Source organism: Trachypithecus francoisi, unplaced genomic scaffold, assembly GCF_009764315.1.
Source record: "Trachypithecus francoisi isolate TF-2019V2 unplaced genomic scaffold, Tfra_2.0 Lachesis_group1, whole genome shotgun sequence".
Taxonomy (NCBI): Eukaryota; Metazoa; Chordata; class Mammalia; order Primates; family Cercopithecidae; genus Trachypithecus; species Trachypithecus francoisi.
The window spans coordinates 137,166,551-137,290,137 of NW_022681454.1; the positions used below are offsets into that span (position 1 = coordinate 137,166,551).

The 123,587-nt window shown below is 38.3% G+C and overlaps 2 protein-coding genes, 2 long non-coding RNA genes and 1 pseudogene across 10 annotated transcripts in view; 1 reads left to right on the top strand and 4 right to left on the bottom strand.

The window, feature by feature from the left end:
- The window catches only part of LOC117085940, a 14,724-nt gene extending 5,983 nt beyond the window's left edge, over positions 1-8,741 (bottom strand). The window contains exons 1-2 of the long non-coding RNA XR_004438142.1: positions 8,494-8,741; positions 3,597-3,788 (exon numbers count right to left, since the gene is read on the bottom strand). This is a non-coding gene — a long non-coding RNA (uncharacterized LOC117085940). The remainder of the gene's footprint in view (positions 1-3,596; positions 3,789-8,493) is intronic.
- A 21,498-nt stretch (positions 8,742-30,239) lies between these two features.
- Positions 30,240-76,474, top strand: SCOC (short coiled-coil protein). Of its 6 annotated transcripts, none has more exons than XM_033215317.1 (6): positions 66,158-66,561; positions 66,780-66,858; positions 67,046-67,158; positions 72,683-72,754; positions 73,482-73,565; positions 74,875-76,474. In XM_033215317.1, the coding sequence occupies exons 1-6, from the start codon at positions 66,306-66,308 to the stop codon at positions 75,015-75,017; spliced, it is 747 nt and encodes a 248-aa protein (XP_033071208.1). In that variant the 5' UTR covers positions 66,158-66,305; the 3' UTR covers positions 75,018-76,474. The 6 variants fall into 6 exon arrangements, with proteins under 6 accessions (XP_033071211.1, XP_033071208.1, XP_033071209.1 ...); XM_033215318.1 differs by having other exon boundaries at positions 66,780-66,837; XM_033215316.1 differs by having other exon boundaries at positions 66,780-67,118.
- Positions 52,906-53,969, bottom strand: LOC117085943 (annotated as a pseudogene).
- On the bottom strand, positions 56,381-66,238 carry LOC117085944. Its single transcript, XR_004438144.1, has 3 exons — positions 66,148-66,238; positions 56,837-56,873; positions 56,381-56,625 (listed from the first exon to the last, which is right to left on the bottom strand). It is a non-coding gene; the product is annotated as an uncharacterized LOC117085944 (long non-coding RNA).
- Positions 76,475-82,385: 5,911 nt separating the features above from the next.
- On the bottom strand, positions 82,386-115,138 carry CLGN (calmegin). Of its 2 annotated transcripts, none has more exons than XM_033215324.1 (15): positions 114,707-115,138; positions 106,304-106,456; positions 103,953-104,026; positions 103,238-103,296; positions 99,373-99,514; positions 95,783-95,864; positions 94,160-94,352; positions 92,688-92,877; positions 90,044-90,157; positions 89,776-89,926; positions 87,782-87,997; positions 86,505-86,630; positions 86,140-86,296; positions 84,550-84,650; positions 82,386-83,235 (listed from the first exon to the last, which is right to left on the bottom strand). In XM_033215324.1, exons 2-15 carry the CDS (start codon positions 106,445-106,447, stop codon positions 83,155-83,157), a joined length of 1,830 nt encoding a protein of 609 aa, XP_033071215.1. In that variant the 5' UTR covers positions 106,448-106,456; positions 114,707-115,138; the 3' UTR covers positions 82,386-83,154. The 2 variants fall into 2 exon arrangements, with proteins under 2 accessions (XP_033071215.1, XP_033071213.1); XM_033215322.1 differs by having other exon boundaries at positions 86,140-86,299.
- Positions 115,139-123,587: the final 8,449 nt, after the last annotated feature.

Below are 123,587 nucleotides of genomic sequence, written 5' to 3' on the forward strand. Positions count from 1 at the left end.
AAGGCTTATGGTCTAGAAAAGTCTACAGCCTCCCTTTCCTTACAAAGATCCTCTATTGTTGTTTATGAGCCCCTCTTGTTCCTCAGGGATCTTGCACATCCCAGAGGAACAATCTTGGCCTGTCTGAGTCTCTTAGGTTTCATCTGAGTAACAGATTCAACCACATATGAGTTCTATCAAGGCCGGATGGACACTCATGGATACTGGGTCTCTCACAGAAATCCTGTCTCCAAGGAGATGCTATTTTATAACCTTTAGGGGTTGTATGCCTTTACATTAAATATTTCAAAATTATTTCAAATGGTGGTCATGACAAGAGATGATAATAAGAGGACAGGAAGATTCTAATTTATTTTATCCCAAGAAGCTAATGTTGATGTATATTGCATTGATTTAATGTAGTTCACTTAATATGATTGATCAACCACAGGAAGATGGCCTTTGTGAAGACATGATTCTTACCCTTATGCCAATTTAGTCAGGGCTAAGAAGAGGATGTCAGGTATTTGCTGGTGGTAGAGGCTGTGATAAGTTCAGGACTGTGCAGGCAGATCATTGCTTTCAGAGAGTGGGATATGATGACTGTGCTATTCATCTGTTTAGTGCTATTGCCGCAATTTGCTGGTTCTTAAACAGAGCTTTACAAAATAGGCTTGTTGGTAGGCCAGGCTGCTAATTGTGCTAGTAATTAAAAATTGGCAGTGCTGAGATTGGCCCATATTCCCTACCTCAAAACCTTCCAAGTCAGCGTTTGCCTTTCACAATAAGCAAAACACCTGCTCTGTTTCCTCCACTCATTTTCTAGGACCTTCAAATGCCACTCAGTTGATGCTTTCACAGAGCCTGGAAGGATTTCTGGTGTTTCATTCAGAAAGACTGTATGTACACTGGAGAAAGCAGGACTATATATAGCCAGGGCCGAGCAGAGGGTGACCTCCGTGAATGCTCCAAGAAGCCAAGGGCATGACTGCGCTCATGGCCTCAGATCACCCTCCTGCCAAGATTCTTTGATGACACCAAGTTTTGCTAAGATTTTCTGGCTCTGGGAGCCCGTGTGTTGATTCTTGGAGGTTGAGAGCCACGTGGCAGCCTGCAGCTTGCCGGCTTGTCTGTGCATGCACACTCACGCACTCACATCCACTCAGAGTTGATGTGTCATCCTCCTATATTTATCCAGTTGCTGTTTCAGTGGCTCTGAGAAGTGTCTGGAGAAAAGCAAAGCTGCCTCCTCCTGCTATGCAAGCTGTCTGAGCTCCAGAGACAGGCTCTACTGTCTCGTTCTGTGTGTGTGGAGAAGGGGCATGCAGAGCATGGTTCCCAGAGTGCCTGGGTCACTGATGAGATGCCCTCTTTTCTCCCCCAGCCAGTCTAGAACTTACAGTTCAGGAGCAGGCAGCTTTGGCACTCTAGCCACAGCCCCAGTGTTTTTGCTTACGCCCAGTTAGGTCCAATCGGGAGGGCCATGATGTGAGTAGAATAAACATCTGGGTGCAGAGTTGGAGATGGCCAGGGCCCTGGGGTAAGAGAAAGTGGGAGCAATGGCTGCAGTAAGGAACGAGTATCTGGAAAGGTATCATTGAGCATAAGAGCTGAAAGGGATCATTGATACCATCTTCCCAAGACAGCTGCTTTAGAGGTGAAGAAACTGAGGCCAAGTAGGTGAAGAGTCACGCAGCACCAGTGCTGATCCTGAAGTGATGCACTTTTAATTCCAGAGCAGTGACTTTCCATGACCCTGTGCCCAGCAGGTGGAGCCTCACCTCACAGCTGGCCATCGTCCGGCAAACATCCTGTGGAATGGAAGACCCAAAGACAACGTGCTGAAGACCAACCATGAGTCTCTGTCAGGGGAGCCACTGACAGGTGACAGGAAGTGTGCTGGAGAAGTGACTGCACTCAGGTCTCTGGCTTCTGCTGGGTCCCCTTCCAGCATAGCCTTGCCACCACTCTGTTACTGAGGCATTGTCACATCCTGCACTCTGGCCACCTCCCAGGCACATCCTTTTACAATCACCACTTTGTACTTTGTGGACTAGCACAGTACCCACAGAATGACTCACTCTAGAAAGATTCAAATAGATATATCCAAATAAATCTGGGATTCTTTGCCATTCCTTAAAGCCTATTACCTCATGATAACATATGCAAGAGAAAAACAAATACCATTCCAAATTCTTGAAGAATGATTAATATTTTGAAGCTTTCCTTGAACAGGAGTAAAAGAGAGTTACTCAGAAGTGCCTATCCAAACTTGCAACAAATCCACTTTTCCATTTCTGTCTCCTCCAAACCCCACAGCTCATGGCAGCTACTGAAATTTCTCTTCTCTCTTTCAAAATCTCCAGCCTAGGGTGCCTCTCTTGACACTCCCTCCTTCCCTCTCTCTTGCTATCCTTGCCGAGTTCTAGATGTTTTCATTGCCTCCTTAGGAGGCTCCATGCCCTTTCCCATGTAGATCAAGTAAACCTCTCTTTACTTTCTCCCCATACTTTATCTTTTCTATCCATTTCTCTGACCAGCACACCAAAGGCATCCAAAGGCATAGGAATTGGGCCACTGAAACAATAATCTTCCCTAAAATATGGTGAAGGGGATGATTGTAAATTCTTATGCTTTATATGTTAAAAAAATCTTCGTCACATGAAAATCCAAATCTGATTATCTTCAACCAGTTGTACTTGGTTGGGTTGCTCCATTATTGAATTTCTACAGTGCTGGAAGTGATACAGTATTAATTAAGGACTCTTTAAAGATGATGCTTCCTTATTTCAAATAGGCTTCCGCTGCCTCTCAGCCAGGGGAAGTACCAGCTTCTCCCCTGGAGAGCACTCTTCTTCTTCTTCTTCTTCTTTTTTTTTTTTTTGAGACAGAGTCTTGCTCTGTCGCCCAGGCTGGAGTGCAGTGGCTGGATCTCAGCTCACTGCAAGCTCCGCCTCCCGGGTTCACGCCATTCTCCTGCCTCAGCCTCCTGAGTAGCTGGGACTATAGGCGCCTGCCACCTCGCCCGGCTAGTTTTTTTGTACTTTTTAGTAGAGACGGAGTTTCACCGTGTTAGCCAGGATGGTCTCCATCTCCTGACCTCGTGATCCGCCTGTCTTGGCCTCCCAAAGTGCTGGGATTACAGGCTTGAGCCACCGCGCCCGAGAGAGCACTCTTCTTAGGATGTTATGGGTGCATTACCAGCTGCCTGTTGCCAGTGGGATTGGTGTCTCCTTTTTCACAAGGTTCCAGTCAAATCTTAAACAAATTCTGAAAAACAATAAACCCTTCAGGAACTTTCACTGTATGTGCAGTGTGTCTGTAAAGCAGCAACCAGTAGGCATAGAGCATTTGACATAATTTCTTGCATTGTAGGGAACCTTCTTTCTCCCTTGTGCGTTCCTGCTTTGGACCATATGATAGGAGTTTTCATTCTTTTAAAAGCATTGGGAAAAGTAGCTTCAGCCCCCCTCAGCCCTGTTCACTTTTCCCTGAGGGACTAGTCATGATTTAGTTGTCTGGTGAAGTGGGGAGTTTCTCCAGGCTCATGGGAAACTCTGCTCTTCCTGTCCCTTCTTCTTCGGATCTCCCCCCGAGGGCGGGTGTGTTTTGCTCACCTCCTGTCTTGTGGGTGGCAGTCATGATGGGGTTAGGACCCAGCTCTGCTTCCAGGGCCAGGTCTCAAATCCTAGCTCTCACTTTGTTCCAGTGTGGGGTCATAGCAGATGCAGATGATGCAGCTGTTTTGCTCTGTGTGTGTGCTCTGTAGAGCCAATCCTTCCTTGGGTGAGATGTACCGAGTTTTAGACCTAGGGAAAAACATTAGAGAGTCTGCCTGTGCCACAGTTAACTCCTACTCTTCAATCCAACTTATCCTTAATAAAACAGGTTTTTAGCCAGGCATGGTAGTGCACACCTGTAGTCCTAACTACTAACTACTTGGGAGGTTGAAGTGGGAGGATCACTTGAACCCAGGAGCTCAAGGCTGCAGTGAGCTATGATTGTGCTACTGCACTCTAGCCTGGGCAACAGAGTGAGACCCCTATCTCTTAAAAAAAAAAATCAGATTTTTTTTAACCTTCACTTGTCTGATTTCTCCAATTATTTCTCAGTAGCACTTGTGAAACCATAGTATCTTCATTCAATTAACATAAAGTAATATTCAACTACCAGTGCTGTAAATACCACTAGGGAGGGAGTACATTAACTCATAACCCCTTATGATGAGTGAACCTATGTCATGCAATTAGCATTATCCAGGCACCTACCATGAATGAGTTTAAAGCCAAGAAAAACAGCAGGATCATCCTAGATGAATTCTTAGGATGCTATCAAGGGTGGAGATGAGGACCCCACACCCCATAATACAACTTACAGTGTATTTTTATCTCAGTGCTTGGCAGACTGGGAAAATGCCCTCTTCCTCCTGGTGAGCCTGGATGTGTGTTGATACCAGCACAGTGGTGTGGAGAAGGGGGTGCCTTGGGGTCAGACTGCTTGAGTTCATCTTTTCTCTACCCCAATCATAAGACTTTGGGCTGCTTACTTAAACTCTTTTGGTCTTCTATTTCTTACCTGGGAAATTGAGATAATACCTAGTAGGATCACTGTGAGGAATAAAATGAAAGAATTGTATAAAGATCTTTGAACAATGCCTGACAAGTAGTCAGTGCTCAGTAAATGTCAGTGATTATTATGAATAGTAAGAAAATATTTTTCTGCCACCTAAAAATTTTCCTTGAGGATGCATCTTTAGAATGTGTTAGTGGGAGGCCAGGCGCGGTGGCTCACACCTGTAATCCCAGCACTTTGGGAGGCCGTGGCGGGCGGATCATGAGGTCAGGAGATCAAGACCATCCTGGCTAACACGGTGAAACCCCCTCTCTACTAAAAATACAAAAAAAAAATTAGCCGGTCGTAGTGGCAGGCGCCGGTAGTCCCAGCTACTCAGGAGGCTGAGGCAGGAGAATGGCGTGGAACCCGGGAGGCGGAGCTTGCAGTGAGCGGAGATCGCGCCACTGCACTCCATCCTGGGCGACAGAGCAAGACTCCGTCTCAAAAAAAAAAAAAAAAAAAAAAGAATGTGTCAGTGGGAAAGTATGCTGTACTTTAAAATAATTGTGTTTTGCAAACATTTTAGAACAAACACTTTTAGTGAGAACAGCTATAGTACTTTCTGGCAAATATGAATTAGGATTTACTTGTTAAAAAATAGAAATACGACTTCTATTGCTTTCTCCACTCATGCCATCTCCAGAAACATTTCTTAGCTACTTTAACCCAAAGACACACATCAGACCCAAGATCTAGTGACACCTGCCTCTGGAAGGTCTTCAGACGGGCCCCTCAGTGGAGGCATTTCTAATTTTGAAATGAGCTGTGTGGTTCAAAAGCTCTATGCTTTCCAACAAGTAGATGATTGATAAGACTTTCTCGTTCACTGATCAGCTTGGTGAAAAGGAAAAACAGGAGCTAAAAATACCCTTTGCATTTGAACTGGGGGCACTGAAAGTACAAGGAGGCCAAGATTTACATAATTATATATTTATTTTATTTATTTATTTATTTATTTTTGAGACAGGTCTAGCTCTGCTGCCAAGACTGGAGTGCAGTGGTGCCATCCTAGCTCATTGTAACCTCGAACTCCTGGGCTCAAGCAATTCTCCTACCTCAGTCTTGAGTAGATAGGACTATAGGTGTGCACCACCATGCCCAGCTAATTAAAAAAATATATTTTTGTAGAGCTGGGGTCTTGGCATGTTGCACAAGCTGGTCTCAAACTCCTGACGGCAAGTGATCCCCCTGCCTCACTTGGCTGCTAAAGTCCTGGGATTACAGGTGTGAGCCATAGTGCCTTGTCCACATAATTATATATTTAATAGGTAGTTTGAAGTAAAATTATCCTGAAATCTAGGTATTTTTGTTGTCACGTGTCATAAACTTATAAATTGTTGCTACAACAAGAATAGAATGCCTTTTGCTGAATTTTATTTTAAAAAACTCAACATTCTGGCTATTATACCATCTAGGAATTTTACAACCTATAGAACTATCAAGACAGAAATTAATTTGAAGGTCATATCAGCCTTCACGTGAATTTTCTGTAAAATCGAGAGGACATTTTACATGTTAACTAAGTAAAGGTGACATAATAAATGATGGTCATTTAGGTTCTGTTTCTCTTTTCCAGCTGGAAAGCCCATGTGAGAGGTACTTTAGGGAAACTCTCACTGAGTCAGTCCTCCACCTTTTCATGCCAGGGAATCCTGATGTTACTCAATGCATTTATCATACATTGTACTTCTACTGAACAAATAACTAAAAGTCACTAACATCTTCCATCTGCACCTAAGAGATAGAGGTCTCAGACCTAAGAGCCTAAGCTAGTGTCCTGGGTTAGACAGCTACTAAATTCAAGACCCTCTTGCTAATATACAAAGTAAAGCCAAGAGTAAAAGCAATAAAGTCATCATTTCATGAAAGAATCCAGTCCTTTTTTTTTTTTTATTTAAATGATTAAGAGAATATTTATTTAAGCAAGAATACACACAGTTGGCCAGGCGTGGTGGCTCACACCTGTAATCCCAGCACTTTGGGAGGCTGAGGCGGGTGGATCACTTGAGGTCAGGAGTTCCAGACCAACCTGGCCAACATGGCAAAACCCTGTCTTTACTAAAAATACAAAAAACTAGCCGGGTGTGGTGGCACTCGCCTGTAGTCCCGGCTACCTGGGAGGCTGAGATGTGAGAATTTCTTGAACCAGGAGGCTAAGGTTGCAGTGGGCAGAGATCACGCCACTGTACCCCAGCCTGGGTGACAGACTAAGACCCTGTCTAAAAAAAAAAAAAAAGGAAAGAATGCGTATAGTCATCATTGCCGTTGCCAGACTTGACATGAGATGTTAAACGTTCAACCCAATTTTCCTTCCTGGATAAGTTTTTCTTTTCTATCCCTGTCAGTTTTGAAAACATAATACTAGAAGAAGAGGGGCCCAATTCCACAGAGAGCTCCCAAGAGAGGGTTTTTGGGAGCGGGTCTGAAATTGGGATAGACACTTGCTGATCTTGCATAGGTCCAACAAATCAAGGCAGTTTCTTGGATGAGCCCTTGGTGGTGAGGGCTGTTGTACTGAAGCAGTATTCCTGTGTAGGCCAGGCCTTTATGGCCAATCGCTCAGCTTGTGCCCACTGGGTCTCCAGAGATATGTCATATTCAGCTGGGTCAAGGGTTGAGGGCAGAGTGGCCAGGCGTGATGGAGTATACTTTGGGAGCTACAGCTTGGTGACCCAGCCCAGATCCTATTCTTTGTGTTCTTCTGGGATTCCAGTGCTTTCGTGAGTAAGAATTCTCCCCCATAACAGAATCTTATGTATTGGAAAATAGCAAAATATCCCAGACAGATTCTCTCTTTTGCATATAAATCTTAAAGGGAGAGTGAAGCAAGAGTGGTAGATGTGGAAGTTGGCAGAGCAGCTAGCGAGGTGCTCAGTGGAGACACTAGCTTGGGAAGCAATGAGAAGTTGGCCTCAGAGGCAATGAGATGTCCAGGGCCAGGGGTGCCACTGGGATCTGAGAGCCTGAACAACTATGGACGCCTCCCCCCACTCCCCAGTTCTCCACAAGCCGTGGTTGTGTAGCTGCTGAATGTTGCTTTCCATTTCCTCACTTTCCGGTATATTCTTACAATAACCCCCAACCACCAAATGGGTCTGTGTCCCTTGAACCCAAAAGAGTCTAACATTGGGTCACAGTTTCTATCAAGGATCTGAGGACTAGGGGCAATTTAGTGTCCCTATATGTTAGGACTCCCACTTAAAGAACTTGGTTTTTTGATCCCAACAAGTTCCCTGCAAAGAACTCTATATTCTCTCTCTTCAGTGAGTGAAATAATAAAAATGCAAATCTCTACTCATCCCCTGTGTGTGAAAGACATTCCTTTTCAAGGAGGTTCATTCTGAAGTGACCTCTGAGTAACAGTAGAAAGTAGTAGACAGTAGCTTAGGCATTTTCAAAGGAACGGGTATGCCTAACAGTATCTAACATTTACTGTGTGGTTCTTTAGGCTCTGCACTGAATATACATGACCTAATCTAATTCTCACCACGACCCTTTCAGATGGGTATTATCCTGTTCCCTGTTTATATTTTAGTAAGTGACTGGAGATCACCCAATTAGTTAAGTGGTAGAATTGGGGTTCAAATTTGGTTTTAACTGTAGAGCCTGAATTCTTAACCAGTGTGCTATACTAGAATGAAACTCTGAAAAACACATCTCATCCAATTTCTTGACAGGATATTTCTGTTCCCAGTAATTTATTCTATTAGCAGGTCCAAGTAGCTGAGCCTTTGGACAACTCCCAGGCCTTTCTGCAGTGGCCTCCTGTGACCCCTGCACTGTCTGGTGGAACCAGGGTGTGTGTTTTGTGTTCCACTCAAAAATCACAGGGATAACCTGCCTCTCTCAGCTTGCTCTTTGAACGCTTTAACCCAGATTTTTCGAAGTCTCTCCTTTTACCTGGTTCTTGCTTTTTGCTGCAATTTCCAAGGGATCCCTGCCTTCAGGCCTTTTTTCCACCTGGGGAGAGATGATGTGCTATCATATGATTTTATTAGATAAGAGAAACAGGCCCAACATGTGCTGTAGCTTTAAGATAGCACGTTGCAGTGGCTTTTTCGGGGGTGAAACATTTCCAGAAATAAGAAAATAAGTCCCATCACCAGGTCTCTAGCTGCGTTTCTTCACACTGGCACCAGACAGAAGCTCTGGAAAATGGAACATATAATGTGTCATCCCCCAGTGAGGCCTCATTGGCAGAAACACCAACAAACAACACACAACTCTGTTATGATAATGTCAAGCATCTCTCATCAGTATGCCAGCTCCAGGGCCTCAGTCCACAGACGTGAATGGGAGGATAGTGGTAATTCTCTCAATTGTTCACTCTGGGGACATTTTCATTCAGATGCTTATGTGTGTTTCACTTGATCCTTCTTACAACCTCAGTGGGAGGCTGGGTCAGAACGGGGACAGATTCCCAAGCCAATAACGACTTCCTAGAAGGAAATCTAGGGATTTTTCTCTCTTAGCCACAGATTCACAAACATACCTATTCTTTAGTTGTCTGTAATGCCATTAACAGCAATTATTTCAATCTATGTCTATAGCATTACATGTTTGAACATATATTTGCTTTATGTGCACCTTTGTGAGAACACACCTCTTGCTTACAATAGTCAAACTGTGTCTTTGTTTTAGTGTCCTAATTGAAAAACATGCACATAGACCAAAAGAGGTGAACACAGATTCTCAGGGAAGGGGTGGAAAAAGGGAGTGAGTGTGTGGAGGGAGTCTTTTTCAGAATCACCTGGGGATTTATTCAAAGTGCGTTTCCCTTGCTGCCCTGATCACCCCACTGCACCCCAGGAGGAATCATTACAGTTGAGGGCATGCTGAATCCCCCAGACACACTGGAGTGGAAAAATTCTTCAGTTACTACAATATAAAATATTTTCAATGAAACTATGATAACTAGGTGCCTAGGAATGGATTGCTTTTGTAGCAGGTATGATTCTCAGTCTACAAATTAAGTTATGCAAGCAACACTAAATCTCTTTATTTTCTAGAAATCAATTAAATTTGACTAATCTCTCCAGGCTCATGAGAAAATGTAATCTGAGTCATTCTCCCCTCCCTTCTCAAGGTCATGTCAGTGCCCAGCATATTCTGCAGTGTGAAGGTGTCTATGGAGACTCGGTGTTTTTGTTTGTTCCACAGGTTTCCACTAAGACTTCTGTTGTCCATGATCTTAAGGGCTTTTCAGGACTGCTGACATCTTGATGCTTCCAAGCCATGCCTAAGACAGGGGACTCTCTTGTAAGGTGGCTTAGGGGTGTTGTTTGCCTAGATATTGCATACAGCTCTTTATGAGTTCTTGTAAGGGAGGAGACCACCCCTCATACTGTCTTATGCCCAATTTCTGCCTCCAAAGAAAGAAGAAGTAAAAACTAAATGGCAGAAATGGAATCCACAGGCAGACAGCCCAGCATGGCACCCGGGGCCTGGTAGTTAAAATTCAGCCCCTGACCTAACTGCTTGTGTTATCTATAGATTTCAGACATTGTATGGAAAAGCATCATGAAAACCCCTGTCCTGTTCTGTTCCGTTCTGATTACTGGTGCATACAACCCCCAGTCACATACCCACTACTTGCCAATCAATCACGACCTTGTCATGCGGACCCCCTTAGAGTTGTAAGCCCTTAAAAGAGACAGGAATTGCTCACTTGGGGAGCTTGGTTTTTGAGACGTAAGTCTTGCTGACGCTCCCAGCCGAATAAAGCCTTTCCTTCTTTAACTCCGTATCTGAGGGGTTTTGTCTGCAGCTCATCCTGCTACACTTGCAGCATCTTTTCTTGTCTATTCCAAGGCCTCCCTTCATCTCCAGTTCTGGTGCAGGAACCTTTTTCTACTCTAGGAAGCCTTCTATTCCTCCAGTTATCCTTTTTATTTCTTTTAACAAGTCTCCCATTTTTTTCTTCTTTATTGTAAACCCTCTAAGTTCTACTGTGAGCTCAGGCTTCTGAAAACAAAACCCAGAACTTCTTTTTTTTGAGACAGAGTTTCACTCTTGTTGCCCAGGTTGGAGTGCAATAACGCAACCTTGGCTCACTGCAACCTCCACTTGCCAGGTTCAATTGATTATCCTGCCTCAGCCTCCTGAGTAGCTGGGATTACAGGCATGTGCCACCACACCCAGCTAATTTTATATTTTTAGTAGAGACAGGGTTTCCCCATGTTGGTCAGGCTGGTCTCAAACTCCCAACATCAGGTGATCTGCCAACCTTGGCCTCTCAAAGTGCTGGGATTACAGGTGTGAGCCGCTGTGCCCGGCCCAAAACCCAGAACTCCATGGAGTTCTTTCTGCTTTCTGTCCCACCACATAATTTCCTTGAGCCCATATGAAACACAGAGCCAGTTCCAAGTTTGAGTGAGGGAAAGATACAGAAAAGAAAAAAAAAAAATTACAATTTAGTGACCCCAAGTTTCATTTTTTTCTCATTTTTATATTGTCTTTACTAGTGATTCTCAGTTCTAGTTTCCAAATATGCATAGAAAGATGGTTTGGGGCTGTTGCAAAAATTCTCTAAAACTTTTGAAATCAAGTTAATGCTGGAGAAATTTAAAATTCTGAAACAAAAAATGGTTCTTGTAAAAGCTCAGAGATTTAGGGGGTTAGAAAAGTACTTCTCCCATTCTAACAATGAGAAAAAAAACTAGATAAACTACAAAATTAACAACGTTTTTGAACCTATGGCAGAACTGATGTTATAGGCAAACAACTGTCTTAAAACCAAGAGAAACACAAGGGCCTGCAGGGAGAAACAGTATTCAAGCATACACTTACCTAGAACAGATGCTGCCAAATGCCATAAAAACCTGGTAAGGAGATTATGCTAGAGATGTTTAAAGAATTGCTAAAGGCCAAGTGTGAGCTAGTGTCAGAGGCATTTGAACCAGAGCAACTCCAAAGGGCTGGGTAAAATAAGGCTGAGACCTACTGGGCTGCGTTCCCAGATGGTTAGGCATTCTATGTCACAGGATGAGACAGGAGGTCTGCACAAGATACGGGTCATAAAGACTTTGCTGATGAAACAGATTGCAGTAAAGAAGCCGGCCAAAACCCACCAAAACCAAGATGGTCACAAGAGTAACCTCTGGTCGTCCTCACTGACACACTTTCACCAGCGCCATGACAGTTTACAAATGCCATGGCAACCTCAGGAAGTTACCCTATATGGTCTAAAAAGGGGAGGCATGAATAACCCACCTCTTGTTTAGCACGTCATCAAGAAATAACCATAAAAATGGGCAACCAGCAGCCCTCCCTTGGGGCTGCTTTGTCTATGGAGTAGTCATTCTTTTATCCCTCTAATTGCTTAATAAACTTGCTTTCACTTTACTGTATGGACTTACCCTAAATTCTTTCTTGCGCAAGATCCAAGAACCCTCTCTTAGAGTGTGGATCAGGACCGGTTTCTGGTAACACTAGCATGGCAGTGTGACGTCCCAGAGGCTGCAGACATAGAAGGGTTCACACTCTCTTACAGCTTTTCCCTCCAAGAACAACAGGAGCTCACAGGGTAGATCAAGGAGAAGCCTCAGAAAATGTCCTCCAAGATGTTGGCCGGAGAAGGGGAACAGCAACCCCTGCCCAAACACCACCCTGATACATTCCCTTCATCTTCCCTACCCAACAAAGCTTTAATCTGCAAAGGGAAGTCAGTCAAAACTGTACCCCTGGAAACTGACTGCAGCTAGGAGAGGAGAACACGAGGGAAAAGAAGCTTCACTTTGGGGGAGGGGCAGGAATATTTGCTAGGCCAGCACTATAGCTGGAGAAGTTGCAGGAGCCCCTGAGACCCAGGTTTTCAGTTTCTGCTAAGACTGACGCTTCATAAGAACATAAGAGATTGCCCCTCTGCCTCTCTTGGCCACCAAGCTAACAAGAGTTGCAGTGAAATATAGTTTGGAGAACTATATACAGACTCTGGAGGATAGCGCAAAGGGGAGACTCAAAACCAAGAGAAGAGACAGAAACAATATATCACTAGGGGAGTTTAAAGCTTCTGGAGCCCTGAGGGTAACCATAGCAATAACAAACTTTCAGTCCAACTCTGGACTAAATTAACACGAATTCCCACATTAAAAGTCTAGCAAAAGGAAAGGCATGCTCAGTTCCAAGCACAAAAATATTTACATAGTATCTACTGCCCTATATAACACATTTACCTTTCATCAAAAAATCACATGGTACACAAAAAGGCAAGAAAAAACGCAGTTTGGAAAGGCAAAGTAATCATCAGAACCAGCCTCATAAACATGTTGGATTTATCAGGGAATTTTAAATAACTATGACAAATATGTTAAAGACTAATGGAAAAGGTGGACAACATGCAAGATCAGATAGAAATTTCAGCAGAGAGATAGAAACAACAAGAAAGAATCAACTGAAAATGCTGGACATCAGAAACACAGTAGCAGATATGAAGACTATCTTTGATGGGCTTACCAGTAGACTTGATATAGTCAAGGAAATAATTAATGAAGTGGCATATAGGTTAATAAAATTTCCTCAAGCTGAAACACAAGGAGAATGGAGTACAAAAAAATAGAACAAAGTCTCCAAGAGCTATGGGACAAAATTAGACAGTCTAACATATACATAACTTGAAATCCCAGAATGAGAAGAAAGAATAGGTAGAAAAAATGTTTAAGAAATAATTACTGACAATTTTCTAATTACTGACAGACATTCTTATGTTCTGAATGTATCCCCCTCAGACTCATGTGTTAAAAACTCAAACCCTAATGCAACAATGTTGGGAGATGGGTCCTAAAGGGAGGTGTTTAGATTATGAGGGCTCTGCCCTTGTGAAAGGATTCATGCTGCTATAAAAAAAGCTTGCAGGAGTAGGTTTGCTCCCTTCCACCTCCTGCCATGTGAGGATGCAGCAAGGAGGCCCTCACCAGATACTAGCACCTTGATCTTGGGCTTGCCAGCCTCCAGAACTGTGAGAAATAAATGTCTGTTTCTTTAAAATAAATTGTCTAGTCTGTGGTATTTTGTTACAGTAGCCTAAAACAGACTATGATAGAAATTGGTATGAAAGGAGTGAGGTGTTGCTACAATAAATACCTACAAATGTGGAAGCAACTTTGTAACTGGGTAATGGGTAGAGGCTGAAACAGTTTTGGAGTGAATGCTGGAAAAAGCCTGTATTGCCATGACAATACATTAAGAGCATTGAGGGCGATTCTGGTGAGGGCTCAGAAGAAGAGAGGTGTAGGAAAAGCTCTAGTCTTCTTAGAGATTACTCAAGTGGTCATGAACAGAATGCTGGTAGAAGTACGGACAGTAAAGGCCATTCTGATGAGGTTGTACATGAAAATGAGGAACAAATATTGGAAACTGGAGGAAAGGCCACCTATGTTACAAAGTGGCAAAGAACTTAGCTGAATTATGTTCACGTCCTAGAATTTTACAGAAAAGGCAGAACTTAAATGTGATGAACTAGGATATTTGGCAGAAGAAATCTCGAAGCTGAGAAGTGTTTTAGGATGCTAAGTGACTTCTCTTAATTGCTTATAGTAAAATGTGAGAAGAGAGAAACAATTTAAAGATGGAATTTACAATTAAAGGAAAAGCAGAACATAAACATTTGGAAAATCTCAGTCTGCCATGTAAAGAATAGGAAAACATGTTCAGGAAAGAAAATCACGGGTGTGGCCAAGTGACCATTTGATAAGGAAATCAGTAGGGATAGAAGGAATCCAGGTGCTACTCATCAGGAGAATGGCCCTGAAGGCATTTTGGAGATCTTCGGAGGCCGCCATGCCCACCACAGGCCCAGAGTGCTAGGCCTAGAAATATGATCAGAGTGATCAGATGAAAGGAAATAATATAGTACATAAAGAAATGCAATTGAAAATAGAAAAACAGTACATAAAATCAATGAAAGCAAAAGCTGATTGATATAGTTTGGATGTTTGTCCCCTCCAAATCTCATGTTAAAATGTGATTCTCAGCATGATTCCCAGGGTTGGAGGTGGGGCTTGGTGGGAGGTGTTTGGGTCATAGGGGCAGATCCCTCATGAATAGCTTGGTGCCCTCCCCATAGTAATGAGTTCACACGAGATCTGGTTGGTTAGAAAGGAGCCTGGCACTTCCTCCTCTGTCTTTGCTCCTGCTCTCACTATGTGACATGTGTGCTCCGCCTTCACCTTCCACCATGAGTAAAAGCTTTCTCACCAGAAGCCAAGCAGATGCTGCTGCCATGCTTGCACAGCCTGCAGGATTGTGAGCCAAATAATCTCCTCTCTTTATAAACTACCCAGCCTCATGTATTCCTTTAGAGCAATTCAAATGGATTAATACATTGATTATTTGATAAAGTCATAAAACTGATAAGTCACTGGTCAAGCTGGCCAAGAAAAAGAGAGTGAAGACACAATTTCTCAACATCAGGAATGCAACAAGGGACATCACTACTGATCTCACAGATGTTAAAAAGATAATAAGAGAATAGTACAGACAACACTATGTCCATAAGTTCAACAATTTAGGTAAAATGAACCAATTATTTGAAAGAGCCAATCCACCACAATTCACTTAAGAAAGATACCTAACCTGGGGCTGAGCACGGTGGTTCACGCCTGTAATCCCATCAGTTTGGGAGGCTGAGGCGGGTGGATCATGAGGTCAGGAGATCAAGACCATTCTGGCTAACACAGTGAAACCCCGTCTCTACTAAAAATACAAAAAATTAGCTGGACATGGTGGCAGGTGCCTGTAGTCCCAGCTACTCGGGAGGCTGAGGCAGGAGAATGGCGTGAACCCAGGAGGTGGAGCTTGCAGTGAGCCGAGATTGCGCCACTGCACTCCAGCCTGGGCAACAGAGCGAGAATCTGTCTCAAAAAAAAAAAAAAAAGAAAAGAAAAGAAAGATACCTAACCTGAATATTCCAATATTTATTAAAGAAATTGAAACTATAGTTTTAAAACTTCTAAAAAGGAAACTCCTAGTCTAGATGGTTTCACTGGTAAAATCTACAAAACACTTAAGCAAGAAATAATCCCAATTTTACATAATATCTTCCAGAATATAGAACATTTATGAATTCATTTGGTGAGGTCAGCGTTATCCCAGGACTCAAACCAGCTTGCACATGGCCAAGAAAAGAAAACTATAGCCCAAGATACCTCATGAAAATAAATGTAAAAAATGCTCAACAAAATATTAGCAAATCAAATCTTGTAATATATTAAAAGGATAGTATATAACCAATTGGGGTTTGTCTCAGATCCCAGGAAAGAAACTCTTGCTTAAATTTAAAAAATCAATCAGTGTAATTCATTATATTATATACATTCATCTCAATAGAAACAAAAACAAAATCAATGAAATTCAACATCCATTCATGATAAAAGTCTCAGAAAACTAGGAATAGAAGAGAACTTTCTTAACTTTATATAGGAAAGCTATGAAAAACCTACAACTAACATCATACTTAAGAGTAAAATACTGAATGTTTTACCCTCCAAAACTGGGAATAAAGCAAGGATGTCCTCTCTGACTATCCCTAATCAACACCAGACTGGAAGTCATAGCCAGTGAAGTAAGCCAAGAAAAACAAATAAACAGCATACAGCTTTGAAAGGAAAAAGATAAGACTGTCTTTAATTGAAGACAACATGGTTATCAATATAGACAATTCCAAAAATATACAAAACACTCTGAGAACTCATAAGTACATTTAAAAAGGTCAATATACAAAAACCAGTCATATTCCTTGTCACGCGCATCTGTGTAGAGAGACCACCAACAGTCTTTGTGTGAGCAATAAAGCTGTTTATTTCACCTGGGTGCAAGCGGGCTGAGTCCGAAAAGAGAGTCAGCAAAGGGTGGTGGGATTATCATTAGTTCTTATAGGTTTTGGGATAGGCGGTGGAGTTAGGAGCAATGTTTTGCCGGCAGGGGGTGGATCTCACAAAGTACATTCTCAAGGGTGGGGAGAATTACAAAGAAACTTATTAAGGGTGGGGGAGATTACAAAGAGCCTTCTTAAGGGTGGGGGAGATTACAAAGTACATTGATCAGTTAGGGTGGGGCAGAAACAAATCACAATGGTGGAATGTCATCAGTTAAGGCTATTTCACTTCTTTTGTGGATCTTCAGTTGCTTCAGGCCATCTGGATGTATACATGCAGGTCACAGGGGATATGATGGGTTGGGTTCAGAGGCCTGACATTCCTATATTCCAGATGTGAATAATTGTCATTTGATATTAAGAAACAAGATCATTTACAATTGCACTGAAAAAGTTAAGTACTTAGGTATAAGTCTGTTAAAACATGTGCATGGTCTATATGTTGAAAATGACCCTGATGAAAGATATTAAAGAAAAATCTAAACACATTGACAGATATACTATGTTCATGATTTGGAAGCATTAATATTGTTAAGAGGCCGGTTCTCCCCAGTCTGATCTGTAGATTCCATGAAATCTCAATCAGAATCCAGTAAGCTTTTTATAGATGATGACAAGCTAATTTTTAAACTTATATAGAAAGGCAAAGGACCTAGAATAGCCAAAGCAATGCTGAAAAAGAAAAAAAAAGTTGGAGGATTCACACTCTAGGATTTCAAGACTTATTCAAAAGCTATGCTAATCAAGACAGTATTGAATTAGCTAAAGGACAGACACATGGAGCAAGGGAACAGAAAAGAGAATTCATAAATAGATCCACAGAAATATTGTCAGCTGATTTTTAACAAAGCTACCAAGACAATGCAATGGACATAGGATAGTTTTTAAAAAAAATGATGCCAGAATAGTCCATTTGTAATAATGAATCTCCCTGTACCTTAAACAAAAATTAACTAAAAATGGATAATAAACCTAAATGCAAAACATAAAACTATAAAATGTCTAAAAGAAAACATAGAAAATTTGTGTGATCTTGGGTTTGGCAGTGGGTTGTTAGATACAACAATAAAAGCACAATCCATAAAAGAAAAAAACTGATACATTTGACTTTATCAAAATTTAAATCTTCGCTGTGCCAAAGATGCAGTTGAGAAAATAAAAAGACTGGCACAGAGACAAGGCACAGACTGGGAAAAAAGTTGCAAATCACATATTTGACAAAGACTTGTTTCCAGAGTGTATATATAATGTGTCTATATATATATATATACACACACACATATATATAATGACATCTTAAAACTCAGCAATAATAAAGAAACAACCCAATCTTACAAACGGGCAAAATATCTGAACAGATATTTCTTTAAGAAGATATCAATGGCAAATAAATATAAAAGAGGTGTTCAGCATCATTTGTTATCAGAAAATGTAAATGAAAACCATAATGTGATAGCACTACATACCTATCTGAATTGCTAGAATAGAGAAAAACCTGGCAGTATGGTGAGATGCAAAGCAACAGGAACTCTCATTCATTGCTGTTGAGCATACTAAATAAATAGCACAACCAGGTTGGAAGACAATTTGGAAATTTCTTATAAAGTTAAACATATACTTCCCACGTGATCCAGAAATCCCAGTCCAAGGCATTTATCCAAATGAGTTGAAAACTTATGTTCATACAAAAACTCACATAAAAATGTGTATAACAACTTTATTCACAGTCATTCCAAACCGGAAACAGCTGCGATGTCCTTCAGTAGGTCATGGAATAATGAACTGTGATATATCCATACAGTGGGCTATTACTCAACAATAAAAATGAATGCATTATCGATTTACACAACAACACGGACCTTAAATGCATTCTGTAAGTAAAACAAGCCAGACCCAAAAGGCTACATAGTGTATGATTACATTTTTATGACATCATGTAAAAGGCACAACTATAGGGATAGAAAACAGGTCAGTGGTTCAGTGGTTAGCAGGGTTGAGGGAAAGGGGAGAGGTTTTCTACAAAGGTACTGGATGAGGAGTAATTTTTAGCATGATGAAACTGTTCTATACATTACTTCGGCAGGTGGATACATGGCTCTATGCATTTTCAAACCCCATAGAACAGTAGTCTACAAAGAGTGAACTTTACTGTATGCAAATTGAAAAAAAAAAACAAATCAATGAGGATGTTTGGGGAAGATCCCAATAGGAAACACAGAAAAAAGTTATTTGTTGAGCAGTAACTTTTAAAGAGTGCCAAAGAGTTAAACAAAACAAAACAAAAAAACAAAACAGCAATAAATATAGTGTCTTGATTTCAAAGAAGTTCTTCACTTGTGTCCACTATGGTGAATTCTGTCAGTGTGAGCTCCTGAAAAGCAAGGCCTGTGTTTGTCTCCCTCTGTAGGCCCACGCTTTACAGTACAGCATTTCTCAAATGAGTTATATGCAGACCCCCTTACACTGTTAAGGAGAAAAAAACCTCCCATGGACTTCTAATGCTAAAGTCTTTTATCATCTTGTTTTAAGCATATGTTTAAACATACAAATACATAAATGCTTGTGTTTACAATTCTTATACACCTAGGAGACCATAACAAAATTATGAATTAGACACAAAGAACTGTAGCCCCAATAAAGCTCAATCTGATAACATTACGTGGGTGAAACTCAATCACTGCTCACAATGTGACTCTGCTCCTGAGGCCTGTGTCCAGTCTTGGAAGTGGGCAGCCGTGATAACTGTTGGGACTCAAATGTTTCCGCCTTTATTCTCTCTTCTAATGATTACACAAACATCATTTTCACAGCATACCCTGATGTTGTATAGGATGGCTTGAAGAAGTTGAAAAGCACTTCCCACATCAGCACCATCATAACTACTACTAGACCTTGTTATGATTTTCTTGTTCCCACCTGCATCTAACCTGTGATAAACAAATTTTAGTTTATGTTAAATTTGGCCCTTGTCCTCTAAGGAGGGTTAAGTGTGAAGCCATCACAGTGTTGCTGATGAACAGAATTTACCTCTGTTCAAAGAGCAAAGACTCTGTGCTTATGTGGGAAGGCTCTGCTGTCTTTGTCCTGTCTTTGCCTGCTTTAGCAAATTCTGATAGGAGGAAGATGCACACACCACCCTCAGGTGGGATTTCAAAATCCTGCACCACCACACTGATCTGTTTTGGACTATTTGGAGCTCTCTAAGGTTACCTATGCTTTCAATACCGAAAAATAAATCACTTATTAGTGGACAATTCAACCAGCAATTTAAATAGAAATATTTTTAAAAACATGCTTGACACATAGCCAGACATAGTGGCACATGCCTGTAGTCCTAGCTACAGGAGGTGGGGGCTTGATCCCAGGAGGTAAAGGGCAGCTTGGATAACATACAAGACAAAACATTTGTTTTGTTTGAAATGCTTGACAACTAATTATGTTGATTACCTATGATTTAGTGAAATTCATGCTGTAACAATGAACAGTCAAGTGTTCACTCTGGAATAATCCAATGCTTTGCTGTATTCCATATGAAAATAAAACATGCCTTTGAATTTTTACAAGGGTGCAGCCAGCTTTTGTTTGAATCTGTGAGATGGCAAGTTTGGGGCTGGACTAGGACCATGTCAGGGAAAGAAGCTGCTTGGCCTGTTTTTTTCTGTGGTGCTGAGCATTGCTGCTTGTTGGGCAGCTCAAAGGACAAGATATTCAAAGATCTCCCTGCCGGCAGGTGCCTCCAACGCCACTGTTGAGAAGTGGACATGCATGAGCCAAGTCCTGGCAGCCACACTCACCAGCCACATAGTCCTTGGGGATATCACCAGACTCCTCGTGCTTCTGCTTCCTCACCAGTAATGGAAGAACAGTGGTGATGAGTTTTAAATGAGAAGATGCAGGAAACATGCTGAGAAGAACGCTTAGCACACAGGACATATTCTATCATGTTAGCTCTTCTTACTGACACACTTAACACGTTGGCTTACAGTCACCCATCTCCTATTTTTGCTTTAAACCTAGCTGGTCTATTAGTTCTTGAGGAGCAGGGACCACAACTTATTCCTCTCTGAATCCAAAGTCCTGAGCATACAACACTCAATTGATGTGTTCTGAACTGAAGAAAGGGAATAGAATTGGAAAATTGTTCAAAAAAGAGCAAATTGATGAACACAACCAAGCAAGGGACAAAAATGAGTAATTTTCGCCAGGCACGGTGGCTCAAGCCTGTAATCCCAGCACTTTGGGAGGCTGAGATGGGTGGATCACAAGGTCAGGAGATCGAGACCATCCTGGCTAACACGGTGAAACCCCGTCTCTACTAAAAAATACAAAAAACTAGCCGGGCGAGGTGGCAGGCGCCTGTAGTCCCAGCTACTCGGGAGGCTGAGGCAGGAGAATGGCGCAAACCCGGGAGGCGGAGCTTGCAGTGAGCTGAGATCTGGCCACTGCACTCCAGCCTGGGCGACAGAGCAAGACTCCGTCTCAAAAAAAAAAAAAAAAAAAAGAGTAATTTTCACTACAGAGTGTAGGATAGTAATATTTATGTGCCACCTTCGAGTCAACCTCTGTGCCCAACATTTTTTCATCTCAATGCGTTTAACAAATTATGCCTCACAGTTCCTTTGGGTACACTACTGGCAGCAATTCTGTAATTACAAGTTGTTTTTTCTGCTGCAAAATTGTCCTGAATGCTAAAAAGCAACACCAACTAAAAAAATTCTTACCCTGAAGTTCTGGAAATGGTTTTGATTTGGGTGTTGGATACATATTATGTATCTGTACTCTTATAATTTGCACTTTATTGTTTGTATGTTATACCTCAATTAAATATTTTTAAAAGCCCTTTGCCTATCAAGAGTGATTCCATCTGACACATGTCTACAAGATTGTCACTGCCACCCTGGCTATCCCTTCCTTTGGCACCTCCCAACCTACTGCTCTCAAAAATGTCCTGTATCTACTTAGCTTGTAATCACAGGAAATCTCGTGTATGCACTTTGAACAGCAAAGCCCTCAAGGCTTCAAAAAGTTGAAGCTTTTACAGAACTAGAAAAAAAATGCTAAAATTCATATGGAACCAAAAAGAGCCCACAGAGCCAAAGTAAGACTAAGCAAAAAGAACTAATCTTAAGGCATCACATTACCTGACTTCAAATTATACTATAAGGCCACAGTCACCAGAACAGCATGGTATTGGTGTAAAAATAGGCACATAGATGAGTGGAACAGAATGGAGAACCCAGAAATAAACCCAAATACTTACAGCCAACTGATCTTTGACAAAGCAAACAAAAACATAAATTGGGAAAAGGACACCCTATTCAACAAATTGTGCTGGGATAATTGGCACATGTTGGAGAATGAAACTGGATCCTCATCTCTCACCTCATACAAAAATCAACTCAAGATGGCTCAAAGACTTACATCTAAGACCTGAAACCATAAAGATTCTAGAAGATAACATTGGAGAAACTCTTTTAGACATTGGCTTAAAGAAAGACTTGATGACCAAGAACCCAAAAGCAAATGCAACAAACACAAAAACAAATAGATGGGACTTAATTAAACTAAAAAACTTCTGCACAGCCAAAGAAATAAGCAGAAGAGTTAACAAACAACCCATAGAGTGGGAGAAAATATTTGCAAGAAAAAAAAATCCCATCAAAAAGTGGGCCAAGGACATGAATAGACTATTCTCAAAAGAAGATATATAAATGGCCAACAAGCATGTGGAAAAATGCTCAGTATCACTAATTATCAGGGAAATGCAAATCAAAGCCACAATGTGATACCACCACAATCCTGCAAGAATGGCCGTAATCAAAAAATGAAAAAATAATAGATGTTGGCATGGATGTGGTGAGAAGGAAAACTTTTACACTGCTGGTGGGAATGTAAACTAGTACAGCCACTGTGGAAAACAGTGTGGAGTTTCCTTAAAGAGCTAAAAGTAGACCTACCATTTGATCCAGCAGTCCTGCTACTACTACGTATCTACCCAGAGGAAAAGAAGTCATTATGCGAAAACGATACTTGCACACGCATGTTTATAGCAGCACAATTTGCATTTGCAAAAATATGGAACCAGCCCAAATGCCCATCAGTCAATGAGTGGATAAAGAAAGTGTGATACTTTCTTTTTACTCAGCCATAAAAAGAAATAATGGCATTTGCAGCAACCTGTATGGAATTGGAGAATATTATTCTAAGTGAAGTAACTCAGGAATGGAAAACCAAACATCCTATGTTCTCACTCATATGTGGGAGCTAAGCTATGAAGATACAAAGGCATAAGAATGATATGCTGGACTTTGCGGACTTGGGAGAAAGACTACACTTTGGGTACACTGTACACTGCTGGGGTGCTGGGTGCACTGAAATCTTAGAAATCACCACCAAAGAACTTATTCATGTAATCAAACACCACTTGTTCCCCCAAAGACCTACTGAAATAAAAAAAAATGAAAAATTAAAAAGCAAAAACAAAATGCTGAAGCTTTTTGTTAAAGAGCACTTAAAATTAATGTTCCCATAATTTATCCACCAGAGGGAGCCAACAAAGCCACAATAATAGGAACATACTGACCTTAGTGAGCTACAAATCAAGATTTTCAGACAAGGGCTGCAGAGTTTAGACATAAGCAAGTATCAATTGCTTGGTTCAAGGAAGGCATGTGAAATTTTATTGAAGTCAGATTTAATTCATGGCTTTGTTTTCTCAATAGTAGACATGTTTCAATAGTAAGAGTCAAATGACTTTGAAAGTTTTAACACTAATAAATGCCTTGTAAGGATATGGACATGAAAGTAAGAATAGCTCACCTTTAAAAAACACTTTACAGATTCTGAATAATTTTCAGTTGGAGAGTTGAGTGCTGGCAGTTCTCCTCGTTAATACAAGGATTTAATTGATAAATACAGTTCGTGCCCGTTGGGATGAAAAAACAGCTTCTATTGCATCAATGCAGCGTATGGCTGGTATATATGCAAATTAGGAAAAGGCACACCTGGGAGGTTTAGGGCATGGTTTGGTGAGCAGAGCATGGGATGGATTTCAGACCCCACTTTCCCTTATCGGGCAGCTCTGTGCAAGGCTAATATCCATATGTGGCAGCCCTCAAGTCTGGGCAGTGGTGGCTCCAAGGGGATGCTTGTGAGAGTTTTTAATCCTTCCTCTCTCCAATTCTTTGATAAGGACAATAGCATTTTCTTAATTAATATAAAATGCATCTCAAGACTAGTTGCCCACCTGTCCTCTTCCAATCAGAATGTTGACCCAGGTTCTTCCTGCAGAAAAATTCTGGATTCACCACTGAAATAAACATTCTCCATCCTGTTCTCTGCTTCCAATCCACCCTGCTGGAAAAGAGTTGCTCATAGTTCCCAAGTGGCCTTTTTCTTTAGAGTTTCCATTTCCTGATCACTCCCCACTTCCTTATTTTTGTAGCCACTATCTTCATCAGATTTTCTCGCTGGTTAGAAACTGAAACCAGACATTCATTTAAACATCTTACATGGGATCATCCCTCATCCTTACCTTGTTTGATCTGACCACTTAACACTGTTGATCACTCTGTCGTTTGGAGATAATTTCCTCATTTGGCTTCCAGAACATGGGTCTTGTGCTTCTCCCCCTTCCATATTGGCTGCTGCTTCTCAGTCTCCTGGTTTCATTCCTCCTCATCTTTCTGATTTCTAAGTGTGGACAGCTACAAGGCAAAGGTGTCTACACCTTTGCCTAGATGATCTCATCTGTCCTGTGACTTTACACACCTTCACAGCTCTCAAGTTTATATCTCCCCTAGCTTCTGTCCTAAACTCCAGACTCATCTTCACCTGCTCACTGAACATTTCCATTTGGATGTTGTATTATCTCTTCTCACACTGCTTAAAGAAACATCTGAGACTGGGTAATTTCTAAAGAACAGAGGTTTAATTGGCTCACAGTTTCGCAGGCTATACAGGAAGCATGGCAGCATTTACTCCTGGGGCGGCCTCAGGGAGCTTTTACTCATGGTGGAAGGCAAAGCTGGAGCAAGCATCTTACATGGCAGGAGCAGGAGGAAGAGAGAGATAGGAGAGGTGCCACACACTTTAAAATGACTAGATCTCATAAGAACTCTTATCATGTGAACAGCACTAGCGGGATGGTGCTAAACCATTAGAAACCACCCCCTCGATCCAACCACCTCCTACCAGGCTCCACCTCCAGCACTGGGGATTACATTTCAACATGAGATTTGGGTGGGGACACAGATCCAAACCATATCAGATGTTTAAAGGCATCTCATACTAGACATGCCCAAAATCAAACTCTTAAGTTTCTCCTTCCATGTGATTTTCTCATAGTCTTTCTCACCTGAGCTAATGATACCTCCCTTTTTAGTTGCTCATGCCAAAAACTCTGGAGTCATCTATTTTTTTTTGAGAGGGAGTCTTGCTCTGTCACCCAGGCTGGAGTGCAATGGCATGATCTCGGCTCACTGCAACCTCTGCCTCCTGGGTTCAAGCTATCCTCCTGCCTCAGCCTCCCTAGTAGCTGGGACTACAGGCGCTTGTCACCACACCCAGCTAATATTTATATTTTTAGTAGAGATGGGTTTTCACCATGTTGGCCAAGTTGGTCTTGATCTCTTGACCTCTTGATCTGCCTGCCTTGGCCTCCCAAAGTGCTGGGATTACAGGCGTAAGCCACCGTGTCTGGCCTGGAGTCATCTTTGACTGATCTTTCTCTTACTCTCCACATTGGCAAACGCCTTTGGATCCAGATTTGAAATATGTCCAGATTTTGACTACTTCATATCACCTCAACAGCAGCCACTCAGGTCCAGATCACAGCACCATCTCTTGCCTGGATTAGTGCAATAGTCTTCTAAACTCACTTCCCTGACTCTGCCTTCCCCTACCCCTCATCCTTTAACCAGTGTCTATTTTCTTCACTACAGATCAGAGTGATCCTGCTATAACCAGAAGTCAGATCATACCTCCCCTCTGTGTAACGTATCCCATCTCACAGATTGAAACCCAAGGAACTTAAAAGGTCCTGTGAGGCTCTACATGGTCAGTCCCTGATATATTTCCAGACAGCACTCAATCCTCCCCATTATAACACCTTATTTGGGCATGCCAAGCCTGCTCATGCCACCTCAAGGTCTTTGCACTTGCTAATCTCTCTGCTAGTGTTCTTCCTTCAGATGTCCTTGGGCTGGCTCCTTCAACTCCTTTAGTCTCTGCTCCAATGTCATTTCATCAGCTAGGCCTTCCCGACACCGTATATAAAGTAACACCCACACTCCTGTTGCTCTCTGTGTGCCTTACCCTGCAATGCTTTTCTTCATAGCACTTCTCTCCTCTCCATTGGATGTGTGTGTGTTTAGGTATACATACATGACATACATGTGGTATATATATTTGTATATACATATAGTGTATATATTTGAATACACATGTAGTATATATATTTGTGTATGTATATGTCTATCTGTTTAATCATTGTCTATCTTCTCTGCCAAAAATGTAAACTCTGTGATTAAAAGTAGTTTCTTTCATTTATGTTATAACCTCAGTGCCTGGAACAATGCCTAGCACATAAATAATTGTTGAACGAATGTTGAATGAATCTAGGTAACTTATATACTGACTAAAAGTTACATACAATGTGTAAAATAAAATGTGTTAAACTTTGCCTTAAAATTTTCTGTGTTGTCCAAGCAGAACTGGGCATCTTGGAAGGCATTTAAAGAAATACAGTGTTTACCCTGGAAGCACAGTGGATGCCACATGAATATTTGATGAATGGTGGAATGAAATCTGACATCTTGTTGCTGGAGTAGATGGCCTAAAGATAATTGGATAAAACAGGAAGCAACAAATCCACATCATTTAACCCCTTGCTGTTATGTTGAATTACAAAACATTATATATACTGCATTTTATTTTTACCAATTGCTGCCAAATTCACTTACTATTATTATTAGTATTTTTAAGAGAAAGCATTTTGCTCTGTCACCAACACTGGAGTGCAGTGGTCGTAGCTCACTGCAGCCTTGAACTCCTGGGTTCAAGTGATCCCCCTGCGAGTAGCTGGGACCACAGGCATGCCACCACGCCCGGTTAATTAAAAAAATCTTTTTTGTAGAGATAGTGTCTCACTGTGTTTCCCAGACTGGTCTCCAACTCCTAAGCTTAAGCAATCCTCCTGCCTTGGTGTGTGCTACCATGCCCAGCCAAATTCTATTATTAAACAGAATGTTTATGCATTATCTGCCTGTCTAAATAAGCATATTATGAATGTCATGCTTCATTATTGCTGATGCTGAAGAATCCAGACTGATGTCTTATAAGAGAATATCCATCAGTAAAGTCAAGAATTGTATTTCTATTTATCACTTTATTGCCAAAGCTAATTGCGTATGTAAAGATTGCTGTCTTGATGTGAGCTGTTAGCATATTAAAGTATATTTACTAAAATTGAATCCATAATTTAAATACACTTGTGAAAATAAAAAGGTAAATTCATTTAAAACAGAATATAATTAAGGGAAATTTTTAATTAAAAAAACACACTAATAGCGAAACTGGTTTTTTTTTTTCTTCCTAACTTTTATTTTATTGTGGTAACAGCGCTTAACGTGAGGTCTACCGTCTGAACAAATTTTTAAGTGTACAGTACCATATTGTTAACTACAGGCAAAATTTTATGCAGCCGTTCTCTAGAACTTATTCATCTTGCATAACTATAACTTTTTACCACAAAGCTACAGTAATCAAAACAGTGTGGTACTGGCATAAAGGTAGATGTATAGCCCAATGGACTAGAAATGAGATTCCAGAAATAAACCCAAACATCTATGGCCAATTGACTTACAACAAGAATACTTAGACAATTAAATGTGGTGAAAATGCAAATTTTCTTCAACAAATAGATTTGGGGCAACTGGATATCCAAATGTAAAAGAATGAAGCTGCATCCCTACCTCTCGCTCCATATATAAAAATTAATGCAAAAGAAATCAATAGCCTAAGTATGGGAGCTACAACTATACAACTAGTAGAAGAAAACAAAAGGGAAAATATTCACCATGGATCATTTAAATCCACAGATAATTCTCTACCTCAGTTAAAAGTGAGCCTCTTTTCCATTATAACTTTTGCTCAGTGAATATGGGGATGGCAGCAATGCTGACTAACTTTTCTTTTTTTTTTTTAGATGGATAGTCTCGCTCTGTCGCCCAGGCTGGAGTGCAGTGGTGAGATCTCAGCTCACTGCAACCTCTGCCTCCTGGGTTCAAGCAATTCTCCTGCATCAGCCTCCCGAGTAGCTGGGATTACAGGTGTGCGCCACTATGCCTGGCTAATTTTTTGTATTTTTTTTTTTTTTAGTAGAGACAGGGTTCCACCATGCTGGCCAGGCTGGTCTCGAACTCCTGACCTTGTGATCCACCCACCTTGGCTTCCCAAAGTGCTGGGATTACAGGCGTGAGCCACCACGCCGAGCCGAGTTTTCTTTCTTTTCATTCCCTCATCCATTAGGATAGACACTTCATAAGAAAGATCCTTGAAGAATATCAGAAAGAAGGTAAAGAATCAAATGCTTAGTCAATCCTAACAAAACATAAAGTTGGCCATAAGTAATAAAAATAAAACAAAATATATGCATTAAACCAAATATACTCTTTGGTTTATAAATTCTTTTATTAAGTTGATTAACTCTTCTCTTGCATCCTCTCCCTCATGTGATAATGTTATTATGAGTAGATAATGCAATGGTTAAGAGCAGATCCTACAGCTGTAGGGCATGAAGTGCAATCTTAGCTCCACTGCTAACTTAGCTGCATGACATTTTGTCGCTTTTTAAACTCTCTACATGCCTCAGTTCCCTCATCTTTAAAATGGGAATAATATTAGTGCCTACCCATAGGAGTGTTGCCTAGCACATAGTAGTCATTTTAAAAGTGTGTGCCATTATTTCTAGGACTGACAGAAAACGGATTAGCCACGAGAGGTATTTTTATGCTTCCTAAAATACTGGTCCATGATTATACACAGAGTTGCTAGAAAAAATAGCTCATTTGGTTGCCTTGAGTCTGTGCCTTGTAGCCCTCCAACTACGGGGAGTGTAACTAATCAAGGACCTCAGCTACTGTGCTCTGAAATCCATAACTACATTTGCACAGAGGTCTCACTTTCTGCCAGCTGCTCCCAGCCAGTAACTAAGTGCTGCATGAAAATTAAGGGAGGCCATTTCTGAGAGACATGGGACTCCTCTTATGGTCAACTTTGGCTCAAGTATTCTTTGACATCCTTGTCAAAATTTCTTTATTCTGAAGATCAAGCTGGACCTTCCATTCCACTTTGTTTTCACTCCAGGTCAGACTTGCATCATGGTCTAATGTCCCTCCAACGTTTCTGCCTCCCTCCCTATTTTATCTCATCCTTTTAATCCCATCTTGGTGTCTGATTCTTAGAGGACTTGAACTAACACAATCTAGCATGCAAACCTCTCTTAGATATGACATCCTATTTTCCACTGTATCTCCCACTTCTTATTTACCTGTATTTTATACTCTTGGTTTCTGGATGTGCCCAATGCCTTCCTGTCTCTGAGCTTTTGCCCATATTCCTTCACTGAGAAAGCACTCACTACCTGGCCATTTTTGCCTGTTGAATCCCACTTTTCATTGGTCATGCATCTCAAATGTCCCCTTCTCTAAGCCTTTCAGGGTCCTGTCAGCTGCATATATTTTTTCCCTTCTGTAAACCTCCAGGATTCTTGTTTTTGAACTCTTTTATAAGCTTATTAATAGCAAATAAATAAACCTCTGACTTTGAACCTCCAAAGTGCTCAGCTTGTATAGAATAGGCACTCAGTATATGCAGAATATAATTGAAAAATTAGGGGGAAGTCTATTCTAGTGAACTTAATTTTTAACATTTAGGATTTCCAACAGCTCACATCCATTCTGCTTGATACAGTAACAATGAACTTGCCTGAATTTAAAAAAAAAAAAATTCTATGTATCAAAGCACTTAGTAAAGAATGTAGCATGTAGTAACAATTTTAATATCTGCTTAAAGTGCTTCATCAAATTTGGCTATTTTTTTACCCAAAGGATTGATTATTTGAAATTCTAAAATAGTGTTGCTTTGTGTCTGTATACGAATGTGAACTAGGTCACCTGGATAAATAGTTGTAAAGAAATACTTCCTCCTCAAACAAAGGGTCCCTGCCTAAGGGCTAGAGAAGCCAACATCTCTCCTCTTGGGCTCAACTCCAGAAACACAAAAGGGAGACCTTGTTGTTTCAATGAACTTTTAGAGGATGAGGTGTCTGAACAGTAATATGAGAGAGTACTGATGAGCTCAATATATAATCATATTTCTTCATATATGCCATATAGAGAATCTTATTTCTTTATGTATGTACCAGACAGTTTCCATTTAATCCCCACAACAGACTTACCCTCATATTACAGGTAGAACACTGAGGTTCTGAGGGGTTGTGACTTACCCCCAGGTCATGCTGTGGTCATTGATACATCCTTGAGAAGTTTATCATGGGTATCCAAAAGATATGCTAATCATATAAAGTCAATTTCTTCCCTCAACCTTCTCCTTACGCTTTCTGGGCCATTTCCTTGCGCAATCCAGCCTAAGGAAACTTGAAAGCAGGGTTTGGCATCTAGCCAGAGTACAGCAGCCATGCCAGCACAGCAGCCTCCGGTCAAGGGTTGTAAGTCTTTAACTTGGGTCTCCTACCACTTCCGGTTAAGAATGCAACACTCAGATAAGAACTTCTCAGGTGGAAAGCAGGAAGAGGGTGGATAGTGCAAGGTTCAGATAGCACCTGCTTGGACGTTCACTGATTAATGATTTAACAAGGGTGGTCACATGGGACAACTGCTGCTTTTCTCAGCCCTCATTTTTCTTACTAACAGGTCTGAAAATTGAACAAGATGGACGGGTCCAGGAAAGAGGAGGAAGAAGACAGCATGTTCACCAACATTTCTCTTGCAGATGACATAGGTAAGGAAGAAATGGATAAATTCTCAAACATACAATCCTGCAACTACTCAGTTTTTTAAAAACAAAACTTTTATTATTTTCAGTATAATGATAAAGCATACTCACTGTAGAAAACTTGAAAAAATATAGTTACGAAAACAGGTTTTAATTGAGCTGTTTTTCTTTTCCTTTTAAATTAAGTGATAATTTTAAAGTTCCTGTCATCATATAACATGTACTTTTTAAAATAAATGAAATCATAAAATATTTATTTCCTAAAAGTTCGGGAAACATGACCTCAAAGTTGCTACGAAAACAACTTATAATATCGCCATGTTTTGTTCAATTATAGTCAGTTTCTTTTCTATCTTGTAAAATAATTGCGTAATTTCTGAAAAATGAACTAGACTATGCTACAATTAGCATTAGGGATTATTGCAGAAAATGTCTGATTTTTAAGGCTAAAGTTTGCTGAATTCAACAAGAGAGAAGGAACCACGTGGGAGAGCAGTTCTACAATGCTGATGGAAAGGATAACCATGGTTCATTCAACATCTTGGAAAAAATAGTGCTGAATTGCACAATGTTAACTGGCTGGAAACACTTCAAACCCACAAGCACCCAAGTCCTTGGGGGTGTGCGGTGGGGGTGTGTGTGTGTGTGATGGTGGTTGTTTTCTATCCAAGTTCCTTTAGCACAATCATAGTATGAAGCCAGCAAGACTGCGGCTAAGCAATGGGGGTTACTAATTTTGATTAACAGAGAGCAAGAGCATGAATATTTAACATCAATTGCTCTTTCATACAGCCATGCTTCTCCACTTTCTCCCTAAACGCTTAGATTCAAAAAGCGTCTTTCTAAAGTGCAGCCAGACAATTAACACAAACCACCAGCCAGAGCTAAGCTTCCCTCCTGGCACTGCATAAACATGCTGGGGTCTTTGGAAATCAAAGAGGAGTATTTTCAGTCTTTATAAGGGAAGGAAAGGTACAAGGTACTGGGCTGTTGAAGAAATGGGATACCGCTGTCCTTAACCTGCTCCCACCAGGGTGTTTTAGAAAACAGACAGAGCTGCAGAAGGCAGTGAAGGAAACAAAGACAGGGGGAAACCCATGTTTCTTAGCTTTGGGAGGTGAGATGAGCATGCGCATAGGGAGCCGTATATGCTGTGGGAAGATGCGGTTCATGTAGAAAGCTTACTAGCTTGGAATGTGACTCAGCCCAGAATTTTTTCTGGGTGTGCTGAGCCTGAAAGTGGGGACTGTTGGTGGTGCTGGGCCTTTCTACAGCAACTCTCTGACACACCCCATCACACCCCTTCAACTCTCCCCTCCATGTCTCATCTTCTGCCACTTTCACACTTCCAGTGAAGGAAAGAGCAAGAGGACAGGGAATTTAAGTTCAGGTGTCCAGTACAGTGTTGGCACTGGTTTTGAGAGGGACTCCATAAGAGCTTATTGCTAATGGAGCATGGGCGTGTGGGGATGGGCACTGAAGAACTAGGAAAGAGTGAGCAATGCTCTCTGGTTGGTAGTGAGAGTGCCGGCAACCACACAAGAGGACCAATGTCTCCTTGCTCCCAATTGCCACTCCTTCTCCTTTGTTAGACCGAGTCAAAAAATCTCAGTGCACAAAAGGCCTTTGGAGCTGGTCCAGCATAATAACCACTGGTGGACTCAGGAATTAGTGCTAATTTCTGCTGTTTCTATATTTCAACATGGTAAATGGAAATTGTTCATATATTTGTGACGAAAATGTGCCAGTCAAAACACCATGTTTCTTTGGCTTTTGAAGACAATTTTATTCATTTGACATGGTAACACTGGTTCGCCCTTGTTAATAAAACGTTCTTGGGCTTTGATAACTAAAAATAGGAAAACAAATTTTTATTTAAAAAATGGAGCTTGTTCAGCAGACATCATTCATTCAAATTGTGGAATCCTTGCAAAAGTAAAGCATTAAAAAGGTATTGCTTATATTAAAAGAAAGTTTAACCCAGTTTCTTACTTTTCTTTTTATAATATACACATATGCATACATTTCTTTTTATAATATACATATATGTATACATAGAAAGGAAGGATTTCTTAAACTCCTATGCTCAATAAATTCATAGAGTCAATATTAAATGCAACGGTTTCAATACATTTGCTGGATTCCAGATACAATGTTATGTCCTTTTAATACCTTATTTAATCCTTACAGCATCATCGTGATATTATGGCCCTGTTTTACAGATGATAAAACTGTAGCTTGCATTTTTTTAGCAACTTGTTTAAGGCCTCTCCAGGAAATGATAGAGCCAAAATCCCAATCCAAGTCTTCTATGGTTGTGGACATTCCATCTGAGCACCCTTCTCATCTTACAGTTTCTGCATGGATACTGAGTGGAGGTGGCAGTGTTTGTTCATGCTGGGCTTTTTGGTAGTTTGTTGGAGCTGGATACCAGAGAAAGCCTGGCACCTTTTCGTGAACTCTAAAAGCTGTAAGGATTTCAGGCCCTAATGGGTTGGCCTTGGTAATTATCCAGAAAGACATCGGCTACCGGATGCCAGTGGAGCGTGGTATTGGAAGCTGCTGGATATGGAGGCTCTCACACAAGGGCTGATCATTTCTAATTCTGAATAGAAAGGCCTCGAGTCCCCGGCACTGATCCCTGTGTGACTGGTCAGACCCGTCACTGTCTCCTTTTACCCTCATCGCCTCCCCCTTATACTGCTTCTTTTCTTATTCAGAGGAAGGTGAGAAGAAGGCGAGAGAAAGGAGAAGGAAGTTTTTACTAACTCTTGAAAAGGTTTGTTTGGGGAAAGGATTGAAGGCATTAGTCAAACTTTCATTTACTTTGAATTTTGTTTATTCAAGTAATTCTACTTCCTGGTAGTATGGAGCAGTGAGAACAGGCAATGCCAGTAGTTACTCAAGTCACAAACCAGTTGTGCTTCATAAATTTATTTGTATGTGACTTATATGGATTTCAGAACAAATGTCCCCAAAGACACATTACAAATGATAGGATTCCAGACCAGTCCATGCTGTCTAACCGCATGGCTCCCAAACTGTGTGCCAAGATGTTCTAGGGCACCGCAGCAAACTCACAAGGGTTCCATGAGGGCGTCTCAACCTCTGTCAGACACTCAGAGGACTACTGGCTGGTGGTCATTCATTGTTTCACACTAGATTGAGCTACATATCTTTCAATGACATCATCTCTTTCAATGCTGGGTTTGCTGCAACTGCTGTGATAAAAAGCAAGTTCTGTATGAAAGTCAGTTGTAGAACAGGTAGTAAGGGTGGCAGTTTGAGAAGGCTGGAGAAGTTACGCAGTGCCCAACAGGTGCACACATCCCATAAGTAAGTGTGTTCCTTTAAGAATGAAATAAAAATATATCTTCTTTCAATTTGGGTATAGTAATTTTTTTTAATGGCTACTAGGTTTTTAAGACATAACAGTGTTAATAAGATGTTTGGATCTAAACACTTAATATATGGAACTGTTTGGTGTTTCTCTTGGCTTTGGAGCACTGTGAAAAAATTACTGAGACACTAAGGGCACCATAAACCAAGATAGTTTAGGAATCTCTGGTCTCAACTGTACTGTAGCTGAACTGGCCCCACTGCTGGGACCTTAGAGGTGGGAGCCATACAGTGCAGGACAAAAGACATTGGACGGCATTGATCTTTCCTTCCTTCCTATGCTTCCGCTCCCCTGGCTTTGATGCCACCGCACGGCTCAGGTTCCTCTTCAGCCTCTTTCATCTTTCATCTCAGGCTCTTTTGGGAACCTGTGTCCTCCAGCATTTCCCCAAGACTGTCCTTGGCTACTGTTCTCTCTCTGGACACACTCTCTGGATGATCCTATCTATTAGTTCCAGTCTCACCACCCGTTGCTATATCCCAGTGACTCTAAAACAGAAATTGCAGATTCAAACAGCTTCAGGGCCAGGCAATGTGTATGTGGAAAAGAGGCAATAGTATATCATCATTTTTTTCACTACTTTTCTAAAACAAGCTGTTGACATTTCAATTGTCTTTAGTTTATCAAATTTTTCATCATGTATCTTTTACATATACCAGACACTGCTCTTACTATGGTTTACTTCACAATGGCATCTCAAGGTTAATTTTCAAGGACATGCTTTGTTTGCATGTTAAATTTATGGGAACCTTCTTCATTTCTCACCATTTTCCTTAGGAGACACAGTCCTCTTGGATTAGATTTCATTTTCTACTTTTTTCTTATTTACTAAATACAAAAAAAAATTTGTATATGTTTATGGTTTATGGTGTACATTATACATATATAATGTAGTGGAATGGCTACATATACATATTATATATATACACATATATGTAGTGGAATGGCTAAATCAAGCTAATGAACGTATAATTTACTTCACATAGTTTTTTTTCAGTGGTGAGAACACTTAAAATCTACTCTCTTGGAAATATTTAAGTATACAATATATTGTTTTTAACTATAGTTGCCATGATGTACAAAAGATCTCTTAAATTTATTCATCTTGTCAAATTGAAATTTTGTATCCTTTGGCCAACATCTCCGCAATATCCTTACCATCCAACCTCTGATAATCATCATTGTACTCTCTGCTTCCATGAGTTTGACTTTTTTAGATTCTACATAGAAGTGAGATCACATAGTATTTGTCTTTCTGTGCCTGGCTAACATAATGTCTTCCAGGTTCATCTATGTTGTTACAAATGGCAAGATTTCCTTCTTTTTTAAGGCTGAATTCTTCCACTGTATGTATCACGTTTTCTTTATTCATCTGTCGACAGGCATTTAGGTTGTTTCCATATCTTGGCTATTGTGAATTATGCTGCAATGAATATGAGCATGCAGATACATTTTCAATTTTCTGATTTCAAGTCCTTTGGATATATACCCAGTAGTGGGACTGCTGGATCATATGGTAGTTCTAGTTTTAATGTTTTGAGGAACCTCCACACTTTTCTGTAGTAGCTGTACTAATGTACATTCCCACCAAAAGTGTGCAAAGATTCCCTTTTCTCCACATCCTGGCCAACTCTTGTTATCTTTCATCACTTTGATAATAGACATCCTAACAGTTGGAAGATGTTATCTATTGTGGTTTTAATTTGCATTTCTCTGATGATTAGTGGTATTGAGCTCATTTTCATATACCCATTGGCCATTTGTATGTCTTCTTTAGAGAAACATCTATTTAGGCTCATTACCCATTTTTAAATTGGGATATTTATTTTCTTGCATTTTCCACTTTTGACTGAAGTAAGGGAACAACATAGTTTACTTTCCTCTTAACTCTGCAGTAAGAAAACAACAGAGCAATTGTGATGATAGAATGACAACCAACACTGAGCCTTGGGTCCAGCCAGGAGGGTTGAGGGTTGAGGCTCCCTGGAGAGCATGTGCCCGGCTCAAAAGGCAGAGCTGCTTTCTGTTTCTGGTTCACTATTGTCATGGAGGGACAGAAATGCAAATAAGTGGAAACTTTAAGAGACACTGGATATTTCAATTTTTTTGTACAATTTCCTGGTTTTTCCATGTTTTTCACCTAATCCTAATTTTAAAAACAATAGCACAGAGATCCAAACAAAGCATATCTGCAGGACAGATGTGACTGCAGAGGAAACTATTTTCAGACTTCCTTTCTCGTATCTTATCACTTTTCTTCACCTCTCTTCTGAGTTTCTGATTCATGATCCAATTGCTTGCCTAGGTATCTCCCAGGTGTCAAATAAACTTATCCTCTCCCCCCAATCTATTCCCACTCCTATATTCATAATTTTAATTAATGGCCCCACCATCCACCTAGTAACAAAAGCTAGAAATCATATGTCCTTCCTTCTTTCCCACAATCCGATCAATCGACGATTCTTGTTGACTTGACCTTGGAAATATTTCTGAAATAAATCTGGCCTTCTTCATCCCTGCCACCACCTCCCTCACCAGGTCCTTATTACCCCCAACACAAACCACAGCACCCACCTCCCAATGGTTTATCTTATTTCAAATCTTATCCCTTGAAATCTACCCTCTACATTGGCCACATTACCACCTTTGCCTCTAGGGAACAGCCAATGCCTTGCAGCCCCTGAAGGATGAAGTCCGATTCACTGAGCATAGCATTGAAGCACCTGGCTCTCCCTATCTTTTCAGTGTCATTTCCTGCCACACCATTTGAGCTCAGTAGGAGACACTTAATGTTCCCTCTACACAGTGCCTAGTTCATGCCTCTGGTTGCTGTGCTGCTTCTCACTTGGTCTGGAATAACACTACCCACATTTCTCTCTGTCTGGTCAATTCCTACTCACCTTTCAGACCCCATTCAGGTAATGCCTCTCCAGGAAGCTTTCCCTGGTCTTCCCAGTTAGATTTCCTTTCTCCTTTCTGAGAACCCCTAACTTATCTCCATCTGCATTTTTTTTCATAGCATATGAACAGACTATTCAACAGACTGCGAGCTTCTAAAACACAGCCTGGGTTTTCAAATACCGGTATTCCCAGCACCTAGCACACATCGAATGGCTTAATGTCTTTGGATTAAAGAATTCTGGTGGAATTTGTGTGTGTTGGGGTAAGTGCCGGTTTAGGCAGGTCAGCCCCTCGCTGAGAGCTGACTTCCAGGGTTGGCTTTCCTAAATGGTCTCTACTTTTTAGAGCTTCTTTTCTATCCACACTTCTGGGTAAGTTTAGTTCTGTTTTCAGAACGCATTTATTGAGCACCTACTGTCAAATGCCGGGTAGTAGGCAGGACCTGGTTATTTGAAGAATTGGCACAGGGGAGTGTGGCAGGAAGGGCTTGAACTTTGAAGTCAGGAATGCCTGGATTTGAATCTGTTAGACTTTGTGCAAGCTATCTACCATCCCTGAGCCTCCATTCCCTCAGCTGCAAAATGATCATAAGTCTCAGAATTTGAACATTAAATGAAATAACAAAGGTAGTGTCTTGAACTAGCCTGGCATAAAGTGAGTACTCAGTACATTTTCCTTCCTCCACTGCCCATTTCAAGGAGCTCACACAAAAGTTTCTTAAAAGGCTCTGAGATCCCAGCACTTTGGGAGGCTGAGGCCAGCAGATCGCCTGAGGTCAGGAGTTCGAGTCCAGCTGGCCAACATGGTGAAACCCTGTCTCTACTAAAAATACAAAAAAAAAAAAAAAAAAATTAGCTGAGCATGGTGCCAGTTGCCTGTAATCCCAGATACTTGGGAGGCTGAGGCAGGAGAATCGCTTGAACCCGGGAGGAGGAGGTTGCAATGAGCCAAGATCGCGCCATTGCACTCCAGCCTGGGCGACAAGAGCGAGACTTTGTCTAAAAAAAAAAAAAGAAGGCTCTGAGATGTGGCCACATCAGTTCTCATGGTAACGGCAGTGTCCTGTGGACATGGCACTGTAAGCTGGGACTGCCGTTGACGTCCCCCTGATAAGGAAGGGGAGGTGGATATGAACGAACTCTTTATACAAGAGCACGATTCTTTTCTGATAAATATAATGAAGCCACTCTTTTCCCTCTTCATGCCAGCCCTCGCCGCCTCCCCGTCGATGTCCTTCCTGTCGCTCCTCTCCTTTATGCCTCAGCCTCCGTCCTGACTCTGCTCTCTAAAACCTCTCCTGAATAATATTCAAAGCTGTGTCTGCGTCTGCTTTTGGTGTCGGCCAATTAGCCCTCATTGTAAGGTTGTAATATGCTTCCCAGAGAAGTGGCACAATTGTTGTGTGCTTTTATTCAGTGATGCTTCCTACCACTATATGGAAAATGTAACAATACCCCCTCACGCCCTGCTGAAAGCAGCCCGGGTTTGAAAAGCTTTCAGAAGGCCATCTGCCATCCCCTCAGCCAAGCAGAAGATCAGACACGAGGCCCTGCATTAGTTAGCACTCTAAGTAAAAGGTATCAAGGGTCTGTATTCCTTTTCATCTTATCCTCCATTATAATATGGGCTAAAGAAGGAAATAGACTTGTGGCTCCCCAGCTGAGAGAACACTGAGCCATAGCAGGAGTCTTGTCGGTGAAAAGGGAGCAGGCCTTTCTTTTCTGATATGAATGGAGCCAGTGTTTGCAGCCAGCGCCACGCTCCCAAGTGTCTGCCAAGCGACTATTGCCAGCTTTGCTGGGTTACACTGGACATCTTGGGAGACAACGGTGCAGATGAGAGTACCAGAGTGGGGGCATGGTTAAATAAGTACACAAGGACATGGCAAGTGCTGGCTGAGGGTGTTCTGGTCAGGACCAGAGAAACCCCTACCACAAGTGTCATTTCTCTTTATGCCCTCCAATGAATTTGGCTATGAATACTAATTTAAAAGATTATTCCCATATCCTTAAGGGTATCGAAAAAGATCATCTCTAGTATGTTGGAAATGTTGTTTTTAGTGAAATCAAACAAGTACATTAATTGCACCAGCAATGGCAAAAAGTTTCAGCAAATCTTAATTGGCATTTGGGATCTATATAAGTATGGATAATGCCATTGGCAGAGTAAAATATCTGTTCCTGTAAGCTAAAGATAATATGGACAGTGGCATTAGGAATACCTCCCCTGGACCAGCAAAATGCCTTAGAGACTGAGCATAAGAGATTCAATAAGAAAAAGGAGATTAACTCTGCTTCTCAGCAGCTTCTGGGAGTGGTATGGCTCTAGGGTCACTAATGTATTGCTAGAAATTGTAAGTGCTCTTTCTGCAGAAAAATCTTCAATCAGAAGAAATCCACTTAAGTGAGACAAATGATCTAGCATAAAGCAAAAACTAGTTTTAGAAAACAAGCGTAAGAAATGTCATGTTAGCGTAGTATCTAATGTTTTCAGTAATCGAGAGTGTTCTCTAATTTTCTCAGCAAAGGATAAGTATTAATATTTTGACTCTTCCTTTCAAAGACAAAAACCATCCATTGGTTGCCTATATGTTTTTTTTTCTTCGTCATTAGAATAATCACAAAAAAAGGGAGCGGGGGACGTTAGAATTTTCTCATGTTAAATTTGTACAACATCCTTCATAGTTATTTTTTTTCCAGGGAGTCATAATTTTTTCCAGGGAGAAATCCCGAGGAGATCCTGAAAATCAGGGTGCATTTTATTAACCTGAGCTCGTGAGCTAATAAGATGCTGACCTGTCCCAGGTCTGCATTCCTGAAGAGGGGGCAAGGTGGCTGACACAGGGCCCTTCATTTCACAAAGGCCCCAGCTGGATGGGATCAGCTTTGGACACACTTTCCCTCACAGGCTTCCTGCCTGCTTGACTTGTTCAGAATTTCAGGGTCAAAGCCTGGTTTCCTTAGAGAACTTTAAGGTTCCTTTGGCCTTCAAAGATAGTCTGGGTACAGAGAGAAGGAGGACATAGGCCCCAAAAGAACAGGATGAACCAGATGAATCAACTTCTATTGGGCTCCACAAACCTAGAAATAAACATTTGAAATGATCCAAAAGCTTTATAAGTGACACTGCTGAAAGAATATATCCACCAATCACAGAATCAAAGTTATTGTAAAAGTTGTTCCAGAAAAAGGTGTTTTGCTTTCCTAGATAGGCTTTAGTATTCATTTCTTTCTTTCTTTCTTATTTTTATTTTTATTTTTTTTGAGATGGAGTCTTGCTCTGTTGCCAGGCTGGAGTGCAGTGGCATGATTTCGGCTCATTGCAACCTCTGCCTCCCGGGTTCAAGCGATTCTCCTGCCTCAGCATCCTGAGTAGCTGGGATTATGGGTGCATGCCACCATGCCCAGCTAATTTTTTTTGTATTTTTAGTAGAGACGGGGTTTCACCATGTTGGCCAGGATGGTCTCGATCTCTTGACCTCGTGATCTGCCCGCCTCGGCCTCCCAAAAGTGCTGGGATTACAGGTGTAAGCCACCGTGCCCAGCTTAGTATTCATTTTCAGTCCTCAACAGTGGGAACATAAAAGACTCAGTGGTAGCTCACATGAATGGTCTGGAAGAACAGTGAGCCTCTCTTGCCGCCTTTCTGTTACAGTGACCTGGGTCTTCCCTCCACCAGCTTTCTTAGGATGCACACAGTCAACAGCAGGCTCTTTTCAGCCCTTACTCACTTTCTTCCCCATTTAATCATTGTTCCCTTCTTTCTCCATACACGTTTCATTGTCAGCTTAATGACTTTGGATCAGAGCGCTTGACTGCGCACATGCGTGGTTTTCATTGCTGGTAGTGTGACGTTAGTAAAAGTTGTTTGAAAAGCTTGTATTTTAAAACACATTCTTCTTTTCTTATCCCTCTTGAAAATCTTTACTACCTCTTCTTACCAGACAAAAGGCTCTACTATTATTTGTTCCTCCATGTGAATATTTTACTTTCATCTTCATTTGTGGTTACCAGGTTAGCTTCCTTTATAAAAATGTTTAGAAGATTTTTTTTTAACAATGTTTCTTATGATTCTTTTTTACTTTGGAATTTTAAATGACTTGAGCTTTGTGCTGGTACAGTGTTTCTCAACTGACACAGTGGATTCCTGTCCTTTGGGCTTTGAGCCCTTTACCATACTGTAAAAATGGAATTTCTGTAATAAAATGTTATAATTTGAGAGACTCTTTAGTTTGCAATGACTGTTGACCCCTAAATGCTACATTTCTCAGCCAGTGTCTCTCTGTGAAATATTTAGTGATTGTCAAGCATACAGTTGCCCTGGGAGAGCCTGTATTTCAAGGAATTTCTCAAAGAACTGTTTTTTTTTTTTTTCCAGGATATTTTTTACTAACACAAACAGTAACTCTTCTATTTGTCCATTTTGTAGGTTGGGACATTTATGCTTTTTCTGTAACGTGTAATCATTTGACTGTGAAAGGAATTAGACAAATTCATAACTAATTGATTATTTTTAAAAAGCAAACTGCATGTTCCATGATTACACCCTTAAGGGTTTTTTTTTTTTAAACCTTTTTGAGGGAGGCAGATTGATGCAGGAGTCGGAAAGAATGATTAATCAAATGTCATTCTAGTTTTCCTGTAGATTCTCAATTCTGGTGACAATTAGAAAATCAGTTGGTTTCTTTGGAAATCCTAGTTAACTATTTAGATACTTATTTCTATCTAAAAAGCAACCCATCATCACTTATCACAAATAAAACTAAGAGTCTCAAATGTTTGGAGTAGCCCCACACTTCACTAACTAGTCATGTGTCTCTGTGATGGTTAATATTGAGTGTCAACTTGATTGGATTGAAGGAGGCTAAGTAGTGATCCTGGGTGTGTCTGTGAGGGTATTGGAAAGGAGATTAACATTTGAGTCAGTGGACTGGGAAAGCAGACCCACCCTTAATCTGGTGGTCACAATCTAATCAGCTGCCAGGGAATATAAAGCAGGCAGAAAAATGTAAGAAGGTGAGACTGGCCCAGCCTCCCAGCTTATACATCATATATATGTACAAAAAACAATGATTTAGAACAATGATACCCTGACTAATACAGTCTCTTAGGTGAATAATGATAATAAGCATTCATTAAAAACTTATTATATGCCAGGCACTGTACTGAAAAATTTATATGCATTATCTCAATCCACACAAATATCATGCTATTGATATTTCCCCTGTTTTTTAGATTGAAAACTGGGCTCGGAAAGGTTTAGTACCTTGAACAATGCAGAGCTGGGATTCAAGCCCAGGTCTAGGTGACTTCAAAGCCTCTGTCAAATGACAATGCATCAGAATTGAAATTACTAGATAGATAGCATTTCTGCATTGTATTGACTAGGTAGAAGCAATAAGGTACCTTCATTGCAGGTATTGAATAATGAAATATGGTCCTCTAGTTATGTTATGAGGTCATTGTTTCAAAAATGTAAGCACAGAATCAGAGGACAAGAAGAGCCCAGAGGCTCTCTACCGATATTGGAATATGCTCCGACATGAAAGATAGAATATAAAATTGTATCTATGTTGTGATTACAACCATGCAAAAGTAATTTATATATATGGACTAGAATGGGAAGGGAACTTGGAAAAATGTATATATTAGTGTGAAGGGATTATAAGTTATTGGATTTTCATGTTATATTTATGCAATGTTTTTCATAAAAAATGAGATTAATACTAGAGTTTTTCTAATAAATAGAACTAAGGTATTAATCCTAACATGGGTGATAATTTTCAGAAGCATGTGTAAATATAAGTGGTTGGATTATGGACATCTATCACAACACTACTATGGTGATGCATGTGAAAAGTTGTTTAGGAAAAATAAAATGTAGAAAGTGGCAAATTTAGCTACAGGATATTCAAGGCATGCATGGAGGGCGGAGAGTAAAGGAGACATGGCACAAATTGTAAATGCCACCCTTCAGCACAGTCATGTCTTTTGCATTTTATCCCTTATTTTGAAATAATCTCAAACTATAGAAAATTTTCAAGTAACCTAAAGAAGATTCTGTTTTGTTCCTAAGTTATTTGAAAGTTGCCAATGCTCTACCACTCCTAGATACATTAGTGTGTATTTCTTACAAAGACTTTCTCCTTTGTAACCACAATACAACCAATAACATCAGGAAAATGGCATCCCTACATCACTCTACCCAATCTTCAAAGCCCACTGAAGCTTCACCAGTTGTCTTGATAATATCCTTTACAAAAAGTATCAGTTTAAAATCATATGTTGCATGTAGCTGTCACGTCACTTTCATCTTCAATCTGGAACACTTCCTCCATCTTTACTTGACTTTCATAACTTTAAAAGATTATAGAGCAGTCATTGTGTAAAATGGTTCTCAGTTTGTGTTTTCTGATGTTTCCTCATGATCAATAAGTTTGGCGAGAATATAACAGAATGATACTGTGTTCTTCTCATTGCATACTGTCAGGCGGTATATAATTTCTATTTTCCCTTTACCAGTGAGGTTTACTTTGAGCTCTTGATTACGGGTGGTGTCTGACTCATTTTTCCTTCAGTAATTAGCAAGTATTTTAGAGGGAGATATTTTGAGACTATATAAATATTTCATTTCACATCAAACTATTTATATCAGAATAGATTGACGTTTTCTCAATTTATTAAGTGAGTTATAATCCTCAGTATATCCTTAGAAAAGGAAAAAAGGAAGAGATACATAGTACCTTAATATCTTTTATTTATTTACTTATTTAGAGACAGGGTCTCACTCTGTTGCCCAAGCTGGAGTACAGTGGTGCAATCTCAGCTCACTGCAACTTTCCCCTCCCAGGTTCAAGCAATTTTCCTGCCTCAGCCTCTGGAGTAGCTGGGACTACAGGAGCCCGCCTCCACACCTGGCTAATTTTTGTATTTTTGTATTTTTTTTTTTTTTAGTAGAGACAGGATTTCACCATGTTGGCCAGGCTGGTGTCAAAATCCTGACCTCAAGTGGTCCGCCTGCTTCAGCCTCCAAAAGTTCTGGGATTATGGGTGTGAGCCACCGCACCCAGACTTAAAATCTTTTATATATGGAAATCAGTTGTACAGAGATTCTATTCCTACTGCCTTGAATTATTCAAATTTATACTTATATTCACTTTATTTCTTCTCCAGTAAATTTGTCTTCAAATTTTTCGCCAGTAGAGATAGGGAAGGGCAATCAACGAGAAAAAGTGGAATATTCCTTTATCCATTCACCCATTACGCACCCAGCTGTCAGTTCGGCGCATCTGATTTGACTCTCAGGCTGGCACCTCCTGCAGTGAATGCCACTGGATGAAAGTGGGTGTAGACAATGCATGTGTTCCTATTGCAATGTGGCTGGGCTCCTGAAGTTGTTAACCTTAATTTCCCTAAGGAGATAAGGTGTTTATAAACCAAACATTGATATTTTCAGGTGGATCTCAAAGCCGGGACTCAAATTAGGATTATGACCTTAAATTCTACATATCAGATATGCCACTTTGACAAAATGGTGACACAGATCAGAGCTGCCTTTGCCATCTCACTATACTACTTTTCCTAATCCATCGTAGTTGGTATTATTTTCATCATTCTAATAAAGAATGAAGAATAGTAGCATCTTTAATTTGTTATATCCCATACCTTCTCTTTTTCTCCCCTTTTCCTCATTCCCTCAACAAACGTTTTATCCACCGTGTCCTATGTTGTAATCTTGCCTCTGATCCTCTCTTGAGTGCTCTCTATGGCGTGTGTCTTCTTTCCATTGCTGTATTCTGTCTTCCCTCCCTTCCTTTCTCTCTCTCTCACCTATGCACTCCTAATCCCTTTGGTTTCTCGCTCTGGTCTCAGAGGGGCCTGACCTTTGAACTGTGTTCCTCTGTCCTTCCCCTGATTCACACTCCCTATTGTATTGATGGCCTACAGGTTTGGAGATAAAGCAACACCTCACTAATCTGAGTTAAATACTTTTAAAAAAAGTTTTAGCTTTATTATTTTAAGTAAAAGGAAAAAGAAGTCTTTGGCTCAGATAACTTTGAGTTTACGCACTTGTAATTTGCATTACCAGATAGTTACAATCATTGCTGCTAAATCCATTACCTGTTCACATACAAACATTGCTGCTAAGGCAAATATTTCCCTTGTTTATTACCCATTTATGGAGTATTTTTCTTAGGAACACTGAGTAATGACTAAGTTTCCAAGCTCTAGAGTTGAAGTCACTGCAATCAAACCCTGGTTCAGGTTTGGTGTGGTAACATTGTGCAAATTATTTAACCTCTCTAAACTTCAGTTTCCAGTTGACAACGCTACTGCATGGCTGAGTTAGCCTATAGTGCCTCCCAGCCTGGGTTCTGAGAGGGAACTAAGCCTTCCAAAAGCGTTCATTGTATGCAATGAATTAAATTATTTCCTTGCATCTAGAAAGGTACTAGTTATAAAACACCCTTGGGAGAATTCAGAAAGTGGTCACTCACATCCTTTTCTGTGTTCTGTGGTTCATTTGGGGAAACCTGGTCGAGAAAGGCTAGGATTCTGAAATAGAAAATTCCCTTTGGAAAACTTCATAAAATTTACTTAGCCTTCTTAAAATAGAATCACCATGCCATTTTAATCACCATTCTATTAAATGGAATCACCATTTCAAGAAAGAGGAAGAACTTACATTTCTGTCACCTAGAATACCTATTCATTTGGACCAAGAACTCTGATTTATGAAAGTTGAACAGATTAACTGCAATTCCACCAGTATTTAATATGTGTATTTTATTTTGCATTTTCATCCAGTGTTTGTTACAGAATGAGAGAAATGTCTTTAAGAAACTATTTGTTCTGTACGTTATTGCTGTGTAACAATTTACCCCACAAGTTAGTGTTGTTGAGTGACACCATTTTATTTTCCTCACTATTTTGCAGCTCAGTGATTCAGGAAGGACTTAACTGAGCAGTTCTCCCTTAAGGGTCTCTCCTGCAGCTACAGTCAGATGTAGGTGGGGGCTACGGTCATCTGAAGTTAGACAGGCTGTGTATCTAAGGTGGCTCACTCACACAGCCACGGTGGGAGCTGGCTGCTGGCTGGGAGCTGAGCTGGAGCTATCATTTCAAGCACCTACATATGGTCTCTCCAGTACAGTGGTTTGGTGGGGGATTGTATTTCTTCTTGGTGGCTAGTTTTCCCTAGAGCAAGTGTTCTAAGACTAACAAGGAAGGTTGTGTGTCCTTTTTATGACTGATCCTTAGAAATCACACAGCGTCACTTCCATTACACTCTCTGTGTGGAAGCAGTCCCAAGCCTGTTCAGCTTCAAGGGGAAGGAACGTAGGAGAGGATGCCTATGAGGGCATGTCAAGGATTTGTGACCACTTAAAAAATCACCACAGCTGGTCCTCTGGACACAGATTATTTACATCCTTCCAAACTCAAAATACATTTACTCTCTCAAGACGCCCCAGAAGTCTCATCCAATATGACTTCAGACTCAGGCTGGAGACATGGGATCTAGATGCCTATGCAGATATAGGCGAGGCTCCTCAGGGATGGTCCTTCAGATGCTTTGTACCTCTCTGAAGACCTGTGAACTAAAGGCTCCTCACACACCCAGGATACAATAGTGAGGGATAGGACAGCGTCCATACTTTTCCTCCGCATGGAACTCTAAACAAGATCCCATTTTCTCTTTAGTTGCTTGGCTCCTACTACCTGGCAGGCAGTGTGCTAGAGTCAGAAGACTTTTTGTCGCCCCACTGTGGTGAGGCTTCAGGCAAGCCACTTGACTCCTCTAGATCTCATTTTCCACGTGTAATGAAATGAGACTGATAGATCCCTTGAGAACTCTTTCAGCTCAAAAGTTCTGTGATTCTGTGAAATGCCAAAATTGTACTACTTGGATATGAACAGACACAAATCATTGTGCATAATTAAGAACATTCCACAAGTAGAGAATGTTACTAAATAAAGGATAAAATTAAAGTATGAATTAATAAAGAAGTAAATTTTGTGGGAAATAGAAGCAGATTTTGAACCAATTTTGCCACTAGAGGTCACCAGTATACCATCTCAAAGAGAATAAATAGGTTTTATCACTAATAGTTCCCTGTGTAGAACCCCTAAGTGGCATTCACGGTGTCTTTTTGTTTACTTGGAATATCTCCTGACAGTTGTCAGAGACGTATGTTATGATGAGGTGACGTCAGTGTCCCTCTAGGTGATGTTCCAGGTGTGCCTAATGTTCTGTAAACGTGAAGAGCCACTGCCAGAACAGTAAGGAACTAGGATTTTCTGCTTTCTCACTGGGATGGGATGAGGGGCAGGGAAATAACTTGATAGGAAGTAATATGAGCTCTGAGGCGAAAAGGCACTGTGGAAATCCAATGTCATCCTCAAATGTGGCACAGACATGTCAGCTTTTTTATGACACAGAGAAAGTACGGACTGGGAGCAGAGCACTCGTTTATTCAGCCAATGTCTGTGGACCTGCTTCAGGCACTGTGCTTGGCAGGGGCTACATTGATGCAGAAGATGCAGTTGCTACCCTCAAGGAATTTAAGAAATGAAATACAGGAGGTTTCTATTCAGATTCAATATTTTAATAAAAAATGTTTTTATTAATGGCCATTGACTTCTACTGATGCTTCTTGAATCTCCAGCTCATGTGGTTCTCTTTCTTTTTGAACTTTAGATATCCAACCAACATCTTCTGCGACATTCTGTAATATTTCCCTTAAGATACTGTATAAAGAAGGAGGAAGATAAATCGGAATTTGACACAGAACTAAAGATTATTCCATTTAGAGGTTTTTGGGAAAAGCAGGTTGGGATGGGCCCTGAGTTTCACTACATGTTTTTGCTGGTATGCCAAGAGTACTGACACCCTGCCAGGCAACTGCTCTCAGATTTTCTTATTTTATCTTGTCGACAGACCTGTAGGATAAGCACTGTAATCACCATTTCTGCCAATGATCCCTTGCAGCATGGCAGTGGGTTTTGTTGTTGTTGTTGTTGTTTGTAAAGTGATGCTAAGAGTACACATTGGGCCTTTTACATCAAATCTAGAACTGATCGTCACATAAAAATGTTAAAATGCTGAGTTCAGTTGCGGCCAATGGTGCTTGTTAGGAAAAACTCTATTAAAATGTATTTTTGGCCAGCACAGTGGCTCACACTTGTGATCTCAACATTTTGGAAGGCCAAGGTGGGAGGATCGCTTGAGCCCAGGAGTTTGAGACCAGCCTGGGCAATATAGTGAGACCTCATCTCTACAAGAAATAAGATTAGCCAGGCATGGTTCTGTGCCTGTAGTCCCAGCTACTTGAGAGGCTGAGGCAAGAGAATCACTTGAGCCCAGGAGGTTGAGGCTGCAGTGAGCCATGATTGTGCCGCTGCACTCCAGCCTGGGTGACAAAGCGAGATCCTGTCTCTAAATAAATAAATAAAATAGTGTATTTTAACATAAAATTCTTTGGGTGGGAGAAACAATGCTCCAAGTGAAATTAATACCTTGAAACATAAAGAGTCATGGAGATCTCCTGTGAAGAAACTTCTGTGAGTGACAAGAATGGATTCAGAATATCTCTGAGGACTATATCTATTTTCCCCCGAAATGAAAGCTACAGGATACTTTCTTATAATGTGCTTCATGTAGTACAAAAAGAAAATCTGCAAACTCCAGAACTCACAATTCTATAATAAAGAATGAGTTGCAAGGAATTCTGGGATCTTTCCATAACTTGAGGAGCTATTTCTTCTAAGGCTGAAGGGGACTTGAACTTGATTTAAACTAGTTGTCATCAGCCTTTAGAGCAGACACTGAGATTGATTCTGAGCAGGACACAGCCACAGCCCCTATCCCTTAGTAGCAAGGCTTTCTTTAGCTTTCTGCCTTCACTGGAGAAGGAAAAAGAGAGCCTGGCCCTATCTTTGCTTTACACTGGGCATGATTTGCTTCACTGCGATGAGTGTTACTAAGTATACTGGCAATTATTAATTTTAAGCAATTGTTTTAAAACAAACTAAAGACAGGCTGAAGATAGGCTTGTTTCTTCTTCTTCTTCCTTCTCCTCCTCCTCCTCCTCCTCCTTCTTCTTCTCTTTTTTTTATGACAGAGTCTCGCTCTGTTGTCCAGGCTGGAGTGCAGTAGTGTGATCTTGGCTCACTGCAACCTCCACCTCCTGGGTTCCAGCGATTCTCTTGCCTCAGCCTCCCAAGTAGCTGGGACTACAGGCCGAGCCACCACGCCTGGCTAATTTTTGTATTTTTAGTAGAGACAGGGTTTCGCTATATTGGCCAAGTTGGTCTGGAACTCCTGACCTCAAGTGATCTGCTCACCTCAGCCACCCAAAGTGTTGGGATTACAGGCGTGAGCCACTGTGCCTGGCTGTTACTTCTTATTGTTGTAGAGTTTGGTCAAATAGTGGAAAAGAAAGGTTAGGGAGAGGGCTACAAAAATACTACTCGACTTATTTTAAAAATATTTCTGTTAATGGTCACCGACTTCTACTGATGCTTCTTTAATCTCCAGCTGGTGTGGATGCTTCCTTTTTAAACTTTAGATATCCAACCAACACTTTCTGAGACATTTTGTAGTATTTCCCTTAGGATACTGTATAAGGAAGGAGGAAGAAAAACAGGAGTTTGACACAGAACTAAAGATCATTCAACTTAGAGGTTTTTGGGAGAAGCACATTGGGATGGGCCCTGAGTGTCATTGCATATTCTTGCTGGTATGCCAAGAATACAGGCCCCGACCCAGGCTTTACTCAGGTATGTTTGCAGAGAGCAACTTTAAGCAATGAGGTAATGCCTCTCTGGTTAAAGAACAAGCTTGCTTACACTTGCTATAAAAGCCAAAGATTCCCCAAACTCAATGTTCCTCTCCTATATCATAACCCACTGCATGTGCAGGCATCTACAGGGGCCCTCTGCCTCATCCCTGTGGGACTTGGGAGACATAGGTAACAGCAACAAATCAGCACAAAGCTCATGATGAGCTGGGAGGGACAGTCCTTGAACTCTGACCCAGACATCTCATGTCTTCCACCAGCATTCATGAAACAGGCAATCATTAGCTTGCAAGTGCAGTTGACCTTTGAACAACATGGGTTTGAACTGCATGAGTCCACTTGCATGCATTTTTTTCAGTAAATATAATGGAAAATTTTTGGAGATTGTGACAATTTGGAAAAATTCACAAACTTCATAGCTTAGAAATATATTAAAAGATTAGGTATGTCACAAATGCATAAACATATGTAGATACTAGTCTGTGTTATTATTTATTACCATAAAATAGCACAAATCTATTATAAAAAGTTAAAATTTATCAAAACTTATGCACATGCTTACAGACCACACATGGCACCATTTGCCGTTGAGAGAAATGTAAACAAATGTACCGATGCTGTATTAAATCATAAGTGCATAAAATTAACTATAGTACCTACTGTACTATTGTAATAATTTCACAGTCACTTCCTGTTGCTATCGCTGTGAGCTTAAGTGCTGTGAGTATCCACTTAAAATGCCATGGGACGCTAATCATCTCTGCGTGAGCAGTTCATCTCTCTGGTAAATTGCCTATTGCAGTAAAAAGTAATCTTTTTTGGTTCTCTAGTGTTTTTCATTGTGTTTAGTGCAATACTGTAAACCTTGAATAACACCATGGCACCCATACAAAGTGCCACTATGAATGCTGAAAGTGCTCCTAAGAAGCAGAGAAAATTCATGATATTACAAGGAAAAGTTGAATTGCTTGATATGTATTGTAGATTGAAGTCTGCAGCTGTGGTTGCCCATCATTTCAGGATAAATGAATTCAGCTTAAGAACCACTGTAAAAAAAGAAAAGGAAATTCATGAAGCTATCACTGCAGCTACACCGGCAAGCATGAAAAAATTTACACTTTTTGCAAAATGCCTTTTTGTCTAGTATTGCAAATGCAGTTTTTCTGTGGGAATGCAGGATTCCTATAAGAAAGGCATACCTATAAACTGTGATGTGGTTTGAGGAAAAGCAAAGTCATTATATGACAACTTAGAGCAAAAGGAAGGCAAAGGATATAAACCTGAAGAATTTAATGCTGGCAAAGGATAGTTTAATAATTTTAGGAAGAGGTTTGGCTTTAAAAATGTCAAGATAATGAAAGAAGAACCTTCTGCCAACCAAGAGAGAGTAGACAAGTTCCCAGATGCCATTAAGAAAATCATTGAGGAGACAGAATATCTGCCTGAACAGGTTTCTAATGCAGATCAAAGTGCCCTATTCTGGAAAAAAGAATCCACAAAGGACATTTCTTTGTAAGGAAGAGAAGTTAGCACCAGGATTTAAGGCAGGAGGGGATAGGCTACCTCTACTGTTTTGTGCAAATGCAGGGGGGGTTATGATCAGGACTGCCCTTATCTATAAAGCTGCTTATCCCTGAGCCTTGAAGGGAAAAGAAAAACATCAGCTACCAGTCTTATAGTTGTACAACAAGAAGGTCAAGACAATGAGAACCCTTTTTCTGGATTGGTTCCATCAGTGCTTTGTTCCTGGAGTCAGGAATTACCTTGCCCGTAAGGACTACCTTTACATTTTTTTCTGATATTGGACAGTGCCTCTGGCCACCCAGAACCCCATGAATTCAACACTGAAGCTGTCAATGTGGTCTACTTGCCCCCAAAAACAATGTCTTTAATTCAGCTTCTAGATCCTTGGCTCCTAAGAACCTTTAAGCCTTATTACACAAGGTACTCAATGGAAAGGATAGTCAATGCCATGGAAGATAACTGTGATAGAGTATCATGACAGTCTGGAATGATAACACCATTGAAGATGTCATCGTTGTTATAAAAAGAAAGGTGTGGAGGTCATCAAGATTGAAATAATAAATTCATGCTGTAGAAAACTATCCAGATATTGTGCATGACTTCACAGGATTTACCACAGAGCCAATCAAAGAAATCATGAAAGATATTATGGATATGGCAAAAAAAAAAAAAAAAAAGTGAAAGGTGAAGGGTTTCAAGATCTGGATCTTGGAGAAATGTAACAGTTAATAGACACCACACCAGAGGAATTAACAGAAGAAGACGTGGTGGAGATTGGTGCTTCCAAACCAGTGCCACTTGATGAGAAAGAAGACATAGAAAAGGCAGTGCCAGAAAACAAATTGACATTAGACAATCTGGCAGAGGGGTTCCAATTATTCAAGACTGCTTTTGACTTCTTGGACAAAAAGAATGACGTGGACCCTTCTATGATGCAGGCACTGAAACTTCTTTGACACAGGCACTGAAACTAAAGCAGTGAAAGGTGTTACCATATAGAAACATTCTAAGAGAAACGAAAAGAAGCAAAAAGTCAGACAGAAATTACAATGTATTTTCATAAAGTTTCACTGAGTGTCCTGACTCTCCTTCCTCCCTTTCCCTCCTCTACCTCTTCTGTCTCTGTTGCCCCTGTGTCAGGAAGATCAACTCCTTCTCTTCCTCCTTTTCCTCAACCTGTTCAATGTGAAGATGAACAAGATGAAGATTTTTATGATGACCCAGTTCTACGTAATGAAAAGTAAATATATTTTCTCTTCCTTATTACTTTCTTAATAACATTTTCTTTTCTGTAGCTTACTTTATTGTAAGAATGCAATACACATACAAAATATGTGTTAACTGTTTATGTTATTGGTAATGTTTCCAGTCAACATAGGTTATTAGCAATTACACTTTGGGGAAGTCAAAAGTTATACATGGATTTTCCATTGCACAGGGTATTGGCACCTCCTAAGCCCCACATTATTCAAGGTTCAGCTGTAGGATAACATCCCAGATCTTGACAAAAGCTGACAGAGGAACTCTATCAAGTTGATTATTTTTATCATAAATGGTTACCAGGGAAACAAAACTATAAGGATCATGTTTGTATAATGCAATTTTAAAAATCCATAAGCAGTCTAGCATTTTAGAGCCTTGCTTATAACTCAGGTGTCTTTCCCTTCCTTCCTTCCTTCCTTCCTTCCTTCCTTCCTTCCTTCCTCCTTCCTTCCTTCCTTCCTTCTTCTTTCTTTCTTTTTCTTTCTCTCTCTCTTTCTTTCTTTCTCCTTTCCTTTCCTTCTTTTCTTTTCTTTTCTTTTCTATCTCTCTCTCTTTCTTTCTTTTCTTCCAAACAGAACTTTCATTACTTTTCTAATTGTCTCTTTCTTGCTAAATGCTTTCGGAGCAGGTGCTTTCTGGGCTGGAGCTTTCTGACCCTTCTGAGCTTTTGGAGGCAGCGCTGCCTTCTGGCCTGTGGCTTTTGGGGCAGGAAACTTCTGAGCTGGAGCCTTCTTGCCCACAGTGGTCATCTTTTTGCTAGAACTTTAGCAGCAGCTGCAGCAGCAGTAGCACCCTTCGCAGCAGGTGCTTTTTTTGGGGAGAAGCTTTCGGAGAGTTGCCTTTTGAAGCTTCTTAACTTCATTCTTGATTATTCTGTTCCTCATTGCCTTTACAACTTTAAAATGATCATAATCTGTCATCTTGGCTTTCCTTTCTCTGGCTTCAATCTTCTTGGCCCCATCGTGTGACTGTCCATTTTGTATTGATGTTTGCTTTCTGCCAGGCTTGTCGGACATACTTCTGGTGGGCACTGTGTGGAAACCTGAGGTTGAAATCAGTGAGCTGCATGCACTTGAGAGGCACGGTCTGGCTGGGCATGGTGGCTTACGCCTGTAATCCCAGCACTTTGGGAGGCTGAGGAGGGCAGATCATGAGGTCAGGAGATTGAGACCATCCTGGCTAACACAGTGAAACCCTGACTCTACGAAAAATACCAAAAAAAGAAAAAAATAATAATTAGCTGGGCATGGTGGTGGGCGCCTGTAGTCCCAGCTACTTGGGAGGCTGAGGCTGGAGAATGGTGTGAACCCAGGAGGCAGAGCTTGCAGTGAGCCGAGATTGCGCCACTGCCCTCCAGCCTGGGAGACAGAGCCAGACTCTGTCTCAAAAAAAAGAAAAAAGAAAAAGAAAAAAAAGAAAGGCATGGTCTGTCTCCTCACTTGAGTGCAAGGTGCATCAACCAAAGCCCTGTTCTGATCAATAACATCTACAGTTGCGACCAATTTTCCCGCACGAGGTCCAGAGATGTAGCGCACATGGCCAACCTCCATGGAGCGCCTGAACACCATGTTGGTGGCGTTTGGCAAGAAGGAAGAAGGCCAGGTACATTCTTTTATAAAATATTAGTTATTGACCAGGCGTGGTGGCTCACGCATGTAATCCCAGCACTTTGGGAGGCCCAGGTGGGTGGATCGCTTGAGGTCAGGAGTTTGAGACCAGCCTGACCAACATAGCGAAACCTCATCTCTACTAAAAATACAAAAATTACCTGGGTGTTGTGGCAGGCACCTGTAATTCCAGCTGCTCAGGAGGCTGAGGAGGAGAATCACTTGAATCCGGGAGGTGCAGGTTGCAGTGAGCCGAGATCGCACCACTGCACTCCAGCCTGGGCGACAGAGCAAGACCCTGCACACCAGCCTGGGTGACAGAGTAAGACCCTTTCTCATAAATAACTAAATAAATAAAAATATTAGTTATCACTGTAACCCTGACTTCTATGCTCTTCAGAGAATTACTTTATGCTCGTTAAAAACAGAATCTCCTTTATCATTCCAGACACATATGATTAATCTTGATTTTAAAGCCAGATTTTTTTTTTTTTTTTGAGATGGAGTCTTGCTGTGTCGCCCAGGCTGGAGTGCAGTGGCGTGATCTCGGCTAACTGCAGCCTCCGCCTACTGGGTTCAAGCAGTTCTCCTGCCTCAGCCTCCCAAGTAGCTGGGACTACAGGTGCGCGCTGCTATGCCTTGCAAATTTTTGTAGTTTTAGTAGAGACAGGGTTTCACCATGTTGGCCAGAATAGTCTTGATCTCCTGACCTCATGATCCACCCGCCTCGGCCTCCCAAAGATTACAGGCGTGAGCCACCATGCCCAGCCTAAAGCCAGATTATTTTTATAAAATTTTAGTGGACATGTACCCAGCTAACATGATTGAAAATATAGATTCGTGTTTAGAGAATCACAGAATCAAAAATCACAAAAGCTGGAATGAGGTGACTCAATGACAACTCACTCAGGAAATATGCTTTGAGAACCTGTGACGGGCAGAGTGCCAAAAGCTGGATGGTCAGACACAATCTTACCAGCAAAGATTGACTCTTAAATATGGGGAACCATTCACTCTAACTCACTGGTAGTGTTGTTTGATAAAGTTCTTAATGTTATTTTACACCATGTTAAGAAGCTAAATGAACTCTCTTCCAAGCCCTCGCTTGAAGAAACAGGGGTGGACAGGAAAGTGACTAACTCCCCACAGTCTGATGGTTAATTTCAAATATTTGAATGCTGCATAATATCTAGCTCACGATAGACACAAAACTAAACTTTTAAATGAGTAAAGAATGGAATGAATTGAATCTAGGCTGAGCCAGAGCAGGAACCCAGTGTTTGGACGAACGGAGGCAAGATGGTGCACTTCTGGGTTCTTCTTCACCAACTTTTCCCACACGCGCGAAAATGCAGCCGGCGCCCGGGAAGGTGCAGACCAACTGGGCATGCGCCAGGTGACGTCAATCCGAAGAGACCAAGATTTACCTGGTCGCACCTGCAGAACGCCCCCTGACACGCCCGTGCCCCGCCTATTGCCCTCCCACTCCTAGAAAAGCCGCTCTGGAGGGACGCCACCTGCGGCCTTCCTCAGTCCTCCACTCCTGTCGGGACTGCAGGAACTCCGTCTGAGAGCCCCACTGGGGGATTCTGTCGGCCTTCTTTGCCGGAGGCCGACAGACCTCTTCCCCACACCTTAGGTGACCAAAATAAACTTGCAGTTTTGCTCCTACACTTGCCTACTCGCTGGTTCTTTTGTGCCCGCTCTGGTGGTCTTTAGAAAAACAAATCACCCAGGTTTCTTCTTCTTCAAACCAATGTTTGTCACATTGTTGGCAGATCAGACTTTTCTGAACCAGTCATTTGCATACCAACATCATGATTTTTGCCACATTAAATTAACCATTTAATTAAAATCAGTTTTGAACCTAGCTTTATTCTAAACAACATGTTAACATCTGTGAATTGAGAATTAGTTGTATTATTCATATTATAATAAAATAAACATGTAACTATTTTTAAAAATTCATCTTGTACAACCAGAGGTATAAATACCAATTCTGGGGGAAATGCTAATTTGAAAATATTATCTAGAGAAAAATAAGGACTGTAAACCAAAAAGTATCTGAGATAGGTCTCAATCAATTTAGAAGTTGATTTTGCCAAGGTTAAGGACATACGTGGAAGAAAATAACACAGAATCAGAGAAACAGGCTGTGATCTGTTCCTTTATCCAAGGACGACTTTGAGAGCTTCAGTATTTAAAGGGGAAAAGCGGGCTGGAGAGGGAAGAGCAAGGGTATAGTAATCTACATGTCGCAGGAGAAAAGGCCCAGGTAGGGGAATGGTGAATGATGTATTCATCTTGTGCGCAGCAAATCGGCACTTTACATGAGATAGGGTGAACATAGAGTAGCTACCTATAGAGATATTTAATCTTTTATCTGAGCTATCTGCTTAAGAACAGAAGGAAAGGCAGCTTCTTGCATGACTCAGCTTTCAGCTTATTTTTTTTCCTTCTGGCAGAGTGAATTGGAGTCTTGAGTTTTTATTCTCCTTTCACAGCACCAAAACTGCACAGAATCATTCCTAATTATTTCCATTTTTATGATAAAGCCCAAAGGTTGATTCCATAAGGACCTTGAAATCCTTTGCAATTCTTGCTTGAGAAACTCTAAAAGTGCATGGGTAATTTCTTACATTTCCTCTACCTATTGAACAAATAAATGAAAATGACTGATCAAATTTGTTTACTCTTGGTTATGATCAGAAATTATAATCTTGAGAAAAGTATACATGAACACCTCAATTTACCAAATAGCTATATGGTATACTGTTGAGTATAGTATACTAGTCTGTAGTATACAGTTACGTCTAGTTTTGAAATCAAGTTTTAACAAATAGGTTATATTCTTTACTCACCAAATTCAGAACAGCATTCTCCAATGAATTCAATAACCTTTCAAGTGAAAAAAATGAGTAAAAAAGAAAATGTGAGTTCTTATTTAGGAATGAAATGAAACATGCTTTGCAAATTAATGAGCTTAAAGCATCAGAGAACACACCTGGTTATACTTGAAAGTTATCAAAAATGCTTCCATTTAGCATATTTCACCTTAAAATATCCACAGTATGGTTAGAACCCTCTAATTACTTAAGACAAAATAGCAGCTTGTATGTGCACAATGAGAGTGTGCCAGACTGGAACATCAAAAAGATCTTGGAAGTTCTCTGTTTCATTATTTATCATTTCTTCCCCCACATAATACATTGCCTTGTACAGTTTTCAATTAGGACTTCCCCCATTCTCTACGAAAAAAATTTTAATTTTGTGCCTTTGTTTAGATGAACTATATTATCAATATTCACACAGTTCAGGTCACATGAATGTTCACCTTATAATTAAATATTTCTATGTAATTTCAGTGGTTTCTATTTCTACTTATAGCCTTTCCGTATTCAGAAGAGGGATTTTTTATTTTTTATTTTTTGGAGACCGAGTTTCGCTCTTGTTGCCCGGGCTGGAGTGCAATGGAGCCATCTCGGCTCGCTGCAACCTCCGCCTCCTGGATTCAAGCAATTCTCCTGCCTCAGTGTCCCAAGTCTGAAAGCTGAAAATAAGCTGAAAGCTGAGTCATGCAAAAGCTGCCTTTCCTTCTGTTCCTAAGCAGATAGCTACAGACAAAAGGTTAAATATCTCTACAGGTAACTACTCTATGTTCACTCTATCTTATGTAAAGTGCCGATTTCCTGAGCGCAAGATGAATAATACATAATTCACGGTTCCCCTACCTGCGCCGTTTCTGTAATCCTTCCCAAGGGATTACAGGCATGCACCACCACTTCCGGCTAATTTTGTATTTGTAGTAGAGATGGGGGTTCCACCATGTTGGTCAGGCTGGTCTTGAACTCCTGACCTCAGGTGATCCGCCCACCAAAATGCTGGGATTAAAGGCGTGAGCCACCACGCCTGGCCCAGAAGAGGGAATTTTTTTATGGCCAAGTAATATTTAAAACCATTTTTACTGAAAAATATAATACAAATATAGAAACTGTATAAAATAAATATGTAGTTTAATAAAATAAATAGGTAGTTTAATGAATGTTTATTTCATGATCAGTTTGTCAAAATTTCAACTTTCTTTTTTATACCCGCTTACATGTACTATTCTTTTAGGCATCCTTTGGTCATTTCAAGGTGGGCTTTTCCCCCTAATCATTTAAGGTACATCTTAATGATCAGAAACACGGTTTTATCAAATTTGAACATCTTGTGAAAGATATATTACTCTCTAATCTTATAGTTATCTTTTTGTATGTTATCTTTTTTAGATATAGTTTCTAAAGACTTATTTTAAAGTTTAAATTAGCAAACATAATTTGGTTCTGGAATTTGAAAAAGGTAAACACTCTAAAATAACTATATCCTATCTTATGGCAATCATTTTCTTGCATTTAAAAAATAGTTTTATCATCCAAAGGTGCATCCAAAATACCATAGGTTTTTCTGTCTATTTTAAAAATATGTATTTGTGAACCCAAAAGTATCTGAGACAGGTCTCAATCAATTTAGAAAGTTTATTTCACCAAGGTTAAGGATGTGCCCATAACACAGCCTTAGGAGGTCCTGATAATATGTTCCCAAGGTGATCGGGGTACAGCTTGCTTTTATACTTTTGAGGGAGACATAATACATCAGTCAATACACATTAGATGAACGTTGGTTCCATCTGGAAAGGCAGGACAACGCAAAGTGGGGACTGCCAGCTTATAGGTAGATTTAAAAATTTTCTGATTGGCTATTGGTTGAAAGAGTTAAGTTATTATCTAAAGACCTGGAATCAACAGAAAGGAATGTATGGGCTAAAATGATAAGGGATTATGAAGACCAAAGTTTTATCATGCAGATAAGCCTCCAGGTAGCAGGCTGCAGAGAGAGTAGATTGTAAATGTTTCTTTTTTTTTTTTTTTTTTGAGACGGAGTCTTGCTCTGTCGCCCAGGCTGGTCTTGGTTCACTGCAAGCTCCACCTCCCAGGTTCACGCCATTCTCCTGCCTCAGCCTCCCAAGTAGCTGGGACTAATGGCGCCAGCCACCACACCCAGCTATTTTTTTGTATTTTTAGTAGAGACGGAGTTTCACTGTGTTAGCCAGGATGGTCTCGATCTCCTGACCTTATGATCCGCTCGCCTCAGCCTACCAAAGTGCTGGGATTACAGACTTGAGCCACCATGCCCAGCCAATTGTAAATGTTTCTTATCAGACTTCAGGTCTCTGTTGATGTTAATGCTGGTCGGCTTTTCCTGAATTCTAAGAGGGAGGAGGGTATAATGAGGTATGTCTGAACCCCGTCATATCATGGCCTGAACTAGCTTTCCAAGTTAACTTTGGAATGTCCTTGGTTGAGGGGTCCATTCAGATATCTGGGGGGGCTTATAATTTTACTTTTGGTTTACATATTTTAAATGTATTTAATCTACAAGTTTTCTTTCCACTTCTTTTCCCCCAGTGCAATTTATGTTTTCATTTTTTAAAAAATTTTGTGGGTACATACTAGGTGTATATATTTATAGGGAAGAGCAATTTATTTGGTAAAGAAAAGGGTTTTGTTTGTTTTGTTTTTAAAATCTGTGTCCTGTAGTGTTTTTCATAGCTGGATTTTTTTTTTTTTTGAGATGGAGTCTCACTCTGTCACCAGGCTGGAGTGCAGTGGCATGATCTTGGCTCACTGCACCCTCCATCTCCTGGATTCAAGTGGTTCCATTGCCTCAGCCTCCCAAGTAGCTGGGATTAGAGGTGTCCACCACCACACCCAGCTAATTTTTGTATTTTTAGTAGAGATGGGTTTTTGCCATGTTGGCCAGGCTGGTCACCTGACCTGAGGTGATCCCCCCACCTCGGCCTCTCAAAGTGGTGAGATTAGAGGCTTGAGCCACCACACCCAGCCTCATAGCTGGATTTTGATAATTTTATGCAGGTGGTAGATTTGACATATTTATCAGTTCTCTGTATTTCCTGTTAAATTGAAAATTTATGGGCTTGATCAAGTCAGGCTTCAATTTTTTTTAATCAGACTTTCACAGGTGATGGTATATTCATTTTCCATCAGAAAGTAAATGATATCTGTCTCTCTTTGTGATGTTAGTAACATTGATGCTCAGTGTTTAGATAACTGTTTCTAGTAATCTTTTTAACTATACCCCTCCCCCTAGGGCCTTTTAATACATTTTCTTAATGAAACTCTTTCCCTATGAGATTGTCTTTTGCCATACTTGGAAAATGTTTATTTCTTCAAACATTTTTCAGTACAATACTATTTTTCCTTTCTTTCTGGGACTCTGATGACTCAAATGTTAGATCTTTTTTGGCCCTCAGATTCCTGAGGTTTTGTTCATTTTTTGTTTCAATAATCTTTCTCTCTGTTGTTCAGATTGGATAATTTCTACTGAAATTATCAAATTCACTAAATCCTCTTTCATCTCCATCCTGCCGCTGATTCTTTGTAGACAGTTTTAAATTTCATTAAAATTTAAAAATGTAATTAAATAATTATATTATTTTTCAGTTTAAAAATTTCCATTTGGTTTTTATTTATAACTTCTATTTATGTTAGTCATACTTTCAATTATCATATCTTGGGATTTTTCATGATTGCTTACACAGGTATTTTTGTAATAGCTGCTTAAAATCATTTGCACATAATTTTAACATTTGTGTTATCTCACTGTTGGTATTTGTTGTTACTCTCACAGGAATTGAGATTTGTATGGTTCTTCATAAGCAGAATAATTGTGAATTAGATCCTGAATATTTTGACTATTATGTTATAAGCCCCTGGGTCCTGTTTAAATCCCATGGAGAATGTTGATATTTTTAATTTAGTAGAAACATGAGTTGGTTATGTTGAGGCTCCAAGTTCCAACCCACCTTCTTTGGGTGGTGGTTCTAAAGTAATTTCAATTTGCAGTCTTTGCAGTTATTTATTTTTATTTAATTCTAGCAATCCTAATAACAGTTCAGTAAAGCAGGTATTATGATACTCATTTTACAAATAAAAAGATAGGTTTGATTTCAGACTATATCACTAGCTTTATGATATTGGACAAGACTGTCTTTGATCCTTTATTTCCTACCTGTAAAATGGAATTGATAATACATAGCTGACTGGATGGTTTGAGGACTAAGTATAAAACAATACATGTAGCATACCTAAGACATTGTAGACTCTGAAAAAATCATGGCTAGTTGTTGACGGTTAATACTGAGTGTCAACTTGATTGAAGAATGCAAAGCATTGAGCCTGGATGTGTCTGTGAGGGTGTTGCCAAAGGAGATTAACATTTGAGTCAGTGGGCTGGGAAAGGCAGACCCACCCTTAATCTTGGTGGGCACCATCTAATCAGCTGCCAGTGTGGCCAGGATATAAAGCAGGCAGAAAAACGTGAAAAGGCTAGATTGGCTTAGCCTTCCAGCCTACATCTTTCTCCCATGTTGGATGCTTCCTGTCCTCGAACATTGGACTCCAAGTTCTTCAGTTTTTGGGACTTGGACTGGCTTGCTTTTGCCTCAGCTTGCAGACAGCCTATTGTGGGACTTGTGATTGTGTGAGTTAATACTACTTAATAAATTCCCCTTTACACACACATATATATAATAGGATATATATATTCTACATATATATCCTATTAGTTCTGTCTCTCTAGAGAACCCTAATACACTAGTCTTCTCATTTGTTAAAAACAATCAATTTTATTGAGGAAAAATTACTATCAAATGCACACATTTTAAGTTATGGAAGATGACTTTTGACATTCACATACACTGTGTAACCACCACACCAATCAGTCAAGATATTATAGGACATTTCCATTGCCCCAAACAGTCCCATCATGCTCCTTTGAGTCAGCCCTCCTCTCAGCTTCCACCCCAGACAATCACTGATCTGATTTCTGTCACAACTGATAGGGTTTATCTGCTGTAGAACTTTACATTAAGAAAACAATAAAGTCTGTACTTTTTGTATCTGGTTATTTTCATTCAACATAAATATTTTAGAATCATCTATTACCAACAGTTTGTTCTTATGCATATCTCAGAAATTTATTCCTTTCTAATTGCTTGCTAGTATTTCAGTATTTTTGGAATTTTTCCTATTGATTGAAATAGCTCTTAGATATTCTGAATTCAAGTCATTTGTTAACGTATTGTGACTATTGTTTTTCTCAAGCCTGTGAATTATCTTTTCATTTTCATTATGATGTCTTATAGAGAGCAGAAAACCTCAATTTTTATGAAGTTCAATTATTTAAATTTTTTTATTGTTTTTTGTGACCTGTCTCAAAAAATTTGGCCAACACCAAGGGGATGAAGGTTTTCTTCTCTGTCTTCTTCCAGAAGATTTACAATTTTGGCTTTTATGTTTTAGACTCTGGTCCATTTTGAATGAACATTTCTGTGTATGCTGTGAGGTAGAGCTTGATATTCATTTTTCCTGCATATTGATATCAACTTGTTCCAGCAACACTTGTTGAAAATAATAATCTATCTATTCCCATGGAATTACCTTGGTATCACTGTGAAAACCTAAATTATCAAATTTATTGCCATAAGATTTTTCATAATATTCCTTTTAATGTCTTCAGTATCTATAATATGTCCCTGCTTTTATTCTTGATATTGGTTATTTGTGGTGTCCCCTCTCCTTTTTTTTTTCTGGATAAGTCTGCCTACAGTTTTAACATTTATTATTCCTTTAAAAGAACCACCTTTTTGTTTTACTATTTTTTCTATTGTTTTATGATTTTCAATAGGATTGATTTTTTGCTCTATATTATTTCCTCCCATGTGCTTGCTTTGAGTTTAATTTATTCTTCTTTTCCTAGTACCTTAAAATGAATGCTTAGATTCTGGATTTGAAACCTTGTTTTCTCATATAAGCATTTAATGGTAAAAAAAAAATTCCCTCTAAGCACTACTTTAGCTGTATCCCACAACTTTTGATATGTTTACATTTTAGTTTAAAATTACTTTCTAATTTTTGTGTGTGTGACTTCCCCTGTGACCCATGGTTTGTTTAGAAGTACATAGTTAGATTTCTAACTATTTGGGGATTTACAAATATCTTTCTGTTACTGATTTCTAGCTTAATTTCTTTCTGGGTAGAGACAATAATTTTTATTATTTCAATTATTTTAAATTTGCTGAGATTTGTTTGATGATACACAGTGGAGTCTATTTTGATGAATGTTCCCAGTGCACTGGAAAAGAAAGTGTGTTCTTCAGTTATTGGGTGGAATGTTCTACAAACGTCCATTAGATCAAGTTGGCTGATAGGATTGTTCAGGTCTTCTATATCAATAGTTCAGAAATTTGCCAGGCTTTTTTCAAAATCAGCTTCTTAGCTTTCAAAAATACTAATGCCTGTATCTCACTCCTTAAGATTGTAATTTATTTTGAGGTGTGGTCTGTTCACTAGAATAATTAAAAGACTCCCAGGTGATTCTAATATACTGAAAAGTTTGGGACCTGAGTTCTGTATACTTAGATTTTCTGTATAGTTGTTTTACAAATTGCAGAGCAGGAAGTAATGAACTGTTTGAATTCAATTAATTTTTGATTCATTGCTATTTTATAGCACTGTGGTTAGGATTTTGTGTCTTCTTGATGAACATGCCCCTTTATCTAATTGTTTTAATGTTATTTTACCTAATTATTAGTGAAGGTAAACATTTTTAAAAAAATCTTTCTGGCCATTGAGTTTTTTCCTCTTCTGTAAGTGGCCTACTTATGTTATTTGAATATATTTATCTTGAGTTGTCTTTTTCTTAATTGATGTGTCTGAATTCTTTATATTTTCAGAGTTTTACTATATTCTGCCAACCTGTGGCTTGTTTTTAACTTGATTAGAGATGGCTTCTCTTCTGTTTGTAAAACTTCTAAATTTTAAAATAATCATTATTTTACATCTTTCCTTAATGAATCATGCTGTTTCTTCCCTATGGTGATGTCATAAAGACATATGCTTTTCTTCTAAAAGTTTAGAGTTTAGTTTCTCACATTTTGGGTCATTATTTCATTTGGAATTTAGTTTTATTTCTGTTGTATCAGGATCGAATTTCTCATTTTTATATAAATAGCCAATTTAACTAGAACCAATAAAATTTGTGTCTTCTATATCCTACGAACAGTTACTGTACTAATTTACACTCCCAACAGTAATGAATAATAGTTTTTCCTACAACCTTAGAAACAGTTATTCCTCATCAGACATCTTTATTATATACCAAATTCCAAGTATCCTTTTTGTTTTTTCGAATTTTTTGTCTATTCTTATGTCAATACCACTTTTTAAAAAGTTGCTTTAAAATAGAATTACCGGCCGGGCGCGGTGGCTCAAGCCTGTAATCCCAGCACTTTGGGAGGCCGAGACGGGCGGATCACGAGGTCAGGAGATCGAGACCATCCTGGCTAACATGGTGAAACCCCGTCTCTACTAAAAAATACAAAAAACTAGCCGGGCGACATGGCGGGCGCCTGTAGTCCCAGCTGCTTGGGAGGCTGAGGCAGGAGAATGGCGTAAACCCAGGAGGCGGAGCTTGCAGTGAGCTGAGACCCGGCCACTGCACTCCAGCCTGGGCGGCAGAGCGAGACTCCGTCTCAAAAAAAAAAAAATAAATAAAATAAAATAAAATAAAATAAAATAGAATTACCATATGATTCAGCACAAATTAATGCACACTTCCGGGTGTATATCCAAAAGAACTGAAAAGAGGGTCTCAAAGAGACATTTTCACACCCATGTCCACAGCAGTATTATTCACAATAGCCAAAAGGAGGAAGCAACCTAAGTGTCCACTGATAGATGAATAAACAAAATGTGGTATAACACACATAATAAATGATACATAGAACTATTCAGCCTTAAAAAGGAAGTTCTGCAATATACTATAACATGGATGAACCCTGAGGCATTATGCTAAATGAAATTAAGCCAGTCACAAAAGGGCAAATTCTGTATCATTCCACTCACGTGAGGTACCTACAGTAGTCAAACTGATAAACAGAAAGTAAGATGATTACTGCCAGAGGATGAGGGGAGTAGGAAATGGAGAGTTGCTGTTCAATAGGTATAGAGTTTTAGTTTGGCAAGATGAAAAGAGAGATTGGTTCTGGAGATTGGTTGAACAACGATGTGGAATGTATCTGATACTACCAAGTTACAAATGGTTAAGATGGTAAATTTTATTCTCTGTATATTTCACTACAATTAAAAACACTTAAAAATACTATTCTAGCAAAAAGTTGCTTTAATAGTTTCTCTTGATCTTTGGTGTCCTGCAATTTCACCATTACATGGAATTCTTTATATCAATCCTGCTCAAGAATAAGTACTTCTTGAAACTGAAAATTCAAATAATCCACAATCTTGAAAAATTCTTAGTCATTACTCTTTGAATACTGCCTGCATCCATTCTCTCTAGTCTCTCTTTTTTGGCACTCCTATTAGATTTATGTTGGAGTTTTTTCATTTATTTAGCTCCTACACTGCATTCTAGTAAATGTCCTCAAATTGCGTATTGTAGTCTCAGCCAAATGTACAGTTCTCAAAACACTGAATGGAAGATCTCTTTATATAGCTCTTAAAATGATTAAGGCGATGTGTCAGCAAACTATGCCAGAAGTAAAAAGTCAAGAAACAGGGAGACATAAGGCTTGTCTCTACAGTTCAGGAGACTGTGCCAAAGCCAAAATAATAATGCATTGCTGTGAATGTCTGCTTTGTACTCAACGAATATTAAAGCAGGATGCCTCATTGTGTCAAGTGCTAGATTACGATGAGCAGTGTCACGAAGAACACTCTACACCTGATACCGTATGTGTGACCTTGAGCAAGAAAGGTATTCACGCTCAGGCTTCCTTTCTGTGGGTTGCTGTGAGGCTCCAACGGGGTAAGGTGAGCAAAAATGCTATGCCTCAGTACCACTAAGGTATTTTCTTAATTCTAAAATATTAAGTGCCCACGCACTACAGATTTAATAATAGTTTGGGAGGAGGGGCGTGAGGAGAGGTACATTCCACTAGCGCAACTATAAGCTTTCCGATTTCGGAAATAAGAAAATATGAAAAAGTCTACTTTTAGAATTGAGGAACCACGGTGTCGCGTTGACTTTCTCTGCTCGATTCGCAAACGCTCTTTTCTTGAACTTGAATGACTTCTCTGTCGCTCATACCAACCTCTCTCCTGGTTTTCCACACTGGGATTCTCACTCCAGCTCTCAAGGTTTCCTAAGAGACACTACGAGCCGCTTCACCAGGGCGTTGTAGCTTTCTTCTTTACTGTCATTGGCTGTCGCTCTCCCAGTCCCGCCCACAGCGACCTCAATCCTGATTGGATGTCAGTGTCCTTTTGTGATGGCAAAGCTGGATCCCGGTGCTTTGAGATTGGACGACTTGGGGGAGGCGGGCAGCTAATGCGCAGGCGTGTTTCCTCGAGTCGGGATTGGCGGGCGGGGTGCCGGGACGGGGCGGGATTCTTCTCGCGCACATTCTGTGGGCGGAGTGGGAGGAGCTGCCGGCGTCAGTTGGTTCAAGTGTCCCGGCCTGAGGTGTCTTCTTGGTCCCTCCCTCTCCCGGCGCCTCAAGCAGAAGGTGAGAGCCGTCCTGGGCAGCAGAGGGCTTGGCCGCAGGCGACTAGAGCTACAGCCTGGGTACCTCCGAGGGCCTAGAGGGCGGGGCGGGCTGGACGCGGCCTTGCGCACTGGGGCCGGGGAGGAGCGGTCTTGGGCCTGGGCATCTGGTGGGCGGCGGAGGCCTGGCTCCCTGCAGAACCTCTACGCAGCCTCTTTTTCTGCTGTTTTCGTTGTCAGGCCCAGGCGTTCTTTGGGAGAAGGGCCTCTCGCGGTCCCTGACGCAGACATTGTGCAGGTTTCTCCCCGCAGCTCCTGGGTCGGGAGCCGCTTTGCAGCCCCCGGCTCTGGAATTGGACTGCGGGAGGGGCGTTTGGGTGGAATGGGACCTGGCTTGCCTGGACCTACCCGTGGCTGCTCTGCAAGAGCCTGAGAGTTGGGAGGGGAGGCCAAGGTGGGGAAGGAGCCTAGTGAGCCGTAAAATAAGGATTGGAACGTCTTTCCAGGCGGCGAAAGCGGCACCTGGGTTTGTTGGTGAATCGTCTTCTCCCCAGAGTCCTGCTGAACAAGTTTTGGGAAGTAAGGTTTGGAAAGGAGAAAGAGGATACATTCCTGAAAGGCAGGGCTTCTGTTATACAATGTGTCAACCTCAGACTATTACGCAACAATAAGGACAGATGCCATTCCAGGTGTTCCCAACACGCTGTCTGTGCCCGAGGACCCAAAGCTATGCCCATGTATTCTGGTACCTGTATCCCTGATTAAAATCAGTGTAGCTAGCCATCCTCTGAAGAGTATAGCTTCCGTTTAAATCCTCATTTGGCCAAACAATTCCTTGATCTTGTGAAATTTGAAACTGGATTATTTAACCAGGACAAGTCAAGGCAGAACTTGAACAGAGCTGAACAGACAAATTATATTGAAGTTGACGTAGCCTGAAGGGAATGGAGTTTATCTTGATTTGGTTAGTAAAGATTTCAGAGGAGTTTGACATCCGTGGTAGCAAAATGTTTGGCAAACTTAAGATTAGGGCCATATTAAAGTTTCTTCCATTGCATAATGGAAAAAGCGTGGACTGTGAAGTTAGACCTGGGTTCAAATTCTTGGTGGAGACATTGGCTGTGAAACCTCTGAAACAGCCTTTGTGGAAGATATATATAGCCTTTCTGAAATTTAGTGTCCATATCTGTAAATTGCAGTTTCCTTCTGTTGATTTGATGAAATAACATATGCAAAGCATTTAGCACATTAATGCATGAAGATATTATTTTAGCAGTCTTACTAGTTCTCTAGTATGACAGATGGTGAAATCAATTTTAGATGCAGAAAAGTTGAGTGACTGAAGATGGACGGATATTAGGAAAAGGTCCCAAAATGTGCAGTCTCAGATGTGACAGTAGCTGTGGTGGAATGGTGGAAAAAACACTTGGGCATTTGTTGTAGTCTTGGCCCTGTTGCTGACTACTTCTGTGGTCTTCAGTAAGCCATTGTTGTCTTTGGCCTTGATTTATCTGTAAAATGAAGCAGCTGGACCAGATGGTTTTCTTTAAATTCTTTTTGTTGCCCAAATGAGAGCTAAAAGGTAGAGAAGATAATAGCAGACATTTATTGAATACCTACTATGTACTAGGTACTGTTGCAAACACCTTGTATCCACTCATTCTCACAACAAACCCATGAGATATGTATGGTTATTATCCACATTTTACAAATGAGGAAACTTAAGGCCGAGGTGTTAACCTTGCCCAAGGTTCCAGAGCTTATAAATTGCAGAGCTAGGATTTGAATCCTGGTAATCTGAGTTCATATTGTTAATCATTGTGCCAAACTGCCTCTCGAGGAGAGTGATACTGTGGATATTGTATACTATTAGAGATACTATAAAAGAAGATTGGGGAATATTTGGTAAGATGCTCGTCTTTGGTCACAGATGTGTGTGCATGGCAAAAATTATTTAATTAAATGGATCTTGTCCTAATGTTTGCCACGTTTCCTGGTTTGTATTCTCTCTCTGTGTTCTGCCTCCTGGACTTAAATAATCAAAAAATAATTCTAGATTCCCTCCCACTAACCAAGGCTAGATACCCAAATTTACTGTGGTTTTTGAGAAACCTTTAAAAGGTCTGACCTAGGCATACATCAGAGCTGAAGAATCTCAGCGAACCATATCCATTTCTGGGTTAAGGTGGTTTAGGATAGGCAGAGCAGCCTCAGCACCCCAAATTCATTTCAGTGTTCCCATGCTTGAGCAGACTTGGTCTGAATTTTCTCGTTTTTCATCAGATTTGTGTTTATATGTAGGAGTAGAAGGAGTTGAAAGTGAACTTTTAAGAGCGTATTTGACATGGAATTAGATTGATGTTATAGCAACTATAGGTAAAAAAGGATTTTATCATTGAAAAAGTTGAAAAACTCAGTATTAAGTACCTATTGTGATGTAGTGCTGTGTTAAATGTAGACTTTGGGCAGTTTGAGGATCAATACTATTTTAAAAGAAAAAATCCGTGGCTAAAATACTTTGACATAAAGAACTCAGCAAGTCTTTTGATCCCATATGTAAAACAAATCAGTTTATTGCCCTAAATCTACTGAAAGACTTTGAATATATATTAATACAATAGTAGCATTTTGAGGTGGGTCTATTTGATCTCATCAAATTAAAATACAATTGCTTCTTGTTCTTTTGTTGCAGAGAGGCAGCAGGTAATGCTGTGGTCCACTGTACTAAAGAGTAATGCCCTTATGCCCAGGGCTGCCAGATACAGTGGGCAGGTTTTGCACTGTACAACACTTGGCGTGCAATCTTACATAGACTGTGGTGTGAATTGTACTCTCTCGCTTTGTATATCCTATGGCACTGTTCTTGTGGCACTACTTTTGTGCTCCTGCCTTCGCCCCAGTCTTGAGTGTGAAAGTAATTTTTCCTTTAATAAGCCCTCTCCACCCTTTTTTTCTGCTTTTTATTTTCTTTCACTTTTTGAGATGAAGTCACTGTGGCTAAACCATGCATAGGTTTTCTATTGTTTGGATTATATGTGGTCAGAATTTCAGAAACTGGCTTCTTTTTCTTTACCTCTTATTTGGTGAGTTTGGAACACTTGTGCTTTTGCAGACTTTTTGGTTTAATTTAAATATTAGTCTGAAACATAAGCAAAAGAAGACTTCCCAATCACTCTATTATATCTGACTTCAAAATCAGCTGTGTCATTCTCTGATTATCTGTTGCTTTGGCTTGTATATCTTATAACTCTTCTTAGCTATCATGAAAATTTGTTCCAGCTGTAGCTTTAAAAGATACAGTTGCCAAATTGCAGCTTACTCCTGCTGAGCACTCCCACGATCACTTTTGCTTTTGGTTGTTGCCTCTCTCATCTCACTCAGACCTCTTTCAGCCAGATCAGTGGTTGAAATGGTATGAAAAGAGAGTGACTGGAGCACCTGGTTACAAGTGTGCTTCTCTCTGTCAGGGAAATGTCAAATCAAGTTTTCAGTAACACTCTTCCTCTTCCATTATAAGAGACATGTTGATTCAATGGAGAGTAATAGTTTTTGGAGTGTGGTCTTTAAATACTACAGTAGATCGAATAACTTTTAAAAAAAGAATTATTGGAAACATTTTAACAATCTGAAATGCAGAGAACCTGAGAATTAAACCATGTGAGAAAGAGGTCGGGCAGAGCAACTTTAAGTGCGGTTTCAGATAAGGGGAAAGATGCTAGAAGACTTGGAGTCGCTTTATTCAGCATCATTAATTGTATACCATTTGTAGTTAATTATTTAATAAATGTTATGCAAAGGATATTACTTTTTTTTTTTTTTTTTTTTGAGATGGAGTCTCGCTCTGTTGCCCAGGCTGGAGTGCAGTGGTGTGATCTGCAAGCTCCGCCTCCTGGGATCACGCCATTCTGCTGCCTCAGCCTCCCGAGTAGCTGGGACTACAGGCGCCCACCACCACGCCCAGCTAATTTTTTTTTTGTATTTTTTTGTCTTTTTTTTTTTTTTCCTTTTTTTGTGGAGAACGGGGTCTCGCTGTATTACCCAGGCAGGTCTCGAACTCCTGGGCTCAAGCTATCCTCCCGCCTCTGCCTCCCTGAGGCTGGGATTACAGGCGTGAGCCACCGCGCCCGGCCTTTTTTTGGTATTTTTAGTAGAGACGGGGTTTCACCATGTTAGCCAGGATGGTCTTGATCTTCTGACCTCGTGATCTGCCCGCCTTGGCCTCCCAAAATGCTGGAATTACAGGCGTGAGCCACTGCACCCAGCCCTACATGTTTTTTTCTAGACTAGTGAGTGCTTTATAAACTTGAAGTTTATGTATATGTACACTGGGCACTTTAATTTGAAGTTCATGTTAGTATCTGAAATGTAACAAGATTTATGTAGATGTTCACTAGGCATTTTCAAATTTCATGTTAGTATCTGTAGTACAACAAGATTTGTATTAACAAGCTGTGAGAGAATATGTAATACACTGATACCTCTTTATTGTGATTCTAGTTCTAGTATGTAGATATCCTTATTTAATAGGTCTGCTTTCTACTGTTTAAGATATGGAGGCATAACAATGCCTTGGGCACAGAAGATATTCAATAAATACTTGTTGAAAGAATAATACTGACAAGTCTAGGTCGCTTCAATGTAGTAGATTAGATTGGGTAACAAATCTGTTTTCAGTGATAATCTGGTAATATTATTTACTATATTTTGAACACATTGAATGAAATGATTGTTAATGGAGCAGAACATGTTTTACAGAAATTTTTTGTTCTAATATTTAGAAGTCTTTATTGGAATAATAAAATGTTAGTATTTATTTACTTATTTACATCCTGATTAGTCTGTTTTGATTTTACCGTGACTAGGAGCTGATGAATGGACATTTTTTCATTTATTCCATATTACTATTTTAGATGGTCTAGTATTTTTCTTTTGAATTTTATTTGTAAAATATTAAACAGTGTATGTAAAGCAATACTTTAATGAAGAATAATATTTGAAAAAATTTTGTCCTCATCCATACCATCATCCTTAATATCAGAGCATTTTTTCATTTTCATGTTTTTTATGCATATTTATGTATGTTTCATATAATTTACATCAGTGAATATACAATTTTATACACATTGTTTCATGTACTATAGTCATAATTATTTTCAGTAGCCACTCCATTAGAAATTATAACTGTACTCAGCAGGCTGAGGAGGGAGGATTGCTTGAGTCCAGGAGTTTAATACAGACTGGGCAACATAGCGAGACCCCCATTTCTAAATAATTAAATAAATAAAAATATATCTTCTTAAAAAGAAAATCACAACTGTAATTTACCAGACTTTGAGTGGGCAGTTATAGTGTTTCTGAGACTTGGTTGTAAATAAGATTGAAGTGATTTTTTTTTTTTTTGAGACAGAGTCTCGCTCTGTCGCCCAGGCTGGAGTGCAGTGGCTGGATCTCAGCTCACTGCAAGCTGCGCCTCCCGGGTTTACGCCATTCTCCTGCCTCAGCCTCCCGAGTAGCTGGGACTATAGGCGCCCGCCACCGCGCCCGGCTAGTTTTTTGTATTTTTTTAGTAGAGACGGGGTTTCACTGTGTTAGCCAGGATGGTCTCGATCTCCTGACCTTGTGATCCGCCCGTCTCGGCCTCCCACAGTGCTGGGATTACAGGCTTGAGCCACCGCGCCCGGCCTGAAGTGATTTTTATGTATATAACTTTCTTTGCATTATTGTCCTTAGCCTAAATTTCCAAGAATAAAATACTTAGTTAAAAAATATTTAAATGTTTTTATGAATCTTATTATCATATTGCTTTCCAAAAAGAGTACATATTTAAAAGTTGTGTCCAATGTTTGTGTATTTGTTTTTCCATAACTCTTTGCTAGTATTGATCATTACCTCCTTTAAAAAATAATAATTATATGGTGGTATTTATGTATCTTTTGATTATCAAGAAGCTTAACATTTTCTCTCACTCAAACTATTTATATCCTTTGCTTATTTACCCATTAGGCATTTATTTTATTCTTAAAAATAGTAAAGCATATGAAAAGTCCGGCTATGTCATATTTAACAAAATCATCCTCCTTTGAAAAACAGGCTTATATTTTATTGCTGTGTGTATCTATATTTCTAAATTTTTCTTATTGTAGACCGTTCATCAAAGATTTTGTATCCAAGGCAGAAAAGTTTGTTGCCCAAGATGATGAATGCTGACATGGATGGTATGTTCTTCATTTTCTTTTTTGTATACTCCTGGTTTTCTGTATGTTTTGCTTTATTAAGCAATGGAAAGGGCAGAGAAACAATATTTAGAAGAGTTGGATCTTGGCTAATTCCTTATGTATATCTCATCTAGTGTCAGAAAGGACCAACCAAAGCAGCTTTCATTCCTTAGCTATGAGAGGTTGGCAAGTTATTTTTTTTTTTTTTTTTTTTTTTTTTTGAGACGGAGTCTTGCTCTGTCGCCGGGGCTGGAGTGCAGTGGCCGGATCTCAGCTCACTGCAAGCTCCGCCTCCCGGTTCACGCCATTCTCCTGCCTCAGCCTCCCGAGTAGCTGGGACTACAGACGCCCGCCACCTCGCCCGGCTAGTTTTTTTTTTTTTTTTTTTTTTTTTTTTTTTTGTATTTTTGTATTTTTTTAGTAGAGACGGGGTTTCACAGTGTTCGCCAGGATGGTCTCGATCTCCTGACCTCGTGATCCGCCCGTCTCGGCCTCCCAAAGTGCTGGGATTACAGGCTTGAGCCACCGCGCCCGGCCGGCAAGTTATTTTTATCTTCTTTACCTTGGTGTCCTTATCTGCAATTTGGGGATCAACATTTTATTTCACAGGGCTCTTGTATAAGTCAAGTAAGAATGAATATAAAACATTTTGCAGATTTTTAAGTGCTACCCTACACAAATAGTACCTAATGTTAATTAATAGTAAATTTGAACCTTTATATTACAGCAGTTGATGCTGAAAATCAGGTGGAACTGGAGGAAAAAACAAGACTTATTAATCAAGTGTTGGAACTCCAACACACACTTGAAGGTTAGCTTGCATTTTGTAGTTTATTTGAATGACAGCCAATTAATTGAACTTGTAAGCATTTATATTGCTAAATTTTGTTTGTTAGAATGTATAATTTTTTAAAAGAATGAACTTCAAAGTTTATATATATATATGATCTTCCTGCTTTGGTAGTTTAAAGAACAGATACACTTCAGTCAAGTCAAATGGTGTTATTATGCTTCCCTCTTTAAAGCCTAACATAATGCTGGCTAGTATGAGACTCCCTTTTAAATCCCCACAATGTGTTACTAAGTCCGCTTTAATAAAGCTTGTTTTAAAGTAGAAACAGTGTATTAGCCTTGGAGATTAAAAAGGAATTTACCTGAATTTTTTCATTTTCTAAGTCTTGCATAAAATTAATACTAACACTGAAGCATCTTTTGAGTTTTAATGAAATTAAGAGGTTGTGTTTTTGGTGCCACAGTGAGCAGATCATGTCACTCAGAACCTCCCACTGACTTACATTTTACAGAGTTAATAAAAGTCATCTGTCACTTCCCTATTAGCTTTCTTTCTTTCTTTTTTTTTCTTTTTTTTGAGATGGAGTTTCACTCCTGTCACTCAGGTTGGAGTGCAATGGCGCAATCTTGGCTCCCTGCAACCTCCGCCTCCTGGGTTCAAGTGATTCTCCTGCCTTAGCCTCCTGAGTAGCTGAGATTACAGGTGCCCACCACCACGCCCAGCTAATTTTTTTTGTATTTTTAGTAGAGACAGGGTTTCACTGTGTTGGCCAGGCTGGTCTCAAACTCCTGACCTCATGATCCACCCGCCTCGGCCTCCCAAAGTGCTAGGATAACAGGCGTGAGCCACTATGCCCAGCCAGAATTAACTTCTTATATGATCATCAGGAACTGCATGTGTTGAATGTCTTGATAATGTTACAAGATGATCAGTTGCTTGGAAACTGACTGCCTGTATTCAGTATATGAATTCAATTGTGTTAACCTGATGTATATCTTAAACATTTCTAGTAAAGATGTTATGGTTTTATGTTGATAAGACATAAAATGGAACCAGAATTCACATTTTAAAAACAAAGTGTTTTTTGAAAATTAACTACCCAACATTAATGCTATTTACAAAGAATAACATTTAGTCTAATGTAAAGTATTTTTAGGAATTTGTCTACTAATTTGCACTCAGTTTGTTTACCTTGCTGTCTCTAAAATCCGAATTCTTAAAATTTAAGGATTGTGTTATCTCTTTTAAGAATGAATCCTAAGAATTTTGTAATATGGAATCATTGTCATTGTTGTATTGATAATGGGCATTTTTGTTTTTTATAAAGATCTCTCTGCAAGAGTAGATGCAGTTAAGGAAGAAAATCTGAAGCTAAAATCAGAAAACCAAGTTCTTGGACAATATATAGAAAACCTCATGTCAGCTTCTAGTGTTTTTCAAACAACTGACACAAAAAGCAAAAGAAAGTAAGGGATTGATACCCTTCTGTTTTATGGAATTGCTGCTGATCATTTTTTCTTTAAAACTTGGATAGATTCCAAAAGTTACAGTACCTTTGTGGCTTCATTGAATATTTATGAAGAAAATGTCAGATGTAGACAAAAATAACACAATAACAGGAGGCTTCCGTAAGTTTGTGTATTATGTTAGTCTATGAAAATGTGCAAATGTATTGTAGAGACTTTATAATTAGAATTGCATATATTTATGAAACTTAAAGATGAATGTTTTATTGAATTTGTAGGTTTAGCACTGTCTTTTATTATAGGATTAGTGAGATATACAAGAAAATAACCACCATATTGTGAAAAAGTGACCAAAATCATGTACTAAATGCATAGCTTTATGTACCCTGTCCACCATCTTGTGCCTCTTTTCCATTTGCCTCTTCCTTCCTATTTCCCTTCCCTTAAGGAAAAAAATTGGTGTCACATTTGTAAAAGTAATTTTAATAGTTAATCATCTCTGAGAGTAACCTGTATTTTAATTGTTGAAACTTAACCAAAATAAGATACTGTCTCAGTTAGGGTTTGTCATTTGTGTATTTAGTATTAAGATAGGAATGCTAGTGTCTCTTCAATTAATTGGAAATAGATGGAGGCTAAAAATGAAGGTTTTTCTTTGAAACTGAATTAACTTGAGAATATTTGTTGTTAAAAACTTCTTTTTGCACAAAATAACTCATTTTGTATTTGAAAATATATAATTTCTGGTCATGTGTATGTTTAAAATAGAAAATTTTGAGGAAAAATGGAAATAGGGTGGAAAAGTACTTGGTAAACAGTAGTAACCAACTTCATATATTTTCACTCCAGATTTGTGTTTTCTCTGGCACAGAGTAGATCTTTTGGGAAATATATATGAAAGTGGATTAAGTTTGACTACCCTTATGTAAGCCACATCTGGATGAGAACAGTTACAAAGAGTTTGGTCTCTAAGTTGATTCGTACCTAGCAGGGCAACTTTTGCAAAATTCCGTAACAGTGTATTAGTGTTAGAATAGTGAATAAAATGGGAGAGTTTTACATGTATACTTATTATCTTGCTCAGTATTTTATCTCACTTGTTCTAGAATTTTCTGTAAACCCTGCTACTGGGTTTGAAGAGTTTTAGTCATCCTTTAACAATTTTTAAAAATTTAGCTTGCAGATTCCATTTGGAAAGGAAATCAATATTGGAAGTAATGCTAAAATCTTATAATATGAAAAGAGATCCACTAATATAGCTTATGGTTATTAGATTTGGGCTACTTTTAATCATGGAATAATCTTATGTATTGGTGTAAGAGTTGATGAATGACTTTAGCTGTATGAATATATAATAGTGAAACTGCAAACATTTTGCATCCCTTTTGTGACCTAATTTACAGACATTTAAATTGTGTTGCAGTTCTGCTTTGCTGTTTAATAAAAAGCTATTTCAGAGGTTGTGTGTGTTTTGATATAGTTGCCTAAGTAAATGGGGTATTTAGGTTTAGTGGCGTATACAGGGTTGTTCAATGCCACAGAATAGTGTATCTTATTTAAGTACCCAGTTACTGATTATTTAGGGGAATAACATTTTTATTAATAAAACTGTAACTGGTTATCAATATAAATATCATAGACTATTAAACATTAACTTAGAGAACAAAAGCAAAGCACTCAAAGGATCCAAGATCTCCAGGGAAAAAGGAAGTTGTATTTTTTAGGGTAGGCTAAGCTACTTTAGTAAGAGACCCAGTGATAAAGAATATAAATACAGAAGTTTCTCTCCCAACCAGTGGTTCCAAGGTCAGCATTGCAGGCTAGTAGCCCTTGTTCACTCAGGGACTTTGGCTGAGGATGGTGCTGCCATTTTAAATCATGGCTTTCAAGTCACTCTAGTGGTTACCCATCTAATTTGCAGGAAAAGAGCATGGAAGTATACATATGCAAGGTTTTATGGGCTGTGCCTGGAAATGGTTCATATATCTTCTTATATTCCAGTGGTGTGGAGACTTAGTTACATCTAGATACAAGAGGAGCTGAGAAATGTAGTCCATGGCTGGGAAGCCATATTCCAGCTATAAATACAAGATTTTGGTGGCCACTAGCAGCCTCAGCCACAGCTCTTCTTGTGCTACTAAGTATCTTCCATTACATAGAGAGTAATCCCTCTTCATCCAGCTAGTGATTCAGCTCACAATCTCTATTAATAAAGTCCATCCCTTTAGATGTGGCTTCTAGCAGTCTGACAATCTCTAAACTGATAGACAAATTATTTGCCCTCACCCTTGCTGCTGCCCATTTATAATGTAGTGGGGACAGGATGGCCAAATAAAAAGTCTCAATTTGGAAAATGGAATAAAGGGAAACATGCAAAAATTGTGGAATGCTCCTGGGAGATGTATGAAGATTTTGTCCCTAGTAGTGGAGCAGTTCCTTGATTCCACTATGATTCTGATCTCTGGCAGGGGACTCCCTTGTTCGTTGAACTCCATGGTTTCCCCTCTGGAAATTTACTCCCTATCCATTTTCTATGGCTATTTCGGAAGTAGAGGTTGGGTGTTCACTCCCTGGGAATTGTGAAGACAGTCCACTTCCTGCTGGTGTGAACTTGGTGCGCATTTTAAGGCCAAGCTCATGTTTCTTGGGAATATGAGTCTCTTAAAAACTCAAGCATTTTTATCAGTATGCTTCTGATTCCATACGCCACGGAACCACAACCAAGCTTTTGACCAAATTCTCAAAGTGTGTATTATTTTTGCCTTTCTTTAATGGAGGCTATCTTGAGATCAACTGAAAATAAGATTGCACTGGGAATGTTACATGCAGATCATCACTGCAAGGCTGGGTTCCTCTGGCTTAACAATTGGTAGAGAAGTCTTCATGGGCTTTCCCCCAATCTCCCACACCTCAAAAATAATTTTGAACCTTTGCTGCTATTCAGACTTCAGAAACAATTGGCTTAATTTTGTGAGGTTCCTTGTATCCGAATTTGGTCTATTCCCTTCCATCTCTGCTTGAAAATGTCAAAATTTTTTGATACCTTGCTGAAAGCAAGGAATAGCCAATTCATTTAACATACTGTCTTTTTCCAACTAGAGCTATTAGCTTAGTAGGCGTCAAAATAGATCCCCACTGCTTGTCATGTTAATGGTAAGCTAATGCTATATACTTAGTTTTTGCTATGCAATACTTCAGGATAATTTCTTCATTAGAAATATAAGTGGTACACAGTGTGCACAGGGACTGTGTCCAGCTTCTGGAAAAGACTCGATCAAATTTTAGACAGGCTCCTTTGAGCCCTCTTTTTCACTAGTCCAGTTTTAGCAGAAATCCTGCTAAATCAGTTTAGCGAGAATCCCATCCTCAGTAATATGATCATCAACCTGGCCTGTCTCTGGCAAGAATCATCCTGCTCTTGATGTCTCCACTTAGTAATTTTCCATACACTGACCTCATCACTGCTCATTGACTATAAATCCTCAGCTGTATTTGCTGTGTTAGTTGGGCCCGGTTTCTTTCCCTTATTGGATGATGGTCTTAACACATACAGTCCTGAGTAGTCTTCTTTACTGCTTTAACAAGTGTCAGAATGGTTTTTTCTTTAGTACTTCCTAGCTTGCATGCTGGTAGAATAATATTTGGTAGGGAAAAATCAGCATACTCCTTGTTATGGACTGAATGTGTCCTCCCAAAATTCTTAGGTTGAAATCCTGACCCCAAGGTGATTAGGAAGTGGGGCCTTTGGGAGATAATTAGGTAATGAGGGTGAAGCCCTCGTGAATGGGATTGTGTCCTTATGCAAAGAGACCTCAGAGAGTTCTCTTTCTGCCACACAGAAGACAGCAGTCTGCATCCTGGGAGAGGGCCCTCAACGCTGATCTCAGACTTCCAGCCTCCAAAACTGAGAAATAAATTTGTTGTTTATAAGCCACCCAGTCTATATTTTATTATAGCATCCCAAATAGTTCAAGACACCCATTTTCCCCACTGTTTCCCAGGAGGAATTTCCCCAATACTGACACTGCCATTCTATGCAAAATGTGTTCTCTTTATATTCCCTTTGGACTCACAGCAGGTTACTACAAATCACAGTTCCTCGTCTGAAACTTGTAGGGCCAGATGTTTTAGAATTTGGAGTTTTTCAGATTTTATAAAATAATGTGACTCAGACACCAATATGGTTTGGCACAACACGTATAATTAAGTATATTAACATTTCTGCAGCAAAATGAGTATTAAAGTAGGATAAAGAAAGACTATATATATATATAAAATCTTGCTGGGAAAGTCAGGCTCAGCTACCGGGTGAGTTTTGTTACCAAAATGCTAGGAAAAACCTTTCACTTTTCAGAGATTTCTGGTTATGGAATTGTAGCAACAAAACCTTTTGTAGAAAAGTAACCAAAATCATGTATGTATTTAGTTCCAACCAGTTAATATCGCATCTCTATTCCTGTCCCTATTCCCTGTGATCTAGTCCTTTTTGTAAAAGAAAAATGATAGTTGAATTATAAAATCTAAAATTAATTTTATGGTCCAAAGAAAAGCAAAATTGATCTTAACTTTAGAATGTAAAGCTGTTCTTTACTTTGCCCAATAAAAATTTTGTTTTTCCCTGAACACTCTGTGGTGGCTGTCATCAGATTCTTCAATGTGCATGTAACCAAAATTATTACCAGTGGATACCAGAGATTAGTTGTTAAGAGCATTTGTAAATCATGAAAGAACAGATAACGTGAAGATATGAAAGGTTAAGAATTGGAAGAGACTTAATTCCTTCTTACTCTTATCAGAAAACTAGCTGCAGTTTATTTCACTGAAATCAGAGATTAATGGTATTTAAAAGACAAATTTACAAGGCTAGGTGTGGTGGCTCACACCTGTATTCCCAGCTCTTTGGGACACCAAAGCAAGGGGATTCCTTGAGCCTAGGATCTTGAGACCAGCCTGAACAACATAGTGAGACCGTGTCTCTCCAAAAAAAAATTTTGTTTTAATTAGCCAGGCATGGGGGTACTTGCCTGTAGTCCCAGCTACTCGGGAGACTGAAGTGGGAAGATTGTTGGAGCCCAGGAGTTCAAAGCTGCAGTGAGTTACGGTACCACTGCACTCTAGTCTGAGCGACAGAGTAAGACTCTGTCTCCTCAAAAAACAAAAACAACAAAAAAGGCACATTTACTATAACAAGGACTTTATGTTGGCCGTTGGCCTTTGGACCTATGAAAGGGTGGGTTGAGAGACGACAGAAGCTGAAGTTGTACATTCATTGTAATCAATTTTATAATGTATCTTGTTTTAAAATGTATACATTATAGATGGCTTATCAAGTGCTATTAAAACTTGGAAATACTCCCAAATTTTACCAAAAAAGTATTCATTTAACAAACACAAAATATGTGATAACTATGTTGGGTGGTAAAAGCCCATTTTTCCAGTTGTCATGTTGCCCATCTTCTCTAAAACTACCCTACTTTTCCATGCATTCTCTTTCCCATCAATTTGCCTCATATCTGACCTTTCAGATTAAGGGATAATTTTATTTCCAAAACTCAGCTCTCATACTATGGAAATACATGGGAGTTATATACTTTTGAGGGAGAAGAAATTGTTGAAATGTATGCAGAAATTCTTTTATGTTTTAATAGATCACATATAAAAGATTTAATTATCTTTAGCCATCTTATAATCTTTAAATCCTGCTAAAGTTAGAACATATAGCCACAATTGAAAAGAGAACAAAACATTGTTCACAGATGCCTAGATTGTAATGTATTTATGTTTTAACTATTCTGAATAGTTTCTACTGAATACAGAACCATTTAGGGACTAGAATTCTGAAATTTTAAAATACATTAAATTCATTTCTAGTGGTTCATTTTAACATGTAAGCAGTTCCATCATGTTTCTCCTCCAAATGTGGTCTGATACCTCAAAAAGACTAATTCTAGAAACATGATGTTTTCCTGGAGAAATGATTAATGGAAGCAAGACCATCAGTAAAAAATATTCAAGAAAAGGGACGTTACTTTACACTGATCAAGTTAAAAAGCCTCTGAAAAGGCAAACTAAAATAAAGAAAAGCAAAATACACTATTTCTCTCCTTTATGGATAAGATGTAAGTCATTTTGAACAATAAAGTCAGATTAGGGAATAAAAGGAAAAAGCCATTTTATTATTAAGAAAGACTATCTATTGCATGGATATAGTACAGGTTATACATTAGAGTTTTAGTTTTGTTAAACCTGTCAGTTACGGTACATCCACAAAGGAGTATGTGCACAGGAATTAGCAGTGATTTGGCAAATTCAGTTGCTCAAATTTTACCACTGCAAGCTCATGGAGTTTAACCAAACAAATGAATCTGCAACCAAGAAAGTAAACAAAACAAAACAAAAAAAAAAAAAAACAAGCTTTAAACAGTCTTTAGAGAAAAATGTTCACATGCAAGAATCTTCCCAGGCAAGAAGGTTTTCATTAAATTAAAAAAGAAGTTATCTCCCGAAGTAGTGCTTTACCTTCAGAAATATTCTCATCTAGGGTTATTACACTCCAAATGCAAGGTGAGCTAGAGAGGGAGAATGCTTGCAAGATGTGTTCAGTTCATATTAAATAAATACAAAGTATGGCTAAATACTATGTATTAAGATTTTCTACCACCAATTTATAGAAGTTCAGAGTATAACAATGGAGTAAATAACTTACTTTCTTTCTCAATTCAGTCTTTGAAGTAAGGAGTGAATAGTATTAGTGGCTATGTTTGGCTTCCTTCAGTAAAAGCAGAAGCTAGAGACTTATTTTCCTTATTCATAAGTTCTAAATTTACCTACTGGGGAAGGAGTTGTATGGGAACCTATAATAGTTTAGGGCTTGCCCAAAGATGGGGTATGTGTACGTCTGTGAAGAAATCCAAAATCCTACCTAACATGTGGAAAGTTCTCTAGGTAGTTAGTATTCAAGTAGTTCTGTGGTCTCAAAGATTTAGATCCTCTTCCAGAGTCTAAACCTGTTACCCAGACATAAGAATTTCATAAACAAAATGCTTTAAATGGAACAATACAGCTCCATTTTAATATAGTCCAGTGACATGGCAACTGATTTAAAAAGAAGAGCAATAATAATAGTTGCTCCTATCCACCCACCTCAGTGGCAGCTTTGAAGCTATTCATAGATGAGATGACAGACTTAAAATAGACTGAAACTTGTCAGGAAAAAAGAAAAAAGATAAAAATACAAAAGCATTCCAACCCCACTGGAAACAAGAAAAATATATAAAAGCATGATGAATTGAAATCAGCCATTAGAATCTCTTAGTAATAAGGAAAATAATATAAAGCCTCCCCAACAATAACCTGTTAAATAGGGTATTAAGGATGAAAAAATATTTAAATTTTATTTTCAATAGCAATGTATGCATAAGAAATTTTGTGAATGGGCTAAACCACTCTGGCATAAAGCAACTATAAAAACTTGAAAAAAAAATCTGTACATCATTTTGTTTTGATAAAACCCATTATCTTTGTATTCAAATGTAAAATATGCTACAATATAATCCAGTGATTTTGTGAACAAAGCACCTCTTTAAAGGAATCTATAATTTAAGCGAACAACTGACCATAACTATAATTTGACACAAACTAGGTAAATGTGAGTCATATACAACACTTTCAATTGTTGATAGAATCAAACAACTATACAGAAACTTTATTGCATTTAGCTCTGTACAACAGAACACATGCTCATTTTTATTATAGAACTACCAGTTATATTGTTGTATAGCCATTTAAGTGGAAATTCCAATAACTGATTTTTTCTAATAGCAATGAAGCTGCTACATATTATTTTGTTCTGTACAAACCAAAACTATCTCCAAACAACTAAAACTGTGTAACTTCTAATGGTATTAATCTCTTAGATCCGATATGTAATGTGCAACTTTTATTCTAAATTCAAAGACCAGGTAACTTCAAAGATGCTTTTTTTTCCCTCTGAAATGAAGGACTAAAATAAATGTCTGAAAGAAAAATGTTGCTAGATATTAGAAACAGGATGTGCATAGATTGATTAAAGTTCAAGTCTGGCATGCTGATTTTAGAATGCCAAACATCCCTCTCAGGAATTTAAAATAGTTGAATCTAGTTTAGTCCTTTCGTACTCTTCTTTTGCGTACTGACTTCATTGGCCCATCTCTAGATCCTGTGCTCTCATCTACTTCTTTCATCTAGAAAAAATAATTATGAAAAGGTTTCTTTTAGTATAACAAGTAACTAGTAGATAGTAGTAAACAATATATTTATTATTCTCTAAAATATATGTGCTATCAATCAAGTGCTATTATGAAGGTATTATATGAAATAAAGTTATAGTTATTTCTCAAGGCTATACAAAAATCGATGTATTCTAGCTCACTGAGACATACACATAAAAAGACAGATTGAAAGATGGAATTAAGATATTTTTGAAGGTACACAAAGTGTTTTGTAACATAAATGTAAATAGAATACATATTCAAGTAAATGACTGCAGGTATTATTTTAAGAAAGTCACAGCAGAAACAATGATTATTTAAACCTTGGCTCTGGAAGAAACTGTCTTCACCTAGATCTCCCTAAATATGGATATTCATACTAGATAATGGTCCCCAAAGTCCCTATAAAAACTCAGAGGGCAGGAAGACCAGCAGCCAGTATGTGTACTGATTGAACATTAGGAAAGACTTAACAATAACTGCAAATTTATTTGGAGGATTTCTTCAAATAGATAAAATACAAAATTTAATCACATGCAACAGCAGGCAGAACTGTACTTTTATCCTACCTACGTAGTTGGAATGTAATATGTTAGCATGGTGACTGTGGGATAAGGCTATGCAGCTCTTTAAGGGCCAGAGAAAACTGGTTTTTGGTTTATGCTGGGTTAAAAAAAAGAAAAAGAAAAAAGAAAGCTCTGGCTCTAATTATACTCTGGATTTCTCATTCCATAATAACTTACCAAAAAAAAAAAAAAGCATTGTGCAAAATTCCATTTTATATCAGGACACAAAACGGGGTAGACTGATGGGGGTGGGGGAAATTCATTAAAGATTTGAGAAAAATACCCTGTCAGGCAGATAGTACTCAACTACCCAGTGAATAAATATTTCAAAACATGAGAGTAAAATGTTGAGACATTAAGGATGTTTTACAACAGCTATAAAAATTATAATAATGACAATTATCTTTTAAATATTCAAACAATGTGTTTATTATGCTTTTCAATAGAATTTCAATGAGAAAGTCATAATTTTGGATACACGTATTCTATCTTCATATTTTGTAAGTCACAGGCTTGCTCTATACTGTTTTACTAGGCATTGAGACAATATAAATTATAGTCTTTCCTTCCTTATGGATATGTTTTAAAAACAATATAGAGGCTCTTAGAAAAGCTGAGAGAAATATGGCAAAAATTCTTTCATAAACCAGATTGGTGCTTTTATTGAAAGAACTTTTTATGGATAACAACTATACATAGAAACCAGTTTATTTTCTGTTACCTCATCCTCTGATCCAGACTTATTTGATTTATTATGTTCTTCTTGCCCTTCTATGATTTCGATTTCTTCTTCACTCTTTTCCTCAGGTTCACTTTCCTCTTCTAGAATACAGATTTTATTAAAAGCAAAGACTCAATAAATTAGAATTTTGCTACTGAAAAGTATTAAGTACAATAAAGGGGATTTATTTAAATTCCAAGATTTATTCCAAGATTTAGAAGCAACTTCTTCCATTCAAAATTTTAAAAATTATAAATACTCATTATATTGCCAATTTTATAAATGAATCATCATATTTGAGTTGGGGGACAAGTTTAAAAAACTTCTTAAGCATTCAGTCTGTATGTAATATGAAAACCAAAAAATAATCATCTTTCCTGTGTTCCTGTCTCGGGAAATACTTCCTTTAATTTTTGGTGATCTTTTAATCTTCAATATGTTATTTACTTACGTTTGTTCTCTGTGGACATTATCAGGCATTTTTTCAGTTATTGACCCTCCTTAGGATTCCATTTAGCAGAACCTCCAAGCTTTGTCATCATTGTTAACCAAAAGATATTAAGCATGTCCTAGGAGCTATATAAAGTAAAAACTCCTACCCCACCAAGAATGGGCTTTGGGGAAAGGGAAGCTAAAAAATCAACTCTACTTCTGCCATGTAGTTCCAGTGTGGGACTACATGTATAGGTGAAAGTACCTTTATACAAGCAGGCCCTTCTGATACTTAAATGTCCTCTAAATAAGGTTGATCCAGACATCAATACACTAAGCACTAAGAAGTTACAAAAATATGGCTGAAAACTTACAACCTGAAGTATTTGTTGTTTTAGATACCGATCCTAATACATACATGTACATGCGTTTATACATGTATATGTGTGTATATATATACACTCTCTCTTAAAAAAATAGACACACGTGTTTTTAAGTCAACTGTTTTGTCAAGTGAGTTAAACATTGTGCTTCAAGACATTTGACTTGGGACACTGGGCAAATCAATAGTTTTATTTTTACCTCATGTAAGGAGGTCTCAGTGGAGAGCCACCAAATGGTGACTTCAGTTCTAACATCTTCAAGAGTTTAATATAGGATGGGAAGGGGATATAGGTTCAGCAATCCTTTCAGAAAATTAATTAAATTATTTATTCTGTATGATAAGCATCTGATTAACAATAGCCGTTGGAAGACTTGGTGTTGATTTTGTTGCTGCAATCACCTGCTTTATATCTATTTCTTTTCTATAGAGGCCATTATATATACCCTCTATCACCCTCCATCTCATCTTCTACACTCCCAGAGCCAAGAAACATCCTTGCAAGAAGCTATGGCTTATGGGATTCATAACTGCTAGGCTCTGAAGCAACTGAACACTCTTTAAATCTCCTTCTTCCTAGAACACAAAAACTATAAACAGGGTGACTGCTCAGATGACTGACTATTACTCCTTCTTGCCATAGTCACATATTCTTGGGAGATTCAGATGTATAAACTTGATAATAAACAAGTGTAACACCTAGTTATTTCAAGGCAATATACTGTATTATGAGCTTTACCCAGGGTCTCCATTATAAATCACCCTTATTGTCTTACCTTTTTCAAGCATTTCACCATCACTTTGCTTTTTTTCCTCTTCCAGGTCCATCGGTTTTTCCAGGGCTGCTTTCTCTTCCTTTCCTTCTTGCTCTAGTACTCCTTTTGTTTGTGGTATACATATGTCGGTTTTTTTATACTCTGTATCTTTGTATTTCTTCTGTGGTAGTTAACATATTTTTACTAAGGCAGAGTGCTATTTTGAAAAGGTTTTTTTTTTTGCAATAATTGATAACATACATAATGAAAGTAAAACTTATGAGACATTTAGTTTATTACTTTTAAGAATCACTTGCTCAATTTATAGAACTCCTAAACAATAAGAAATTTGGGGAAAAAAGTTGAAGGAAATCAATTTTCTTTACCTTTACTTTTCTTGGCCAACAAAATGAAGTAATTAATGCTGTTGGCACTCCTGCTGTTATGAGATAAATCAACCAAAGCCATGGATGCCCTTCCGCAGCTGCCATTAACTGTTTTAATACACCAGGCTATAGATGAGATAAGCACAAAAATGCAATTCAAATTTTACAAACCTTTTACTGGGTAACACAAGATACAAAAAACTTATTTGCTCAGGCATTTTACATTAAGGAGTGATGAACTTGTAAGTAAAAGAAGTTTCATTTTCCCACCTTATACTTTGTAAAGTCTAATTTAATTATTAGCATGCATCACTGAGTGAGAGTTGATAGCAGCAGATATGTTATGACAAAAGTGGAAACTTCTAACATACTGGCAAGAAAAATGGTAATTTTCCTTTTTGGTAAATTTCAGAATAGAACTACCTTTTATGGATGTATTACCTGGTTTATTTGAAGTGATCATTCATTCTGTACTCTGATCATTCATTCTGTACTTTTAAAGAACTTATTAAAATCATACCTCAGAATTGTTTTCTTTTTTATATAAACACATGTCACATACAAGACCTTCAATAAGGATATTATTTCTCTTATTAAAATAAAATTTAAAAAATCAAATGTTTTAGGTACAAGAGGTTCAAAACGAGAATCCCTCTTTACCTACTCTTTTGATGGTTTTTCACTGGTGACCCAAGGAACCAAATGTAAGGTAAGAATTTTTCTTTATAGCAACTGAATTTAAAGATACATTTTCTAAGATGCATTGTGTTGAAATTATTTAGCTTAACCTTTTCTAAACAGTGTTAAAGATTTTGGGAAAAAACTGGAACAGAATTTAATAATGTTAAAATATAAATTCTTTGTACATTCCTCTAAGTAAAAAATAGTTAAAATAAACAAACACTTAATCATTAGATTAAATGATAATGTAATATTTAGATTATCATTATCACTTAGGTCTTGAATTGGCAAGATGACAAAGATATTAAATAGTTTTCTTCTATAAACAGTAAATAAGCATTAAATACCATTAGAGATATTATAATTCAATGAATAAAATGAGGACTTACATATGCATATGTAGTTCATAATGAAGTAACATAAAAAGCAAAATATTTTGTCTGCATAAACTTATTCAAACACATTTCCTTGGCATTTAGTAATTATTGCACATTTATTTGCCTTTAAAAGAGCCATTTGAATAACCTACAACCAAGACCAAATCTTATTATCATTATTCATAGTTATATCACTACTGCTATTGGTCAACACCATACCTCATTAGCGTTTGCTATCATTATTTTCCATCTCCAACCATCTGCAGCCCAGTGATCTGCTACTTCCTTTTCCGAACAGATAATAAAATTATCAAAGTAGATATCAGCGGTCATAGACCAAAGCTCTAAACCAAGAGCACTAAAAGAAGTCAGAAGAAATGGATGATCATCTTCGAAATAATCTGGATTAGGAATTTTTCGAGGACTCCAGATTCCCTGGAAGAAAAAGTAATTGAAGACATTTTCAAATAAAATAACTTCATTATAAATGCTGCTTAATAAATAGCTGCTGTTGAATGAAATTCACAATGCTAACTGGAAAAAAGAAAACTTTAACTGATATTAATTCATTAGTAATATACTGAAAATAAAATCTTGTTTCTTTTTGCTGTGTACACGATGTTTCCTATGAGGGATAATGATTTTAAATTCTGCAAAAAAAGGAAAAGGGAAAATCCAACATAAACAGAAACGTGAATAAATTTCACAATTTGTCTATTTTAGACAAATTTTTAGATTTAGTAAAGTTATTCATCACAAAATGTTAGTCAAGTTGTGCAAATCAGAAAGATTATTGTATAGCAAAAATGGAGTTACTCCATTTAACATATACCCATGACAGATATCATTAATCAGGTATGGTTGAATCTCAGCACAACTACTCAACATAAAACTTCCATTAGATCTTAAATGATTAAACTGTCAATTAAATCAAATACATTCAACAATATCATTGCTCACTGAGTCACTCCACCATCACATGTATGTATTCTGGACCAGGCACTATGCCAGATGATGGAGACATACATGGTTCTTGTATTAGGGAGTTTAAAGTAGAATAAAAGAGACAGACATTAAACAATATTTACCAAAATAAATATTTTGTGTTAAATGCTTTTAATAAAAACTACAGTGAGTAATTAGAATATGAAACTGCATATATATAATGTTAGAACGTGTCCATAAATAATTACAAAGATAAAACTAGAGGGTTAAGTGGATAACATAGAAACTTTTAATATAAAAAGCTAGGTACACTCAAAAGATGTCTGATTGATATCAGAAAAAAATCCGGGCTCGGTGGCTTACTTCTCTAACCCGAGCACTTTGGGATGCTGAGGTGGGCAGATCACGAGGTCAGGAGTTCGAGACCAGCCTGGCCAACATGGTGAAACCCCGTCTCCACTAAAAATACAAAAATTAGCCAGGTGTGCTGGGGCGCACCTGTAATCTCGGCTACTTGGGAGGCTGAAGCAGGAGAATCGCTTGAGCCCGGGAGGCAGAGGTTGCAGTGAGTCAAGACCGCACCAGGGTTTTTTTTTTTTTCTTTTTCTTTTTCTTTTTTTTTTTTTTGAGTCTTGCTCTGTTGCCAGGCTGGAGTGCAGTGGCGCGATCTTAACTCACTGCAATCTCCACCTCGAGGGTTCAAGAGATTCCCCTGCCTTAGCCTCCTGAGTAGCTGGGACTACACATGTGCACCACCATGCCCAGCTAATTTTTTGTACTTTTAGTGGAGATGGGGTTTCACCATGTTGGTCAGGGTGGTCTCCATCTCCTGACCTCGTGATCTGCCCGCCTCAGACTCCCAAAGTGCTGGGATTACAGGCGTGAGCCACCGTGCGCGGCCAAAAATCAGAATTTTAATAATACTAAAGAATAAGTACATTAATTAAGCACAGGCATTAATTACTAAAATGTACAATGTATGTCTATTTGATCAGAATTTACTTCTTATATTTACTTCTAAAATAGAACTTTATTTCAAAGTGAACATCAACTGATAATTCAGGAAGAATATAGTATGAAGTGATTTATTTCCCCAGAAAATTAAATAATTGATGCTCTACTTTTAAAATATAAATTAGCTGGGGTCTATTTTCTCTGACATATTAAAAATGAAACTTCCAAAAGTTAACATAGATAATTAGATATTTAAACAGAAAAGATCACAACCTTTTTAACTTCACTAAAGAATTGGAACAAGCGGTTGTTACCTGGTAGGTAGGATTATCGACCAGTGGAGGTCTCCATACTCCTTTGTATTTTGGGTTATCTATCATGGGAGGTTTCCACTCACCACACCCAATCCGACATGCTGGATTAAGAATCTGAGGTGCCTCCCATTCTCCATCCATGTCTTCATTCCTTAGGATATTAAAGCAAATACAGTAACCTCAAGTCTCAGATCAGTCATATAAACTAGTAACAAAAATGCATGTAAGAAACATTTAAAATCGACATTTGAAGATGAAAAGTGCTTACCAGTCATCAGGTTTTTCAGCATTAGGATCATGGATAAATTTTGGTTCATCATCAAGCCAGCCAGCAGGTTTAACAGCACTTGAATCTTCTATTTGGGCAGGTTCACTTTCATCCCTGTAAATACAATGTTTTATATTAATTACTAATTATTCAAAAAGTTTAAAAATGCATATGTTACAACACTCAGAAGGTACCACACAAAATTATTTCCCTCCCTTTTGTTTGTGCCTGTTATTTGTCCTCATCTACCACCTACCTAAATCTTCTGCTAACTTGCCAATTTTTGGTACATATTCCCCGTTGTGCTCTATGCATACATGCACACATGTATACATTCTTTTTTTAATACAAATGATAGCATTCTATACATAATATATTAGACCTTGCTTTTGTTACTTAAAAACTCATTCATCAAATATATATTGCATGCTTACTATGTGTCAAGACTGTTCTAGGAGCTCCATTATTATTATTGTTTTTTCGCTTGAGATGGAGTCTCGCTCTTGTTGCCCAGGCTGGATTGCAATAGTGCGACCTCGGCTCACTGCAACCTCTGCCTTCTGGGTTCAAGCAATTTTCCTGCCTCAGCCTCCAGAGTAGCTGGGATTACAGGCACTTGCCACCACGCCTGGCGAAGTTTTTGTATTTTTAGTAGAGAGAGCCACCATGCTCATGCCTGGCTGGAGCATATATATATATATACACACACATACATATATATATACACACACACACACATATATATATATATATGGCTTCATTCTTAACAGCTGCATAGTTTTCTACTTGAGGATATACCATAATTTATTTAGTTTATCTCCTCTTGGAGGACATTTAGTGTTTCCAAAATTTTACTATTATTAATACAAACAATGCTATAGTGAATGTCCTAGAATATATGCCATTTCTTATCTGTGAAAATATAATTGTTAAGATTATGGACATTTTAAATTTTGATAGTAGCATCCAAATTACTTTCTATAATGGTTACACTCCATTTCCAGTTCTACCAGCAGCATGCAAAAGTACTTATTTTCTCCTGTCCTTGTGAAGAGTGTTACCAAACTTCTTGATTTTTGCCCATGTGATAGGTGAAAAATGGTATCTCACTGAACTTTGAATGTACATTTAGTAGCATAAGTGATATATAAAAACTATTTTTTCTTAGCTCATCACCTTTATATTAAGAAATTAGCTCTCTGTCAGCTATATGATTGAAAATAATTTTTCCTGGTTCTTGTGTGTTTTTCAATATAGTTTAGGGAAGGTTTTTTTTTTTTTGCAATATACAAATCACTTATTTTCATGTAATTGAACTTATTTTTAAAGGATTCTTGGATTTTATGTCATATTTGGAAAGTTCTTCCCTATTCCAATATAATTTTTTAAACCCCGCTTATTTAATTCTAGTATTTTCATTTTAAAAACAACACTTAGGCTGGCGTGGTGGCTCACACCTGTAGTCCCAGCACTTTGGGAGGCTGAGCTGGGCGGATCACGAGATCAGGAGTTCGAGACCAGCCTGACTAACATGGTGAAACCCCATCTCTACTAAAAATACAAAAATTAGCCGGGTGTGGTGGTGCACGCCTGTAATCCCAGCTACTCAAGAGGCTGAGGCAGGAGAATTGCTTGAACCCAGAGGCAGAGGCTGCAGTGAACCGAGATCGCGCCATTGCACTCCAGCCTGGGTGACAGAGCAAGACTCCGTCTCAAACAAAAACAAAAACAAAAACAAAACACTTAGCAAATTCTAAAGTATGTAAACATAAAGTACTGAACTACTAATATAGTTTTCATCATTACAGAAAGATAGACATTTTAAACAAGAGGCCACTTCATGATTTTCCAAATGAATTACAAAATGAACAGAAATAATGAACTCTACAAATGTACAGATTTGTGTTTGCCTGATATCAATGTCATCTTGAGTCTCTGAGTGCTCAGAGTAACCAAAAGTTAAAATTTAATGGAGCATTTCTTTTAGTACTTTGTAAAACAAATTCTAACACATTTCAACAATCAGAATGAGGCAGTTATATGTGGTTTCTCTCATTTAAGGGCAAACGTACTTTTTTTTTTTTTTGAGACACAGTCTCGCTCTGTCACCAGGCTGGAGTGCAGTGGCACGACCTTGGCTCACTGCAGCCTCTGCCTTTCAGGTTCAAGCAATTCTCCTGCCTCAGCCTCCCAAGTAGCTGCGATTACAGGCACCCGCCACCATGCCCAGCTAATTTTTGTGTTTTTAGTAGAGATGGGTTTTTGCCATGTTGGTCAAGCTGGTTTCGAACTCCTGACCTCAGGTAATCTGCCCACCTCTCACATACGTACAATAAAGATCAAACTAGGATTGAAAATTAAAGCACTGATATTTTGGATTTATGAAATTTTTTATCCACAGCAATGAAAACATAAAAAATAAACATATATTGAAAAATGCAACATCATTATCAATAGAAATAAAAAAATATTAACAGGGAGGGAAGTGTAAAATCTATTTTAGAATATATTTCACCCAAAATACTAAACATAAGTAGTTCTGATGTTTAAAACAATAAACTTCATTGGCTGTAAACTTCACTTACATGTTGTTTCGTTACCTAGTTATGCCAAATAGTGCTTTGCTACCGAATTATTTGCTTACCAGTCTTCTGGTTTGACGGCACAAGGATCAGGAATTTTTGCTCTTTCATCCCATTCTTCAGGTTTTTTATCACTGGGATCTTCAATTTCTTTGGGGGGGTTGATAGGAGGAACCACATCCTCTAGGAGGCTTCCTTTATTTACAACTGTTTGATCAACTAACACCTCAAATGTGTCATCTGGATTCATCACTAAGGACAAATTTAAATATAGTTATCATTTTGATGTACACTTTAAAGATAATCTTCTAAATAATGTAACTACCCTTAACTCCATGGGTAAAGCTTTTTTCCCAACCAGAAATAGAGGAATAACCAATGTAGTAAACCAAAATATTCTAAAATCACCAGATATATTTCCTAAATAAAGATAAAATTTTGTTTTAAACTGCATTTTTTACAACAAAATGCTCCATTACTTCTCAAATAAAAAATAATACCAAATAGCTCTGCTCTGGGACTCACAACGAGTCAGCTTCACTCTTTTATAGTTATAAGATACAAGCTAATCTTTTTCAGCATTTAATTTTTTTGATACAATCTTAAAGTGTTGTAAGTATAACACAAACAATTCATTTATTCTGTTCTAGTTATATTTTCTCATTATTTCTACAGTTTACTTGGTGTTCCCCAAAATGCCGTTTTATTTTTCAATTATTTCATAAAGATGTTTATTATATCACATCTGATATTGAAGATGAAATGGGCATTGCCCTAGCAGACAAAATGAATGCTTGTACAACTGCAGCATTTAGGGAAAAAGATTGAAATACTTTAATCTTGGGTGGAGTTGAGACGTGAGAAAGGAAGCTGATAGGGCCATTTCAAAATGTCCTATTAGGTTCCAATATGCTCTGATTTTGATAGTGGCCCACCAGAGCTCTACAGACATTATACTTGAGAATGGGTGAAACAACTCCTTATAATGTCCCTCACCCCCATAGCTATGCAAATTCCTATTTACTTAAGTATATTAATATATGGCTGCTCAATGCTTTTCCTTTCGAAGTACATGCCACAACCAACACGAGGTAGAACATAACAATAATCACAACTACCTACAGAATAAAGTCTAAACTTTTTAGTCTGGCATTAAGGGCTTCTTCCTTTTGATTTTCTAGTTTTCTGTTCTTACAGCACCACTGTCACAACGTCTAAAACGTCCTTTCACCCTACTGTCTTCCACATTCTATCTGTACTTCAAGATGAGCTCAAATATAATCTTTCCTAGCTTTGTTCCAAGTCTCTAAGCTGGAAGTAATATTGCTTGTGAACTCTTAGCTGTGCCTTATCTCTCTTTCTTATATGGCACTTTATTTCCTACCTGTGCTGTCATTATACATGTCCTATTTTCTGAAAAAGATAAGCTCCTTCAGGATGGGGTGCATGTCTGTTTTCTCGTAAAGCACTTGCCATGAATATATCAATAGTCAGCAAATATTTTTGAATACGTGAATGAAATGAAAGGGTATACCAAGGGTATAAAGATGAGTCTTCCTGTCTGTAAAGAACTTTTTAAGGTCTACATCTGGAGGTTTGGCATGTTTCTCTTCAAAAACTCCAGTTTTGGGATGTTTATGTCTGAAGATAAAATGAAGTTTATAATCTTCTCCGCATTTATCTGGTCCAAACATAATGATATAGGATGTTCTATCATAAAAGTTTTCCTTCAAAGAGAGATTAGTGTTGGCATTAGTCCAGAATCACAGAGTATTTAATGAATTTCTGTATTCTATCCAATGGGTAGAGTTTACAAAAATATATTAAATGATAATTCACCAAAGAGCTAGCTATTTAATACAAGTGACAATAGAAGTCGTGGAAAAACGACAAATTTTACTTCAATATAGATTTTTTAAAGTACACACTACTTCCTGAAGATGTAGGAAAGAAGCTGAAAATACTCTAGCAACATCATAATATGCTTCAATTCTCTATGTAAATCTATATTACTAATATTTTATTGAGAGAATTGGGCATTAGAGGAAAGCATATTTATGGCCTTAAGATTAAAATTGTTACCCATTACTATTATTTATGAAGATATCAGAAAATGACCCTCTGAGCACAAGATGAAGAGAGATTTATTCAGACATAAAAACAGACAGGGGGCCATGCATTTCTCTCTATTTGGCATCGCACAGTGGTTAAAGCATGGGGTATGGAGTCAGATACTGGGGTTCAAATCCTATCACTGCCACTTAAACTAGCTGTATGTCACTGTGAGTCAATTTTTTAAAGCTCTCTGTACCTCCATTTCATCACCTCTGAAATATGGAGATGATAGTAATACCTACCTTATAAGAGTTCTCTGAGAATTAAGTGAATTAATCAGATAAAGTGCTGATAGAAATACTTGGCATTCGATTTTTTTGTCATCCTACCTTCAAGTGTTCATCTAAAACAAGAGCTTCAACATATACTACACTGGTCTCTCCTTCACTTGATCCTAATAATAATGAGTAATACATGAAAAAGTCTTCCATCCACATTTCATAGCTTATGTACAGCCATGTGTTCTGAAAAACATACCCCTGATGTCTCATCTATCGTATTTCTGTTATATGCAGAAAGTCTGAAACAGCCATTTACAGGAGAAGGCTGTAAGAAACATCCCCAACCTTCCAATGTTCCTAATACAGCCTCTTAGAAGTATAAACCTACTTCATCATGAAAAGTTTTTAAAATTAGTTACTTTCTATGGGTTACTAACCCCTTTTAATTTGGTTCTTTGGCCATTTTGTTTCACTGCTTTACTTTGTTATACTTCTCTAAACAAACAAGAGTCTTATTCTGTAAAGAAAATAACTCTAAGCTATATTTCAAAAGAATTTATAAGTACCACGAAGTTTTTGTCCTACAGACATGGTAAACTTTTTCATGTCTTTAAAGATTATAAAATTGATGCCTTCAAGTAACACAGCTTTATATAAAACTTGAAGGCAAATTGTAAGAGCTATGTAAATTCACATTGAAAAAAGATATCTACAGTTCTTTTCAATTTCAGTTGAAGATAAAAATGTTCACTTTTATCAACTGTTCCTTAAAAATACTTATTAACTTTAATAAGGTTTTCTTAAATATTAAAATATCATACCAGAATCAAATCATCAGTGTCTGCTAGGAGTTTAATGTATGCACCTCCACAATCAATACCATCTTGAAAATTTACTTCATATCTGAATAAAGGGAAAAAGAACCGTACTACTGATAAATAAAAATTACTAATTGCCCTTTAAAATCTAATGTTATTATTCTCAATTCATGTAAGTATAAATTCTTTTACATTATCAGAAAGCTCATATAAAGCATATCTACAATCTACAGGAAATAAGCAAAAACAGTTTTCTACTACTGTATTACAAGACACATCATTAAAATATTAAAAATAGAATGATTACAATCAACTGCAGACAAACCAATCAATTTGTTTAAATTTTTTTCCATCAAAACTGATAAATTAAGAATAAGATACTGTGACTAAAACTACAACAGGAGATTTCAAATTCTGACAAGGTAGGCACTATACTTATACTTTATAAACTAAAAAAACAAAGGCCATAAGAACCACAGCTACAGCAAGATTTCTAAGAAATTGCTAATGATCTTAGATACTTTGAGTTCACTACACCTTACCATGTTAAATAGGTTGTACATTTAATTAAATAGCTCCAGCAAAGAGATTCATAATCTCAATCAATAAGCTGGCTTTCAGACCTAAAGAGCCAGGAGATATGGGAAATTTTCAGTTTAGTATAACAGCTAAAAGAATGAACAGGACGGTCTCTTACAAATTTACAACACAGTGTAATTCTCAGCAAAGTTTTTTTTTTTATTTATTGGTAATTTTTAAATGGAAATAGCCTTGCTATGGCAATGAGGCACAGACTTACTGAAGAGATTTTTTTTTTTTTGGTTAAATTAATGAATTATATGTGACAGAAATCAATGAGGAAATGGTTGTCAAACAGTAAAAACAAAAAAGGTTATGATTTCATTAAATGAATGAAAACAAAAAGACATGAAAACTAGAGAAACAACCAGAAATAATGATCATTTTAATAAAGGACTATAGTTGTAAATGTTTCTGAAGAAATTTAGTGACAGGAAGGTAAAACATGATAGCATACAAAATGTTAACAGTTTGAACTCAATCGGTGTACATATTTTGTATTAAAAAACAGAGGAAACAAAATTTTAAGTACCTCTGATTTGAAAGGGGTGATTTTCCCCTATACTTTGTACCATGCTTTATTTCTTAAGCTATCTACAACAGTGGCTACAAGCGTGTACTTTAAAGACAAAATGACCTGAGAGTTATTCTTGATTCTGCCATTTACTCTAGTGACTCCCTGGGTAAGGGCAAGTCATTTAAGCTCTAAGCGTCTATGTCTCTATTTGCTCATCTATAATATGTAGACATGGCCCATAATTACACCTTAAAGGACTGTTATGATGACTAAAGGATATTATGCCCCATGAGGGGCAAATACATGCTCAAAATGCTTCTATGATAATCAGAAGGAAGGTATTCTTTTGTTCTTTTTCATTTTTTAAATAGAAGACAGTTTGTTTTCCTCAAAGTCTTATCTTTATTTTAAGCAATAGCTGACAAAATTTTGTTTTTCATGGAATTTAAATATTTGAAGACTATAAGTAGAAGACATGGTGCATGATATGATTTAAAGGTCAATGTTTTCAGGAAAAAAATTAAAAAGATTTTGCTTTATAATAGGTTATCTGAGGACAGAGCGTTCTGTAAAAAGGTAAGAACTGGAAAAAATGTTTTGTACAGTGGCTCCATTATGCCTAGATTCAGTCACTTTGTCCATTTCTTATACTGCAAACTTTCAAAGTTTTCAAATAATTTTTACCTAGTATAAATGATTCACAATGGATTAGAGAATCAACAGAATGTTTATCATACAGCTTGACTGCTGCTAAACTTCCAGTCATAGGAAAACCAAGGACATATGCAGAGTATATGGTAACCTTAATTTCTTTAGAGTATCATTTCTCAAATTGTTCCATGAAATAGCAATTATTGTTAGGTGGGAGAATAAACTTACATGATCAAACATGTTTGGGAAACACAGTAGTAATGCTTTAAACAGGTTTTCATGTGCAGAACTTCTCAGTCTTTAATAAGCTAACATAATTCCTTTTTTAAATTTAAATTTAAATTTTATTTATTTATTTATTTATTTAGAGACAGTGTTGCTCTGTTGCCCATTTGCTCAGGCTGGAGTGTAGTGGCGTGATCTCGGCTCACTGCAAGCCCTGCCTCCTGGGTTCACGCCATTCTCCTGCCTCAGCCTCCCGAATAGCTGGGACTACAGGTGCCCACCACCATGCCCGGCTAATTTTTTGTATTTTTAGTAGAGACGGGGTTTCACCATGTTAGACAGGATGGTATTGATCTCCTGACCTCGTGATCCACCTACCTTGGCCTCCCAAAGTGCTGGGATTACAGGTGTGAACCACCATGCCAGGCCTTTACTTCGTATTTTTTTAAGTTAGGTTATTCTTCATCTTATTCATATATACTAACATGTACACAATTTGGGAAAAGCAGCTTTATAGTAAAGTTATGTTGTAAATCAGCATTTATAGCATTTAATATAAATCTCTTCATTTTATTTACCCCATTTCATTTTATCAATATTAAGAGGAGACAAACATTCACTCACCTTTGAATTGTTTTTAAACATGAAAGACTGCTATTCAATTCTTGGTCCTCCTTTTTTTTTTCTTTTTTTTGAGGCAAGATCTCATTCTGTCACCCAGGCTGCAACGCATTGGTGTGACCTTGGCTCACTGCAGCCTCGACTTCCTGGGCTTAGGTGATCCTCCCACCTCAGCCTCCAGAGTAGTGGGACTACAGTTGGGCACCACCATGCCTGGCTAATTTCTTAAATTGTTTGTAGAGCTGGGGTTTTGCCATGTTGCCCAGGTTGGTCTTAAACTCCTGGGCTCAAGCTATCTGCCCACCTAGGCCTCCCAAAGTGCTGGGATTATACACATGAGGCACCATGCCAGGCATAATGGGGAGGTGGAGAGGTTGAAGGAAAGGATTATCTATAAGAATGTGACCTTTAAAAGGGGTCCATGCGTGAAAGACACTGGTATTCATAAACATTTATTTTCGAAATAAACTTTCTGCCTTTGAATCTTATCACTGGTTTAATAGCAATATTTATGATTCTATTCTGAAATATTAAGTTTAATATTTTGATAAGAAGTAATTTAAGAGTAAAACAAAAATGGTGATTTTTACTATGCATTACATAGTTTATGGCAGCAGAACTGTATATATTACAGTATACATCACATAATTTTTAAATTTTTTCAAGAGAGCCAAACTATTTACTCCTCATTTAGCCAATACAAGACTCAGACCAAAGGAAATACACTGCTTAATAGCCCACATACAATTCCTTGCAATAAATACAAATATTAGTTCTAGGCCATAAGAATGGTTGATCTTTGTATAATTTTATCATTTACCTGCTTTTCATTAAAGACACGGGTATGTTTGTGTGTATATGCACATTTGTGTATTTAACTAAGTGAAACGGAAAAGTAAGATCTAGATTTTTACATCCATTTTCAAAATACAAGCTATATTCAGAAGCCAAAGCTAATACAAAATTCAGAAAAAGTATTCCAAAATATAGCAACACTTACTGAACTATCAAGGGTTTATCAGCAAAAACGAAGGGTTTTGCTAATACAGCAGATATTGCATGATGCTTTGCTCTAGATTTTAATACCAGTCCTCTGTCACCAGGTACCTGGTTTTCTTTCAACTCTTCAATTTCCCATCTTCCTAAAAAAATAAAGCAAAGCAAATTAAACTAAAACAGAAAACACTGACCTAAGAATTATTTATCAGCAGTTGTGAACAATAATTTTTTCCAGGAAGGCTGACTTGGGAAAAATAAAAATTTTAAATCAGGAAATATCTTCAACTATATATGTATGCCTGCTCATTTATCTTTTTTTTTCTATCATGGAATTATTTCATTGTCTTAACTAAAATTGTGAAAACTAATAGCAAACACTATAGTGTCTAATTAAGTCACTCTTAAAGCTGAATTAGTTTGATTTTTCTATGAAAGAGTTTTTAATCAATGAAATGTGGTTTGTCTCAATAGGGTCAATATTGTATTTTTAAAATGACATATTTATAACTGCATATGACACAAAAAGCATCCTTAACACAAAATGAGTAGTCTATTTAGTTTGAAATGCCAATACTCATCAGCTACTTTTCTTACTTGCAGCAGTTACTGTAAAGATTTAAAGTTCATTTTGAAAACTGCATGCTTAATTCACACAAACCCTTCTCAGGCTACACTAATCAGTTCTCAGAACTTTTGGCCAGGAAGGCAGCAAAGCACTGCATAAGCACTAAGCTATAACAAGGCAAAACTGAGTTAGGCCTTCTCTGGGTTACAATTTTCTATGTTAAGATCAGGACATTCCTGAAATTAGATTATGGGCCACATACAATGCAAAGCTAGGTGGGCTACCTGTAGCCTAAAAGTTATGCGTTAGACTTTACTCCTTTACCGGTTTTAGAATAGAAAATCAACTCATATTAATTTGTGTAAAATCTTGTGTTTTGAAAAGTATAGGTATTGCCTATTCCAAGAAAATTCAATTCAGCAAAAACTGGCTATTTTCCAGTATTGTGTCAACTCAAAATATTCATTAATGAGCATTTTTGAATTACAAATGCTCTTATATCATTTTGTTTTCTTTCTAAGAAAAATAATGCAAGAACCAGACATAGTCTTATAAATCAAAGAGGGGTAATTTTTGGTCTATAATTGTACATACATTTTTAGACTTTTAAAAATGTGTGTGTTTTTATTAAGTTTCCAAGTTTCTTTTCTTCACCCCGCCCGCCCCCCCACCCCAATTTGGTCTTTTTTTTTTTTTTTTTTTTAAGATAAATGTACTTGGGTTTCTTTCTCTCACATTGACGGTGAATTGTATCATCACTAACTTGTAGTTTGCCCCTCACCTGCTATAAAGGTCTTATTTTAAGAAGTAACAACTTTATCTGGAAGTCCTAGCCAGAGCAATCTGGCAAGAGAAAGAAATAAAGGACATATAAATTGGAAATAAGGAAGTCAAGCTATCACTGTTTGCTAATGATATGATCGCATACCTAGAAAACCCTAAAGACTCATCCAATAGACTACTAGACTTGATAAATGAATTCAATAAAAGTCTCAGGTTACAAAATCAATGTACACAAATCAGTAGTACTGCTACATAGCAACAACGACCAAACTGAAAATCAAATCAAGAACTCAATAACTTTTACAATAGCTGCAAAAAAAAAAAAAAAAAAAAATCCCTAGGAATATTCCTAACAGAGGTGAAAAATCTATATAAGGAGAACTATAAAACACTGCTGAAAAAAATCATAGATGACACAAACAAATGGAAACACATCCCATGCTCATGGACTGGAAGAATCAATATCATGAAAATGATCATTCTGCCGAAAGCCATCTATAGATTCAATGCAATTCCTGTCAAAATACCAATATTTTTCACAGAATTAGGAAAAAAATCCAAAAGTTCATAAGGAACCAAAAAAGAGCCTGAAGAGCCAAAGTAATCCTAACCAAAAAGAACAAATCTGGAGGTATCACATTACCTGACTTCAAATTATACAAGGACATATTATCAAAACAGCATGGTAATGATCTCAAGTAGACACACAGACCACTGGAATAGAATAAAGAACCAGAAATAAAGCAAAATACTTACAACTAACTGATCTTTGACCAAACACACAAAAACAAAAATTAGGGAAAGGACACCCTATTTAATAAATGGTACTGAGAAAACTGGCAAGCCACATGTGGAAGAATGAAACTGGACCCTTACCTGTCACCCTATACAAAAATCAACTCAAGATGGATTAAAGACTTAAACCTAAGATCTGAAACCATAAAAATTCTGGAACACCAGAAAAACTCTTCTAGACATTGACTTAGGCAAAAAATTCAGGACCAAGAACCTAAAAGCAAATGCAACAAAAACAAAAATAAATAAATGGGACCTAATTAAACTAAAAAACTTCTGCACAGCAAAAGAAATAATCATCAGAGTAAACAGACAACCCACAGAGTGGGAGAAAATATTAATAACCTGTGAATCTGACAAAGGACTAGTATCCAGAATCAAGAGACTCAAACAAATCAGTAAGAAAAAAATTAATCCCATCAAAAAGTAGGCAAATGACATAGACATTTCTCAAAAGAAGATATAGAAATGGCCAATGAACATGTTTAGAAAATGCTCAACATCACTAATCATCAAGGAAATGCAAATTAAAACCACAATGAGATTAACTACATTACCCCTGTAAGAATGGCCATTATTAAAAAGTCAAAAAACAGTTGGCATGGATGTGGTGAAAAGGGAACATTTATACACTGCTGGTACAATGTAAATTAATATAGCCTCTATGGAAAACAGCATGGAGATTTATTAAAAAACTGAAAGCAGATCTACTATTTGTCCAGCAATCCCACTACTGCTTTTACTGCTTTTTCTGTGCATATGAGGTGGTGTCCTTTTGGACTAGATAAGCATATAGACATATACACACACACACACACACACATACACATATGTATGTGTGTGTGTGTGTGTGTGTGTATGTATATATATGCATAGGGGATTTGCTGGGATGGCGAACACGATGCAAAGGAAGACATGCAGGTATGATCTTTATCTTACACTAAACAGAAACCATGAAAAGGAATCAGACAGCTGGCATCCAACATGCTATCTGTTTTGCTGTTGTGATGTAACTGCTTATCAGGGTCTGAGCGCAAGGTCACATGTTTGAGTATGAGGTCCTCTGAGAAAGAAGACATTACCACTATCAGTCACTGTGAGAAGAGGCCGATCGTGATTCAGCATATAACAATCAAGGAGGCTGGTTTTTAGATCACAAAGAAGAAAATATTTGGTCATACTCTAGGGTAGTCCTGTTACAGAAGACAATATGACCCCTGCCTATAGGGCATTTCTTTCTAGAGCTAAGACTGAAGATAATCCTATTAGACACCCTATGATAATGGATATAGGCCTGGAGATGAGGATTCCAGAAGTAGCCACATATCTTGTAGCTCTCATTAGTTATCCTCTGCTTTTAACTTGCTAGGAGAATCTTACCATAAATTATAATTTGATCTAGGTGTGTCTAGGCTTGAGATGAAACCATAGAGACAACAGTAGCCTGGGAAATACTGCTTCAGGAAATGCAAAAGACTAACCAGCAGTAGAATGAAAATTCAACCGTTCAGTTAGAAAACTAGATTAACTGGCTTAAGAGTGAGATTTTCAGAAATAGCGAAGGGTTTTTCAGAAATATTGAAGAGGGACTAGATAAAAGACTGAACATTTTATTGTGAGGCAGCATGGGGGACTCCAGCCAACACAATTTAACAAAAATATAATCTCAAAGGTTAGTGAACTCCAGGCCATACCGGTTATATCTAATACTTAAATATTTTACCATCGTATATCGAAATCTCCTCATCCATGTCATCTTTCTTTGCTTTTGATAACACCCATCTGTAAATAAAGTTGAACATACATATATGTCATTAACAATAAAATCAGCAATTTATAGATATAATGCATACAGAAACACAACAAAAGATCACCCAATACAGTCACTTTTCATTCAACAATAAATTCATACTTAGATGCTAAATAAGGATGCCTTCACCACATAATCCTGGAGGACTAGAGTTAAACCGAATTTGGAATCTACAATTTACTAACTGCACGATCACAGGTAAGGTACAAGAAGCCTCGGTTTCTTCACTTGTAAAATGGAGATTAAATATGGTAATTATCTATTTTTTTTTAGGACATCTGACACATAATAATCATTTTAATTTAACTTTTGTTTTTTCCATTATTGGAGTAGAACAGTACTCATATTTGTCATCTGAACTTAAGAGTGTTAATATCTGTCCTACAGAATGAATAAATATGATAAATTTCATCTTTACATTCAGAATTAGTATATTTTCTTTGAATAAATAACTATTCAAATTAAACATTCTATCAATTACAAAAATATACTAAGTACTGATTTACGTTGTCAATTAAACTACTTTAAATTTTTTTTTAGATCTGTATAGAGGTAATTTTCACAGGTCAAAACTTAATAACTTCAAAAAAGCTAGTAAGTCAAAACATTCTCTTGAATGAATACTCACCCAGCCAACCTTCCACTATCAAAAGTTTCTGCAAAATATACTTCTCCTATAGGTTGAGGTGTCTTATATTTAATCTAGAAAAGAGATTTTCCAAGTCTAAAGTTATTCATTTTCACAAATATTTCAATTAAATAATCTTCCTAGTGAAGAACATAGTATGCAATGCACATACAGGTAATACAGATATGAGGTGACAAACTCATACCTGTACAAAACTTTGTATCCTAGTAATGATAAGGTACAAGAAAATATAAGAAATACCATGATGACAAAAATACTATACATACAAACAGTGGATACACTGACCCCTTCTAACACAGAAGGAACAAAGGGACTCTGACAAGTGACAATATTTATGGATAAAACTCTTTGGGAGCAAAGGAAATAGCATAATGAAAAGCATATAAGATGTAGAGCTTAGTAAGCACATAGGCTTTTAAAATTAACTCTTAAGTTTTACTGTTAGGTACCCTAAAATATAATAATATAATTTTCCAAGATTAGGAACCCAGAGAATGAAAAGATTCTATGGAGATAGCATTGCAAAACAATGATCAACAAAGCATTGTTTCAAGTGCCTTTGAAGTGTTAGCTGTTAGGGTGGCAATAATGATGACGGTGGCAGTGGTATTGCTGGTGATATAGTGGCTCCTTTAATTCTTATAATATTCCTATGGGGGAAATATCATTAGTGCCCACTTTATATATGATGAAACTGGGACAGACAAAGTAACTTGCTTACTGCTGTCCAGTTAGATAATTGTAGGACTTATATATAATGCTAAAACTGTCTGGCTCCAAAGCTCATACATTTTTACTACATGATACAGAATTTACCAACAAAATAATTTAAAAGAGTAAAGACTGATAAACTATCAAAAGATAATTTAAACTGAGGCCCAATAAATAAAAATTTGCCTACAGTAATACGTCAGTCTGGATCCTCTCAGAATCAGCCTGTTGTGATTGTATCTGTATGACTAGTGAGATTTCTTCCATTAGGCTTTAGGGAAAAGGGTGCAGAAATACTTTTTCTATTTTCACTGTCCCTATCCCACCCTGAGAGTAAAACACTTCCTGTCTATTTAAGGGAGTAAAATCAGTAATTACACAAAATTCCACATAATTACTGACAGGGTCAAGATTCAGCTACCTAAACTGCCAATCTTCTATGAAGTTTACTGAATTACAACTTTACTGTTCTCTGTATTTTTACAGATTGACAAAATGGGCAACGGTGTCACAAGAGGCTTCCTTCTGATAGGCCACCCCTAAAATCAGTTTATTTTGCCCTTTATTTATACTTCACCCTAGGTAGATTACTCATGCTATAAAATCAGCAGCATCAAAAATCATTCTTTCCCACTTCTTATCATATTCTCAAAGTATCACCAAATAAGTCAAGAGTGGTAGTTACCTGTCAATTTCTTTGAAGTATTAATATTAACCTTCAAAGACCCTGTAGGTTAACTGTATCTAAGTCAGTAATTATTAGTACTTGGAGTACTTACTCTCTGCAGATTATAGAACTAGGCTTAAAAAAATTGTCCTTACAGAGTTTAAATTTAACAGGGGAAACATACTATTCACCTTAGACAGTGAAACAACACATTTGCAAATGAAAAATTCTTAATAAGAGGAAATGAAGTAAAGAAGTCTGTAACAACTACATATTATTCCCTTTGGCCCTTCAAACAGTAGCTGGCACAATATAATTAATGCTTTCTCACCATCAAAAATATTACTGATTATCACAAGGTTAGATACATTTCTCAATGTAAAAGCTCCTATGTATCATCAAGGTATACAAAAATTCCTGCAATTTCTCAGACTCCTGTTAATCACTACTTCAAAATACATGTTTTAACAATGCTGAGACAGAAACATGAGTCAGGTTTACCAAATGCTCACCCCTCACCATCACTTCCTTTTCTAATTCATCCTCCTTCTTGGCATTTTCTTTCCTCAGAGAAATAAAGACAAATACTTTACTTCTTGAAGAATTGCAAATTATATGGCCTTTTATTTGAAAAGATCTAGCAGTGTCAGAAATATGAATAAAAACCTTACTATTAACTTAGTTCTCTGTAATCAGTGACACTCCTGTTTTGATAGTAAAAACCTCGCCCATATTTATTTGTTTAAGAAACTGTGCTAGGTACCATGAACAAATTTCTGAAGTACGTGGGCTCTCTAAAAAATAAAGTAATAAGATGCTTAGAAAAAAATCGATGTTTTTCTATCTGTCTTTAAAATGAAGACCACTAGAACTGAAATGAATCATCAGAGGTCTATCACTTTATTGTACTATGTAAAGGAACAATTTATGACTCATTTCTCAATAACCATACCTCTGAGGAAAGTTCACCTTCATTAACATCAATTTCTTCTGAATTTTCTTCAAAGTTTTCCATCTCAACATCATCATCCATAAATTCTGCATTAATTGAGATGAACAGAAGACCCAAGCATAGCCAAAAGGCTTGGAAACGCATATTGATTATCTGTGAAATTAAAAGTAATTAGTGAAAATAAAACAAAGTTGTGAAAATAAGTGTTAAGTATATGTAGAAATAAATACTTTCTCCATAATAGCTCTTTTATTCTAGGATGGCTTTTAAAACAAATCACTGACAAAATTATTTAAATTATGCTTTGGGCAAGTGAAAATACAAACTTGAAATCTTTTAGGAAACAGATTCTATAGCTGCAGGCCTTTGTCCAAAAACAAAGAGCCAATGGCACAAAATCTAAAGATAAAGATGATAGTAATTATCAAACACAAATAATATGTAGACCTCTTTAAAAGAAAAAGTATCATGATTCCTAAATGTTCACTGAAATTGTTTTTATTATAATGTTGCTTATATAAACATAAAATGGAAATTTTATAATTATAAAACCAAAATACATTTATATATAAACGCTGAAAAAAGATACAAAAAAGGTTTTATCACAAATTTAATGTGGTAGTGTTTTACTAAAATCAAATCACAGTCAAAAGATCAAACAAATATAAGGTTTATTGTAATCAGGTAGACTGCTATAGAGAAAGTTCTTTTGCATTTATAATTCCTATAATTTCATGATTATATAATTACTTATATATTTATGGACAAAGATAACACAAAAATGATGGACGCTGTCATTAATTAGGAGACTTTGATCTCTCTAAATCACAAAAGAGGTATAACTGGGATAGGAAGTAAATGTAAAGGGATCAATTTGACACAATGAAATAGGCTTATTTCCTTAATTTCCTAGTTATTGGCACAGAAATTTATATATCTGCAAATTGCTTATTAATTATGAACTCTAAAAGCTTCATTATTCTAAAAGTCTAAGATCCTTCCATGTTATGTAGTAAAAGGTACTTTACTTGACTTGCTATTAATCATTTTTGAGCAAAATAAAAATGCATAAACAGTAGCAATAACGAACATTAATATAACTTTAGACCCATATCCTCTCTTTCAAATGAATATACACTTTAGGTTCCAAATAATTAATTTGTTGAAAAAATACATTCTAAGTGCTTTGTTTGAGCTCTGGTGTATTGGGCTGCGAAGGAAGAGTTAAGAGGAAGTCAAGCAGGCAGTGCTCTATCTGGAACTCTACTCTTGATTCAACCAGAGCACCCCAATTTCATTTGTATTCTATATTATGGTTTTTCCTGACTTTTCCTTAGAAATAGTTGCCAATGCTTCAGAAAAAAGCTCAGAAAACACTTTATCTTGAAAGTTTGTTTCTTCTTTAAAATTCTATGGTCTTATATTTACATAAAAGAACTAGCTAATTTAATCTTTGCAGCCCAGGACATGAATAGAGTAGGTACTATTCCCAATCGACAAAACAAAAACAGAGATTTTTAAAGAACTGCAATTAGTTACAAGGCATTCTGTAGACAATGCAGTTCTATTTTTTTATTTGTTCCTTTTTTAAAAAAAAAATCAGAAATACAGACTTCATACTTTGTGTAATGCTGCAGTATCCTATCATTTTTCAGTGCTGCGCCAGCTGACAATTGAGAATTAGATCATGAAATTCACAGTATTGAAGTCTATCTCAAAATGGTGCCAACATGTTATCAGTTCCAAACAAAACTATGAGGTTTGTCACATGTCATTTCTTAGAGAGAGGTATGCTACTGACAAGTCTGTTCTGAAACTCTGAGAGGCCAGATGCTGGGGTAATACTAGAAGAAAATGAAGTAGTTAATTTATGCATTTAAAATTGTTTTAAATCGCATGGTAAAATATATTCTCATTGTTGTACAACTAATTTCCTAAACTTCCTTCGTGCTCTAAAACTAAAACTCTATACACATTTAACAACTCCCCACTACCCCGTCCCTCCAGCCCCTGGAAACCACCTTTCTAATATCCATCTCTATGATTTTGACTACTCTAGGTACTGCATATAAGTGGAATCATACAGTATTGGTCTTTCTGTGACTGGCTTATTTTACTTAGCATAACGCCCTCAAGCTTCATACATGTTGTAGCATGTATCAAATTTCCTTCCTTTTTAAAGCTGGACAGTATTCTATTGCGTGTATACACCACATTTTGTTTATACATCCATCCGTCAGTGGACACTTGGGTTGCTTCCACCTGTTAGCTGTTGTGAATAATCCTACAATGAATATGGGTATACAAATAACTCTTTGAGACCTTGTTTTCAATTATTTTGAGTATATACCCATAAATTGAATTGCTGGGTCATACGATAATTCTATTTTTTTTTTGAATCCTCATACTGTTTTCCATAGTGGCTTTAACATTTTACATTCCCACCAACAAGGCACAAGGGTTCCAATTTCTACACATCCTTGCTGACATTTGTTCAAAATTATGTGGTTTTTTTTTTGATAGTAGCCATTCTAATAGGTCCTAATATGGGGCATCACATTGTGGTTTGATTTGCATTTCCCTGATGATTAGTGATACTGAGCATCTTTTCATGTGCTTGTTGGCTATTTATACATCTTCAAGGGAAACATGTCTATTCAAGTCCTTTGCCTATTTAAAAAGTCAGGTTTTGTTCTTGTTTTGAGTTGTAGGAGTTCTTAGAAATTCTGGATACTGACCCTTTATCAAATATATGATTAGCAAATATTTTATCCCATTGCATGGGTTTTTCATTCTGTTGTGTTCTTTGATGCACAGAACTTTTTAATTTATTTTACAATTTATTCGAGTTAATTTTTGTCCGTGATTTAAGGTAAGGTTACAACCTCATTCTTTTGCATGTGGATAGCCAGTTTCCCCAATATCATCTCATGAGAAAACTGTTCTTTCTCACAAAATGGTCTTGGCACTTTAAGAAAATATTTGAATATATATGTGAGAATTTATTTCTAGGCTCTTTATTGTATCCCATTGATATGTATGTCTGTCTTTATGCCAATCTCACACTGATTTGATTGCTATAGCTTTGTAATAAGTTTTGAAACAGAGATATGAGATTTCCAAACTTTTTCTTTCCCAAGATTGTTCTGGCTAGTTGGGGTCCCTTGAGATTCTAAATGAATTTTACTCTTCCTGCAAAAAGGGCTATTAGGATTATGATAGGGATTGCACTGAATCTGTAGATTACTTTGGGTTGTATTTCCATTTTATTAAGTCTTCTAATCCCAATGAACATTATGTCTTTCCACTGATTAATATTTGTTTCTTAATTTCTTTCAGCATTTCATAGTTTTTCATGTACAAGTATTTTACTTCCTTGATTAAATTTGTTCCTAAGTATTTTATTCTTTTTGATGTTGTTATAAGTGGAATTGTTTTCTTAATTTCCTTTTCATTGTTAGGATACAGAAGTGCAACTAATTTTTGTGTGCCAATTTTTTTACCCTGCAACTTTAGTGAATTCATTTGTTTGTTTTTTGAGATGGGGTCTCACTCTGTTACCCAGGCTGGAGTGCAGTGGCACCATCATGGCTCACTGCAGCCTTGCACTCCTGGATTCAGGTGATCCTCCACTTCAGCCTCTAGAGTAGCTGGGACTACAGGCAAGCATCATCATGCCCAGCTAATGTTCTATATTTTTATGTAGAGATGGTTTTTGCCATGTTGCGCAGGCTGGTCTTAAACTCCTAGACTCAAATGATCTGCCTACCTTGGCCTCCAAAAGTGCTGGGACTACAGGCATGAGCCACCATGCGTGGCCTTCATTTATTATTTCTAACAGATTTTTGTATTGTGTTTGTGATATTTTACGTATAAGATCATGTTATCTGCAGAGATAATTTTACTTCTTCCTTTTCAATTCGAATGTCTTTTTTCTTTCTTTTTCTTCCCTAATTTCTCCGGCTTGGGAGAGTGGAAAAAGCAGGCATCCTTGTCTTATTCTAGATCTTAAAGGAAAAGCTTTCAGTCTTTCACCATTTGGTCTGATGGGCTTTTCATATATGGCCTTTACTATGTTGAGGTGGTTTCCTTCTATTCCTAGTGTACTGAGCGTTTTTTTATTATGAAAGAGTGTTGAATCATGTGAAATGCTTTTTCTGCATGAATAAAGATTATCATGTGTTCTCCCCTCTCTACATTGTTAATGTGGCATATTACACTGATTTTCTTATGTTAAATCATCCTTGAATTTTAGGAATAAATCCTAACAACATGGTCATAGTATACAACTCTTTTAATATGCTGCTGACTTTTGTTGTCAAGTATTTTATCAAGAATTTCTGCATCAATAACCATCTGGAATATTGCTCTGTAGTTTTCTTGTAGTGTCTTTGGCTTTGATAACAGGGTTATGCTAGCTTCATAGAATGAATCTGGAAGTGTTTACTCCTCTTCAATATTTTGGAAAAATTTGAGGAGGACTGGTGTTAATTCTTCTTTCAATGTTTGATAGAACTCATCAGTGAAGCCACCTGGTCCTGGGCTTTTATCTGCTGGGAAGTTTTTGTTTACTGATTCAATCTCCTTACCAGTTATAGGTCTGTTCAGATTTTCTACTTCTTCATGATTAATCTTGATAGGGTGTGTGTTTCTAATAATGTATCCATTTAATCTAGATTATCCAATTTGTTGCCATACAATCCTTCAGGGTATTCTCTTATAATCCCTCTTATTTCTGTAGAATCCGATGTAATGTCCTTTCATTACCAATTTTAGTTATTTGAGTCTTCTCTCATTTTTCTTAATCCAACTAAAAGTTTGTTATTTTTTGTTGTTGTTGTTGACCTTTTCAAAGAATTAACTCTTGATTTCACTTGTTTTCTCTCTTGTTTTTCTATTTTCTATTTTGTTTCTCTCTGCTCTAATCTTTATTATTTCCCTCTTTCTTCTAACTTTTGGGTTTCATTTGATCTTTTTCTAGTTCCTCAAGGTGTAAGTTAGGTTGTTAACTTGAGTTTTGTCTTTCATGTAAGTGTTTACAGCTATAAATTTCCCTTTTAACACTGCTTTCACTGTATCCCGTAAGTTTATATCTTTTGTTCTCATTTTCATTTGTCTCAAGATGTTTTTCTAACTTCCCTTGAGACTTCTTTGGCTCATTGTTCAAGAGCGTGCTGTTTAATTTCCACATATTTGTGAATTTTTCTTGTTTTCCTTCTACTATTGATTTCTAGTTTCTTTCCTTTGTGTTCAGAAAACTTACTTTGTATGATTTCAATCTTTTAAAATTCATTAAGACTTGTTTTGTGGTCTAATATGGTCTATCCTGGAGAATGTTCCATGTGCAGTTAAGAAAAATGTGTGTTCTGCTCTTGTTGGGTACAGTGCTGTCCATGTTTATTACATTGAGTTGGCTTGTGGTGTTATCTATTTCTTTATTGATCTGTATGGTTGTTCTAAGTTATGCAATTTTAGTACAGCAAGAATTTGTTTATATGGTATAGGGTAGAACATTTAGTGCTAATGTCACCCTCTTCCCTCCTTATAAATTAAAAGGTAGCATGCCCAGGGTTCCAAGCTTCTTATGTATTCCTCACTCCATGAGGCTTGCTGAGATCACTAAGTATCAGTTGTGCCTTCATAAGAAGGGAGGCACTAAAGAACTGCATCCTTCTGCACCAACACGTATCTTTGATCTCATGTATGGTCTCTGCACTGCTTCTGTGCTAGTTCAATAACAAATTGAAGCACAAGTAACTTTATCCATGAATGAGATACCATTCTTCCCAATCTTTGAAATCTAGATCAAGTAGTCTGGTCTACTTTAAATAATTACACCAATATCACCTAAAAACCCTACTGGATCTCCACTACCACCCCCAAATTACAAATTATAAAGTGCAGCTCATGTACTGGTATTGAAGTAATGCTCACTGTCACATCAAAGGTACGTAGGGCACACAAAGAAAAGACAATCACAGGACATATAATATCTGTTGTAAAATGTGGGAGAAATTGCTGGCTGATCAACAGGGTAATTTCCTTGGCACTAGATGTGACCAGGTAACTGAATTCCAGCCAACAGAATGTAAAATAGATCTATATGCCACTGTCAGCCGTTGCCCGTAAAAACTTCCCATAATTATGATTTATAATTCTTTATGATCTTTCCCCATCTGGTTTGATGCAAGTAATTTTGAAAATCATGGCTGAAAATCGCAGAATTACAAGGTAGAAAGTTGTAGAATCCCTGAATCATTACTTGGAGGAGAGCCATTTTATTAGTCAGAGTTCATCAGAGAAGCAGAATCAATAGGGGGTGTGTGTATGTGTGTGTGTGTGTACATACAGGCATACCTCATTTTACTGCACTTTGATTTATTGCATTTTTCACAAATTAAAGGTTTCTGGCAACGCTGCATTGAACAAGTCTACAGCTGCCATTTTTCCAACACTATGGTCACTTTACGTTTCTGACACATTTTTGTAATTCTTCTTTTTTTTTTTTTTTTTCTGAGATGGAGTCTTGCTCTGTCACCCAGGCTGGAGTGCAGTGACACAATCTCGGCTCACTACAACCTCTGCCTCTTGGGTTCAAGTGATTCTCCTGTCTCAGCCTCCTGAGTAGCTGGGATTACAGGCGTGTACCACCATGCCTGGCTAATTTTTGTGTTTTTAGTAGAGACGGGGTTTCACCATATTGGTCAGGCTGGTCTCGAACCCCTAACCTCAGGTGATCCGCCCGCCTCGGCCTCCCTAAGTGCTGGGATTACAGGCGTAAGCCACCGCGCCCAGCCTTCTTTCATTCTCAACACACCTATTTAACACATTTCTGTACATGCTATTTCTTATAACTGCGATGCCTTTCTGCTGTTACTCAGTTTTAATGGCTGACTGAGGATGGGACCAACACTGGCATATCCCAGAAGTGGTGTCTGACAATCACCTATTATTTAAAGTTTTAGTTGTCATGTGGCTTCAGGAATGCAACGTAGAATGATAGAAAAAAAAAGTACACCGAACATGGCACCACCGCACCAAGTTTCTAGTTTTATTATTAAAAAGGCAAGTGATTAAAACTGCTCTGCACCTGTTTTCTCATTTGTGCCATGAACTAGACAATCCAAAGATTCTTTAAAATTCATAATTCTAGTTTTCTATTTAAAAACACCAATATTTATTAGGTACTTAGTACTACAGCTAACTTACAACACTGTTCAATTTCTAGACAGATGTATCGACATATTTACATCATTTACACACAGTAATTAACCTTATCAACTAGCTAAGACAGAGAGTACAGAATATCTTGTTCTGAGGATTTGGGGATGAGATCTAAATGTGACTGGAGGATCAAACCAATACGACGTGAAGGCAAAACTCCAAACTGAAAAGAGGTCAAACTTACAATGACCCAAAGGAGGGCTACCTCGAGTGATGTCGACATTTGTAAAGCAAGCAAAATCATTAGATGAGATTGGGATTTTGCCTGCTTTTAAGCAACAAAAAGTTTCTATGTTAATGAATCCTCTTCTAATTTGAGACTTCTTCCCGAGGCCACGTTATTTACCTTTTCTCTCCCAGTTCTGAGCTTTGGTTGCCATTTGCTTTTAACTCCCAAGCAAACACCTCCTCCTTGTTGCTTGGGCAGCTGCTATAAATAAAATCAGCGAACGTGTCTGATTGATGGTAAACAGGCCTGGGGCGATAATGAGTCTAGTAATTAGGGCCTCTCTGGATTCAACCCAGCCCTTTAGCCCGCCCCCCGGCGGCGCACACTGGGCTCCGCGCGGGTATCCAGGGAGGGGCCGACAGTCCCTGGCCCCACCGCGTTGAGGTGGGGTCCCTTCGCTTCCACAGAGGTGGAGACCGCGACAGTCGAGCCTATTTTGGTCTCGTTCGGGTTTCTGTGAGTGGCAGTCAGCAGAGTGAGCAGCGCCCAGATGCGCCCCGGGCCCCCTCCACAACCCTTGGGAGAGCGCCCCGGGGCTCGAGCGTGGAACGGGGCCGCAATGGCAACCGCTGGGATAACGGCCTCGGCTCCCGGTGGCTCCTCAAGCCAGCAGGGGAGGCCGTCTGGGCTGGGAACCTAGCTGTCCCAGCACCCGTCCGCCCCAGCCTGGGCGCAGCAGGTGGACGCGGCGGTGCCGGAGACACAAAAGGACCCAGGTGGGACCAACCCCCTGCGTCCACCCACGGGGCCGCCAGAGCCCAGTCAAGACCCTAGCTCGCTGCAGCCCCATCGCCAGACTCAACATCCACCCTCACCTGTCCCCGACCAGTTCAGCCCTCTGGCGGCAAAATAACTGGGTGCCTGGGGAAGCAGCAATGATCCGCTTCCTCACCCCAATCCGCGCGCAAAGGGCAGCGGGACAGCGGGAACGCGGCCTGCTGCTCACGCACCTCTTTTGTGGCCTGTTTTCGGCAGTGACAGCCCAGATGTCCGAGTCGCTGCCACTTGGTCCCCGCGTCTCTTCAGACCAATCCCGCTGGCGGCCGCAGAGCAGCGACTACTAACCGCGCATGCGCGTGCGGCGGCGGGCAAGAGGCGGTGGCTGCCCCAGGCGCGTGCTGCGCGCTCCTGCTCCGAGGGCCTCAACCGCCTCCAGGGGGAGCCGCACAGCGAGCCTGTGCGGCCGCCGGCCGGTTGTGCAGTGAACCCCGCTCCCGGGTTAGCCGAGGAGGAATTCCTCCTGCAAGTACCAAGACTTTTCCTCCTCTGAGCTCCCGCCCTCTCTGCAGACCGTGCGGTTCTACCTCCTGTTGCTCAATGCTTGGGTCCTGAATTTTATGTAAATCATATTTATGAACAACGTCCAGTAATAAGTGCAGCAAGATTAGGGCTCTAGGCTTTCTCTAGAGTTTTATATGTTAACGGATCTGCGGTCGTGGTGATTAATAAGGATCTTTCCTGTCTGGTGTGTGTATATGACAAATACAGATATGTTAAGTGTTAATAAATACATTGTATATAAAACAATATGTTCTTTTTCTCTCCAACAACACTATTAATAAGAGCTGCTAACATTTATTGTGTTCATTGTACTCTAAGGGGCTTACATTCATTGTTTAATCTTCATAGCAAGCCAGGTGATGAAACTGATGATAACTTGCTCGAAGTTACACAACCCGTAAACAGTGGAAACAGGATGTAAATCAGGTCTGTCTCTCTCAGAGCCTGCAGTTTCAATCACATTGAAATAAAACTACAGCATAAATGCAGTGTTCAATCACAAGCTGCTTTACCTTTTATATATTGGATCATTCAGCTTTTACTACTTATATTTTATAGTAAATCTTGACTTTGAATTTGGTGTAACAATTTAATTTTATCAGAAGATTAATTAACAACGTTTGATTGACTTGTGAGACTAACACCCTTGTTGAAGAGTCTCAATCTTAAGGGGTTGGTGGCATTCCATGCACACCGTATCATTATTGGCTGGGGTCAAGATCACTGAGTTTTTTTTCACATTGCTTCCCTAATTAAGAGCAGCATTTCTAAACTTTTGACTTTGTCACCTCTGGGAGAGTGTTTGGATAGTGTTAAAATTTACTGGTTAAAAAGACATTTGAGATACTTTGTAACAATATTATACCCTTTATTTCTTTCTTCCATCCTGACTTCTATTATTCAACATACTTCTGTGGCCCAAAACAAATATACTTGAACTGCTAGAGAAGGATTTTTTAAAGGATCCATTCAAAGTTTGCAATGAAGAAGCTGAAAACTAAAAATGTAAGAATAGTGAATTTTTGCAAGATTTAGTAGTATCTTCTTGGTCACATAGTACTCAAAACCTTGAGAACATTTTTTTTTACTCTTTGGCTGCTACATTCACTGCCTCCGTAAATTAAACTCTATCTCCATAAAATCATCTAAAAGAAGTCCTCACCCCCTTCGGCTCCTGTGCCATTTCTCTAGTTTAGATTCTCACTCCTTTAGAAACTGTTGCTCAGAGTTGTCTAACTAGTTGCCCCCCTTCAGAGCCTCCCACCTACACTTCATAGTTGAATCCTCAGCTCATTCAATAGTTTCCAATGACCATTACCCGCAGAATGAAATCTAATCTCTTACCTTGACATTTAAGGCCTTAACATATTTCCAAAATTATCTGCCACTTATTGAAAGGATGATTGAATACAATATTTATAATTTTGTTTAATAGGCAACTTTTCATCAGAATAATACAGTGTGATAATAATGTCAAAGAATAATCTGAAAATGAGACTGGGGTATGACTTTTTGAGCATGAGGTAGTGTTTAATAATACAAGGGGAGGAGTCTCAGAAGATAATGCTGAATGGTAGAGTTGTGAAGTGTTCTGACACATCAAAGTTGAAGAGAGATTTGGGAAGAGACCAAGGCAGTGTAATCAAGATTGGAGGGACCAGAGTAATCAGAAATCTAGAAAAACACAAAAAGCAGGAAAGGTGACGTGGCATGGTGACTCATGCATGTAATCCCAGCTCTTTGAGAGGCTGAGGCAGGTAGATCGCTTGAGCTGAGCTGCCTGAGACCAGCCTGGGCAACATGATGAAACCCCATCTCTACAAAAAATACAACAAAAATTAGCTGGGCATGGTGGTGCATGCCTGTTGTCCTAGCTACTTGGGAAGCTGAGGTGAGGATGGCTTGAGCCCAGGAGGCAGATAGTGCCACTGCACTCCAGCCTGGATGACAGAGTGAGACCTTGTCTCAAACAAAACAAACGAACAGAAAAAGGCAGAAAGGTTCATGCTGCTTGATGGAACAGAGTGATGTCCTGTTGAAAGCCTGTTTTGTAATCAAAATCAGAGCTGTGTTTTATTAATGGTCTACTATGTGCAAGTTGCTATATGCAATTGACCCACAGGTATCATACTTATTTTACTTATAAGAAAATAGACCCTGATCAGTTGCATAACTTATTCACACAGGCCTTAAGATGTAGAGTGAGGATTCAAAGCTTGTGCTCTTTCCACAACACCTTGCCACTTGAAAAATGCAGAATATAGGAAATGCCTCTGATTCTCAGGATTAAAGAACTATGTAGAATGAAGTTTTAACTCAAATACGAGTGGACTCAGAGCCGAGATAATTCAAATAATACTTTAAAATGTTTGTATAGTTTCATATATTTAGAAATGTGCTTTTTAATGGTGCAGAGAATAGAGAGAAGGAAACAAGTATTCCACAAGTATTTCCAGTGGGTTGATTTTTATTTTTAAGGTGTATAATTCTGTCTATGGCAGAAAATAATCTTTTCTTTCTTATATTTATACTTATTTTCTGAGGTTTTTTCCCTTATTACTTTAACAAAAATATCAAACAATAGTAAATAATCATAATGACAATAGTCATCATTGTTTTGTTCCTGGTTTTTCCCAGAATTCGTCTGGTTAAACTATATAGTTGGCAGAATGAGCCCATGCTGAATTTTTATCTTGTGTCTCAAGATAAAGCCCCCCAGAAACGCTACCTGACTTCAGGATTTATAGAATGATATACAGTCATAGTTATCAAAGAGTATTAGTATCAAGACAAATCAATGGAGCAGAATAGATTCTATATGGACTTACATGTGTATGTATTATGGCCTGGATATGGTTGCTTTGTCCCAACTAAAACTCATGTTGAAGTTTGGTCCCCAGTGTGGCAGTGCTGGAAAGTGGGGCCTAATGGGAGGTGTTTGGGTCATGAAGGTCCTGTCCTCGTAGGTGGCTTGATGCCATTGCAGTAGTGAGTGAGTTCTTGCTCTGACGAGACTGGATTCATTCCCATGAGAATGGCTTGTTATAAAGCTAGGTGCCCCTCAGGTTTTTCCCTCTTTGCATGCTCTGCTTCCCCTTTGACCTTCTCTGCCATCTTTTGGCCAAGCACAAAAGCCTCACCACAAACCAGAGCCGTGTCCTTGAACTTCCCAGCCGGTCAAACTGTGAGCTAAATAAACCTCTTTTCTTTATAAATTACCCAGTCCCAGGTATTCTGTTATAGCAACACAAAACAGACTAAAACAGTGTGGACAACTGGTTTTCAACATAGGTACACATGCAGTTGGTAGAGAAAGAATAATCTTTTCAACAAATTGTGGTATTACAATTGAATTTTCACATGTAATAAGTAAATTTTTCAATCCATACCACACAGCATATAAAAAGAGACTGGCAGCAATTTCCCTTGCCTTAGATACTTGTGGAACTTTGAACTTGAGGGAGATGATTTAGGGTATCTGGTGTAAAAAATTTCTAAGCAGCAAAGCACTCAAGGGGTGGTGTGGGTGTTATTAGAGGCATTCAGTTTTAAAAGGGAAACAGAAGATAAAAGTTTTGAAAATTTGCAGCCTGACAATGTGATAGAAATGAAAATCCCCACTGCAGAAATTTGCATAAGTAACAAGAAGCCAAATGTTAATCCACAAGACAATGGGGAAAATATCTCCATGGCATGTCAGAGGTCTCCATGTAAGTCCCTCCCATCACAGGCCCAGACACTTAGGAGGAAAAGACAGTTTTGTGGGCTGGGCCCAGGGCCCCCCTGCTCTGTGCAGCCTAGGGACTTGGTAGTCTGTGTTCCAGCTGTTCCAGCCATGGCTAAAAGGAGTCAAGGTGCAGCTCAGGCTGTTGCTTCAGAGGGTGGAAGCCCCAAGCCTTGGCAGCTTCCAGGTGGTGTTGAGACTGTGGGTACACAGAACTTGAGAATTAAGGTTTAGGAACCTCTACCTAGATTTCATAGGATGTATGGAAATGCCTGGATGCCCAGGCAGAAGTTTGCTGCAGGGTCAGGGGCCTCATGGAAAACCTCTGCTAGGGCAGTGACGAAGGGAAATGTGGGGTCAGAACCCTCCACACAGAGTCCTTGTGGGGCACCACCTAGTGGAACTGTGAGAAGGAGGGCCACCATCCTCCAGACCCCAGAATGGTAGATCCACTGACAGCTTGCACTGTGCTCCAGGAAAAGCTGCAGACACTCAACACCAGCCTGTGAAAGCACCTGGAGGGAGGCTATACTCTGCAAAGCCACAGGGATGCAGCTGCCCAAGACCATGGGAACCCACCTCTTGCATCAACGTGACCTGGATTTGAGACGTGGAGTCAGAGGAGATCATTTTGGAGCTTTAAGATTTGACTGCCTTGTTGGATTTCAGACTTGCATGGGACTTGTAGCCTCTTTGTTTTGGCCAATTTCTCCCATTTGGAGTGGCTGTATTTACCCAATGCCTGTACTCCCATTGTATCTAGGAAGCAACTAACTTGCTTTTGATTTTACAGGCTCATAGGTGGAAGGGACTTGCCTTGTCTCAGATGGGAATTTGGACTGTGGAATTCTGAGTTAATGTTGAAATGAGTTAAGACTTTGAGGGACTATTGGGAAGGCATGATTGGTTTTGAAATGTGAGGACATAAGATTTTGGAGGGGGTGGAGTGGAATGATATGGTTTGGCTGTGTCCCCACCTAAATCTCATCTTGAATTGTAACTCCCACAATTCCCAAGTCTCATGGGAAGAACCTGGCAGGAGGTAATTGAATCATGGGGGTGGGACTTTCCCATGCTGTTCTTGTGATAGTGAATAAGCCTCATGAGATCTGATGGTTTAAAAAAAACAGGAGTTTTCCTGCACAAACTCTCTTCTCTTGTCTGCCACCATGTGAGGTGTGACTTTAACCTTCTGCCATGATTGTGAGGTCTCTCCAACCATGTGGAACTGTAAGTCCATTAAACCTCTTTCTATTGTAAATTGCCCAGTCTTGTTTATGTCTTTATCAGCAGCATGAAAATGGACTAATAAATATATCAACCAGTGGGGCCATATGGCTCTACATTTGGGGTGGAAAGATTTAGAGCTGGGTTTTCTACCATTTTACACACACACACACACACAAACACACACTATTTTAATGGAAATAGAGACCTAACTTTAAAAATTATAGAAGTTTTATAATATAATTTATGGGACTATATGCTTGATGTGGGTAGGTAGGTTATTTCAAACAATATAAAAAGTGCAAAAGTCATAAAAGAAATTATTAATATATTTGACTATCTCAAAGTTGAAAACTTTTTTATGTCAAAAGACAATACAAAATAAGTTTAAGACAAAAGACTTTCTGAAAAAAGTAATTTTCCCATATATGACAAACTATTAATATTTAGTTTGGGAGTTTAATTAGGTTCCTGCATGTGTTTTAAGAACCTCACATTTAAATGAAGAAGAAGAAGACAAATAGCTCATTAAAAAATCAGGAAAGATATAAATATGTGAGAAAATTTAAACCCTACTTGTAATTCGAGAAAGGCAAACTAAGACTATAACAAAATACTGCTTTCACTAGACTGGCAACAATTTCAAAGCTCACTAATAGCAAAGGTCAAGGCTTGGGAAAACTGCTGCTTTCAAACACTACTCTTGAGGATACATGTTGATACGGCAATTCTGGTGGCAATTTGGCAGTATCTGTTAACATTAAAAATGTTCATACCCTTTGAGTCAGCAATACCAGTTCTGATTATATTTAAAGTAGGAAAAAGACTCTATGCTCGAGTAGGCACACAGAAGAGTGTTCATGGAAACACTGTTGTAACACTAAGAAAAAATCTAAATAGTAATGGAACAATTTCTGCATTAGAGAAGGAAATACTAAATAAATTATGCTCTATTCGTATTTTGGAATATTATGTTGATGTTGAAAAGAAAGAATTAGATCCATGCTGGTGACACAGAAAAAAATTAAGTAACAAATATTGAGTGAAAAATCAACGGACATTTTAACCAAAGGCTTTTAAAAATCCAAAGCAATACCACATATTTTAATAAGTACATATGTATGTAAATGCATAGGAAAAGATATGGTAGTATTTATGCCAAATTGAAATCAGAATAATTTCTGGGAAAAGGACTAGGATTTTGGTTGGTTGTCAGGTAGAACTTTTGCCTGGTTGGTAACAGTTTTTTTTTTTTTTTGTAATAACAAGGATATACTTATGCATTAATTGTACAATTAAATAAATAACATTAAAATTATCATAGTATAATATTGTTCTTTGCGGCCGGGCGCGGTGGCTCAAGCCTGTAATCCCAGCACTTTGGGAGGCCGAGACGGGCGGATCACGAGGTCAGGAGATCGAGACCATCCTGGCTAACATGGTGAAACCCCGTCTCTACTAAAAAATACAAAAAAAACTAGCCGGGCGACATGGCGGGCGCCTGTAGTCCCAGCTGCTTGGGAGGCTGAGGCAGGAGAATGGCGTAAACCCAGGAGGCGGAGCTTGCAGTGAGCTGAGACCCGGCCACTGCACTCCAGCCTGGGCGGCAGAGCAAGACTCCGTCTCAAAAAAAAAAAAAAAAAAAAAAAAAAAAAAATAAATAAATAAATAAATATTGTTCTTTGCTTGAAATGAATTTCCTATTTTTATTTTTCAGTAGTTTTTAATGGTTAGAAATGAGTGTTGAATTCCAGTACATGCTTTTTCAACCCATGTTGAGATTATTAATACATAAATTTCCTGAATTTGAAACAATCTTGCATTTGGGGAATAAAGACAACTTCTATGGTCTCAATGTTTATGTCACTTCAATATTCGTATGCTGAAATCCTAACCCCTACAGTCTGTAATCAGGTGGCCAGGACTTTAGGAGTTGGTAAGGTCATGAGAGTAAGGCCCCAGGACCTCTCTTTCCCCTGCCATTATATGAAGACACCGTGAGAAGGTGCCATCTTTTGAGGAGCCAATCCCTCACCAGACACCAAATCTACCAGCACTTTGATCTCGAACATCCCAGCCTCCAGAAGTGTGAGAAATACATTTTTGTGGTTTAGAAGCCACCTAGTCTATGGCATTTTGTTATAGCGGCCAAACGGAATAAGACACCAACATTTTCATAACTGATTATTCCATTATTTTGTTTCTCAGTTCTATTTATGAAGAGTTTCTTTAGCCTTTTAACATATTTATCCATAATTGAGACAGTCTATAATTTTTCTTGCCTGAATCTGGTAACAGAATTAAGTTTATTTTATATAATGAATTAGGAAGTTTTAAGAATTCTCTCATGCTCTGGAATCATTTATATAGTATGAAATTTTATATTGTTTTTTGAAATTTTGAAAAGTTTAACTAGTATAACTTTATGGACATTAATCTTTTGGTGGATTGGTTCATTGAATTTTCCTGAGTTATTACTTATTTCTTCAGATTTTCCACTTTCTGCTATATAATTTTAAATACTTTTTTCCAAAAAACCATTCATTCAATGAGATACTCAAAGTTGCTGGATGCCCATTTGTAGTAAAGGAAGCCTGTTTTCTTGAGGAAGGAGCCTACAACATCAATAGTCATGTATATTATGATTCTTTCCCCAAATTTTCCCCAGAGCAACCAAGGCGACTATGCACTAGCTGAAGGGAAATATCCAGACCTTCTAGAGTTTTAAAATACTGTTTCTGAACTGACACTAATTCCTAAAGACTCCAAGCACCATCATGTACTTCTGTTCAGCTTGCAAATTTATGGTGGTCACATTCTAGATGGAGTCTTGGCCTAAGTTCCCATGCCAAAGGAGTCCAGTGAAGTCACAGCCCCCTACCTGTAGTATTTATCTAGTTCCAGAATATGTATTAGGGCTAAATATATGCAGTAACTAACAGAGTCCCTTGTGTTTGTTCCCTGCTCCATGGAGTGAGGGCTATGACAAGATATCACCTCATGAGAAATAAGTTGCTGTACCCTGGGCCACCCCCCAAAAAGAAAGAGACACAACACTTGGCAGGCCTACTCAGACTTGGGATATGACATACACCACATTTGGACAGCTTGCTAGGACACATTTCCTGGGTATCTATAAAACTTCCAGATTTGACTGGGGCCTGTAACTTGCCACAGGTTCAGACTACAGAAGGAGTGTCCCTACTACTTGGACCTTATGACTCAGGAGATTCAGTGGCATTAGAAGTGTAAATGGCCGATAAAGACATGGTGAGGAATTTCTGGTAAGTTCTAATAGGAGGATCACAGAACATACCACTAGGATTTTGCAGTAAGAGATGCTCTCTTCTGCTGACAACAATTCTCCATTTGAAAAGCAACTCCTGGTGTACTACTGGATCTTGATTAATACTGAATGCCTGCCCGTAAGACATAAAGTGGCCTGAATTGAGGTACTCTGATTCACCAAGTCACAAAATTGGAGAGATGTGATCATGTCTAGGAAGCATAATAAAACTGCATATGCTGGTGGCTCAGATTTACACGGCTCTTTATTGTTTCTCTCTCACTCTGCAGCTATGGCCTGATGAAGAGGCCTC

What these genes read in the sequence shown, in the direction of transcription:
- SCOC (XM_033215316.1), top strand. Translation starts at nt 66,306, where the DNA reads ATGTCAGTGTCCTTTTGTGATGGCAAAGCTGGATCCCGGTGCTTTGAG. An exon ending in CCCGGCGCCTCAAGCAGAAG is followed by an intron (nt 66,562 to 66,779) that starts GTGAGAGCCGTC and finishes TTTCGTTGTCAG; the next exon opens with GCCCAGGCGTTCTTTGGGAG. An exon ending in ACTCCAACACACACTTGAAG is followed by an intron (nt 73,566 to 74,874) that starts GTTAGCTTGCAT and finishes TTTTTTATAAAG; the next exon opens with ATCTCTCTGCAAGAGTAGAT.
- CLGN (XM_033215322.1), bottom strand. Translation starts at nt 106,447, where the DNA reads ATGCGTTTCCAAGCCTTTTGGCTATGCTTGGGTCTTCTGTTCATCTCA. An exon ending in TGATAGCAAACGCTAATGAG is followed by an intron (nt 86,631 to 87,781) that starts GTATGGTGTTGA and finishes TCTCATCTATAG; the next exon opens with CCTGGTGTATTAAAACAGTT. An exon ending in TGGTGAAATGCTTGAAAAAG is followed by an intron (nt 84,651 to 86,139) that starts GTAAGACAATAA and finishes TCTGTATTCTAG; the next exon opens with AAGAGGAAAGTGAACCTGAG.